We start from the raw sequence: 144,179 nt of genomic DNA, 5'->3' as shown, positions 1-144,179 counted from the left end.
TTGGCCAACGCAGATAAATAATGCAAAGGGAATTAGAACCATAAATATAGATTCTGAATAGGAAGAATAGTTTGACAAATGTAGTACATAATAAATATGCACATGAGAGCAACTTAATAGTAAGATTACTAGTATTCTGGCTTCTGTAGTAATTCTCTCAGTCATGCTATGAACCAGATGCTAAACACATTCCCTAGGGGCCAGCTATTCATTCCTTGGCTAAGCAGCAGTATAAGCAACATTAGTTTAAACATGGGCTGTTTCTCCTCTACTCTGTAACTATCCCACAGTGCTGCAACTGTAATGAAAAGAGAGCTGGAGTTCAGCCAGAGTCATTTGCAAGCCAGTCAAGCAGGTATAACTGCACAGAGACAGGGTTTTTCTTCTTATGCTTATTACCAAATTAAGGTTAAATACACCCGGTTTCTTAAAATTCCTTCTATCACTCCTGTAAGCATATGTACTTCAAAGTGACTTTCTTATTTGTAGATCCAGAGATTGTGTAGGAAAATTCTGCATGGTGCTAAACCAGCAAAAGATTAAAATGCATTCTTAACTTTATGCACAATCCCACTTCATAGAATCAAACATTAAGCCGCAGCTTATTTTTGAGAGAGTTAGATGAGTTTGAAGTGAAATATATGTGTATGTGCTTTGCTAGATCAGATACCAAGTTTTAACATTTCCACTATTTCCTTGACAAATAATTGACACTAAAAATTAAAAAAAAAAAGGTAAAAAAATTGGCAATGGAATATCTTACATCTGGTTAAATTCTGAATATTACAGTAACCAGTCTACGATTCTGTGAATTACATTAATAAAAAGCACATCATCGAATTATTTTTTGTTGACAGTATACTGAAATGCAAGGTACTCTTTGGAGAGGTCAATTATATTTCACTTCGTTCAATTAAATTGATTTGATTTCTGATTTGACAGTTGCACCTCATGCCTTAACAACTAAGCCTGTTCAACTGTAGCATAGCAGGCAGGCTTTAAAACTGACAGTCTAAAGAACAGAATGTATATTTTCCATCCAAGCATACACATATTGACAAGTACATAACTCCTGAGATGTAAGATTTTCCAAGACACATTCAAAGTTACATAGCTTCAGTACCAAAATTAATCTGAATTCTTGTAAATTTTGGTAGCAATTTATATAGTTCATACTTTATATAATAGTTTATAACAAGGAGAATAATTCTGGAGACATTCCTATTTGCTTGCCAGAGCTGACCAACAGGTTACAATTCTCAAAATCCCTACAGCATCCAAGTGCAGTCTCAGGTATCCCGAAAAGCAGCACTATTCTTCCTGAACACAACTGAAAACTGTCAGATGTATAACAAATGAACATCATTATTAGCATCGTAACTCCGCCAGGATGATCGAACACTGAATAATGCAGAAATATCATGCATGAGTCTCATTTAAGTCTCCACTTATTAGATCCAATCTGCCCAAGAACTATTTGCAAAGACTGTATAAACCATTTCTAGTCTGGTAGAAATGTCTCTTTACTTATACATTGTTATGAGGAACATTTCAAGATTTCTAATTGCCAGTTAGAATGACAAAGGGCTGGGGAGAAGGATGCTACCATAGAAACTTTTCTGTATTTTGAGTGCTTTGGAAAAATACTTCCAGAGGCATCTCAGTTATTTGAAGTATATAGACTTTACACATTCTTCTCCAAGAAAGGCTAGTGAAAATTGAAGATGTTCAAAGATGCAGCCTAGCATTTTATAGGATGAAACTGAAGTACACCTCACTATGAGGGAAGAAGGCAGGCCCTCTTGGAAACAGGTTATTGTAAGCTGACCCCAAATAACAAGCTTTTTCAGACTGCCATTGTTTAAGTCCAGACAGTAACTTGCTGAACCCATGACACAGACTTGTTCACACTCTCTCTTTTAGATCAGATTCCTCACTTGTAATCTCTGGCAATTCGCCATGAGACGGTTTAAGAATTTACCCTTTCCTTTGTTTTTCCCTGCCCCTGTGTCTTGCCAGAAACAACAAAATTAACAGTCTGTATGAGGATCACATGGTCATGCTGGTGGTAAGGAAGCTCTAGACCATGTCAACCTCCTCATTTTCTACCCTGACACTACATGGTCTGCTCACCTCTTCCACAGCTTATTCCTCTGCATCTCAACTGGGAACACCATGTTCTTCAGAGGAGGGCAAGCAACAGAGAACTCCTGAACCCCAAGACCTGAACAGCAACATTCTCCTTTCAGAGCTCTAGCTAGGTCAATGCCTCTGATGTGTCAGGACAGCTTCTCTAGCTGGTGCTACCACCATCCTGGCACCTTACCACTGCACCACTGCACAGAGTTAAGCAATCCCTTTTTACACCCACCCTCACTGCCAAAGTTGCTATTAGCTGTTCCTGTTTGCTGGAGTCCTGTTAACAAGATGATTGCTCCCACACAGCTAGTCATCAGTTAAAGTTTGGAGAAAGACTTTCCCTAATAAAGGTCCAGATAACCAGGAAACACCTAACCGAATCCATCAGATGCAGATTCACTGAGAAGAAATTATAAGTCCCAATCTAAATGAAGACAGAGGCAGTGGGGTGCAGCCTGGATCATGCCCCAGGTGCTTGCAGCCATCCTCAGCCTGGTACCTGCTATACTGCACACAATGCTGAGCTTTTAATGAGGGCCAAAGCTGCCTGTGGGCTGCAGCAGAGCCCGTGGTTAAGAGACATGCCTGCAGTGGACTTCATAGGTAAGCAGCCTTGTGCAGCTGTCCTGGGTTCAGCAGTAGCAGTCATACTCACTGCACCAGCCACGAAGGAGCGAAAATGCCTGCTACTGCTGAACCCAGGACAGCAACTGTTGCCACTCTTTCTCACAGTTAGGCAGATGTAATTGAAGGCCATTTCCAAGATGGTCAGTCTTATGTTGGCTTCAATATTATGCTTTCCAGGCATCCACTCTGTCTCTACACAGAGGGCTGCAGTCTTGGACCTGGCCTGGTGCCCACCTTCCTGTATAAGCAATACTGGTCCTGCTTCTCTATGTGCTCAGGCTTTTGCAGATACACCACAGGAGGGCTCTGCCCATCCCTTCTCCCATTTTCTTCCTGTCTTGTTCCTGGCCATTTCCTTCCCACCACCTCTGGAGCTGGGCTGGGTATGTGTCAAACTGGCTACATGGCAAGTAAAAAAGTCAGATTATTTTATTACTTACTTAGTGAAGGATGGGATTGGAAGATGTGGCTGATATCAGAAGGAAGACAAAGTGGAGACAAAAGGAGTATCACCTTGGATTGTTAGATCTGTCTCATGGCATTACACTTGGGAGTCTCCTGTTTTCCCTCTTATCCAAAGAGCATCTGCATTTTTCAACTCAGACACAGCAAAAATTTTGCTATTTTTTTATTACACCTGACATGGCTGTTCTGGGAACAGTATGCATGAAGTACGGAGAGTTAAACATTTGCCCCTTTCGCTCTGATCATGGTTACAGACAAATTTACATGTTCCATACAGAAAAAAAGTAGTCAGTATTTTACCATGAATCTGGGATGCCCATTTAGGGATACATATCCTAAGGCATTCTTCTGCAAGAGGTTATTCATACTTCTTTGTTTCTGATAAATAAGAAGGAATTACATTGGAATTTGCCTTGTTCTAAGTTTGGGAGAGAACTATCTATGTAGTGATCGGACAAATGAACAAAACAGGATAATGCATTCTATTTTAGTAAAATCTCTGCTTAAAAAAAAAAAAACTGCTTAAACTATTTGTATACAATATTTATGCATTAGTCAAGTTTTAGTCATGGTGACTTCTGATGCAAATCATCTGCTAACACTCTACAATGGCTATCAGAAACAGTAGATTAAGGTGGCATGACATAATACTGTTTGTGTAAATACATAATTAAAGAGCACTACAGATTGCAAGAATGTATAAATGAGCTTAAGCAGATAACTGGGACAATTATATCCCCAGCAAAAGATGAATTGAGAAAAGATTTAACGCTGGTTTTGTGAAGGGGTTTTGTATATCAATTTGTGATGAACAAAATACTTGAACAAAATACAGCAATGTTTCTCTTTTCAGGCTGCACAAAATTACGTCTCCTATTGTACATTTGTTTCTTAACATCTCCTTTCTAGCGATCTGATTATTTCTGAAGCCACAGACTTCATGCAGGTCTAGTGATTTTGCCAGATTGGCACATGTATAGCTTCTAATTAGGTTCCAGTACAACTAAAACCTTTATAACCATAAACACTTGACAGACATTACTCTCCATAAACAGAAACATGTCAATGACCTGTAGTTTAACAGCTGATACTGTCTAGGCGAGATAACTGATTCGAGCATGTTCTTTGCCAGCAAACACACTAGCAGGCAGTGTCCATCTATCACTGATACTTTCAGTGTTTGAATAAAGCAGTCACCATGATTTTAATTGGAAAACACCACCTGTAAAACATCCATATTGCACTGAGGTAGCGGTACCATCATAGCTGGAAAGGGAAAATATGTCAAAACATAAACACAGTTTCATGGTATGAAAGGCTTTCTGAAGGCTTATGTAATCTCAGAACATATGGAGAAGAAGTACTGCACTCATAATAGGGATCATAGTGTAACTAAGAAAAATAGCACATCCACAGCTGTTATAATCACTCCAATCTAAAATGTATACATTATCTCAAGGACTAAAAACTTTTCCATTGTTTTACTAGGTAAATTAAATTCAGGTGAAAAACGTACTTTCTGCAAGATGAGAGGAGACAAGATGGACTCATTTCTACATGGATTTTAATTGAATTGTCTCATCCCACCAGCTACAAATAAAGAAATTTGGTCCCAATTACTTCTTTCTTTTCTTATTCTAACTTAATGGTGTTATTTTTAAATGTAAAGTTAAAATGCAGTTTTGTTCCTAAAAGGAAATCTGTAAATACTGTTTTATCATGTTTCCCTAAACTCAAAGTACTCTTTTATTCTTTCTGACGAACACCAATAATATAACCTATCTTAAATGCGTTTTAAGGCAAAATAGGTTTGCTGCATAATTTGTATGCTGTAAAGTTAACATTCTGCATCTGAAAGTTAGTCAATACCTAAGATGAAATAGCAACTTATTTGCAGATCTACATTACTCCAGACCACTTCCTGTAGTTTTAACTATGCACTTTTAGCAAACATTCAAGCCACCTTATTTCTGTAAATAAAGAGATAAACCTTGGAACACATGCAGATAATAAAAAAAATAAAAAAAAAAAAAAACCAACATTGATTTATCAAGGCTTAATTTACAATAGAAGTATACTGAAATCTACTCAAAATGGAGTAATAATGATTTGTTCTATGTGGAATTTCATTCAGTTACACAATTGCAACTTCTTACTTGAGTCAGGTTTATTCAGCAGAGAGCCCTACAATGTCTAACAGCAATTATGCCTGCTGGAATAAAAAAAGCCCTGTGTGCTGAGCATAAAATGTATCAATGTTTGAAAACCATAAACAGATATGCAAAACCACCAACGATGAAAACTTATCCATCCATATTTCCGTTCAAAAAGCTTGTACTCTACACTTCTGTTTGGGATATACAAGTAAATTCACACTTCACTTGGGTAACCTGCAAGGTACCTCCCCGGGGCCTCCCTGCCTTCATTCAGAAGATGCATTTCAGCTCAGGCCTTCAACTTTTGCCTGTTTGTTCCAAGTCTCATGTCTTGCTGACTCTGACCTGCTGACTTGGAATCCTGGCTTGTCCTCAGACACGTAATGCTTGTACTTCTCATTCAGCTCACGTTTTCACTTGTGGACTACCCAACATGGGTAACTAACTATTTACAGAATCATGTTGTCACAACAAGGTCAGAGTCCAGAAGAAGGAGACATCAAACCCCGTAGATTTGTAGGGAAAAAAACTCCACAACTGTAATAAAGGTCAAATAATGCAAATGAGATGAGTATTGATCATATCTTCACACAGATTCACACTGACCATTGCAGCACAAAATGTAACTACACTTCTCACCCAAAATAATTCCTATGGCTGACTGAAAAATAAGTTCAATTTTTCTCCTGTGTCCTGGATTCAGCAGTAGCAGTCATTTTTTCTCCTTCTTAGTAGCTGGTACAGTGATGTGTTTTTGACTTTCAGCCTGGGAACAATACTGGTAACACTGATGTTTTTAGTTGCTGCTTAGCAATATTTGGTCTGACCAAGGACTTTCTGAGCCTCATGCTCTGCCAGGGAGGAGGGGAAGCTGGGAGGAAGCAGAGACAGGACACCTGACACAAACCAGCCAAAGAGGTATTCCAAACCACAGCACGTCATACCCAGTACATAAACTGGTGGCAGTTACCCAGAAGGGTGAGATCTCTGCTCGGGTAGGGCTGGGTATCGGTCAGCGGGTGGTGAGCAAATGTATTCTCTTCCCTTGTTATTTCCCTTATCATTATTATTATTGATGGTAGCAGTAGTGGTTTGTGTTATACCTTAGTTACTGGACTGTTCTTATCTCAACCCGTGGGAGTTACATTCTTTCAATTCTCCTCCCCGTCCCTCCAGGAGCAGGGTGGGGAAAAAGTTGGGGAAGAGGGGAGTGGGAGAGAGACTGTGTGGTTCTAGTTTATGGCTGGGCTTAAACCACAACATCCTGTCATAAACTATTAAAATATTATAATAGGCTATGTAAGTAGCAAAGAGACTGTTGTGTTTTATCAATTTTGACAGCTAATGCCAGGAAATATTTGGTTCCATGATAAAATTCTTATTACTTTCTTATTAATATAATTTTTCACCTTAATAAGCTCTCCTTGATATCTCCCAAGGTCCCACCTCTAAACCTCTACAAAATATCAAATATATTACTGTATGTAGTCAAAATGTAGCAAGAGTTTGCAGTGTTATGCCTTATTCAAACAGAAAGTTTTAACATGCTTCCACAGCCAATAGAGCTTTTTTGTAGAGGTCCTTAACTACAAACTTTTTGCTCTTTCCTCTTCCACATCCAGTCTGTTGCTCACTTTAACTTCCTCAAAATTCAGGATTTTTTGTAATAAGTATGATTAAAACTCTTCTGCTAGATGTTGGTCCTCTCCTATAGCAATTGTACTGACACTTGTTAAGTTTATTATTACATTTGTCCCTTTTCAGTGTAGAAAGTCACTGTCGCAATCATCTTTCACACTTTCAAATCACAGAGCATCTTCTTTTTTATCTGTTTAGGGACATCTTATCTCTTTATATAAGAGATATAATTTCTGACTTCTCATAAGCCCATCATCCTCCTTAATTTCCTTCCTTGTTTGTTCTTCCCCAGTCACCTCACTATCTTATCAATTCTTCAGTGTGACTTCTTTGCCTGCTTAAGCCTTCATGACTTCTAACATAAGGCTTCTACACCAATCCTTACCTACTGGAAAATGCCACCTCAGAGAAATGGGTGCAATAGTACATGTATGATTTATAACTGTCAGTGCATGACAACTAGCCATTAACACAATTCTGCATATTTGAAATATGCCAGATAGCAAATCTGTGCTTCAAATACCTAGAATAGTCAGCCTATTCTCCTGTACCTTGGAAACTGACTAAGTGTCTTATTTTCTTCACTGCTGCTCTGGGTTATGTAGCTATTTCTTATATCTTGTGTAGATAGAAAAATCTTTGGAACAAGGAACATACATTTTACTCATGTTTATAAAAGTATCATTTATTGCAGTCCTACACAGGTACACCCCCTTGAAAGATACACTTCCCCCTGTGAAGGATACACTCTTTCACGGGCAACCCCTTGTCTTGGGGAAAGAGCTTGCATGCCCTTGTGAGGTTGAGAGCTATGCTGGTGGTGGCATATCCCTCCGGTAGGGTCTCCCACGTCATACAGGTCTCAACTGAAGGGTCAGACAAAGTGTGTCCTTGGGCAGGATGCGCTCACTAGCATCCAGGCAACCATCCTAGGAGAAGGACAACTCTAACTTCAAACCCAGGCAGATGGAGCTTGCTTAGCCCTGTAAGGCCATCCATCTAAGAGAAGGATACTTTAACCAAACCTACGACCTGAGGACTTTGCTGTAATGGTCCAAGCTCGCTAGGCCCTGGCAGATGAACCTCAGGTGTAAAGGGTGGGGCCAGTTCCTATCACGCTGTGCGTCACCGAAAAGATCTACTGCGCAGGCCCAAAGGGTTTACCCACACTTGCAAAGCCCTGTAGCGACAGGCGAGGGACAAAACAGCAGGTGATAAGGTGCGCTGGAAGCCGCAGACACAACTCTGCCTGCAGGCGGTTCAGGACATTGGTCGCACGAAGTTGACCCAGGAGATGACAGTCTTGTTTGGCAACATCCTGAATGATCAGGCAGCCTTTTTTTCAAGGAGAGGACTGCTTGCTCCTTATGGAGAGAGGCCTAGAAAAGGTGGTCTAACCAAAGCCCATCTCCCCCTCCACCTGGCTGGCTAGCCATGGCCAACAGGCATCTTCTGTTGCAGTCGATCAAAGACAAATAGACAGAGGCACACACCTGCCTCCAAAGGTGTGTCCAGATTGACACTTGCATGTTGGAACATCAGAACCATGCTTGATACATTGACAAGTGTGCGTCTTGAGCGCCGTTCTGTGCTAATTGCCCACAAACTATCACAACTCAACATTGATATTGCTGCTCTCAGTGAAGTTCGCCTTCATGAGGAAGGTAGCCTTAAAGAACATGGTGCCGGCTGTACACTCTACTGGTCAGGCAAATCCAAAACTGAAAGTCATCTTTCTGGAGTTGCCTTCATGATTAAAAACTCCATTGTCTCTAAACTTGAAAATGTGTTGATAGGTCATTCCAATCCTATTATCTCCTTATGCCTTCCACTACACAATAAGCAACATGTTCTTCTCAGCATATATGCTCCAACTCTGCAAGCTGACCCTGCAGAAAAAGACAAATTCTACACTGACCTGCGTGGCCTCTCCCAAAAGGTTCCTATAGATGATAAGATCATAATCCTTGGTGACTTCAGCGCCCGAGTTGGTAAGAACTTTGAAGCCTGGAAATGAGTACCACACAAACACGGTGCTGGTAGCTGCAATGATAATGGTCACCTCTTGCTACAGTTTTGTGCAGAGCAGCAGTTTACCATTACCAACACTATTTTCCAGCAGAAAGACAGCCTGAAGACAACCTGGATGCATCCTCGATCTAAACATTGGCACCTTATTGATTATGCCTTAGTGCACCAGAGAAATGTTCACAATGTCTGTCACAACCCAAGTGATGCCTAATGCAGAATGTCAAACAGACCGCCGCCTTGTGAATTGCAAACTTAACCTCCACTTAAGCCTAAACCTAAGAGGGGCAGCATTCCGAGGAGGAGGCTCAAGGTTAATAATCTTCAAATAGCCCCAGTGAGGAACAACTTTCAGGCTAACCTTCAAACTAGGCTTGAAGACCATCTTGTAGATTCTTCTCCTGAAGTGCTTTGGTAACATACTAAAAATAGCATCCTGCAGTCCTCCGTAGAATCCTTTGGGTTCACGTTAAAGCAAAACAAATACTGGTTTGACGATAACAATCAGGAGGTCCAAGAACTGCTGACAAAGAAGAGATCTGCCCATCAAGCACACCTCGCTCAGCCATTTTGGCATGTAAGAAAAGCAGCCTTTCGTCTTGCATGCAGTAAACCCCAACAGAAACTTCTAGACATCCAGAACAAGTGGTGGCTCAACCTAGCAGAAAAGACTCAACTATGCGCAGACTTGGGTGACCACAGAGGATTCTATGAGGCACTGAAAGAAGTGTATGGGCCCACATACCAGGTTCAAAGCCCCTTACTTAGTGCCGATTGCCAAACGCTTCTTACAGATAAAATTTCCACCCTGAATCGTTGGTCTGAACACTTTCAAACACTCTTTAGTGCTAACCATTTAGTCCAAGGCGTAGGAATCCAGCACATTTTACATCCAGCGAAAAACGAATCGGATACAGCCCCTACCATGAGACTTTTAAGGCTATACAGCAGGTGAAAACTGGCAAGGCAGCAGGGGTCAACGGAATCCTGTGCGAAATCTGTGAGCATGGAGGCCAACCACTCCATGCTAAATTTCACGAGAGAGTTGTGCACTGTTGGGAACAAGGTAAATTACCATCACATTTTCATGACGCAATTATCATAACTCTGCATAAGAAAAAAGGTGTAAAGTCAGACTGCTCAAGCTACCAAAGTATAATTCTGCTCTCTACTGCTGGAAAAATCCTTGCAAGAATACTATTGAACAGATTACCACCCACTATAGCAGAAGAACTTTTACCTGAAAGTCAGTGTGGTTTCAGAGCTGAGAGAAGTACCACAGACATGGTATTTGTTCTCAGACAACTGCAAGAGAAGTGTAGAGAACAGAATACGGGGCTCTATGTAACTTTCGTTGACCTCACCAAATCTTTTGACACTGTAAGCAGAAAAGGCCTGTGGCTGATCTTGGAATGATTAGGTTGCCCCCCAAGTTCCTCAAAACGATTATTCTGTTACATGAGGATCAGCACAGCCAAGTCAGATACGGCGATGCACCCTCTGAGCCTTTCCCAATAACCGATGGTGTGAAACAAGGTTGTGTTCTCACACCAACTTTATTCACAATCTTCTTCAGCATGATGCTCCAAAAGGCAACGGTAGAACTTGACAAACAAAATGGCATTTATATTCGATATCATACCGATGAGAGCCTATTCAATCTAAGGTAACTGAAGGCCCACACTAGGACCTTAAATCACCTTGTCCGTGAACTGCTTTTTGCTGATGATGGCGCCCTTGTTGCCCGCACAGGAACAGCTCTGCAGTACTTAACATCCTGCTTTGTGGAGGCAGCTGAGCTTCTTGGGCAAGAAGTCAGCTTGAAGAAGACAGTAGTCCTCTACCAACCTGCACCACAAGAAGATTACCATCATCCCCACATTACCATTGGTGAATCAGAGCTTAAGTCAATTCAGCAGTTCAGCTATCTGGGAAGCATTATTTCCTCAGATGCCACAATTGACAAAGAGATAGACAACAGAGTAGCAAAGGCATATAGAGCCTTCATAAAACTCCATAAAAAAGTCTGGTGCAATAGACACCTGAAGAAAAGTACACAGATTAGTATCTATAGAGCCATCATACTGTCTACTCTTTTAAATGGGTCTGAGTCATGGGTTATCTACCGTCATCACCTGCAGCTCCTTGAACACTTCCATCAGTGCTGCCTCCGTACAATTCTAAACATCCATTGAAATGTTACTGTCCTTGATCAGCCAGGGGTCACCAGTATCGAGGCCATATTGCTGAAACTGCAGCTGAGCCTCCCTGAGATTGTGTTTTATGATAAACTCGCCACCGGCTGCTGCAAGAGAAGTGCCCCAGAGAGGAGATATAAGGACTCAGCCTTGGCCATATTGACCAGTGGTCCACCTTGGCCTCCAATCGGGAGACTTGGAGACACACCATACATAATGCCATTGTCTCCTTTGAGAACACACACAGAATTAGTCTCAAGGAGAAAAGACAATGTAGAAAGAATCGCGCCTCGTCTATACCACCCAAGGAGACTTTTCACTGTGCTTTTTGCAACCAGATTTGCCTATCCCACATTGGCCTTTTTAGTCATCAGCGCGCTTACAGTAAGCGTCGGTAAAGCCCTTCCCGAATCTTCATTCATGAAGTCCAGCCATCATCAGTCATACAGATACACTGATTGTGATTATTTACTAAGGTCTTAGTTGAGATCTTCAAGCTTTTTTCATTTGCAGTGAGCTGAAAAGCAAAATTTAACACTCATTCATAGGAATTTACTTCCTATGCTGGCTTTGGTCAGCATTTTGTTCTGCTATAGAGATCTGAAGATTAAGCTGTTTTCTAACCTATATTTTCTATCTGAACCTCTGTAACAACTGCTATAAAATGTCTCTTAGCATACGTCAAGACAGTTTAACAAAATGTGAATTTGTTTCGATGGCCTTCAGGATGAACAATGGGAAAATTAAAAAAATTATTCTGTCTTAAGTTTCCATGCTGATATGCTTACTGTGGGTCATTATTTCTTATATTCTAAAATTAAATCATAGAAAGCAAGCTAAAATATAAATCTTTTATTCCAGAAGTGCATATATACTTTAAAAAAAAAAAACCCACCAATTAAAAAAAGTACATGCATTTACTTTCATTTATGTTACTCTGGTTCACTGTACCTTCTTTAACATTTATGCTTTATTACCCATGAAGCCAGTATGGTTTAGTCATGTCTACCCCCTGGGTAAAATTATATTTAATACCGCAACCATTTAATTTTTTACTATCCCCTTCAATTTAATTCAGATTTCACCTTGAATTTTTAATAACATCTTCCATTTTACTCATTTGCACTCAAATAAAGGCAGAAAGTTCATTGGCAATGTGATACCATTTCTTGCCTTCTACCTTTATTCTTTCATTTTAAACTACTCCTCTTGTGGTTTTTTGTTTTTTGGTTTTTGGTTTTTTTTGTTTGTTTGTTTGTGGTGGTGGTTTTGGTTTGGTTTTTTACTTGGAAACTGTTTAATGTTATTTATTAAAGCTCTGGTTAGCTGGCAATTCCTTAACTCAGGTTCTGCACAAACACAGAAAGATGGTTCCAGAGTCTGTTTTCCCATTAGCTACTGAAAAGCCTTTTCTACATAATAGTCTTCCTTTTTATTATTTCCCATCAAAGTGAGAAAGCTCTATTCTAATGCAAAATAACGTTTGATGGTGTTTTGGTTAATATGTTTGCTTTTTGCAGTACTATTCTTAGTTTAAAAAACAAAAAAAAAGAATGAAAGCATAAAGGGAACAATTTGTAGTGGATTTACCTTTTGCAGAAAGGTATTATTTGAAAGGAATGATACACTCATTAGATCCTCTGGATGACCATAAAAGTAAAACAAAGGCTGAATTAGTACCTCAGCTAAAACTGTCAAGAAACCTCTAAGATTAGCCAGAATTGAGCAATTCAAAATAAGAAGCAAAAGGCAATAATTTCTTCCCTGCATGAGTTTATTCATGTAGCATATTCAGAATCTACTAACTCAGAGAAGACTGAATGAATTTATGTTCAAATTCATCAGCCAGACGTGAAATGTGCAATCACTAAGATACTGCAATTATGTTCAAATAATTACAGGAATTTAAACTTTTCTAAACAAATTTCATGCAGATAGGGAAAAAAAAAAAAGGCAGATATAACAGCAGGGGATTTTAATTTTCCAGTACCCATGAGATCATCAGCTATTTTTAAAGTAGTGTCTACTGGCAACAGTAATTAGCTAAAATTGACAAGGTATTCATTGTGGCATATTATGACAGGGAAGAATTTGTATCATATCTCTATTTTAGTACTTCAATATATTGTAATAAATTAGTTTCATGACCTCAAAAGGATATTCAAGTTTCCTCTCTTTTAATGTTTTGTAACTCCACCATCTTTTCTAGTGCATCAATATTAGTATTTCTATACCATGAAGCTGTTTAGAGGAGTCTCTCTACAAAATACAATTTACTTAACCACTGTCTTTATGTCTTTTATCTCAATGAGCAGCTACATGCCAGATTTCTTCCTGCTAAAGGAGAAAAATCTTGCAGCATAATTTCCCATTTACCTTGAAACACAAGAAATCTTTGTCACTTCAGAAGTACTCATTCCAGGTGTTGGGGGTTTGACTTATTGTTTGTTTGGGAATTATGCAGGTTTGATCTTTTTGCTTTTGCTAGTATTTCTTTTTGGTCCATCTCTGAGAGAGAGAGCAAAAGAATTTAGAGGCACATTAAAACTGGCTCAATACTTTACAATTTGTGCTTCTTTGAAGCTATTAATGACACATCAGCAGAAACACTAGAGGCCTGCCTAAACTTTACACTAATGCCTCCTAGATGAAATGATTTTTTGACACGCAAAACAGCACAGACAGGCAGCCTAAGCATAACTACAAGAGAATACTGCAGTAAACTTTATTTTTTTTTAATTGGTTTATAAAGAAAAACGTGGTTTCTGACTTTGGTCATTATGCACCAGTGGAGGGGGAAGTAAGAATTGTTCTTTCTTTCAACACTAGTCACAATCCCTATTCATGCAAACCCTGTGGAAGTGTTCCAAACCTTGTAAATGCTATTTTTAGCTGAGCAATTGTTTGGTGTCCTTAGCTAAATTGGAAGCTCTGCAACACAGGAAATGTGCAATCAAGTGTTTAAGGAAGTTACTAAGACGTATGACATGTTTTCCGTTTTTTGAAACTTTGAGCCCATACAGCATGGATATATCTTTGTTCTGTGCCACATTTTTATGTTTTTAAATAATTCTACAGCTTTCTACGAAAATTCACACTTAAAAATCTTGATAAACAAATAGAATTCATACCTGCAAAACCACAGTACATAACATCAAAGAGTTTCTTTTTGGTCTATGTAATAGTGTAACCCAATTATAAAATAATTGGTTCAATGGTACTTTGTATGATCATTAAATGCACAGGAATATAAATAGGTGGAAATCTCCTTTTGCCACATATTTACCTTTTTACTCTTTCTTTACCGTATCCTGCCAGTGGTTTTTTTCCTGATGTCCACCCAGTAACAGGATATGTAAGGCAGCCCATATATTACCTTCAGGAGATTTACACTTAACAGGAAGGGTTTGAAGTAATGAAGTAAATCAAACCAACTCTTCTTTCTTCATCTGTGTTCAAAGAAAACACCCAGAAATAGGAGATACAGTCTTGAAAGGATCGTTTTCTGATTAAGGCAAAGGACTGGAAGTTAGCAAATTGCAGTCTCTTCCCTAGCTCTGTCTCACATCCTTAAAAACCTCAGGATGTTTTTCCACATCTTAAAACAATGCCGATAATAACTAACAGCCTGAAAAAATACTACTGAGGCTTTATTCTTAAGAACAATGAAGTTTTTATCAGAAGGCAAAGAAGTAAACAACACTATCATTTCACATAGAGTGGACTAGAAACCATCACATCTAGCAGGATGACCACTTTTCCTTCTGGGTTCATGTCTACAAATATTTAAGACAATTGGGCCTCTCCCTTTTTTAACAATTTTTGAAGTATCACTTCTCTGAGCAGAAAATGAGAAGACCCTTCCTGATCTCCACAGGATTTTTGGTATTTTATAGCAGTAACATAGGATTATTGACTACTTGTCAACCTTATTGACAACCTTGTTCACTATTGTTTACAAACTGTGCAGATGACTTAATATCCAGTTGTTGGTATACCTCTACACAGGACAGTATTTTCTTGCTTGCAAGACAATATTGTGAAAAAGAAAGTTGCAGAGTGTGAATGTGTAAAAACTGATAAACATTTGAGCATGAAACTAGGCAGATGATATCTATGAACTGACTGAGCAGCAGCTCAGAATTCCGTTGCTCAGAATTCCTTTACTCAGAATTCCATTCCTGAAAATGTCAGCTTCTAGTTAAAAACACTTTCAGACTAAGCAATTGTAGAGGAAATGATGTCTACAAATGTTTCAAGATAATTCAGAAAAACTGAATTCTCTGCATAGGGGCTGAGAGCAGAGGGAAAGGAAAGGCTGTGATTCAGTGGTTTTGCATGACTGTGGTTGACATGCAAAACTTTTCCATTCAGTGTAAGTACTCACAATGTTCACAGCGCAAATATTTCTATGACATAAATTGTATTTAGTCTTTAGAAATAAGTTTCTTATTAATTTTTACTAGAAAGAACACGACTGATGTCAGATCACCAGTTCATACTCAAATGCAGGTGTTCCTGAAGGCTCTTGGATTCAGATTAAAAATTTACTAGAGCTACCACAGCTCCACATGTTTACAGAATAAACAGTAGTTTAATTAATATTAATATTAAAGCTCATTGTGATTTTTCCACAGGAATGATTTTACCTAAAAACTGATTTTCTGATGTAAAGTCAAAATCAAGTATTTGACTGTGGGTCTCTCTGACTCATACGTTTTATACTGCACACAAAAAAAGACATTCTTATTTTTGAAATAACAAAATATTAAATAGCATTTCCCAGGCACTATACTGCACGATGGAAATTATATACCAGGCTTCTATTCCATATTGGCCTAGGCTCTCAAAATAACATTTCCCACAATGCAGTATAAACTTCTCTCTGTTTGAATTGGCTGGTATTACATGAGAGAAAAATCTGAATTCAGTGTAGAAAGAACTGGAAAGCAGAAAGGACCCTGGATGCAAAGACATTGAATAACATGTTCAAACCAGTCTTTTCTCCCCTTGTCGACTGCTGGAACACTGAAATGCCATCATACACTGGTTCGAAAAAAAAACCATAAATAAATCTGAGAGCTGAGTGTCTACCTGAACTTCTGTGTGGACAAAACAGATCCTAGCCTCCATTAATCTTCCTTTACCAAATTTTGTGCACAGTATACTCTTTTAACTCCGAGCATGGATTTCACTTTCTGTGTTGGACCATGCTGCAAATTCACCAACTTTGCTACCACTGAAATGCATTCTTAGTATCAGAGTATTTCATATTAGACTTCCAGTGTCAGAGTCCTTTCTCTTGGCAGCCCATGAGTGACCTGCCAACATGCCCTGGAGAAATATCACCTTCACAGAACTCTAAGAAAAATTTGCACTCCTTTAGAAAAATATCCTATATCATTTTATTCTTGTACCCCATGAATATGTAAAGACTCTTTAGAATTTTGTGACAATACTTGTTTCCTTTTTTTTTTTTTTTTATAAAATTCAGACATGTCAGTTTCACTAAATCTTTTTAAGAAACAACATGTTCCTAAAATGTTTCCTGAACACTTGATGAGATGGGAGATGGATAGTACTTTAAGTTCTTGTCAGTGAAACCTGGACCAATTCTAGCAAAGTGCCATGTCCTGACAGCTCTTCAAAACATCTTGGCTCTTCTGAGGTAAGCACTCTTGAAAGAAAGATTGCTGCCCACTGAGTCTTGGTAAGTGATTTTCCTGTGAAGGTTGACTTAGTACAGATCAATAGACTGGCAGATTTATTTGCAGACCACAATCTCTAAAACATCTTTTGGAAACTGAGAATCATTTATCACCCTCTTTTGCTGCCTTTCCTCCGTCATAAAGTTGGCTAGAGCTTTTCCTGTGAGAAAAAAAGAGTGTAGAATAAAAGTGAGTGCATATTCACATGTCTGGTGGTGCAAAAAGAAAACATAGCAGAGCACTGTTGCCTGACCACAGTTTCAAGGGACCAGAAACTTCTTTTTATTTCTTTCTCATTTTGGCAGCTCTATTTCACAGTGAGGCCCAGACAGGGCAGGGAAGTAAGGGAGTACAGAAAGTTCAAATGAGAAACAGATGTTGGGAAAGTGCTGAAAAAACACTCAATGTCCCAACAGCTATTTGTTTCAGCACCCTGAATACCCCAGAAATGTCATGAAAACATATTATAATAAAGCATATTTCACTATGGTGATGGAAATGAATCACAGAATCATAGAATAGTTAGGGTTGGAAAGGACTTTACAGTCATCTAGTTCCAAGCCCCCTGCAGGGACACCTCGCACTAAATCATGTCACCCAAGGCTCTGTCCAGCCTGGCCTTGAACACTGCCAGGGACAGAGCATTCACAACTTCCTTGGGCAATCTGTTCCAGTGTCTCACAACCCTGACAGTAAAGAACTTCTTTCTGTATCTTAAAAAACCTTTAAATAGTATTCCATACTTAAATAATTATTTATGAGTGAATTAATTTATTTATGTAATTACATGCTAACCTAACAATACAGAACTCGGTAATACAATTTTGTAAGTTATTAGACAGCAAATTCTTCTGAAATTAATAGCCAAAACCATAACTGAAATGAGAATCATCAGGTAAATGCTAACTTCCCAGCAGCTCCAGCAGAAGCTTGACTACTATTTTTTAGTACCTGTAGAGTAAACTGAATGCCATAATATTAAATCACTGATGATCACGAAGGTTTTTCTGAACCAGAAGTCCTGTTTTGCTTCAAAAGATGCAACAGAGACTGACACAACTAAGGATACTCATACACCATTTTCATCTTTACAGGCAAGCTAACTGCCATCTTTATTTAGATGAACACAGTGGTGTCTCCAGTGAGGATCTCAGAGTACATACAGCAAGACAACTTTTCTATCACACTTATATATACTCCCTGCTCCATACAACATATGACTTTGGGAAGATAAAATATCCTATAGAATACTCACTCCTTAATTTTCTTCCTTTGGAAGAGGTCTGTGTCATTTATGTTGCATCCAGATGATTGCAGGTGGTCTATTAGCCTAAGGGGTTTTCAAGGAGACTTCATCAAGTTATATTTTTCTGAAGGGAAGGCCACCTCAATCTCATTACTGCTTGGTATCATACCTTGTAAAACAGTCAAAAGGAACAACAGAAGAAACATATTTCTTACCTTAGTTGAGCTGTATCCAAATATATATCTGACTATTTCATACCTACATTCATATATTTATTACATTAGGTGAACTGTATTAGAGTATGTATCTCACTACTTCATATATTACACAGAATCACAGAATCCCAAGGGTTGGAAGGGACCTCAAAAGATCATCTAGTCCAACCCCCCTGCAAGAGCAGGGTAACCTACAGTACATCACACAGGAACTTGTCCAGGCGGGCCTTGAATATCTCCAGTGTAGGAGACTCCACAACCCCCCTGGGCAACCTGTTCCAGTGCTCTGTCACTCTTACAGTAAAGAAGTTTTGTCATCTTCTCTGCAGGAGGTAAGAGGCCTTTTCTAAAACAGCTCAAACATTTTTTAATCCCTTTTTAAACTAAATTTTTAAACTCTACTTTCTAAAATTCAGCCACTGTAATTTGATGTTGCAATTTTGCTTTCAGCTACTGGCCATCATGGCAAAAACATTTGTAATGACAGATCTCCTACAAAAGACTGCTGCAATGATCACCCTGGGACCAAGTAATTCAGAGTGAATCAATGGTAATATTATTGTTAGTACAATTCTGTTCCCCACATTTCTTGTTCTGTTAAGAACTAGAAATTACAGATGTGAACTGGTGTTCACAACAAAACCTGAGTAGCAGTGGCTTGTACATAGAAGGATTGATTTTACATATTTTTTAAAATTCCAAAGTTCTAACTGTAATTTATTGTTACTTATGAGGACGTGAATACTAAAGTAACCTTTAGAAAAACCTTGGTGGACTTCTTAAAGAGAAGTTCTATATTCCCAAGGAAGCACAGGATTTAAGGATGTATATATATAAAACTGCTTTTTACCCATATACAAAGCTACAAATTCTTAATGAAAGAAAGCAGTTTTACAACTAAATTCCTCCCTATTCATAAAAACTGTCAAATACATGCTTAAGTCAAGTTCCTATCTAAGCTCATACATTATATGCATGTGTATTTTATACGTATGAGCTTATATATTATATATAAATATTATACATCCTAAATAAACCAGAGCCTAAGTTTTGGAAGAGCAAATGTTAAACTTGTAGTGCTAGTGAATATTTACTTTCCAAATAAAGTTAAAACAGCTGACTGGTTTCTCGTAACTTTAAATAATATCAAGGATGTTGTGATTTAATTAAATTTTCAAAAAAGTATTTGTAGATTTTTAATTTACTCAGATATTTTCTGGATCTCAGATATTAAACTCAGCTAAGACAAAAGAAATCCAGAGCAGTAACATCAGCTAATGATACACAAGTGTTAAGTGTTTTGTTGTCTTGAATAATGGAACTCCCATAATCTGAACATTTTTGCATCTTGGCCCCAATGTCAAGATTTCCCTTGAAAATTTAAAAAGAAGTATCTCCCCTTAAACAGTGTGAACTTTGACAAAAATAGTGCGAACTTTTAGAAGGCTATCCCTTCTAGCAGTGCCAAGTCCTTGAATAACTCCAGCAGTAGTCTTACTTCTATTTCTTATAAATAAAAGGATTTCAGTATCAACACAAGATGGGACGTGTGCTTACAAACACTTAAAATCTCCTTCAATCACTAAATATCTCCTCCCCAAAGGTGCTTCCAGGTTTTGGTGGTAGAAAACAGGCTATTTATATGTTAGTGGGCAAAATTTGTAAGAACAACTATAATATATGATTAGATCTGACTGCTGAGTGATGTCTGAAGGCATTGCTCACTGATATTAAAAGCTGGATAATTTCTCCATCCATATCCACCTTAGTTAGTAGTTGTATAACAGAAAGTTACAAATATCAACCTTACATTTTTACTCTTTCTTGTAAAGGAAAGAAAACACATACTGTTCCAATCCATATGGTATACCCTATGACCCATAACATAGGGCTATTTTCACAGGCTGCTATTCCTATTGTGTAGAATAACCACACTTCAGACATGACATAAAACCTACTTACCACATTTTAACTAGCACTTTGATTGATTTTATTCACAAAGCAGACAGAATTTGGCCACTATTACTTTAAAATTTAAAATTACTTTAAAATACTACTTTCACTCTGCTGACTTATGTGGACTGAAGATCCGTTTTATTTAGACATCTTTAAAAATATGATCCAAAATGTATCTGAACATCCATGTAAACGAATGTTGCAGGTTTTTGGGCTGCAGGGATGAGCAAATTTTAATAAATCATTTAATGACAAATACAGCTAACTTAGACCTATCAAAAAGATTGGGCTAAACTTACTTCAGAGAAGAAAAGTGGAAGAAAAGAAACCGTAATTCAGAAACAAAGGGAGAAGAGATTTTATCATCTACTCAAAGTCCAATAGTTAGGACTATTTCTACTTCATCTTTGCCACGGGCACCAGAACAGCTATTTCCTGTTACAGTATTCTAAACATCTTGTTGGGGTATTTTCCAAGGTGGATTTTTTCTTTTTTAAGTGGCTCCATGAATGTTTTTAATGGATCAGGAAGACAGAGAAACTAAGAAAAACTCTATAACCTCTTCCTTAAGGAATAAAACACAGAGAATACCAAAACTTGGACTCTAGGCCTTGCTGTACTGAACAGTAAATTTGTATAACTTCAGAAAGCAGATATGAGATCAATTCATAGAATAATTTAGAGGTTAATACACAAAATCTATGACAACAAACCAAGAGAAACCTCCATTCCTAATGCATGATCAAATTTAAAATTAAGTTGCTAAAACAGACTTGATGGAAACATTCAAATACCTGGATTATTGATGTTATTCATATTAAGGATCTGAGCAGATCCCTTCTCATGTATCAAGATTCTATATGTTTTTGCTAATATTCAGAGTGGAGAGCAGAAACCTGCTAAATATATCTAGATTTTCATTAAATCAGAAAATTATAATTTATTGCTTAGTAGTGATAATGTTACAAGAGCAATATACCACAAGCAATCCAAATCAGGGACCTCAGGTGGAGTAGGCATTTGTGAATTGACAACAAAATTACCCAAAGCATCACACATGGCAGCATCGGGGGATTTTTAACCATTCAGACATCCCTTGCAAAAAATAAAATAATAATAAAAAAAAGGCTACTTCTTTGAATAAAGAGGTGGTAATTTACTGATAACTTTTCAACAGATAATGATACATCTAAAGGTATGGCAGGAAAAAAATTTATTTTCTAGATGCTCATTCAAATGATTTTCTACAGAGTAGGAAAGGTGTGGTAAAAATGGGAAGTGCAAGACTGGCGTAAATGACCACTATTTTGAATTTATAATCAGATCATTTTGAACTTTTTTCCCTTCAAGTTTCCACGTTTGACACCAGGCCACAAAAATAAATTGTTCACACAGCATTTTTCAGGTTATGTGTGCAAGGTGAATCCTCTCATTCCTTTTGTTGGATGGTCCACTGAGGCTCATGTATTACTTTGATGACTGTATAATCATTCAAAAAACAGCACGGAAATTGCCTTCTGGACTTTTTCACTGATTTTGCATTTTAATGGTATCATAAACAAACTCATCATCTCTAAATGAAATATCTCCCAGAGGTAGCAGGAAAATTCCCATTGGTCAGATCATTATAACGAGACAAATCCTCTGCCCCTACCAAACCACTCAGGACTCTAAAGTAATATTTATTAGTGAGTTTTAACAAGAGACTTGAAATTAATTTGTATAAAAAGGTCTGGCTAAGTAGATTAATTACTTACATGAGCTGAGGCAAAACTCTTTATGTGTGAAGCCTTAGGCACAAGGGTGCTTTATGTACTACAGATTTTCAATACACCAGTTTCAGCCTAGATTTTCTGGTTCCCAGTTATGCTACACTCAGCAATGAGATTCACTAGTTTAGAACTTCCAGCAGCCCTGCGATTGCCTTACTTGACCCTTACAGAAATTAAAGCATTCTGATAGCCTGCTGCCAGTAACTGCAGAGAACAATTCAGTGGCTAAGGACTATCTTGACCTTGCTTCCTTTCCCCGCGAGCTTCCATGTCAGAGTGAGGAGCACAATCAGAATCCATTATCATCTTTATTCCCCCTAGAAGTTTTACACAGAAGTCATATGGAGGCTGAGCTATCAACTTTCTATCTACTTTCCAAAACTATTGCACTTCAGAACAATCACGCAGAGTCTGGCGTTTCACCTATAAATAAATTAATGAACCAGAAGAAGGACTGAAATAACCTCCCTTTGGAGGCCAGTGGTTAAAATTTTGCTAATAAAGTAGATAGGCCATGAAGCTGAAAAGAAGAAATCGTATTTCTTTTTTGGGTTGATCACAAATTTAAGCAAGCCACTTAGAACCTTAGCAAGGTAAATATTCTTAGATCCTGACCAGTCTTAATATTTCTGCTATGGCTGTCCTATAAAATCATCCTAGAAGTCAGTGTGCATTCCTGGGCAGCAAGATATTGGAGGATGTGAAATAATTTCACAGTATTTCTTATTCACATATTCATTTGATAAGTCCCCTTGAAATATGCCTTATTCTGTTTGGAACAAACTGAATATACTTGTTCATTTTCCAGGCATGACTGCCATGAATGGAAAAAATATGATCAGGTATTAATCAAGATACTAATACAGGTTGTAGGGATTTTGTATGTTCATTGGCAGAGAACCAGACAAGATCACCATCTGCATGCGTTTTTTCATAAAATAACTGCTATTCATTCAGAGCCTCATAGCACCATAACCGACAGCCACTTAGGGATATTCACTTTCAGTGACCGATTTCAGGAGAACTCATATGCATATTTACTTACCACATCAAGCCAGTCATCACTTTCCAAAACTAATAAAAACTGAAAGCCTATAACCAGTCAAAAATACTGTGACTGAATGATTGCTGCCACAGTTGTCAATGCCTTGGGAGTTTTCTGTTGCAACAGAAGCAACAGAGAGGCCAAGTAATTCACTTCGCTCCTCTCTTTTCTATTTGCTTCAGTGAAGGAAAATCTACCCAGAGCTGTGTCTGCACTAACTCAGCTGTGAAGATTCTGCTGCACCAGCCTTATGAACACCTTGTGAATGAGCTTGTGTAATTTTTTTTAGTACAAAAGACTTCTGCTCATTCTCTTGTGTAGTATCAAAATTAAGTCACAGTTCCAGAGTGTACATGTGCACACACAAAGTCAGAGATAAAAAAGAAACACTAATGTATGATAACTGATTTATTAGCAGGCTTAACAAATTCGATAATGCTAAAAAATCAAGGAAGAAAGCAAATAAGAAAATAGAATATTCTTCCTATGGTTATATAAATTAAAATGCACACATTAATAAAATTGATATATTAATAGAAACTTCAATGCATTTGCAAGAGAAAATAAAAAAAAAAACAGCAACAAATAAAACAAACAAACCACAACAAACCAACAGCCATTCTGTTACATTCTTACACATTCTGATACCAGCTTTTTGCATCGTAGACAGGCTTTTATTGCCAAAATGAAAGCTATTCCAAGTTAGAACCAAGGCCAGATATATATAACTTGTGCAATTTGGAAAAAAACAAACAAACCCTGAAAAAAAAAAAAAAAAAAAAAACCCCCCCCCCCAAAAAAAAAAAAAAAAAACAACAAAACAAACAAAACAGAAAAGCAAATCTGACAAAAAGATGTAAGAAAAAAACCCAGAAACAAACAAATAAACAAACAAAACCCCAGAAAAAGCTCTGGAGAGGACACATAAGTATCGCAACTATTTATGCCGCAATGCCAGCCATGAGTCTTACATGTTCTAGCATATTCTTCCACTCAGTTTCTACAGAAAAGGAAGTCTATGTTCTGAGAAAATTACAGGTCAGAAAATGAAAAATCACTTAACTTCATGAGATTTCCTCTCTGTCCCTTTCTCCAGCCTGCCCACGTGCCTCTGAAAGGCAAAAGGGTGTACTCTTCCCAAGTTTTTACCTCCTGAAAACTTCTGCACATGCTTTGTCTGACCTCAGTGTCCACTCAGCAATATTAAGAATCCACACTCCAATATTCATGAATCCCAGAACACTTCTCTCTTTCTTATATATACATTTATATATAAAGGTTATTTTCCTAATTGGAAATTTCTGAGAGATTCTTTTTAAAACAACTCCATATTTCTTTTATTTTGATGCAAATACTGTGTCCTGTTTTTAACATACTGAATTGAAAGTTAAATGAGTTTGTTAATGCACAATTTTGCTAGATTTTCAAAACCAGCCAAATCCCAAAGAAAATTATAATCAAATTATTTCATTATCTCACAAATTAGAAGTAATAACCAGTGGAACAGATTAAGAAATACAAGTTATTTATTGATAGAAATTTTGTATATAAATTCCCAGAAAGGATTATTGTTTTCCCTGAAAACACAACAAAATTGAGGCATAAAGTCAGCACACCCTAAGTTTCCTGGAACCTCAAAAATAAAGAATATCAGTGTCTGCAGCATAAATTTTACAGCTGTGATTCCTTTATCATCACTTTCACACCAAACCCACTTTTCTACAAACTAAATATAGAAAATAGTGTGCAGCACTGATGTTACTTTATCATTGCAACAAAGATGTGTTTGAAGTTTAAAATTATATACACAAAGTCTTCAGAAGTCAGAAAATTATGTCCCATTTTTACTAGTTTCACAGCAAACATTCAACAATTGCTCTGACATTTGAAAGACATCATGTTTTTCTGTCATTCTGTGGCTTGAAAGCTCAGTACATTCAGTCTTTGCCAAAGGATCATGTTACATAAACTCTGCGTATATCACATAACGTACTCTTTTGCAATAATACAAAGTGCTTTTAAGTGAAACCATTTTTGCCAGTCGTGCTGGTTCTACAAGCTCATAAATTATTAGACTCATTAATTTTTCATCTGTATTTTTCAACTCCATTTACAAAAATATCAAAACACTATTCTGCTAATGCTGCTGCAGTTACAGATTCATCAGGAGAATTTCCACTACAGACACTTACTCTCGAAGCTACCTTATAAAATTGTGTTTAGGTATAAACATTAGCTTCAGATTGCTTTCTAAGACCTATTGCAAACTACTTCTAGCCAGAACCACGTAAAAAAAAACAAAACCAAAAAACCAAAAAAAGAAAAAACAAAACAAAACACCAACAAATCAACCCCCCCAAAAAACAAACAAACAAAAAAAAAAAAACCAAAACAAAGAAAAAAAGCGAACCCCCCACAAAACAAAACAAAACCCCACAAAAAAAAACCAAAGAAATGATGCACTCATCTTTGGAACTTACTACAAATGAGTATCTGTTGACTGCCCCACACGACATCCTTCTCTCTAAATTGGAGAGATATCAATTTGATGGATGGACCACTCGGTGGATAAGGAACTGGCTGGACGGCCGTACACAAAGAGTTGTGGTCAATGGCTCGATGTCCGGCTGGAGACCGGTAATGAGTGGTGTCCCTCAGGGATCGGTGTTGGGACCTGTCTTGTTTAACATCTTCATCGCTGACAAAGTCCAGAGGAGGGCCATGAGGATGATCAGGGGACTGGAGCACCTCCCCTATGAAGACAGGCTGAGGAAGTTGGGGCTGTTGAGCCTGGAGAAGAGAAGGCTGTGTGGAGACGTCATCGCAGCCTTCCAGTATCTAAAGAGGGGCTTATGAAGTTCAGCCACGACAAGTGCAAGGTCCTACACCTGGGTCGGAGCAATCCCAGGCACAGCTACAGATTGGGCAAAGAAGAGATTCAGAGCAGCCCTGCAGAGGACTTGGGGGTGCTGGTCGATGAGAAAATGAACAGTGTGCAGTGTGCGCTCGCAGCCCAGAAAGCCAACCGTATCCTGGGCTGCATCAAAAGGAGTGTGACCAGCAGGTCGAAGGAGGTCATCCTGCCCCTCTACTCTGCTCTTGTGAGACCTCACTTGGAGTATTGTGTGCAGTTCTGGTGTCCTCAACATAAAAAGGACATGGAACTGTTGGAACAAGTCCAGAGGAGGGCCACGAGTATGATCAGGGGACTGGAGCACCTCCTGCATGAAGATAGGCTGAGAAAGTTGGGGCTGTTCAGCCTGGAGAAGAGAAGGCTGTGTGCAGACCTAGTAGCAGCCTTCCAGTATCCGAATGGGGCCTATAGGGATGCTGGGGAGGGACTCTTCACTGGGGACTGTAGTGACAGGACAAGAGGTAACAGGTTAAAACTTAAACAGGGGAAGTTTAGATTTGATATAAGGAAGAAATTCTTTCCTGTTAGGGTGATGAGACACTGGAATTGGTTGCCCAGGGAGGTTGTGAGTGCTTCATCCCTGGTGGTGTTCAAGGCCAGGTTGGATGAAGCCTTGGGTGGGATAGTTTAGTGTGAGGTGTCCCTGCCCATGGCAGGGGGGTTGGAACTAGATGATCTTGAGGTCCTTTCCAACCCTAACTATTCTATGATTCTATGCCTACAAGTAGAACTAATTACTATGAAGTTTCTACAATCCATCTGTTATATTATATGTATCTCCAAATTGACTGTTAATGTACTTTCCTATTCAGTTTTGTAACAGATGGCAGGTGAAGACACGTAAAGGCATTTTATGAAATATGTATGAGAACATAAAATACAGAATGCATCTAGCATGGCCTCTTCTACTCATATTCTTAGCTACCTAAACTTTTTAGCACCTCCCTTAGTTCTGTAAATGATTATGCTCATAAATATCAGCAGCTGTTTCTTTTAAGCCAGACCAGGGAAAGAAAATGTGATAGCTCCAAGAACTACTATGAACAAGTAACTACTTTAAGATGACTTATAGTGCATTCTAGACTTCTGTTTGCATTTTTCAATTTTTTGGGGGACAAAAAACCCACAAAAAAAAAAAAACAAAAAAAAAAAGGTGACTTTTTTTTTTCTCAGTATAAATTTTGTTTACTTTCAGACCAGGATATGACTAAACAACCCTTTTAAGAAGCTTGGGTTAAAGTGCAACAATCCTTTGCACATTCTGGTAAAAATACCTGTTAATTATGAGACTGAAATTCAGAAAACTTGCACCAACACAAATTTATTCTAGTATGTCTGTTATCTTCTCAAAACATCAAAACTATCGTTAGTATAACACTGAAATAAGATTCTCAATAATCATTAATGATATTGCACAAATATGCAATTCCAAAGCAGTACTCTTCCAAATTCTGATTATAAAGAACTAATTATTAACTAAGTTAAGAATCTAGTCATCCTAGACTTCTATTATCCTCAGCAGAAGATCTTAGATAAGCTCTGTTGCTTTCTGGAAGTATCCCTCTGTTGCTCTCTGAAGGAAATGGAAGGGGCAATTAACGCTGATTTGACTCCTGATGAAACAACTTGCCCAAAAGCCTAGCATTGGGTGTGATGAACTTTGGCCTTCAGACTTCTCAATACAGAAAAAAATTGTGCTTAAGAAAATTAAATTCTGGAATAAAATTATTTATGAATTGTCAGAGTACAATTAAACTATAATGCTTTGCTTTACATTTTCACATAAACGATTAACATTATCTTACCTCTGAGTAATTTTCCCTGCTATCATAAATTCAGCAGTCCTCTCAGGAGTGAAAAATACAGTTGTTGCTTTCTATTCCAAACTCACTCTTCAGTCAGACTCCTGTTTCAGCCTGTCTTTCCTGCTATCTTGTCAGGTCTAATCATCAATTAGGCTACTACCCTAATTCTACTCTCCAGCCATTTCTCCCACATCCTTCCTGAATCACCAATGACTGCAGCACCATCCTTTCAAAAGAAATACACTGGGCATTACAGCCCCTGTACTGGGCCTTGAACATTCAGATAATATGTCTTGTCTAAGGCATAGTGATTTTGCCTTGAAAGTACAGTCTCTCGTATTCACTCATCAAGCCAACACTCTCCTCAAGGTTTGCTACCACTTCAGTACTACAACTTGTGCCACACTGCAGTATGTGGCCTTGACTTACACAGTTCTGTGCATTGACACTGCATGCATATATTATCTTCCTAGATAATTTTCACCTTAACAACTTTCTCTTTGCAGCCCTGCTTCTGCACTAAAGATGAGCTTTTTTACTTTCAGATCTTAATATACTTTCCTAGATACTACTAGGAAACTAGTAGTTTGGCGTCAACAGAAAACTGCGTATCAACAGTATCACATTGAGGTGAGGGAGCAAGCAGCTGTGAAACCTGAGGTCTGCCTCTCACTGCTGATCACAAATGCAAGCAACAGTGCCATAAAGATCACGTTCACAATGCTGCTGGACAATTCAAAGCAAAACAAGCCAGAGCCTGCTTCAAATATGGGCAAACAGCGTTTGAAATGGGAGAACAGCACTTTTGTGCCTGTACTGTGTATTTACAAGGTAGTATGAAAAAGAGATCAACAATACACTAAAATGCATTAAAATACGAAATGCAAGAAGCCAATAATCCTGTGTGGAAAACTAACCATTATATGTTCTTCCTTCTCTGTCAGATGTCAGAATTACTTTAATACTTTGAAGAATTACAGTTTCTAAGTGTTATTTGAAAACCCCATATCAAATGTATTTTGAAATAGGCTTTTTACTGCCTTAGAAAGGTTATTAAAATGCTGACACCTTTCTCTCAAGAAGTTTTGCTCTATGCTTTTGTGATTACTGCCACCATTCTGGAATACCTTTCAATAGCAAGTTCAGTTGAATACATTAATAGAACCAACTGCTTGTAAAGCAGTTGCAAAACCTGCTATTATCTGGCAATGTTATTCCTTTTGTAGAGTGTTTCTAGACTGTCCTGTATTTAAGATTTTAAACTTTTACAAAGTCTTAGCACACCATATAAAAAAGATTACACTTAACTTGTAAAATGGGTCCCATTTTAAGTTTCTTGTACATATTCTTAACACACAGTATGTATGTCTGAGCCCAGTTATAGCTGGATCTTATTCCCGTGAAGCCAACATGCTGCAGAATGCTAGTGTCATTATTTCCATAAGCGTGTATTTTGTGAATGCCATGTAGCTGCTATAATAGGGGTGATTTAATTACATTAATTCACACCAAAAATACAGTGAATATGCCCTTTAGAAAAAGAAGTCAGAAAATGTAACTGACCTTGGTTTTAACATATTAACAAGCCATATATGAATACACAGTGAACCTGGTTAATAATTGAATTTTCATATCAAAATGTGAATTATTTACATAAGAAAAAATGAAATATATCTATTTTAAAAATCCTTGGTAGTCTATAAAATTGTTTATGAAATTAGTTAGACTATTAGCATACAAAAATTGGTTCTTGTCATTGCAGACTTATTTTTCTTACTTCCTCACTTCTAAAAACTGTTGTGTCTTCATACATGCTTAATGGCTACTGCGTTAGTTATGATCTTCATTGAAATTCAACATGCTTCAATCTGAAGTGATCACATCACCCTGTTACTAAAGAAGCAGAATTAACTGATGTTGCTTCCTGCTTAGCATCCCTTCAATGTTCAGCCACACTGCAAGCACTTAAATTTCAAAATTTTTTTTTGATTAATATTTTAATGTATATGAAAAGCAGCCTAAAAATATGATCTCGTGGTGAACTCCAGCATGGGACATGAAGTTTGAATGCGTAATGCACAGCTTTCTTCTGCAACCCATCACTTAATAATTCCTATATCCTACATTTTCCTTTTATATGATGCAGTTTCAGTACTTCACCTGGCTACTACAGTTGCTTGTTGTTTGATGATGAATTTTTCTCTTACATATGTAGAGAGCTAAGTAAAAAACACGACCCTACTGTCAGCTAGATCCTTGAAGCTTTATTATAATTTTAAAATAATAATAATTTCCAATAAAAGAAAGGAGCAAGCCCTGAACAGATGCCTTGGTATCAGCAAAAAGAAACACCTCTGAGAAAAATCAGAGCACAAGCTGCTACAAGTCATAGAACATCTTCTTGCTTTGTGGTCCTCAATGTCTAGTAAACACTATTGGCACTTGCGTTCTGCAAAACTTCTAAAATTCTTAAAAATTGGTTCACAAAACATGAACAATAAATTAAAATTGCTAGGATATACTTATTGGCATTTTCAACACAAAACCCACTTAATGCATATTTCATTACATCTCTACTGTGCATATGAGTGCAAGTGTCTGCAGCAATCACACATTTCAGTAAGTTCTCCAAAAATATGACTTATATGCATGGACTCCGGGATCAAGGCCAGGTGTAGCTGCAAGAGAGTGTGCACAGCTGCTGCTACATCACATAAGTCTGGAGAATGCCAAGATCAAGGGAGGGAAATGGGACCCTGTCATAACCCCCATTTTCCTTGAATAGCTTACCACTCTGACTCCTCTGTATCGTTCTGCAACATATTATGTCCTATAAATACATGCTGCCCTGCCACATGCACACACAAGCAGCTATTCTCAAACTGGAGAAGATGGTCCGGAAAAATATGTTCAAACACTGAGAAAGCATGCCAGAATATCTGAGTGAATTACTGACATGAAAGGAAGAAAGGTCAGAACAAAGCATCAAAGTATGAAAGTGTTATATGGGGCAATGCCTCAGAGCATACTGGCTGTGACAAGCTGACAAGAAAATCTTGACTTAGAATGAATTTAAGTCTAAAAAACAGTATGACAAAGAGCCAATGAACCAGGCGTTCAGTGATTCTAAACTCTGGAAGCCACTGAAGTTTAAAAAGGTGAAGCCAGAAAAAATACACATTTTCATCAGTGACTAAGTAAGAAAAACCTCAAGTTGTTGGATGAAGAAGGGTTACAAGTACATCATCAGGGTCTATGAGAAACTTCCAAAGCAAGTAATTTCAGTGTCCAGAGGAAATGGAAAGAAAAATTAAAGTTATGACCCAACAGGCTGCACAGAGAACAACTCTAATTGATGCGAGGCCAGGCTGATACTGGTTGGAGTCAGAACCACAGCTGGCTCCCTGGCCCTGCTTTTGTTTTTGTCTTTGAAAGTGTGCAATAGAATTTAAGACTTGCATATCTAGGAATTAGATTTGTATGAAACATTAAGACAAAGGGAAACACCTCTTTATTTTCCTTGCAAGATCTTTCCTTACTGAGTTTCTGATTCCAATTTTATACTCAGTGTGTACAAATACAACCTAGACACAATATTCTTAATTATTTTAAAATATACTGATGGTATTGAGTGCATCACATCCAGTACTGCTGCATATGCAGACATAATCAAAAGATGCTACTTCTCATGTAGAACACTATAGCTGTTTACTACCAGTGGTACTACAGTGGTGGTCTGCTGACTAGGTAGGTCGGGCATAACTGCTCGAGCCAGAGTTTTTCCAAATCAGCAGCTGTAGTAAATATCCTTCACCTGCCATTAGAGCCAAAGCATTCCCATCAACTGAAATCCCATTAACCTGAAATACAGCTCCAGTTAGAACTACTAATACTACATTATGAAGGAATGGGTTCAGAGTAGTTTCTGTTAGCTCTTTATTGATCCAAATGAAACCTAGCCTGCTACTGAGCAACCAGTACCACCTTCTGAAACATCCTAAATGTTTCAGAACTTAGAAGTTTTACCTTGATGGACTAGTTTGGCCTGATCCCACTTGCATGCAAGGCTGGATAAAAGTCACAGCCAAAGGTGATTTAGCTGCAGTTAATTTACAGGAGACGCCTGAGCACCACTTAGAAATCAAACATTAACATATAACAAGATGAAATCCTAGATCCTGCAGACAAAATGCAGCACAGAAGCAGCTGAGGACAGCTGTATTCGTTTATACTCAGACTTCAAAGCAGAATCATTCCAGGCACAACAGTGCCACCCAGGGACCAGCTCATGGTTGGTGCACAACCGCAGAATTCCCAGAAACTGGTTTTATTAGTATAAACAAAATGGTTTTACATTTAAAACGATTACATCAAATATTTTTAAATATTATCTCAGTTCTTGTGAACACTGCAATAGATGGTGACTTGAAACAATAACTGATTCATTCTCTAGACATGCCAAGACTTGTTTACATTTAGCCATTGAGTTCTACAAGAAATAAAAATACCTGTAAGAGTTTAAATCAGAGTCATAGGATTGGGCTTGGGTTGGAAGGCACCCTAAAAATTACCTAGTTCCAACCCGCTGCCATGGTTGCTCAACAGGTCCTTCTAGCACAATAAACTGGAAATAACGAGGAAATGCCCTGATGAAACTTCGCCAAACTCTCCAGACTTCGACCGGGCCCAACCTCCGCCTCTTTTCACCACAGCTACTTAAAATGAGCTGTGCGTGTCGAATTTTACCGGGCTAAACCTTTATTTCTGCGCCAAGCCGGCCCTGCCTTCTGCGCGGAAGGGACAATTAGGAAGCGGAAGCTGCCTCGTGTCGCGGGGAAACAGGCGGTACTGGGAAGAAGCCTGGAAGCGCGGCACCATTCCCCGAATCCTCCTGTGCTCTTTTCCAAGCTGGTCCCGCGGCGGCAGCTGCAAGGCGAGCAAACCGCGATCCCGAGCTGCTGCTGATGGACGCCAGAAGCGAACCCTCTCAGCCGCCGTTCCCAAAGGAGCAGGGACGAGGGCAAAATACACCCCCCAGCTGACGCTGCGCTCCCGGCCCGCACCGGCAGCCTCCGGCCGGCACTGGGGCGGGGCGGCCGCGGAGGCGGGGTCGGAGGACCGAGGTCTCCGAGACGTAACCTAGAGCGGCGGTTTCACCATAGAGTTTGGGCTAGGAGGGGTGTCGCCGCCGCTGCACTCCCGGCGCATGCGCGCAGTTTCGCTTCCCGCAGCCGGTGCAGCAGCGTGTGGGGAGCGTGGTGGGACGTGGGAGTTGGGTGAGCAGTGGCTGGTGCTATGGCCACCGTGCTGAACCTCAACAATGAGGTGAGTGAGACACCTGTCCTCACCTCCTCTGGTGTGCCGGCCGGGAGGGGGGGCGCGGGCCAGGTGGAGGCCGCGGCGCATGGCGGGGCCCGGGACCCTGGGAGGGAGAGGTAGAGGTAGAGGTAGAGGCAGAGGCAGAGCTGGGCGGCGGCGTGTGCGAGCGGGCCGGGCCGGGCCGGGCCGGGCCGGGCCGGGCCGGGCCTGACCGACCTTCCCCAGGGCCCGCGTGGCTGCATGGAGTGGGGAAGAAGGCCCCGGTGTGGTCTCGGCCACCGCTGTCGCCATGTGGCCTGAGGCGGCTGCCGCGTATCCCTGTGAAGGCCTGCGCAGTGTGCTGGGATTTGGCGACAGGTCTGTGTGATGAGAGTGAAGATCTGCCTTACGAAGATAAACTACCTTTAGGGAGGCGCTACGGAATGGTCGGCATGTGCTTCGCTTCAACATCCTGAAATTTAATGTAGTATCGTTATCATATCGTGTCACGTCTTAGCGCGTTCTCACTGAAGTTTTGCAGGTGATTCTAGTAGACCTACCACAGTCTCAGTTGCCTCTGTCCTGGATAGCAGGGATACAGTATTGCCTTATTGCACTGGAGGTGCTGTTAATGACAAATGAGCAGATTAGAGCTAACTTTTGCCAGTTCTGTTAGAAGTCTGATATTTCATATTTGTCAGATTTTTTTTATCCTGCTTTATACTGTGAATTAAATTAGTTTGGTGTATGTAACTTGTGATGGGTTTTGACTACACATCTGCAAATAATAGTGTATGGTAAATCTGACACAACCAAACCAGCCTCTTTAAACTGTTGCTGCGATACTTGAAGAGTAGATTTCAGTCTTGTTGGGTATGTATCAGTTTCTGCAGATGGCATTGTGCAATTCCAGGATTCCTAGATAATTTACAGTATTGTTAAAGTTGCTTTTTGTCATCAGCAGACTCAAAATGACAGATTATACAAGCATGTTCAGTTTCTACTTATACTTAAGGTAGGTTTCACATTCTAGATGTATAATAACTCTGACAGAGATTGGTTTGCAAGTCAAAGATTAAGTGAGAGGTAGCCTGTTTGTCAGAAAAAAATGTAGTTTGATATTCTACAAGTATGCTCAGTTTCTATTTATATTTAAGGTAAGTTTCATATTCTAGATGTATGATAACTGAGAGAGATTGGCTTGCAAGTCAGAGATTAAGTGAGAGGTAGCCTGTTTGTCAGAAAAATATGTAGTTTGATATTACATAAAATACAGGTGTATTATAAACTTTTGGTCCTTGCTATTGAAAGTATAAGGTCAAATGTGAGTGATTTAATATTGAAGTGTGCCAGTGAATCACCAAAGAAAAAGGCATTTTTGTCTTTCTCCATAAAAACATTTGTTGTTGAAGCAGAGATTTTATTTTTTTTATTGACCACGTTCAGGTGGTGTTTCATGGTCTTTCACCAGAGAGATATTAGGGTAACAAGGGATTAGGACAGGGTTATTATTTGACTGAGGAGTGACCAAACAGTCTTTCAGAAAGAGATAGAGTACAATGAGTTTCTGTACAAAAGACTGAAAAAATTGGTAAAGATAGTGAGGACGCTGTTCCTTCTCATAGTTCAAGCACCACCTTATCCTAAGAGGAAACTGAGGTTTTTTTCTGGAGGTTGGAGCTTTCATCAGAGCTTGGTTAAAAAGTAGGCACTCTAATAAGTTCATCTGAAATGTGTAAGGTAGTACAGAGACTGAAATCATGGATGCTACCTCATCAAGAGAGACAGAAAGTCAGGAGGCCTCTTATGACTAGGTTAAACAATTTTTTTCCATGTCCACACCTGTGTCTTCTCATAAGCACCAGAGCTGTATTAATTACTACAGTAATTAGTCATAGTACATGAAATACTTATTTTCTTTACAAATATCTGGATATCTGCTCTTTATTTATTACTGAGATGCCTTTAAAGAACATATTTTACTGTGTCATGGTTTAAGCCCACCTGGTAACTCAGAACCATGCAGCTGGTTGCTCACTCCCCGCTTTTTCCCCACCCTGCTCCTGGAGGGATGGGGAGGAGAATCCAAAGCATGTAACTTCCACATGCTGAGATAAGAACAGTCCAGTAACTAAGGTATAGCACAAACCACCACTGCTACCACCAATAACAATAATGATAAGGGAAATAACAAGGGGAAGGAATACAGTTGCTGAACACCCATCCACGAATAAGCAGCCCGACCCAAGCAGTGATCTGAGCCTTCTGGATAATTCCCCCCAGTTATATACTGGGCATGACGTGCTGTGATATGAAATACCTCTTTGGCTAGTTTGGGTCAGGTGTCCTGTCTCTGCTTCCCCCTGGCTTCCTGTGCCCCTCCTCACTGGCAGAGCATGAGACTGAAAACGTCCTCGGTTGGAGTAAACATTACTAAGCAATAACTAAAACCATCGGTGTTATCAGCATTGTTCTCAGGCTAAAGTCAGAAACACAGCATTGCACCAGCTACTGAGAAGGAGAAAGATGAGTGCTACTGCTGAACCCAGGACATACTGCTAAGAAATATTTATCTTCTTCTAATAAAGGTGAAGTGGAATTTGAGCATAAATAAAGTAGCAATTTTAGAAAGTCTCATGTTTTAAACAATTTTCTTTAGTGTTCTCAGAGTTTGCTAAAGCGATGCTTTATTGTAATTACAAAGTAGCCCTATTAAGGTGCACTTCTAGCATTCTGCAGTCAACCAATACTAGGCACCCTGCAGATTTCTTATTCTTACCCCATTAGGCCATATGAAATAGGCATGATGGTGCTTGTTGCAGAATGAATTTTGTCACCCTTGTATAGCTGATAACTTGTTTGTCTTAGCTGGATTTATGGTAGTTCCGTGTAAGGTCTTGTAAATTCATCTGTATTATATTTTAGTTCTGGTTTTAATTCAGGTGTTAAATCTGACAAAAGCATACTTCTGCTCTTAACTAATATCATGAACTATAATGGTCTGTTGTATCATGGAGTCTTAAATCCTAGGATGATAGGTTTCAAAATTTTTTTACCAGTTCATATTTTGTTTACAGGAAAAACAAATAGCTTGAGACCAGTGTTTCTCAGTAACAAACCGTTGTCTTGATAAATCTTTTAAGTCAAATTACCTTCATTTTCCTTACTTCCTGTTATGTATTTGATACCAATAACTAAGAAAACAAATAGTTATCATTGTCCAAAGCTTACTTGTTCTGGAGTGTCTACAGTATTCCTATGATCTGTATTGTCCAGGAAAAAGTTGCACAGGGTCTGCTTTGTATAGGTAAGTTATACTTAATAGCTTATTTCTGAATGGGAAGGATAATTACTTACCATTTGAGTAGGTAGCATCCGTTCAGTTTAATTCAATGGCAGGAGTTGTGCTAGTGTTACTGCCCTGGTAAAAACAAACACAAAACCCCTCACACTCTTAATGGAAAGTTTTGTTAGTACAATGTAAAAATCAAGCCTTTGATTCCAGTATTATAATGAAGTAGAGTGCATATGTGTTTAGAAATTAAAGGACACTTAAAAGGCTAATGCTTTAACTTGCCACCAGTGAAATTTCAGAGTTGAATATTATGAAAAATTATCATTTGATTAAAGAGTAGTGCCTCCATGAAGCAGCATGCTCCCAACTGTAGTGATCTAATACAAAGACTGAAAATGTCATACTGTTTAGGTGGCTGTATGAATGGGATCTGAAATTCCTGTACAGTGGTAAGCATACTGGATAAAAATAAGAGGGAATTGCAGTTGTTGTGATGAGGTGAAATAAAATGGAAAAGTACAAGAAATCATTAATAATTAGTCTGCTATTTACAGAATAATTAGTTTATACATTCTATTCATAATTTGTCTTTCCATGTAAAGTTGCTTATATTGGTGTAGCAGCTTCAAAAATGCGTATTATCTCAAGTTTAACAAAATGTATTGTGCCAAAAATGTATAAATCTTCTTTTTCTCTAGTTGCATGTATAGCTAGATAATAACAGAAAAAAGCAAGACCTTGGCAGTACCAGTGTTTGGCAAGGTCCAGTAATTTTAAGAAGCCATCATCTTCCTGCTGGCAAATAATGTGGTACAGTTTCAGTTTGACTGCATGACTGAAAAATTAGGATTGGAAAAGAGTTAAAAAGTGCAAACTTTTTTTGTAATTCAGACATCCCAGTTCCTGTATGGCATTATTGCATTTTTATTTCTGTATCCAAGGAAGAGTGGGGTGGGAGGTGGGGAAAAGTAAAGACTGCACTAAGTTAGAACAAAGTGAAATAGAGTTTTTGAAAAGGAAGAGTAAAATGCAGTATTTTTTTACCATTTTCTACTTACCACGTTCTTTTCTACAAGGGAAACATAACTTGTGGAATAAAAATGTTTGATTTTGCAATTATTATGTATTCATAGAATCATAGACTGGTTTGTATTGTAAGGGATCTTAAGATCATCTACTTCCAACCCTCCTGCCATGGGCAGGGTGGCCTCATGGTAGACCATTTCGTCCAAGCCTCTGTGCAGCCTGGCCTTGCGTGCTGCCAGGGATTGGCTGCATATGATCAGTGATTTTGCAGGGTTTGTATTGAGCCTAATTGTATTTTCATCTGGTACTCAATTTTATAATACAGGCTGAAGGAATCTTTTTTTTTTTTTTTTTTTACCCCCAACTATTTTTGTATATGTTTCCTGTTTCAAAAAGCTTTCTAAATTTTCAGGTGTCTTGTCACAGAATAGCTTTGGAAGTTAAACTTTTCTGGAAATGCTAGATGGCAGCACATAATCATCAGCTGCCATGGACGAGGGAAGTGTAAAGGGAGTTAGCTCATGTTTAATGTGAAAAATGATTGTTGTTGGTCAAAAATATACAGTTGGGGGGCAGGGTTTGATTGGGTTGGTTTTGGGGTTTTTAATTTTAGAACCTGTACTTCTTAAATGATGTTGTTCTGTTTTTACAGTCATACTCTGCTACCAATATTGTATGTTTGCAACAAATAGTTACCTCTCTGCCCTTCTTTTTTCATTTCTTTGTTTTAATTTCTTGTGACTAACTCAAGGAATTAAGCTTCAGAAAGCCCATGAAGCTAATGCAAATTATGCCTGTATGAATTGTTCTAAAAATAAGTGTTCTAATGTGTGTCTACCTAAGTGCTGTAACAGCTGAGGCTGACTATTAGTAAGCAAATTTAAATTTTCTCAGAGTTGAGAGGTTTTTTATGTCTGTGGACATACAAATTTAGTTTGCTAAACTTGTTTGGGAATGGAATTGGTATCAGGTGAATTTTTCTCTTGAATTTATGTTCAATAATCAATTGTATGCATCCAAATTAATTTCTCTATAAAAAAATGTTATGGATCTCTTGCTGAATTAGAAAAGATTGAACTTTATTTACAAAGCTGTGAGGATTAGAAAATTAAAACTTATGTCTACAAAATGCTTGTCAGCCACAATTAGAGTATTCTCTTTTTTTTTTTTCCCTAAAAGGTGGAGTGAAGATACATTTTATCTTCAGAGCAATATGTGTGCACACACATATTTCAATTGGCTAAGCAAAGTGCAGATTTCGAAAGTGTAGGGAGCTTAATAAAGAAGCTCAAGGTAGGGGATTCCAGTCAGGTAGTGGTTTGGGTACCGACACTTTGTGTTGTGATGCTCAGGCCCTTTTACTTTTCAGAGTTAGCACTGCATCCTGACCCAGTTTGCAATTTAGATGAATGACAGAATCAGAAAGCAGTCTGGACATGTGGCTGAGGATTTAGGCTGGTGTACAGCAAAGTCAAAGATGGATAACATGGCTGATTATGAAAAAAAAAACCAAACCAGAAGAAAGCCATGGGGAATAACCTTAACTTGTGAAGAAAACTGACATACAGCCTCTTAAAGTCTGAAGTGGCAGTCCAGGTTTTATCTGTAACTGTGAAGCTTGCCATAGTGCAACCAGAAGTAAATGTGTGTTTGTAGATGCTTGTATAAAGCTTGGGTTGGCCTGGAGTAGCATGGGTAGGTGTTGCGTTTGTCATTAGGTGGTCAGACACAGCTAAGATAACAAAAGTAAATAGAAAAACAGTTACTGAACTTGAATTTATACATACCTTCACTCACAAATTGCTGAAAGGCCAACTGCATTTTTTTACTTTGAAAGGCCTTTCATATAAAGCTTTTTGTGAAGAATTGATTGGTTTGTTGTATATTAGACAAATACAGCATTCCCCCAAAGGACTGTGATTCTGTGACTGTGGCAGTTGTACTTACTGCTCCTGAAGCTGGGGCTTCTCACTCTCTTTGTTCCTCACACATTCCCACCACATAGTCCTGCCTCCCACTTATGTGAGCAGAATAAATTTTTTGCTAGGGTAGATCTCTGCAACTGATTTAAGGTAGGAGGGTCTAACAGGCTGTGAGAGCCGCAGGAACAAGGGACCAGGGATGGATGGGAGAGTCTTGGAGGAGGGGTGTAGACAGATTGTCCCTCTTCCACCTCAGTGAGTTGTTCAGTTGGTTTGTGGCACTGGTACTACTGTGGTGTTCTTCACTACTTAAATGTACATCTTAATATAGTGGCTTTTCTCTGAAATAACATTTGGGGAGGGTGTGCAACCAGCAAAACCCAAAATAGGATGAATATATGATGTGCAGCTTTGTTGTCCAGCAGGTGTTTATGTTACACAAGTTAACTGTTTGTCGCAGCTATAACGGCAGAACTAGAGAGTTGAAAGAGGAAACCAAAGGAGCCTTTTATTTGTCTGATCTTGATAATGTTACATGATGAGTTCATTGGAGAGTGACTGCAAATCAGGTTGAAAGAAAAATCTAATAGTTTCGCTGTTAGACTTAATTAAGTTTATTTTTTGAAAATATGACTAAGGGGAGAACACAACGGGTCTCTTACCTGTTTCAAAAGAGCCCTTAAAATAATTTGCAGTCCAGGAATAAGTAAAGCAAAATGTAATTTTTCAGGAGTTGTATTTTGCACATGAATTAGAGAAGTTAATACTTAGGTCCTCTTTCATGAATTTTCTTTAAAATTGCATTTCACTATCATGAACAAGCAAATGTGAGCATTAATATTTTAGTGCATCGTATCCAAATGGCTAGCATTACCTGAGATATGTTTTGGTATTTTTAAGTACATTCCTGGATATTCTTTACCAGTGATAAAGAATCCTAGATGGAAACTTTCAAAATAACAGTGACTGAGTGCTGTAGGCATTATGGTATTTAAAGCAGTTTGAAATGCTAGGCTGTGAGCCCAGTGAGGTGATCCAGGCTTCTCTGGGGAGATATTTGACCAGTTACCTGATATTGAACTGAGCTGTGAGATGTCCTGCTGCTCATAATTCAAAATATCATGCTGTCTTTCAAGGCATGCCTCTGTCTGATGGGGAAAAATGCTTCAGTTTTTGTTTAATGATTTAGTTGTTAGAAAACTTTCTAGTAGTTGAAAAACTTTCTAGTAGTAGTTTCTAGTAGTGTGTGGGTTCCCTCAGTCTGAGATGAGTTGAATCCTGTGTGACCAGCAGAGAGCGCTAATCACAAATACTAACTCTAATGCTGGGCTACTGTCCGGCGAAGAAGGGAGATCTTACGGGGTCAGGCGAGCCTGGTCATGTATTTCCCTAGTGGGAGCATTTCCGTAGGAAAAGTCCTTGGCAGTGCTCCAAAGGCTGCTTATCCAGCAATTAATATGAAATGTGTGAGTTCCCTCAAAGGAAATACTGGAACTCGGAACTCTTTACCCGCGAGGAAACTCTTCTTACTGGTCTACAGATGAGTTCCCTTTTGTTGTCTCTCACTTACGAGCCTTGTTTATTCCAGCACCTATTCAGCATGCTGGTCAAGCTATTCTCTTGAAGTGAAAGCATTTGTCCAGACTCCCTCAGATTGAAGAAGGTTTGTAATGTTAGGCTTTTCAGTCCTGGTAAGCACCCCAACCTCTAGACTGTGCTTCATGTACTAGTTTCCCTGGTGGACACTAGTTCTAACACTGTTCTGAGCTATCTGCCAGTATGGTTAAACTCTGAGAGACATGTTCTCTCTCTTAGGCAACTTAAGTCAGCTTTGATTTATCTGCGACCACTTCAAAATTATTGTTTAGGTAAAGTGGTTAGCACCTGGGAAAAGTACAGGTGCCTAGGATGATCTGTGGTCAGAATTGAAGCTGTGTCTGAATTCTGGCACTGCCAAGATCTGTATATCCTTGACTTGCACATGGTCTTACAGACTTCCTTGAAGCTGGTAATGCAGTCTCTTATATGTCACTGAAATCGGTCTAAAGTCTTTGAAAAAGCATATAAGGAAGTTATGAGAACTGAGTAAAAGAAAAAACTGCGCAGTTCAAAACCAAATAGCTGATCTTTTCCATCAGTTAATTTGTGAGTATACTGGTAAATAACTTTCTTTCTTTTTCTTTTTTTTTTTTTTTTTTCCTGTAAATTACAAATCTGTAGAAAGTTAGAAAGCAAACAAGACTTTGAACTCTGGAATACTTGGCAGCAGTTGCTTTAGCTCTATGGAAATGCATGTAAAAATTCTTGCATTACTTGTGTTACTAATAATTTTAAGCACAACAGTTTCTTGAAGGAGAAGAAGATTGTGCTTGATTGGGCTTGAATTCTGCTTAAAACAGTTCGAGTGTTAAATTACTGACATTCTTTTACAGACCATATAAATGTCCTAAGGAAAAGGTCTTTTGAAAGCTTATGAGATTTCCAAACTTACACTCTGTGAGATAGAATTCTGAGGAATTGTGGTTTTTCTTTTCTTTTCTTCTTTTTTTTTTTCCCTAGGAACTGTTCCAGCAGCTGTTTCTAAAGTTTCTAGAGTTGCCACATCATCACTTATACTAATTTGAACAGCAAATTCTGATCTCCTATTCACACAGATTTTGTTTCAGCAGATTGCTGAAGCAATTAAACATGTCAAACTATGCATTTTTTTGCGTCTGACAATATTGCATACAGCCTGTACTAGTGTACTTCAGGACTTCAGGACAGAAATGAAAACTTTTCCTCAGCTTGAGTGGTTTTTATAAAGTGTGTGTGGTAGGCCACGTAGACTAGTAAGATGCTCGCTCTCATAAAACAAAACATCTGTGGTTCCTTGGTGTGGTAGTGTACAGTAATGAAAAAAACATGCAAACACGGTCATGGGAAGCTTTGCAACTTTTATTTTAACAGAACTATGAGATACTTGCCATGCACAGTGTAGTGCAGATGTAATTTATGGGTATGTATCTATACATTAAAATTAAATTTTTAAAAACAGTTTTAGTAGGGTAAACATGCTTAATTTCTTACTGCTGTCATTGCACACATTTGCATTGCAGGGCCTGAAGCTTGCTGCTAAATGAAGAAGGAAGCAAGGCTGAAATGAGCGTAGAAGGGAAGGGGTGGTACTGGATTTTTTCCTAATAGAATTTGAGTGCTCGGGGGACTGTGACTTCTACAAAGAGAATAGTAATCAGTTGTGGATTCATTGAGAATTACCAGTTAGTATAAAAATGATGAAGTTTCTTTCCGTTATCTTTGTGGAGGTCAGTAGTGAAAAACAGTTAAGGGAAAAGTTTTTAGTTAAGGTTTTTAGCACAAAAGTGGCCATTTACTGAATTCAGAGACTTTTTTGATTATCCATTAAAGGGTATAAGAGAAAGAGATTTTAAACTGTCATACTGTTTTTATATGAAAAACAAAAATAGCATTACATTATTTCTGTTGCAGAGATGGTTCAAAATGATACATTTGTTCATATGGCTTTTAATACCATACTAACTACATAGAATGTAAATCAGTTACCATTTTTTTTAGAATTTAAATATTCTGTTCTTTTTTATTCTGGTATATTTTCTGTCATGTGGTCACACGACTGACAACAGAAAAGCTTGACTTTAATTTTTGTGTTGAGTAAACAGGTCAAAATTGGGTCTGTCAGAGTATTTGTGTAATGCATCTTAAAGAACTTCCATTTATATCACCACTAAGCTTGATATCGAGATCTCCATGACAGCAAAAATAAACCAGCAGCAGTAATTCACAAGTTTTAAGTTTGGCTGTACTATCTGGAGATCTTGTTGGATACATTCAGTTGTGCTGGAAGCTACTTTATTGTATGTTTGTAGACCTGTTTGAATTCTTTTTGTCTGTGGTCAAGCAAACATTGGATTTGAAGTAGCTCTCAACATCTGAACTGGACAACTATCATTTTAAGGTAGTGTTGTATAGCAGCTTGGTAGAGTGAGAAGTTAGATTGCAACGTCTTTAAAATTGATACAGCGAAAGAGAGTTGAATCTCAAAAATTCTTTTACCTGACTACAAGCAGAAATGAGTAATATTCCAGTAGGAGCAGGAGCTCAGACTGAGGAGTAAAATATGAGGGACTTTTTGTTTCATATTTTTAATAAGATATATAGAATATTGTGATTTGATTTATATAATATTTTAATGAGTCAAGTGTTGGAATTAGGGCTTGTTTTTTCTCCTAAAAAGTCCTGTGTGTTAAGGTAATGTGCAAATGTAAGCAGTGAATCTGGAATAGCTCTTTCTTTGGAAGCTATTTTAGAAAAAGAGTGCCATCTTATGATTTGGCTTACTCGGTGTCCAAATAAACATTATAATGAGAATAAGCCAGTTTCAAATAAAAGTCTCTGAATATGGCTTAATATTGCTATAAAATTATGTACATTCCTTAATTTTTTTTTGTGCAGTTCAGAAGTTTATTTCCCTAGATTCTGACCTTGATAATTTTAATAGAGAATGAAAACTAGATAGCAAAATAAAATACGCCAATGGAAAGCAAAACTTACTTGCCAGGGTATAACTGTTAGTACTCTTTAAACTAAAAATATTGAAATAGCATTTAGTCTTGGAAAAAAAGTTCACAAGAAAGTCCTCACCATTTAAAGAAAATAAATTATTTAAAGCTAATGGTGTAGCAAGGCAAGCAGAAATGAGATTTTTGAGCAATGTATACAGTATGTCACTGGCATATAAATACCAGTAAATGCTGAGTATGAGTATCTGGGAGAACATTTTCCTTTGAATTTGTAGCCATTACAATGTGCCAAGTAGACAGCATCATAATTCTTACTGTGGTAATAGGCTGCTTTCGTTATTTTCAGAATCATCTATATCCTTGGTTTCTACTTAGGGGTACTGAGGGAGCTGGCAGAAGTGCTTGCAGAGCCACTTTCAATCATTTATCAGCAGCCCTGGGCTAACCAGGGAGGTCCCAGGTGACTAAAAGTTACCAAATGTAACACCCATTTGGGGGTGGAAGGAGGATCTGGGGAACTACAGGCCTGTCAGTCTGAACTTGGTGCTGGGGAAGGTCATGGTGCAGATCATCTTGAGTGCCATCACACAACGTGTACATGGCAGACAGGTGATCAAGCTATGTCAACATGGGCTTATGAAAGTAGGTCCTGCTTGGCTAACCTGGTCTCCTTCTGTGAGCAGGTGACCTGCTTATTGGATGAAGGAGATGCTGTGGATGTTGTCTACCTGGACTTTAGTAAAGTCTTTGACACTATTTCCCACAGCATCCTCCTGGAGAAAACTGGCTGTTCATGGCTTGGACAGATGTACTCTTTGCTGGCCTGGCCTAAAGAGTGCTGGTGAACAGAGTTAAATCTGGTTGGTGGCTGCTCACAAGTGCTGTTCCCCAGGGCTCAGTACTGGGGCCAGTTCTGTTTAATATCTGTATCTGTGGTCTGGAGGAGGGAATTAAGTGCACCCTCATCAATGCTGTACATGACAACATTTGGGCAGGAGTGTTGATCTGCTGAAGGAGAAGGCAGCTCTGCAGAGGTGTCTGGACAGGCTGGATCAATGAGCTGTGGCCAGTGGTGTGAGGTTCAACAAGGCAAAGTGCCAGGTCCTGCCCTTGGGCCACAACAACCGCATGCAACACAAAGGGCTTGGGGAAGAGTGCCTGGAAAGCTGCACTGGACCCAGGGGTGCTGTTTGATGAAGCTGAACATGAGCCAGCTTGTGTCCAGGTAGCCAAGAAGGCCAGCAGCATCCTGGCCTGTATCAGCAATAGTGTGCCCAGCAGGTCTAGGGCGGTTACCATCCCCCTGTACTGGGTACTGGTGGGGCAGCATCTCGAATCCTGTGTTCAGTTCTGTGCCTCTCACTACAACAAGGACATTGGTGTTGGTCTCTGTTCCCAAGAATCAGGTGATAGGATGAGAGGAAAAGGCCTCAAGTTGGGCCATTAAAGGTTTAGACTGGGTATTAGGAAAAAATTCTGCACCAAAAGGGTTGTCAAGCATTGGAACAGGATGCCCAGGGAAGTGGTAAGAGTCACCATTCCTGGAGGTATTTGAAAGATGTGTAGATGTGGCAGTTGATTTAGTAGTGGACTTGACAGTTCTAGAGTAACGGTTGGACTCAATGACCTTAAGCATCTTTTCCAACCTAAATGGTTCTATGGTTCCTGTTCACTCTTTTATGAGACCACATTACAAGAAGTCTGAGGTCGTGTACAGATATGCTAAATGTAGGAAGGGATGAGTGAATAGAGACTAGTTGCATGAGAAGCTGGTAAGAACTGTTTTAAATGGCAGCTGGTTCAAAGAATAAGTTATTTCATTCAAGACAAAAATCACTGGGGAACTGCTGCAAAGGAAATGAGTAGCATAGGAGCAGAAGAGCATAAGTTAAATTTAGTTGCATAATATAATAGGAATTCAGATGATACAAAGCAAAAGGGCAGTTAAGGTGATTGCTTTTGGAACAGCTCAGAAATGAGATTGATGGAAGGAAGGGATGAGCAAGATAGCTGATAATTCCTTTAAATATTGCAGCCATCTGAAATGGTGGGTGGGTAATAAGGTGTGTTGGACAAGACGAAATAGGATGAGGAATGAGAAGGGCTCGTAACAGGGGGAAACTTATGTTTGGTATAAAAATGCAAGCTTCAGAAGAAGGGAATCCCCCAGTAGAACCACCACTTGGTGTGGTGAGAGGTTCTAAAGGGATGAACAATAAATATACCATGCCTAAAATAGATGGGTAATGTGAGATCACTTGTTCTGTTACAACAGAGGAGATTTTGTAGGAACCTTTGAGCCCTGTTAAAGTTGCTAGCAGCTAATACTGGGATAGGTTATACAACCTTTTGTAGATCTGGTGTCTTGGCAACTGCCTGATGGAGAGCTAATTGCATGAAGGTACAGTTTTTAAACGAAAGGCTAACAAAGAGTAGTGTCTGTCAGACATCTGAGAGGGATATTTGAGCTCCTTACTCCTACTTTTCATCCTTGTCCTTTTCCCTAGTTTCTGTTTTATGTCATGAAGAAACTTCCAGGAAGAATGCAGAATATTAGATATTTCTCTCTGTTTTCATAGAATCATAGAATAGTTAGGGTTGGAAGGGACCTTAAGATAATCTAGTTCCAACCACCCTGCCATGGGCAGGGACTCCTCACACTAAACCATGTCACCTAAGGCTCTGTCCAACCTGGTCTTGAACACTGCCAGGGATGGAGCATTCACAACCTCCCTGGGCAACCCATTCCAGTGCATCACCACCCTTACAGTAAAGAACTTCTTATATCCAGTCTAAACTTCCCCTGTTTAACTTTTAACCCATTACCCCTTGTCCTATCACTACAGTCCTCAGTGAAGAGTCCCACTTCAGCATCCTTGTAGCCCCCTTCAGGTACTGGAAGGCTGCTATGAGGTCTCCACGCAGCCTTCTCTTCTCCAGGCTGAACAGCTCCAACTTTCTCAGCCTGTCTTCATGCAGGAGGTGCTCCAGTCCCCTGACCATCCTTGTGGCCCTCCTCTGGACTTGTTCCAGCAGTTCCATGTCCTTTCTATGTTGAGGACACCAGAACTGCGCACAATACTCCAAATGAGGTCTCACAAGAGCAGAGTAGAGGGGCAGGATCACCTCCTTCCACCTGCTGGTCATAGTCCTTTTGATGCAGCCCAGGATACGGTTGGCTTTCTGGACTGCGAGCGCACACTCTGGCTCTGAACCAGTCATAAACATCAGTCACATATTCTTATCGGCCAAACAGGTGGGTAACATGGGCAGTAACTACAGTTACTGATTAAAGCTCAAAGACAGCAACTCCAAGGATAATATAGAAAACAACTGTAGGGAAACTGGACTCAAAAGTCTAAGATGCCAAGCATTATTGGTTCTGCAACTTGAAGTGAAACTCAGTATTAACTTTTGGGTAGAAGTAAACCACACGTCAAATTAAATCTTGCAACAGTTTAAGCTAATTTTCATCATAGGATTATGTATCAACAGTACTAATGCATTTTGAAGGAATAAACGTCTCTCCCTATCTATCTGCTATCTCGGTGTTGGGACCGGTCTTGTTTAACATCTTCATCGCTGACATGGGCAGTGGGATTGAGTGCGCCCTCAGCAAGTTTGCCAATGACACCAAGCTGTGTGGTCCGGTTGATATGCTGGAGGGAAGGGATGCCATCCAGAGGGACCTTGACACGCTTGTGAGGTGGGCTGATGCCAACCTTATGAAGTTTAACCATGCCAAGTGCAAGGTCCTACACCTGGGTCGGAGCAGTCCCAAGGCACAGCTACAGATTGGGCAAAGAAGAGATTCAGAGCAGCCCTGTGGAGAAGGACTTGGGGGTGTTGGTTGATGAGAAACTGAACATGAGCCGGCTTCAGTGTGCGCTCGCAGCCCAGAAAGCCAGCCGTATCCTGGGCTGCACCAAGAGGAGCTTGCCTAGCAGGTCGAAGGAGGTAGAACTGTTGGAACAAGTCCAGAGGAGGTCCACGAGGATGATCAGGGGACTGGAGCACCTCCCTTATGAAGATAGGCTGAGAAAGTTGGGTCTGTTCAGCCTGGAGAAGAGAAGGCTGCGTGGAGACCTCATAGCAGCCTTCCAGTATCTGAAAAGGGGCTATAGGGATGCTAGGGCTTAGGGACTGTAGTGACAGGACAGGGGGTAATGGGTTAAAACTTAAACAGAGGAAGTTTGGATTGGATATAAGGAAGAAATTCTTCCCTGTTAGGGTGGTGAGGCACTGGAATGGGTTGCCCAGGGAGGTTGTGAATGCTCCATCCCTGGTGGTTTTCTAGGCCAGGTTGGACAGAGCCTTAGGTGACATGATTTAGTATGAGGTGTCCCTGCCTATGGCAGGGTGGTTGGAACTAGATTATCTTAAGGACCTTTCCAACCCTAACTATTCTATGATTCTATCTTCCATACGAGTACCCTAGCACAGCAGGCTGATCTTCTTAAAGCTGGAGATGAGCATCTTTGTTGTCATTTGCAAATTAATCTTTATGTTCTAGTATATGCCAAAGCACGCTTGCATGCTAATCTGAGACAGTATGGGAGCTGGCATGCTGTCTGGCTGTATGATATTGGAGGCATGTTGGGGAGGGATGAGTCATCCATGAATGCCAAAGTCATGTAGTTCCTTTAAAGTGAACTGTAGCATGCAAAGGACAAGTGGTTGGCCTGAAGAATGGCACACAAATCCTTGAAATGCACATTTGATCAAGTGCAATTTACTAGCCTGTTATTTTGAACCTCATGGGGCTCAGCAAGGCCAAGTACAAGGTCCTGCACCTTGGTCAGGGCAAGCCCCAATACTGATACAGTCTGGGAGATGAAGGGATTGAGAGTACCCCAGAGGAAAAGACCCTGGGGGCACTGGTGAATGAAATAAACTGGTGAATGGTGAACATGAGCTGGCAATGTAGGCTTGTAGCCCAGAAGGCAAACTGTAGCCTGGGCTGTATCAAAAGGGGTGTGACCAGCAGGCTGAGGAAGGTGATCCTGCCTCTCTACTCTGCTGTGGTGAGATCCCACATGGAGTACGGTATCCCAGCTCTGGTGTACTTGGCACATGAAAGACATGGACCTGTTAGGGAGGGTCCAGAGGAGAGCCACAGAAATGACCAGAGTACTGGAGCACTTCTGGTATAAAGAAGGACTGACAGAGTTGGGGTTGTTCAGCCTGGAAAAGAGAAGACTCCAGGGAGACTGTATTGCAGCCTTTAAGTATGTAAGTATGCTCCATCCCTGACAGTGTTCAAGGCCAGGTTGGATGAACCCCTGGGTGGTATGGTTTAGTGTGAGATGTCCCTGCCCATGGCAGGGTGGTTGGAACTAGATGATCTTAAGGTCCTTTCCAACCCTAACTGTTCTATGATTCTAAGTGCGGCTTAAGAGAAAGCTAATGACAGACTTTTTAGTAGGGCCTGTAGTGACGGGTGAAGGGGTAATGGTTTTAAACTGAACTGAAAGAGGATAGATTTAAATTAGACATAGGGAAGACATTTTTTACAATGAGGTTGCTGAAGCACTGGAACAGGTTGCTTGGAGAGGTGATAGACTCATCCCTGGAAATACTAAACGTCTGGTTGTATGGGGCTCTGAGCAACCTGACCTAGATGAAGATGTGCTGGCTTGTTGCAAAGGGGTGGACTACATGACCTCTAAAGGTCTTTTCCAACCCAAACTGTTCTATGATTCTGTGACTATTAAACTGTCAAGTGCTATATGGAAGTGAATGTAAATGAGGTAAGGCAGAAAAGAATATAAAGAAAACAGCATATATTTACAGTTTGCCAGTGTTTATTCACTTGTACCATTCCCCTTTTGTAAATATTTCTACTCAGCACTTTTTCAAGTGTCTGATACCCTATGATTGAGACAACAAAACAGGTAGAATAAGGGAAAATGATCTGGTGCACTGGTTTGTCCTTGCCTCTGAGCTGCAGCTGGTTGTTCTTTAGTTGTGTCAGACAAAACCATGCCTAGATGTTTTGGGGTTTAGGCAGGCAGACTGAATTTAACTTGCATTTAAAGGGCTTGCTGATATTTTACCAAGTAGTCAGAAGAGAGTTCTAGCTCCTTGCTGGTCTTTAGGCTAATGTTGTTTGTGAGTTGTCTTAAGTGAATGGTTGGTGAGTGCTCAACAGCATTACTCAGGCTCATTTTTAGGTAAAAAGAGGTTAGTCTTTTAAAAGTATATGTTAACCAGAGTCATGGTTTTTTAAAATACCCTCACAACAGTGGTGTAATTTAATCCCTTTTGACTATCTTTATTTAACAACTCTGTAGTTCCTACAGAATGGTGCCTATCTTACGTGCAGAAGAGGAAGTAGCAATCTGACAGTGCATCTTTAAAGGAGGAAAAAAAAATAGTAACAATCCCAAGCAAACGTGATCACATGACTCCCACCCCCCCACCCCCCAAATTAGTACTGAGAACACTGTTGTTTCATGTCTGGTTTTATGTGAAAGGTGTCATATCCAGTTTTGCCAACATTTCTTTTCATGGTAGCAGTTCAACTCTACTGGTTTGGATAATGTTTGTGATTTGAATAATTAATACAGAAAATACACACCACTCATGTTATTTATTCATGTGTGTTAATCCTGATAATTCTTACATCACTAGTGTAGCTTCTGCTATTACTGTCTTCCTGTGAAATCAAAGCATAAGGGGGCATGAAACTCACATGTAGTTTCTAGCTAGAGCTGTGGTCTAATTAAGAAATCCTAGACACAGAAATCCATTGATGTGAGCTTGACTCTCTTGACTGCCTTTATTTCCACTGTCCCCTGCAACATTCCAAGGAAATATTTTTGGCAGAGTGCTAGCTGGGGGTTTCCAAACTCATGTCCAACTGAACAGGGTTAGGAATCACCTTTAGTTGTCCTCTGTTTCGGAAGGCTTGTGTAATTTTTATTTCCATGTGATACCCTATGTGCCAATTTGTGTAATACAGCATCTTTGGGCTAGTTTATTAGAGTTATTTCTCATCTGGATGTTTACAACTACTGCTGTTTATTTAGAGTTTAGAAATGTGTCTAACCAGCTCATGATCCTGGTTTGGACTTGAAAGCTCGAATGCTTTCTGAAATATTACATAGAGCCTAACTCCATACAGTGAGACACTGACTGTGAAGCAGTAAATCCATTAAATTTTGGTCTTTGGCAACAAGCAAGTAATTCTAGACTAGCCTTTCTCCATCCCAGCTACCTGAGATATTTGAAATTGCTTTCCAAACCCTTTAGATGAAAATGATCTTTGCTAGCTGTCTGAGTATTCATTGTGGTTTTCGCTTGGAGAAATTATGTCAGAAATGGCAACTGTTCTCTATGCAGGAGGAAATACAGTGCTATATTGACAAAAGAAACTCATCTTTCAGTGCTTCAGTTGAGAAAGTACAAAGAAAGCAGGAAGGGTTTGACAGTAACTCACAAGGAGCGTGTGCATTAATTTTCCCCATGAGAAACATGGAAATGTGCCCAAGTGGGCAGTGTGCTTTTCCCTGTTCATCTTCAGTAACCCTCCTAAGGAATCTGACAGTGTAAGTGCCCAGAGGATTGAGAGAATGCAGATGTTTTGCTTTCTCAGGTGGGTACCTCCAGCTAATGATGGTGCTTCAGCCTGCTTTGGGCTGCAGCTTGCTGTATTTTAATCCAGAAGTTGCCTGATATTCCATAAACTTGGCTACAACATCATTTGTTAGATGTATTGTGATATAGTTCAGTGCACTTAGTTCAAACCTGCTTTTAGGTATCTTAAGATGGCAAAGGTAAGACCAGTCCTACATTGGTATAGCACAGACTAGCTGAAGAAACTGTGTGCTCCTTAGCACTTCCTGTGCTGAGATTTGATCTTTATAGTAAATACAGGGATAGCTCATTTATTGTATTCTGGTTTGTTGTAGCCCATCTCTCTGTCTTCGTGTGTACATTCTCACTTTACTCTTTTGCCTTTCGACTAGGTAGCATTCACTTGCCTAAGGGGGAAACAGCTCAGGAAACTGATCTGGCTGAAAACTCATGTTGTTTCTGTAAGTGTAGGGTGTGGGGGTTTTCCTATTTTGTAGTTATATATTTGTGTAAAACAGCCCTGGAACAGAACAACTGAACTGTAATATTCCACACAGGTGATTTTTTTTGTTGTTCTTCGTGCCTTTACCTCCATATTTATATATTTTTTTATAATGCAAATATATGAAGCTGTAATAAGTCTGACTTCCTATTTCTGGATATCTTGACATGTAGAAAATACACGCTGTAATATAGTGATTCTTTTCTAAAAAAAAAAAAAAGAAGAAAAAGAAAGAAACAAAAAAAAAACTTTGGCAATTCCTAGCTTTTCCGAAGAATCTAAAAGTTGTTAGATCTTTCAAGCTGACATTCCAGATAATATAGAAGTATTTGTAATGAAATTCCAGAAACAGTTTTTTTACTTAAGTTACTCACTCAAAAGATTATGTATTATTGTTAGTTCTGGCTAATATGTGATCCAGCTGCAGGTGTTCTGAATTTTTAAACTCTCTGTTGCCAAATAGCACCAAAAATTAACATTTAGAATACTCTGTCGCCATGGTAATTTCTTGGTTGGAAGATTGCCAAGGAACTATAAAATGAAACCAGTGTTTTTGATGTGCCTTAAAATGAGGAAAGGAAAGGAAGGAGAAAGGAAAGGAAAAAGGAAAGGAAAGGAAAAGAAAAAAAGAAAAGGGAAAGGGAAAATCCACTGAGAACTGAAACATTTAAGTTAGTACCGTGTTTTTCTTACAGGTATTGGAGAGGCCTTGAATACTCCACTTAAATATATTTCACTTTTTTTTTTTTTTTAAACTGCATTTCTTGCTTTAACATTTGTTGATGTGTAATTGAAGCAACGTGCAAATGGTTTTGGTGTGCTTTTAGTAACTTTTTCCCTTCTTTAGCTGCTGTGCTTAAACTTGGGGTTGTTCAGAAGCAAGTTTGTTAATGTGATATAATCAAAATCCAGTTGTATATCTTTGGGCACATATAAATATTATTTTCCTTTTACTTTCAGCTGTTTTGATCTTAAGGGGTCAGACTGTCAACCTGCTAGTGTTTACTTGCCATGACAGGGCTCCACTAGGAGAGACATCACCATACAGGGGAAAAGGAGGGAGGCCTCTATTTAGTGGGTGTGTGTTTGAATAACGTTATGGATATTTCACAATGCTATGAACTCTTACAGTGAGTTTTTTCACTGAATAAGGTTAGGTGCAGTGTTGTTCCTTGAGGAGAACAGAATGGTTTGTCTTTTCTGGTTACTTGTACAAGACCTAGGACTAGGCTGTGTGCTGGCATAAAGCAGAAGTGGATGAAGAAACTCTGGTCTGTCTAGTGCTGGTTGTTTAAAGATGTAATAATTTGTTTAAGTGCATTATCGGATGAGGACCAAAATGTTCAGCACCTTGTGTGCTGAAGCCCAGGGAGAACAGTTGTATGTGCTTCATGCTGCTCAGAGGAAAAAGAGATGACCATCAGATTATTGGCTTTCATGAATTTTGGATAGCTGAGGCCACCTGCATAAGTAAACTTTTATTAACTTTGAGTTAAGAAGAATTTAAGACATTGTGTCTTTCACATATTTTCATGTACAGTACTAGTTTTTGTACATAGCAGCATTAAAAAACCCACTTTTCATGTTGTAAATGCATACAGTTCTAGTATTTTGGGGTTTTTGCGTAGAATATATAAAACAAGACATGAGCAGAAACATGTTATTGCTTATTTTTTCTCTTAATCTGTTGGATTAATATTTTTTGAAGAATGGTGTGGTGTTTGTTTTTTGGTTACGAATTTTTTTTGTTAAATATAGTTGCTACTATAGTTCAGGCACGTACCTTTCTTGTTACATCTACAAATCTTTAGTCACACTTTCCTTTATATATTTTTTTTTATTGGCTGAACACTAGCTTGGTTTGGAGGCATGTTGCTGGTACAGACCTCAAAACAAGTTTCAGAAGTGGCCAAGTATAACATTTTATTCTAATGCAGTGTTCCTTTGAGAACTTTGCTGCTGTTGTGTTAAAAATGTGAAGGCAAATACCTTTGACTAGTTGTGTGGATTCTAATGTAATATTGTGCCTATACTGTTATGTCCGCATTGCTTTGTGTGTTTTTGTTGTCATCACCAATATGTGGATCGTTCACAGTGATTTAGGATTTTGGAACCTAAACCAGATTTTTTTTTTTCTCCATCTAAAAATACCTTAGGTTTCTCTTCAAGAAACTTGAAAATATTCACAAAAGGTTTTTTTTGCAATAGCTTAATTGTGTGGGAACTCTTAAAATGACTTTGTGTTCTATTACACGTGTTTGTCTTGTATCATACACAGTAATAATGTCATATTAATTTTAAAGAGTAATATTAGTAATCAGAAACCCTTTCCAGTAAGTCCAACATTGAGTTAGGCCTGATTCAGCCCCTCCAAAGATTTTTGTAAGTTGAAATTAAGTATTCTATATCTCTGATTGAAATACCAGCATTCAAACCAAACTTTTTTGTGGGGAGGGAGGGGGGTGGAGAGAGGTGTGAATTTAGAGATCAAAGATATGATCAAACAATCCTGTGTCAGTTTCTCTCCCTTTCTTCCACCTGCTTGGGCATGCAAAAGGCTTGGACATGGTGAGGGTTGGGGAGGGTTTGACTGGACTGTCACACAAAGGGAACAATCTCTGGAAATGGTTATTTGCCCTTCAGGAGCCAGAGCAACCTGGAATAGGAAGGCAAAGTGGCTGAAGTTTTTAGTTTCTCCTTTCCTCAGTTGTAAACTCTGGATTAAATACAGTTCTTGTGATGCCTTCAAACACATACTTGTTAGGTACATTGTTTTCTGGAAATCACCTTCATTTGACAGCAGTGAGTACCAAGAGGTATGAGCAAGTATCACTTTAGTGTAGCTAACAGCATTTCCTGTTATAATCCCCCTCAGTAATGTAAACTGCTTGGGCAAAGGCAAATTGTGGGAGGTGGTTTTTAGGCCTTGTCTGGCTCATAATCCGCTGTCCCATGCTGTGCTCTTTGTTTTGCCTTTCTCTCTCGAAGCAGCAGCAGCTGCTGTCTCTGTATGGCTTGAAATGGCCGGTCCATGCCATGTTTTGTGGCAGTGCTTACTGTAGGTTGTAAACTGTTGAGCTGATGGAGGCCTCTACTTCTGTATACCTGCAGCTGTGGAACTTTTTTTGCACTTCATCTTTGTTTATGATCTATATAAATAATTCTTCCAAGCTCAGGATCGGAGCGTTCCAATGAGTAGGAAGTCAAGTAAGGGATCTAGGAGACCGGCGTGGTTAAACAAGGAGCTGCTGGGCAAACTCAAGTGGAAAAGGAGAATCTATGGATTATGGAAGGAGGGGCTGGCCGCTTGGGAGGAATATAGGACAGTTGTTAGAGGATGTAGGGAGGCAATTAGGACAGCTAAGGCCTCCTTGGAACTCAATCTTGCTAGTCGGGTTAAAGACAATAGAAAGGGCTTCTTCAAATACATAGCAAATAAAACTAACACAAGAGGCAATATAGGCCCACTGCTGAACGAAGTGGGTACCCTGGAGACAGAGGATATAAAGAAGGCAGAGGTGCTGAATGCCTTCTTTGCCTCTGTCTTTACTCCTGCAGACTCTCCCCGAGGGCCCCGGATTTCTATAGCCCCAGAAGGAGTCAGGACAAAGGAGTTTGCTTTGGTAGATGAGGATTGGGTTAGGGATCAGCTATGCAAACTGGACATCTGTAAATCGATGGGTCCGGATGGAATGCACCCACGGGTGCTGAGGGAGCTGGCGGAGGTCATTGCTAGGCCACTTTCCATCATCTTTGGTAAGTCGTGGGAAACGGGCGAGGTGCCTGAGGATTGGCGGATGGCAAAGGTCACACCAATCTATAAGAAGGGCAAGAAGGAGGACCCGGGTAATTATAGACCGGTCAGCCTTACCTCCATCCCTGGAAAGATGATGGAACAACTTATTCTTGACTCCATCACTAGGCATATCAAGGATGAGGGGGTCATTAAGAACAGCCAACATGGTTTTATGAGGGGGAAGTCATGTATGACCAACCTTATAGCCTTCTATGAGGAAGTGACTAGGTGGAGGGATGATGGTAGAGCGGTAGATGTAGTTTTTCTTGATTTCAGTAAGGCATTTGATACTGTCTCCCACAGCATCCTCATAGATAAGCTAAGGAAGTGTGGGCTTGACAATCAAGTAGTGAGGTGGATCGAGAACTGGTTGAAAGGAAGAAGGCAGAGAGTTGTGGTCAATGGCGCAGAATCTAGCTGGAGGTCTGTGACTAGTGGAGTTCCTCAGGGGTCGGTGCTGGGACCGGTGCTGTTTAATATTTTCATCAATGACCTGGATGAGGGAACTGAGTGCACCCTCAGCAAGTTTGCTGATGACACAAAACTGGGAGGAGTGGCTGACACACCAGAGGACTGTGCTGCCATTCAGCGAGACCTGGACAGGCTGGAGAGTTGGGCGGGGAGAAACTTGATGAAATTTAACAAGGGCAAGTGTAGAGTCTTGCATCTGGGGAAGAACAACCCCATGTACCAGTACAGGTTGGGGGTTGACCTGCTGGAAAGTAGTGAAGGGGAAAGGGACCTGGGGGTCCTGGTGGATAGGAGGATGACCATGAGCCAGCAATGTGCTCTTGTGGCCAAGAAGGCAAATGGCATCTTAGGGTGCATTAGAAAGGGAGTGGTTAGTAGGTCAAGAGAGGTTCTCCTCCCCCTCTACTCAGCCTTGGTGAGGCCGCATCTGGAATATTGCGTCCAGTTCTGGGCCCCTCTGTTCAAGAAGGACAGGGAATTGCTTGAAGGAGTCCAGCGCAGAGCCACAAAGATGATTAAGGGAGTGGAACATCTCCCTTATGAGGAGAGGCTGAGGGAGCTGGGTCTCTTTAGCTTGCAAAAGAGGAGACTGAGGGGTGACCTCATCAATGTTTACAAATATGTGAAGGGTAGGTGTCAGGATGATGGAGCTAGGCTTTTTTCAGTGATATCCAGTGATAGGACAAGGGGCAATGGGTGTAAACTGGAACATAGGAAGTTCCACGTTAACATCAGGAAGAACTTCTTTACTGTAAGAGTGACAGAGCACTGGAACAGGTTGCCCAGGGGGGTTGTGGAGTCTCCTACACTGGAGATATTCAAGGCCCGCCTGGACAAGTTCCTGTGTGATGTACTGTAGGTTACCCTGCTCTTGCAGGGGGGTTGGACTAGATGATCTTTTTAGGTCCCTTCCAACCCTTGGGATTCTGTGATTCTGTAATTCTAGCGTACTGTGAAATGCACAGTGCAGAATGGAAGTGATTTTTATTCCTAACCATAGCTTTTGAAACATGCACATGGCTGGTATGTGTTACTACCTAGGCTTGTTTTTTAAAAGTAAGTTAATTTCCTCTATGATTTCTTTCAGAAGTAATAATTTATGTATTTTCTATTATTTTATATTATCCTTACTATTTAAGAATTGTAGTTAATAAATGTGTATTAATCATCTATTAAGACAGATATTTGTTTGCATTAATAAACAGTGGTGGCTTGATTAGCTTGCAGATAGTGTTTTCCTACAAAATAAAGAAGTGTCTTCAACAAACAAAAGCATCTGTTCTTGCAAGGAGTCCTTGAAGTGGTTATTTCCATTTAAAATTGCAGGCTTCCTGAATTTCCAGGAATCCTACAATGCATTCATATTGGTAGAAGAGATTGCTTACTTTGAGGTTTGCCTGTGTTTATAATTATTCTTTTGTATTTACTGCAACCTCTTAAGGTGATTAAAAATCCTTATAGGCCAGTCTGAAAGCATTGGTCTTATCTTGACTTACACTGCAGCCTAAGTTTCGGTGCAAAGACTTCTGCTTTTAATATTATCTTTTCTTAACCTGTTTATAAAAAAATACCTTATTATGAGTAAATATTTGTTATTATTTTTCAAAATCTACCAGTGGTTTTGGTGGGTTGGTTTTTTTTGTTACTGGGTTTCTTTTTGGGTTGGTTTATTTTTTTCCCAGCTCAAGAGGAAGTTGCCTATTGGCATTGTAATACTAGAGGTGGATAGCTCAGTGAGTCGTAGGAGCAGTCCTCATGGTTTAAACCTCATTGTTTCAGGCACACTGTAAATCTAAAGCAGAACTTTTTTGATTTCTGTCCCAAAGAGCTGACTGCTTTCTTGAGAACTTTGAGTACTTCCAAGAACACAGCTGATGCATACTGTCCCGTGTGAAAGAAGTGACTGCAGATTACATAAACTGATATTGCCAGTCTGCCAAAGAGCGAATACCATCCCTCATTCCTGCTGTCATATGTCTATATGGCCTTCGTTGGCTGGCAGCAGGCGTGGCTGGGGTTTGGCTCTTGTAGGCCCCGGAAACATGCTGTGTCTGTGTTAAAATATATCTATTAAAACATGACAGTATTTTTTGAAAGTAAATATATTTTGTATTTGGATATGCAGTAACTAATATGTAAAAAATGAGTTATTTAAATTCAAATATGTTTGTAGCTTGTGGATATTTTTAATGGTTATTAAAAAAAAACAAAGCAACAACAAAAAAACATGGACCAAAACAAACACTCCCCTCCTCCCAAACTTTCTAAGAAGGCATACCCAGTTTGCATCTGAGCTGCCAAAGTTTTTAAACGTACATAATGTCTGAGAGGTATTCAACCAGAAGATGCTTTATTCTGTTTCTTCTGTTTGGAAGAGTGTGTAATACAGAGAGCCGTGAAAATTCTATTTAGTATCTTATCAAAAGGAGTGTTTAGATGCTCAGGTGGCAGATGGTGATGTCAGGAATTTTTTCTTTAGTGTACGGAGGTTTGAGGAGTGCTTCTGTCTAGCAGAGAATTGGCATAGATGCTTTTTAGCATGTGGCTTCTCGTGTTACCTGCAGTAGAAATGGTCGTAGGTAGGCCTGTATGGACAGTTATTTTCACTAGGGTAACCTTTGCTGTACCAATTTTAGAACAGGAGACTAATTTTAACTCAGCCACTCTTCTCCCCAAAACCCTTTTTGCCTTTTTCTTTCTCTCTGGGCAAGCACCAGTAATGCTGCCCCACTACAATTCGCCTTCCTATTTCTCAGGGAAGTGATGCTCAACAAGTTCCTTCTCTGCACTGGCAGAGTTGAGGCTGGCAATTGGTGTGTGCCCCTCTCTAGAAATTGTTTTGCTCTGGCAGATTCAGCCTTCAGTAGAGCCTGCTGAGTACAGTTCAGAGTACACAAGGTACATTGCTCGTGTTGGTAACCTAGCTACAGGCATAATCAGGTGTGCAAAATGTGGTGGTTTGTTTGTTTGTTCTGGGTTTTTCTATTTTGTTATTGTTTGGTAGGTTTTAATTAAATAATACACTCTCGCCTTTATGGTCTCTGCACAGTCATACATACTAGACAAGCTTCCCATTGTAGTTTTGCAATGCTCCTCTGTGAGATCCAAAGATTTATTTTTCTCTATTTTGGTCAAGCTTGATGCAGGTTTATAATACTAATATTCCTGGTAGAACTAACTTGATGGTTGAGTCACCAACAAGCAATCATTTCGATGTTTTCTCTGAGAAATTAGGAGATGAAATAGAAATCTGAAGTAAAGAAGAACTTCCTTGAGAAGTAGGTGCCAACTTATTTTGAAACTTCACCCACTGAATAAACTTAAGCAAAATTTGGCCTTTTGTCAGGAAGACTAATTCTTTGTTTGCTTTAATATTTCATATTTTCTGTTTAACTGTTGAATGCAGGATCTGAATAGTTATAGTAAGATACAGCTGAATAAATAAGAGGGGGTAAGTCACTTTTGATTCCCTCTGTCTCCAAAATGTGTGTCGTTGACAACTAGGCCTAAGGTTTTCCATGATGGAATGTAATAGCAAAAGATTCCAAAGATTTGTCTGTGTGTACCATCTTTCTAATAATAATTAGTATTCTTTTATTTTGGGGTGAGAAATAAGACCAAAACATCACTGTCAAGGTTTACTTAGTGCTGCCTACTTTGAAATAAATTTTAGGAACAGACTAATGAGTAGAGTAGGAAGTTGAAAGAGTCTGTAGTGAGTTGGAAATCACTTTGATTTTGTATTCAACAAAAATTAATTCAAATATATAAAAAGATTTTCATATCTTAAATTCTACCCTATAATAAATAATATGTTTAGTTTGGGATTCTTTCCTTGATCCTTAAAGTGTTTCGTAATGAAAATGCTTTTATGTATTATATCCTAATGGAAAAGTACTGGTGCTGCTTCACTGGGACAAAAATAAACAAAGTGAAGGCAAAAGGTAAGTCTTTTCAGATCTCCAGCTCAGTCTAGTTCTAAGAATAATATTAAAGTATGGCTACTTAGGAATGTCTTGGTCTTCTGTTTAGACCTCAGACACATTTTTAGACTGTTGGTTGTTCTTCCTCTGGTGTTTATGGAAGCAGTTTGATTTTAAAATCTGAATTAATTTGAACTGGGATTTGGTTAGCAGGGGAATGCAGTCTGTTTTCAAAAATAGTTCTTTTTGTTGAACTAATTTCTAAAATTTAAGTCAAGGTAATGAATGTATTGTGTATGGAAACTAATCAAGGAAAACAAGGTTTATAATGTCTTCCATCTTTCTGACAGGTTGTGAAGATGAGAAAAGATGTGAAGAAGGCCAGAGTCCTGACTATTCGTAAACTAACCAGACACATTGGGAAATTAAAGTTAAAAAGGTCAGTTTTAAATATCAGTGTTCTTGTTTGTGTGTGTATAATTGAGACAGCATCTTAATTGTTTTCCCAAAAATGCAGAAGTGGGAGAAACATCTATTACATTTAAAACTTAAGGCACTGCAATGCATAAATTCTGTTTGTCTTATTTGTGTCACTTTAGATAAATTAAAAATGCTAACTAAAAAGCAGTTTCATTAGGCAGAATTGTGATAACATTTTTTAAAGTGATTTAATGTATTGGGAGCTAATCTGAATCACTTAGAGAACCTTTTACAGCACTTTTAAAGGTGTCAGACCTGACCTTTTAGGGTTTTCTGCTGTTGACTGCAATTTGTACAACCTTTTATCACTACAGTTTTCTGAAAGGCTCTACAAGCGAAAATGTTACGTTTGCACAGCTATGCAAGTCATACTTAATTTTTAATAATTAGTATTAATATTTAAGCAAATAGTTAAAACAACATTTTGTAAACTGTTTTTAAAGATAACTAGCCTGAAGTAAAGTATGACATGTCTTACTGACACAATAAAAATACATCTGTTACTATGTTCAAAGTGTACATTGAGCCTACTTTTCTCCCACAACTTTAGCAAATTTTGTAAAATAAGAAGCAAGCCCAGTGATATTTTTTATTTAAATATTATAGAACTTAAACCGTTATATTTGAGGCGTCAGTTTCTCCTGTGTTTTGTTGATAGGAATTAGTGTTGCTGTTTTCCAATAGAGTAACATTTGTCTGTCTTGTTCAGGTAAATCCTCAGTTCTTTTTTCTCTGTTCAGAACAGCAGAAACATTAGATTGTGCTCAACTCTTTGCTGGAATATTCATTTAACGACAGGGGAATGTGTTTATGCTTACTGTCGCGATATTTTAATTTTGCTATTTAGCCCACAGGGAAATAAAGTGAGCAAAAAAGATTTTATTTTTTTTACTGAAGACAGACTTCATTTGCAGGGGTTCCGAAGACTTGAAAGTAAAGAACCAAAAACGAGTTGATAGATTAATAGAAGAAATCCATGCCATGAAGGTAATACCATGTTTAGATATTTAAATATTAAAGGCAATTTTTTTTACCAAAAGCTTTGTTTTCTGGGACTGCATTACTGAAACTTAACTGAAATATTTCAAGAGTGTTAAGACAGATTAAGTCTTAATATTTGCAGGCTAAACATGAATTTGTCTGTAAATGCACGGTCATTTAAGTTTTTACTGTAACAGTTAAAGTTCTCATGCTGCTCAGGCGTGTGGAAGGCATTTTGTGTGCCTGACAGTATGGTGTCCTCATTGTCAGTTCTCTTTATCTCCACACAGGGTTCTATTTACTTTTTACTCTCAACTTCAAAATTCTGTAGTAGTTTGAAATTTTAGCCGCAGGGGACTGGTAACACTTGAGTCAGGCCTTTTTTTATCTTCAGCCTTGCTGACAGAGTTTTTGTACCTTTGATGTTATAACATGTTGGCAAATGCTTCAGAAATTCTGTAACTTTGTAGTGTTTTGTACTGTCATATCTCAGTTTTGATTGATAATGCTGAAAATTGTGTATGTTGAAATGAGGTACAAATTCCAGTCGTAAGGCTCAAGTATAAAAGTCCTGTATAGGCTAAGAAAATTGTTGTCACATTAATGCATGTTTATTTTTCCTTGATGACTGTAGTAAGTCACTGTAACTGTTGTGTGTTGGTTTTCTCTTTCCACCTTCCTCTTTTTCTTTTTTCCTTTCTTTTTTCTTTCCTGACCCTTACACAGACCTTAGTCTTCAAAAAAGCTGTTAACTGGAAAGGCTTCACTGACCCATTTAAATGTGCTTTGTGCCATATTCATTAGGTGGAATCATGGGGATTTTCAATACGCTGCTTAAAGGGGAAAAGAAACTGTGCAGCGCTTTATTGAAGTATAAAGCACTGGTCAAGCAACATGACAGTTGTATTGATGCATTCTGTTTTTCTGGCTCGCCGTCAGTCTTGGTCATGTGATTGACTTGTTTGGGGCTTTTTATGGCACATTTGTGTCACATTTATTTGTCTGTTGGAGCATGATGAGAGTTCTGGAAATGTCTCTCAAATCATAAGAGTAGGCATCACGTGATCAGGACTGGTGCAGCACTGATCTTACAAGCCCATGTTTTATACAGCTTCTGCGAGCGCTCCAGAGAGCGTTTGACTGCAAGATCCATTCTGTACACATCTTCCAGAAATATTTCCTTTGTCCAGATGTAGAAAAAATCCTTCCAGGATTGGCTCATGCAGACGTCTTAAATGCTGCCTGCCCTTAGGACCATATTGGCCAAGTACAATCAGGCTGTTTCTTGAGTTTGCGTTAATGAGTGCAGGACATGTGAGGGTTAACTTTCGGAGTGATTGTCAAGGGAGTATAGATTCGTGATCCAAATTGCTGAAGGCAAACAAATTTTGCTTTGAAATAGTTTATAGAAATGGAGGAGTCTTCAAAGTGAGTAACTGAGAAGGAGGAAAAGCTCTACCACTTCTCAGGCAAATACCTAGTAAATATGCTCAGTTATCTGAAATTATGATGTAAATGATCTCTATTGTTAAAAAGTGCACCCTTATAATAATAGTAATAATATTTTTATAGCAGAATGGTTGGTTTACATGGGTCTTTTTTTTGTCTTTTAGAATGAACAGACACTAGCTCTACAGTGTATTTGTTCCACAAAAGAAAAATTACTGTTTCTTATGAATCACAGCCTAAAAAGTGCTAGTTGTTTACATGTTTTTTTCAAGACTGTTGATTTCAAGACTAAGAGAACTTTTTAGAGGTGGCATAGAAATATTTCTTGCTCAGGATGGAAAAGTAACAAGACAGATTTTGCAGAAATCATATTTGAGGTAGAAGGAGGTTTTATGCTGATAAGTCACTTTCAACAAACTTTTGTTTTAAGTTATTCATCATAGGAACTCTTTGCATAACCTGAATGTGTATTTTAGAATTTTTAGGAAAGAATTGAAAGAATAGAAATGACTAATAAGGTAAATTGGTAAGCAGTCTATAAAGGTGCAACTTAGAGCAGGATCGTGTTATCCAGACTATTCTAGCAGTTTTAGTGTGTGGGTCCAAAACACTTGTCAGAGAAGATGCAAATTCCTTTCAAAACTGGTAGTATACATTCAGGAATTTGTCATTTTCCATGTAACATGCAGAAATAGTCCATAGACATCTGCTTACATGTTTTATGTAAGGAAAAATACCTGCTTTATCCATTATTGAATGTTTAGTCTTGAGGAGTATAGCAAGCTGCAAAGAGAAGTTGAGTTGAAAAACAAAAAACAAAATACTTACACCAGCCCAACTGGTTTGGAGACAGAAAGTGGATTTTGCACCAGAGTCTGATAGCATGTGTATTTTCAGATTAAAAGATTTCTTGAGATGGCTATGTACAACTTCTAGAACTTCATTATTGGTTGGAGAAAGACTTGAAGGGTTCCTGTAGGTTGAAGAAAATACGTCTTTGAAAGAAAAGGAAATAGTACGTTTTTTTCCTGAGCTTTTCCCAGTTGCCGTAGACAGCACACCTATTTCTAAAGATGCATTTTTCTTCCATTAGTCAAAAACAGACACAGGCCACCTTTCGCCTACCACATATCCAGGAAAAACAAACAAACTACTTTCGGTGCTCCTGGCATGAACAGGCTCTTTTGTGAAGGACTTCATGTATTCTGATGACCTTAGAAAGTACTAGAGTAGGATTGCATTTCACAGGGAATTTGTTTCAAGCTCAGGAAAGAGAGACTGAAATTCTGGGCCCTTGACACAGTTGTCTGTCTTAATGAAGTTTTTAATGTGATGACTGAAGTTTCTCTTACTCAGAAAAAATACTGGAGGGTTGAAATCACAGTAAGGAAGAATTCTTTTCCTTCTTAAGAATTCCTTATCTGTATTCAGCTGCCTGTAAACCTGCAAGTCTTTTGTACTAGTCATTTACTTGAGGAATCTGTTTCTTGGTTAGCACAGTGTTTCAGTATGGCTGCTGCCACTTTGTGGAACAACTGTAATCTTTCATCCAGAATGTAACCCAGAAAAAAAAAGGAAAAAAATCAATAAATCAGTTGCCTGATAATGTGACTGCTTTTAAAGGCCGACTGCCTGCAGCTCAGCAGGACTTGTAAGACCTGCTGTCCTTCTGAATGAGACAAATGTGAACTTTCAGGTACAAGATTTTAACTTCTCTTTTTAGTGTAGATCTTTACTAATGACAATTTGATCTTATAGGAAGGAGGAAATATTTGCTATTATTTGATAACTCTGTCTCATCATTAGGTCTGGGGGATGTTTTTTTCCTCTCTTCAAGTAGACTCTAAACACACCCCGCTCACTTAATTTCATGGTAAATACACTGTTTCCTAGGAGTGGGATAGAATTAGATACTTACTTCTCAGATTGAAAAGCCTTGTCTGTGCCTGCTTCTGTTTTATGGTCTTTACATAATCACACATACACAGTTCTGCATATATTGAAAACCTAGGAAGCTTTGGTGCTGGGCTGTATTAAGAAACCTTTTGTTATTTAAATTTGCAAATTGCATATATTGTTGTGTTATTGTTGGAGCGACATTTAAATTTTTGTTCTATAGGTCTTCATTGTTAGAATTGGAGATTTAAAATAACTTAATTGGCGAATACAATTAGTACTGTGTCAAACACAACAATTAGAAGTAAACACTGTGGGGCTTCAGAATAGTTAAAAATTCCAGCAACGTGGATGCAGGAACTGGGTTAATTGTTTGCAGGATTTCTCAAAGCTATTGGAATAGTACACTGTTCTCTGAGTTCTTCAGACTTTGTTTTGCCAAACCCATATAAAATATTTATTTAACAATTCATGAAAGATGGAGAAAAAGAACACTATGATCCTTTCTAGTCCTTCTACTATGATACTACTTTTTTATAATATAAAAACTTGCAGGATTTTTTTAGTTGTTTGTCAGGCTTGATGGTACTGTCAGAATGGATTAATTATCCATTGTAAGATACTTCTTACCGTATTGAGGAAGCAATGATGTTTTTAAAAAAATTATTTACACAAAAATAACCAATTGTCTTGTGATTTCTTAGCAACATGTAGCTTATCTTGGATTATTTAAATTTCTTGGCTGAAATTAAGTCTTAATACAACTTCATGTGGTTGCTTTGCTGTGTGTTAAGGGTAGTTACTGCCTTTATCTTACAGTGAAAACCTTGTTATTATGGCAGGTGTTGCTATAGCAATGTCATGTCCAGAGGATGGCCATGAGTGAAATATGGAAGAAATGCTATTTGCAGTGCTCGAAAGGAAAAATGTCTGCCAGTTATTGGGAATGAGCAGCATTTATAGATGGTTGGGAAGATATGTAGATATGTTCCCTATCCTGAAAATTATCACAGGAGAAACAGATAAGTCAGTACAATGTTTTTGTTTTAATATACTTAAAACACTATATTTATCACAGAATAAGGAGTTCAGTACGAGAGATACAGGAAAAAATAATGCTTTATTCTCATTTTATCTCAACTTTATATTTTAGCAAGATAGGAACAGAAGTAGAGTTCAGTGTAAACACCAGTATTACTGTCAAGATTTTGAAAGCCAAAATGTTTTGTGAAGGTAGAGATTCAGTATGCATGATGTTTTCACAACCTTTGTCCTTGGAACAAAAATCATGCAATTTCTCACCCATATCACTTACTTTCATGAAAGGGCTTTTGTGTAGGACTGGGAAGCTGATGATTTTTGAGTAGCTCATCCTGAGGAGCTTGATAAATGTTTGTTTTAGTATGGTCTTTTTGCATGGAATTTTTGTATCCTGAAATACCGGGCTTTTCCAAAAAGTTAATTTTTTTTCTAACAGCAGCGGTTTCTTTTCTTTTTTTTTTTTTTTTTATTTTTGGTTAGTGTTTTCATCTTCTGTAGCCTTGGTTTTGGTTAACACCTCACCATAGAATTGTCTTACTTAAGATTGAAGACTAATGCACTTCTTTTCAGTACTAATTTTTCTGTTTCTTTCTCCTAGCATATGTTTCCAGCAACAGCCTTACATATTCATAATAGATAGCTGACTTTCATATTACTGTTACAGAATCTTTAAAGGTTTTTGAAAGAATAATGGGAAGCAGGCTGGGAACCACTGGCTAGGAAGCAGCTTTGTGGAAAATGTCCTGAGTGTCCTGGTGGACAAGAACTTGAACATAAGACAAAAAAACACCCCTTGTGGAAAGGAATGCTAACTGCATTGTGGTCCAAGGCAGTGGTCCTTTCCTTCTATTTGGTTGTAGATGCACTGTATCAAGAGTGCTGTGTCCATTTCTGGGCTTCCCAGTATAAGGAATACATGGACATACTGGAGTAAGTCCAGCAGAGGGCTGGCCACCAAGCAGATTAGGGACTGGAGCATATGATGTAGACAGTGAGAGAACTGGGTTTGTTCACCTTTGCTGAAAAAAGAGAAAATGCAAACCTTATTATTGCCTGTTGCTACATAAGACAGCCTAGGAAGATGGAGCTGTTCTTTCTTCCGAGGTGTCCAGTGAAAAACTGGTGTAAGTTGCATCCTGGAGAATTCTGACTTTCTATGTGGGGAAAAGGGGGATTCACCACTGGGGTGGTAGAATATTGAAACAGGTATCAGAGAGAGGGTGTGGGATCTCAGTCTGTCTTGATGTTCAAAACCCAAGGGCCTTGAAAAGCTTTCGCTGTCCAGAGCTGCTTTGGGCAAAAGATTGTACTCAATCTGGAAGTCTCTTCCAGCCTACATAACTCTGTTTACACAATCATAAGTAGGAAGGATTTTAAAGTTAGAAACAGTAAAATGATGTACAACAAAGTATTTTAGCTTTAGTTAGGAGTGAAAGCCATCTTATTTGGTCAGTTGTTACTTTTCAAGAAGTAGCTTTGGGAATAAATCAGTAGGGTTGCGTGCCCGTGTTTTGACATATATTAATAACTGCTACACTGTAGACTTATCTTTCAAAGAGCATGTGGAAGAGCATCATAAGCAGTATTGAATATAGGTAGGTAGATCAAGTGTTTAGTACTGTTTATTTTTACTGTTAGTGCTTTAGTACTGTTTATTTCATAAACTAATGGATGTTCTGTTCTGTGCTAGTTTGCATTACTGATGTGGTACTACCAGTGAATAGACATGTTTCAAAGAAGATGTAAACAGGTGGCCCTTTGTACATTTTGCATGCAAAAATGGCAAGGATAGTTTTATAGCAATCAGTGGCTCCTGACTGGAGGAGGGGAAGAAAGTATCTGTATTGAACTGGTTGCAGCATAGTGTTTTATCATCCTTTCTATATGAATATTAAAGCATTGGGCATTGGATTAGAAAGGAAAGGGGGTTGGTGGATTGCATCTTCAAGGTCTCTTTCATTTTTGTTTACAATATGCTCTCTCTCTGGCTCATCGATCAAGGCTATTATTACAGGTGGCTGGATTTGCTTACTGGTACCTTTTTTTTCTAATCATGAAGTTCCTCTGCTGTGATATCCTTGTAGGAGATAATTCCTCAATAATTCATGAGCATTTTGTTTCAGAAATATTATGATTTTTTTATACTGAACAAATTCTTACTTGAAAAAAGTTCTTCTGCTTTTGAAATTAAAAGCGTTCCATTAACATCAAAATAATGAGCAAAGACAGGGTTATACTTCAAAGAGAAATGAGAGGGTCTGAACAAATGTAAGTTACTCCTGGAGCAAATGCTGGTGTATGTAATTGCCCCCAAGTCAGGACAGTAAGGATGCTTCTTCTAAATGGAGTTTATTTCCTGGAAATTTCACTTAGAATCATAGAATAGTTAGGGTTGGAAAGGACCTCAAGATCATCTAGTTCCAACCCCCCTGCCACAGGCAGGGACACCTCACACTAAACCATCCCACCCAAGGCTTCGTCCAACCTGGCCTTGAGCACTGCCAGGGATGGAGCACTCACAACCCCCCTTGGCAACCAATTCCATTGCCTCACCTGTTACACCTGTCTTCCCAATCCATACATGTTCTTATCCTTGGAAGCAAATGATGACAACCTTTTTATCAAGCACGAATGTTTTGGTCTTCATGGCTGAGGAAGGAGTGATGAGCCGAATGACAGACAGCTTGTTGGGATGTCTTTCTCAGTATTTATGAGATACAAGGCTATTTATTTTAAGGATATTTATGAGATAAGGCTGGACTTTTAGATTGTCTGAATAAGAATGAGGGAGGAATGGCTAGTCAGGAGACTACATAACTGTGTCTCCTCATTTTGCCCACTTTCCTCAAATATTCCTACCTGCCACATTTTCTCACAGGATTCTTAAAATAGTGATAAGGCAGATTAGTATACTCAGTGACTGAGTTCTATTCTTAATCTTCATAGCATTTCTTAAGATTTTCAGTGATACATTGCTTCCTTTCATGTTTATGCTGAAATGAGAAGCCCCATATTTAATACAACTCATTTCCCAAGTCAGTCTCTCATTTTCTCCTCCTATGTGGTCAAAATATCATAACTGAGAAAGCTTAACAAGCTCAGCATGAGAAAGCTATACAATATGATACTTTTTTTTCTTTTTCATAGATAGCAAGCATAAAAAAAATATTTATAACTGTAAGGAAACCTAAGGAAAAATGAAGGGGGGGAGAATCCCATACTGTACGGTTTTAGTTTGGAATGATAAAACAATTGGCAGCTATTCCTACTCTTTTCATTTCATTATGATAGCAGAGGTAATGTTTTTTTAAATACCAGATAGATACTGCTTTGATTGCATGAAAAAAAATGGGCTGCATTTGTTAGATATAAAAGTCAGTAGAAATATCACCAGCTTCATTTTCAAGACTTCATTGTTGACAAGATAATTCACTAGAAGCAGTTACCATATGGGGTTTTTTCTTATGCACTAAATTCGAAGCTACAAAATGAAAACATATAACAGCTTTTTATTGGATTTAAGACAATTGAAAGAAAATACTGAAGTAGGTTTTAAGTAAAGGTTGTCAACTGCCTTAAAAATGTTGCTTGCAGATGAAGCTTTTTGCTCTTGAATCTTGTGTTCGATGCAAAATTAGCTATATTCACTTTTCTAAAAAAAAAATCTGTCTTGCAGATGAGACTCCTTTCTGAATTCTGCGTATTTTTGTTTCTTTTAATAAAGATGCAACCTTTGCAGTAGTGAAAAAAAAAAAAACAAATTAATGAGGCCATATGCATTAATTTATTTGAAAATTGAGCAGTGACAGCAAACCAAAACAGTTATTGTCTTATTATTCAAAGTAATGACAGAAATATCAGCATGTTTTGTGTTTAATTTTGAAAACATTTATGCATATTCCAAGTAGATAGTTTGTCATTGACTTCTTTCATCATCCCAACATATATTTAACTTCAGTGCACAACACTGGGCCTCTTCATTAACCTTCTCCTTCATTCATCTGAACCTGAGATAGAAAAGAATGTTTCTGTAAGCGCTGCATACCCTTTCTTTGCATTTTGGCCATCCCATGCTGAGGTGTACTAACAGCTGCTAAATACAATGGGCCTTGTGAGAGATCCGTGAGGCAGTTCTAGTTAATTTCTTGCTGTATAACTAACTGGTCTTTGTACTTAATTTATTCTGAATAAGCTAAGAAGAATATCTCCAGTTACAGTAGATCTACTTAGTGTGGTGGATCGATATTAAACTGTCTCAGTATCAGTAATCAACTGTAATTTTGGGGACTCTTTATTCCAAAGAAATATGACACAGAAATTGGGGCTTTTGTCCTTCACAGATGCAGAAGAAGTTATTCTTGAATACTGTACTAAATGTTTTAAACTTACTTCTAATTAGAGAGGTTGCGGGGAGAACATCTTTATAGTCACTTGGAAACTAATTAATTCAGAATGGTGACTGCAGCTGCTATGACTTCTTGTTCCAGTTAATGCTTTTATGTGTAAAATCTTATTTCCCCATGGTTGCCTCCTGCTTACAAAAAAGAAAAATAAAAATGCATTAAATCGGTTCTGAGAATGTAATACTAATGTAAATATGACTTCAGTGCTGGACAGACTCATTGGCACTTTTACTAAAGAATGGATTTAGTGAGCACATGGATGAATAGGATGAGGCAGAATAATTGTACCTTTAGGAGATGAAAGCCATGCCTTGCGAATCAGCAGGAGTTCTTTGAAGGAATAAGTACATAATGGATGTTGCTCATTGAATCTGTATCTTGGTTTATTTCCAAAAAGCCATTGTCTAGCTTTCACCAAAGCCTATGGCAGGGTTTTCTTTGTGGTTTAGTTTGGGTTGTTTGTTCAGTTCTGTTCTGGCATTTTAAAGCTGTTCATGGATGTGAATTATGTTCTTTTAGTCACAGTTAAACATAAGTCCTAAGAGAGGCGTAGATGGTTAGCTTTCGTAGTTCTGGGAAGCTAACAGTGGAGTTCTCTGGAGATCAGTGCTGGAAATTATTCAGAAAAAGAAAATGAATGACAGAGCTTGATCACCCAAAATTTTAGGATAGTGTAAATGCTAACACCAAGACACCGCAAAATGATATTATGAAGCTGACTAACTGGACAATAAAATGACTAAAGAAATTCAGTAGTGATAAATGCAAAGTAATGCATGTGGTGGTGGTGAGAATTACATTTCCAATGGTTCATTTTCACTGGATCAAATTCGCTACTACCAGTAAGGAGGTGGTGGTTATTGGGGTTGCCACAGATACCTATGTCAAAAAGCTATATTGGTATGTTGTGTCTTCAGACAGAAGACAATCTGTTCCTATTTAAATCAATTGTTTTATCGTACACTGCATAAGCCTTTTTAGTGTATTTGGAAAGAAAAAAAAGGCTGGGGGAAGAAAAGAAAAGCTAGTAAAAGTATACAGAAAAGCATCAAGAATGATCAGAGATACGGCATAGCATCTACAGACGGTGCAACTAAATTGCAATAGCATTCCCCAGGATACAAGGTGAACTACTGATGTTGGATGTTTACACGACTTATGTATTTGTCCTGGATGGTTCTTTTGCATTTTGTATACCAGTACTTTGCTTTTAGCAGCCATTTTGGAAATCTGCAGGTACTGAAGCAAAAGAAAAAATCTTTTTTTTTCATGTTTTGTTGCCACATCTCTTCTTTCCAACTTTACCCCTCACCTTGAACAAATAAGATCACAGGTTTGTCTTGCTCAAGTTTCAAGATCTCTGGGAAAGGACAGAAAATAATGTATTTATTTCCAATAACGCTTTAAGAAAAAACTGCAGGAGGAGTACTTTTCCTGGAGATAAGTGCATAGGGGGAAAGGGAATGGAGGAAGGAAATTTTTTCTCCATTGTGTCTAATTCTAGAACTTTACATTCTCTGAAAGCAGACAAAAAGGGGCTGTGTATATGTATGGCTTTGTGTATTCATGCTCTTCTACCTCTTCCTGCATCTCTCTGTGTTCTTCTCTTTTCATTATTCATTTCCATTTCCGTATCTATTTCAAACCAGAATCTAGTGGTGGAGATTATTAGCTGGATTGCACCCATTTGTCAGTCACTGTGTTCATTAGGAACACTGTGAGAATACAGCACATCTTTCTTCTGATTGCTTTCTTGCTGGCTTAAGCTCCTGCTGGAAGAAACAAGGCCAAATGGAGGAGGCAGCTTTCTGTTAATTGTGCATAGCGTCCCCTTCTGGCAAGTAACGCTGTTTTTCTTTAAATTTTTACAAAAACAGTTCATCTGGCAACCAGCTATACTGGCAATGGTTGTGAATACCGGGGATAGTAATTCCAGACCGAAGACGGTTCCAGCCAACACAAGACTGCTTGGAAATATGTTAACCCTGAAATTGCATATGGTTGTTATTTTAATATTAGAAGAGCACTGTGGAACAAATTGCCAGTACAGAGTGAAATTACAGATTGTACTAGTGCAAGTGAACACTGACATTCAGAGCTAGAAGATGTTTGAAGAAAAAAGAATATTCAAATAATGGTAATTTTGGCATCATCATGCTTGCCGTACTGAATAATCCAGTGAGCTTGTTCTTTCCTTTTTTGTAACTTTTCTTTCAAATGCTTGTAATTGACATTTACTTTCATAGTACCTTCTACTTCTGAAATTGTCACAAGATTACAGGTTTGCTAGCTTCTTTTTTTTTTTTTTTTTTTAATATATGTCCTGTGATGAAAGCAGTGACTGTTGCTTCCTAAATGTGGCTTCTGAATCAGATGGGAACCTCCAAAATTAAACAATTCATTTAATCTAATTGACTAAATAAAATGCCGAGTTCACAGTGTTCATCTCAGTAGACTGATGTAATTGCTGGCATTTGACTTGCATACTTCTTGAAATATTAAATTAGTTTATAAACGTGGCAGAAAAGAGCAGTCTATACTTGCCGAATAAAGTTTGGGTATTTTACAACAGCTTAAACTAGCGATTTTAAGTCTTCTTTGGGGGAGCTGTTTTTCATTTGCTTTTGTTATTATACTGCATGAATAAGTAGTCTTTGCCTCAGCTGTGTGCTCTGCTTTTAAGAGCTTGTACAGTGTAGCAGAGTTAAGGATATTTTAGCTAGAGGAAGGTAACCATTTGGACAAAATTATGTTTAGAGAAATATTGTGTAGTCTTGTTTGATGAGTATTTTAATAACTCTTAATTTTCCAAGGAATAATAAAAAACAGAAAACTATAAAGCTTTGTAGTATAAAACTTAGTAGATGAAAACTCACAGGTTGACATTGAATTTCACTTGGATCTAAACTGAGACAGCAATACTGTAGACATTTAGTAATGTTTAAAATTGGTGCCAGCAAAAACCTGACACCAGTGTAGTTTACAAAAGAACAATTGCTAGGCAAGTTCCACTTGAAATACATTCTTGCATTCCCAATGATTAAATTTTGGAGTGACTTTTGTTTTTAACAAGATAGTAATAGTTAATTTGTAGCAAAACCAAATGCCATATATTCCTTTAAAATAAGATATTTCTACAGCTTTCATTTCTAGGGGAAGTTCTGATAATTTCCTCTAGTGACTTACTTGATTTTGTTGTTTCAAAATGAGAGTTTTACTATTTTTCTTTAATCTGTTCTGTAGTCTTCCTGCCCAAGTTGTTATTAATCCAACAGGGCTGATAATTAATGATTTCAAAGAAGGTTATTTTTTATTTTGAGAAGTCATTTACTAAAATAACAGGCAGGATAAAACAGTATTAAATTCTATAAAGCTTTTGAAAAATGTAAGGCAATTGATAAAACATGCAAAGTCATTAAAAAAACACATGAAATTTTCTTCAGTGTATACTTTAGGAAAATGAGCAACAGTATAACTGTTTCTTTTTATGCTTTCCTTCCTCTTTGTAATACAGAATCTAGGTATTTGATAAGTGAAAAATACTATAATTACTGTAGGACATAATAATAATCTTAAACCCTAATGATACAGGAGAATGTATTTAAATTATAATTAACTTTATTTGTCTGCAATTAAAGAGAAAATGTCTTCATTTCCACTGGATAAAACCTCTGGTTCAGTATGTGATGATATAGAATCAAGTCATCCAGTCAGATTTCCGGGAAAAGCTTTGTTGGCTAGACTGATGGAACAAAAAAAGATCTATGGAATCTGGTTTTGTTGTGGTTTTGCTTCCTGTAGTTTTCTGTTCTTTATGACACAGGTATTTACAGTAAAACTTTACTTCTGTGGAAAGCTAAATCTGTGCATCCGTATACTTTGAAATTTTATCAAACCACATCACTACAGTGGTCAATTACTATCTTCTATGGTCTCTGTTATCACCCAGTAGAGTACTCTGTATTTTTTTTTTAAGCTTTACATGTTTGTGTGACTTAGATTTTTGTGTCCATCTGTAGTTTAAAAAGCAAGGGTTTATGCCAGTGAGGTGCCAGCGAGTCACCAAAGAAGTCATGACAGTAGCTCCCAAATAGCTATCCTCACTTTCTCTATCTGGAAGGTGCAGGCTGTGGTGTAAATATGCGCAAACATCGAAAATCCTTAATGTTATCTTGCCAGGAAGAACAGGTCTGTAGCTTCCTCTTTTTCCCCCTAAAATTTAATCACTGAATGACTTCCTGTCAATTTGTTCTCCTAAGTCTGCAAAAGATCATTCTGAGTGTAAGTAGTCTTTGAGTCTTACTGTAAATGATACCATTATGAAAGTACACAAAAATGTGGTATCTTCAAAGCAATGAAATAAATTAGCCATGGTTTACCTGAAAGCTTATATGCTTTTCAAAAAGAACTAAATCCATGATAAGATTACAATTTTGTTTCATCTATGAAGGCCTGTTTTCAAGAAATGCAGTACTCTAACTGGTTATATCAAACTGATTATGAAGCAAAAGTGACACACTTTTCCCCTAACAGTTTATAAATCTAAATTGTTTGGCAGTTATATATACACACACACATACAGACACAAGAATTTGTACAGATGTAAGTCTCGTTAGTGGACCACCATAACAAACTAAATGGCACTCTGCCAGTGTAAGAAAAACAAAATACAAAACCAGCTATACCCCCCCGCCCCCTCCAGGCCGTATCTTTCCAAGCTTCCATTTTACCAGATGAGAAACTAAGATTAATAGTATTGCCAGGAGGGGAATTTGGATAAAATTAATAAACAAAACAGCAGGACAGAAAATTTAAACTGTTGAGTAAAAAAATCTGATATTGTCTACTTAAGTATGACTTAAACTTACTAATAAGCTTATTAAACAGATTAGTGCTATACCAAGATGTCTGTTTTATTATAAAATACCTAATTTTAGCAACAGAAAAAATTAAGCACTTTTGAGTAGCTGGCTGCCTTTCTGCCAGGACTTACCAACTATTAACAGGTCACCTGTTAAGCCTCTTTTGAGTAATTAAATGTCCCAAACTTCATCTACCAGAGAATGAAAGTTTGTCTCTAACTTTTTAAAGTCTTTTCTGCATTTGTTCTCATTTTATAACCACGATTTTTAACATAGGAATAAAATGAGATGCAGTATCTGTCTTGGTAATATAATAAAGGAAGAGAACTCTCATTTTAGACAAAGAGCCTATAGCATTTCTTGCTCCTGGAAATTTAGTCTTACATTTGGCTTTACCTTTTTCCCCTCAACGGAAGCCAGGCAATCCTGGTCACTCTCATCTTTATCCATCACCTTTAAATTGCGTGAAATCCTGCCAGAGAGGTCTATTGATTTGTCTCAAATTTCTCTAACTGTAACCTGATGTTTGGTATACTCGAAACACTGTATTTGCTACTTGTTTGTGACTGCATCTTCTGCAGTAAAGCTTTTGACACCTAAGGATTCAGACTTTCATTTTAATGAGTTCCTGCTGCGTTGATTGCGACATTCCCCAAATCCGATTTATCTCTTCTGGCCGAGTGATGTCATGAGAATGTCTGAATGATGTAACCACACAATTTATTTTACTTAGTGCTAAGAAATAGATTGGATAATCATTAAAATGTTCCAATAATAATAATAATGATACATTAAATTTATACAGTAACACTGCTAGATACTAAAAGTTCTCTTGCTAGGCGCCCCTAGAAACCTCTAGTTTCTGTGCCCATACATTTCTACTAAAAAATATACAGCACAATCTGAAAGTATAGTAAGTAAAAATCATACTTTTTTCATCTGGAATTTGATCCAGCATTTCAGCATTTCACATCTAAAGACACCTGCCATTGCCTCCTGTTGCAGCAGACTTCAGACACTTTATGTACATCAGAGTTGGATTGATTTAGAGGGAGTGTAGGACCAGTGCTGTTAGGGCCAGTCCTGTCACAGGTCTGAATTTGACTGATGACCAGAAAATTAGGAAGGTATACAGACTGCCAAGTCACTTGTTAAGAATATTAGTGCCCTTCAGGAGTCAAATGAGTATCTAAATACCTCGATGCTTAAAGCTTTCCTGACATTTTTATTTATTTTTTTTTCCTTTAGAAAGTTACTAAGAAACCCCAAAAAGCCCTGCACCCACCAATCTTAGTAATAGGTCCGTTCACCCACTGGCCCATGCAGCTTAAATGAGGACTTGCTCCTGGGTGAACTACACTTGGAGCTTAGGACAGAGGATGTGCTATGAAAATTCAGTATGTCAGCTCCTCCAGTTTACAGAATCCTGGCCATACTACACAGAAGGGCCTTGCTATGCCTCCCAAGCTAATTAACTTAATTTAGCAAGTTAATGCTAAATTTAAATAAAATGCAGTTAAAAGCATTTAGCTGTAACACTTGAAACAGATACACAAAGATTTCTAAAATGCTTAAGTAAAGAAGTGAGAGATAAGATATGCTCAGCCTACTCAGCATGTCAGATCTCTGCCTTGCCCAGGTTGACTCACCGTTCTTCCTGGCAAGGTTTGGGTTTTTTTCCTATGCCTTTCTCCTCACTAAGGAACCTAGAAAAATGACAGGAAACAGCAAAGTCAGACTGAATGCTGTAGAAAAAAATATAAGAAACTTTTTGAGAATGTAGTCTCAAACACCTGTTCAAGGGTACAGATTATGATTTTTCAGTTATAGCCATTGTTTTCTGCTTGTATATACCCTGATTCTACTACCTATTTTTTTATAGAAATCCTTCTTTTTTTTAAAGACAGAAATCATGTTATAAAGATGGTGTATATGGAGTGATTTTGTAAGGAAAGGCTTAACACTCATACAGCTAATAGAATACGAAAAATAAGGAGGACAATGAATTAAATTGTATGATAAATGTAAAAGGAAAATACTAGTCAAAATTGAAACTGAGTGATTTTTAATAGTGTGAGGACTCCTAGAATGCTTCCACAGGCCACTACTGGCAAACTTTTTTTTTTTTTTAACCCTGAGTCATTTAAAACTGCATTAGACACCATAGCTGGGAATACATTTTATGTGAATAATCTTCATTTCTGAGATGTGTCAAAGCCTCATCCAACAGGAGTTTTTTTTATATCCTCCTCAGTGTAGCATACCTAGTGTCATCTGAGCAACGATGATCATTGTTGGCATTAAATCGTATTTTCAGATGCCATTTATGTTTGGCATATTTCTGTCCAATATGGCCTTGCCTTTTTGTGTAAGGCAGATACAGTTTATATAAGAAGTTCATCATTAAAAAAGACGTAACAACCACAACAAAAAGCCTCTGCTCTTCTAAGTTTCTGTAGGTAATGGGGTGAGCTTACTGCCTCTGGTACTAGATGGTGATATAGAGCTGTATGGTTGCCCACAGCTGCTTCTTCTGCATGCCACCATATCCCTTCTTGTTCCTCATCACTCCCTTTTCCCAACTCAAGCCAGTCTTTGTCCTCCCATAGTTACTGACTATACATGACACATAGCACTGGCATTTCAGAAAACAGTCTGTGCCCCATGTTACTTACTACACATTATCCATTAGTGTACCAGCATTTGCCAGCTAGGGCACTGGTGCCGTCAGTGCTGGTAGCGTATCTGACAGTCAGTAGCACTTGTAATTGTAGTGTTTTTCCCACAAAGAAAACATTGTCAGCATACGTGGGAAAAGTGGCTGTTATTCCCAGTACTTGTTTTTCATCAAGCCTTAGGTAAGGGCAGTCAGGACTTTATTTTGATGGCTTTTTAAGAAAAGAAAAAAAAAATTGAGGGTTGTTTAAAATGTCTGCCAGAGATGAATTTGTGTGTGTTGGTTGGCAGGGGGTCTTTGTCTGTATTGACCTAATCTTGGATTATTGTGGACTGGATACATCATAAAGTAGCATACTTATCTGGTACCTTGTATTCCCTCTTCTCTTGGAATCTAACATATCATTGAACTTGGAGATGTACTGGCACAGGATGTTATGGTACCAAGTATTAACATGATTTCAGAAAGCAGCTATGGTACATGAGAGCATGTGGACAGTGCTAAGATTAGTCTTCATTATTAGCCTCCAGTAGTGGACATTTCAATGCTGAGGGGATAATAAGTGAAGGGGGAAGGAGTGAACAAAAATGCAGAGGAGTAGAGCTAGCGGACAAGGGATAACAGAGACAGTGACAAAGACGAAAAGTCTCCAGCACTAAGTAATGGGCTGTTAGAAAACTTCTGGTATTGCGCTGGGGGAGGTGAACCTGGATTTTTCAGCTGATAAGAATAGGAAACAATAGGAATGTGAGGATTTTGAGATATGGGGGGACCTGTGGACTATGCAAAACAATGTTGAGGGGGCATAGGTGGGAGCAGGAATTGGAGGGGCCAGTCCCAACTGGTGCCAGTCAGTACCCTGATCTGACCATGTTTTGTGTCTGGTTGCCAGTCTCTTATATTTTTATAAATCTTTTCTTTGTGTAATCTCACTTTTTATCCTGTGTGTGCTAGTGCTCTTAAGGACTAGGTGCCAGCTATGGGGAGGACTGGCATAAGTGGATACTGAGCCAGCAGCTGGAGTCAGACCTGGAATGTAGGTGCCCTGAGCCTGCGGTGTGAGCAGCAGGAACAGTTGACGGTCTTGGTTCCAGCCACACAGGGGCAGGAGCAGCATGTATTCCAGCTGGGGAGGGCAGGGACAGTGAGTGTCCTGGGTGCAGCTGGGTGGGATTCACTTGCTTCAGTGGGGCAAGTGAAGCAAATGAGGCTCTTGGCACAGTATCTGAACTGGGACGACGGTTCGCAGCGTGTGTGTTTGGTGCCAGCTACTGATGGGGCCAGGCAGAGTGTCTGTACTCTCACATGGTTTTATCCCTTGTGTGTGTTTCTGACTAGTATAATTCACTAGTTCAAGTTGAACTAACAGTTAGTGGGAGGCACTGGGTTTGGGAAGGGATGTCAGGTGGGTTGAGGGCCCTGCTGGTGTTTGGAAGGAATGAGTGAGCATGAGGTGCCTTTAAGACAAGAGTAGCTGTAAGTGTGAGGGCATGTATCTGCCTGGTAGCAGCTTGCTTCCATCCAGCTAGTAGGAGGCCAAAGAAATGAGTGAAAGGGCTCTGGACCCAGGCAGAGGGGTATTAGATGGACAGAGGTATATGCTGTGCTGATACTTGAGGGATCCATAAATGTGCATGTGCTCATGAATCTGGAAGGGATGGGAAAGTGCATACTTCCAATCCCGACCACATGAAAAGAAGAAAGAGGGCTTGGCTGGCTGTACTTAAGTTCTTGTGAGTCCTGGGTGTGTTACATGTGGGTGCTGTCAAAGACAGTGTCTTGTCTGTGGCAGTTATGCAGCTAGCCACAGCTAATGCCAATAAGAAAGCAACTGCCACATCTACAGAACTGGAGTTGAGACCTTGGATGTACCAGGCAGGGCTCCATCAGCAGGACTGGGAGAATCCCTGGACTGGTCCTAGAGATGCTGGAGGTGGCAGCCACTTAAACCATCCCTTAATGTAATATGTGAAAGATTTCATAATATATATTCAAGGGTTCTTTTTTTGAGTCAGGGAAAGGTCTATTTGTTCCAATAACTGGACTTATATGGCTGCTTTTACAAAACCAGGGTGATGCTGAAGTCTATATATTAAGTCGAAAATGCTTGTATTGCCTTAGATCTAAGAGAAGTAAAGGAGATGCTTTATAAATTTGAGGGTTTAAGCCTTAACAGGAGGTTCTTGGCCTTGTTCTGTATACTAAGCATTTCAGTGAAGCTCCATTCATGACTTCACATTCCAGATTGTAATTCTTTCTCCGTTATTACGCATGGTCCTGCAGTGTTAATGGAATTCTGTAATACTGTCATGCGATAATTAAATCTTTGACGTCCCAGTGTAGGTATTGCTGAAGTTTGCCTGCCTTCAATCTGAAACAGGTTGTTGCATTTAAATCCTAAAGAGACAGGAAGTAGTTTAATTTGGGATGAAGATTATATAAATTGTCAAATAAATAAATAAATAAATAAAGCAACGGCTTGATTTAATGAATAGTACTGGGTTCCAGAGCTTTATTCATAGCTGCCGACATAACCAACTATGTGACAGGAAGCATGTCACTTAACTACAGTGTCCTGCTTTCACCATCTGTGAAATGCTTTGGGAAGTCATGGAAAACTGAATCATAGGTCTTTTCCATCTCTAGATTCTATTAGGTCATCCAACTGTCCATCTGCCAGTGGGAGATTGTTTCCTACATCCACCAGTGTTTTTCCAGTCTGGATTCTGTCCTTCAAGTGATTGGGCTTCCCCCAGTACCTTTGGGAGATAATTTTGCAGACTTTTAGACCTCATTATGAGGAAACTCTTCTGACATTCACAAAAATAATTTTTTGGGGGGTCTGTTAATTTGATTTCAGCGTTCCTTTATTCCCATTGTTACATGCTTGCTTATAGTTTTAAGACATACAATTTATGCCACACCTTAAAAATGTAGGTACGGTGCAGACTCTCTGTATGGTATCTAACATAGAGAAGGAAGGACAACATAAGATTTTGACCATCTATAAGAAAGTAAGCGCCTTAGTTTTTCCTAAAATTTTCCTAACATTACATCTATGGAACTGCGCAGGCTGCTCCATATTTTATATTTAGGTGTTCATTGCTTTCCTGGAGTTTTAGAAATTCAGCAAACATAATTTTCTTGAGGTGTTGAAGAAGTATCACCATCACTGTGATATAGGCTAGATCTAGGTGAAAGCTATCAGAGAAACTAGGTTTCTTTGCACAAAGTTTGTACAAAGTTTTTGATTTCTCAGAACTATGAATGTGTGGAAGTGATTTGGGCTCTTCGTAGCTGTAGTAAAAGTGCTTTTATAATAGCCATCTGGCAAACAACTGGTATGTAACATGATTTATTTGATGCAGTGCCCTAGGAAGAAAAAACAGTATTCAGTGAGTTCAGTTTGATAAGGTTAATAGGGTATTTTGTAATACAATATATATAAACTATTTATTTTAGAATAACAAGAAATCAGTCATGGGGAAGTGTTTTGTAAAATACCAACTTTTTAACAAAATCTGCTTGTCCAGGATTTTCAGTCCTCTGTTCCAGCTGCCAATGGAAATGGTAAAGTCTGGGAATGAAAACTGCATGTGTAGTCACTCTTCAGAAAAGAGATCTTTTTTTTTTTCTTCTCTAAATCTTTTTTATTGTCTTAAACTTGTATATTCACATATGTTGATGATTTCTGATAATAGCTTCAGAGTCTTAAGACGTGGGGCATTTGGAAGTTTATTTGTGGCACAACAATACAGGCAATGTAAATATTTCTGTAAATTAAATCACCCTTCTGCATATTTTGTTGTTGAAAATCTCTATTACCCTCACTAGTAGAAGACATTTTGTAAAGTCTGATCATAAGAAGAATAAATATATCTTTTGTCTACAGGAATTAAAGCCAGATGAAGTTACCAGACTTGCACTTAGGACAGAAATTAATTTTGAAAGTGTCTGCAGAAAGGTAAGGCTTTTTGGTTGGTTTTTTTTTTTTTTTTTGTTCCCCTGCTTCTGTGAATATGAGAAATTAGTAAATTACCTTAGGAAATGGTACATATGTGGGTTGGAGTACATGTGTTACCACAGTGTGTTCTGTATGTTATATTGCACCTTCATTATAGACCTTACTTTTCTAAGGAAATTTATCCACTAGGACACATCTACAAAAAATGGTATATCTCTTTAATAAAAGTGGCGTGTCGTCTAGCCTGGTGGGCTAATCCTTACTAACTGAAATAGAATACCAGGAAACATAGCAGCGGAGTTTTGAGTCTTTATAAATAAATCTGGTTTGTTTATATAATATGTATACATGGTTCAGTTAGTATAAGTAATTTAGGCTTTCAAAAACTTTTGGAAAAAGTCTCTAAATACTTCTAGACACAGAGAGAAGTTTCCACATGTTAACAAAACATAACAAATGTTAGCTTGAAATAAAGGTGGAATTTTAACATCCATGTGGCTCATTAACTTCAGTGTGATGTTTCTCCTAAAGCCTGCTGATGGTAGATCATTAAATATTAACTGACTAGTGATATCTAGAAGAAATTAAATGAAGATGTACAAGTGGAAAGATGCTTAATGGAATAAGCAGTAGTTGAGGTTAAGTGCTACTGGACCCACTAAAAGTGAAGAAGAACAGAAATAAGTACTGTTTTAAGGATGTGCTGCAGAAATTAGCCAGAAAGCAATTCTGAATCAAAAAAATATCAGCAGATGAAACTGCATATTTTTCCTCCACATTGTCGTAAATTTCTATGGGAATGAGGACTCCAGTGAGTCCTCCACTGGGGGAGTCTGTATTCTTTATAGTCCATAGACTATTTTTTGGTGTAGAACTGGGTAGTTTCTTTCTATAATGGTATCATTATATGATGATGTAATATAACTGTGTTGTTGCAAAGCAGAGTCATGTGTGATGTAGTTCAGCAATTAGCATAGCACTTAGCAGGATTTCCATGCTTCATGTAAGCAAAATCAAATTAATAGGAGAATAGCATAGGAATTTGATATTTCTGGAGCAAAATTTGGATGGAAGCATCTTACTGCTTTTCCTTCTCTTAATGTTAGAAGAGAATAAGGAAAAGGTCACAGATATGCTAACATGGAGCTAAAAAAGCATCATTCTTCTTTAAAATTTATTTGACCAAGATTTTCAAGTCTGTAAGTGAGCTAGTTAGAAGCTGGTTACCGTCATGTTAGAAATGTTGCAGAAGTGAAGATTCTGGATGTGCGAGGACACATAAGGATTTTGTGCTTGAGGAGGGATGCTAAATTCAAATAGACTTTTTGTCACTTCCTGTAGGAGTTTCTTCTGGCAGGAAATCAGGCTTATGCTGGTTTCATAAAGCATAGGACCCCTAAAATGAAATAATTGATGCTTTTGTTTTAAAGGAATCAACAGGTTTACAGTTGGAATTTTATTTTCTAAGAGGACAGTTTATTCCCAAGAACATAAAAAAAAACCCAAAACAAAACATACTACTAATCTTACTAGTTTATTTTGTCCCATTATTTATGACGTATTCAAGATTATGGCTGACTGTATGTTTCCCATGTTTACTTAATGTAGGTTTTCATTTAGCTATAAGACTTGTAAACAAATAACACAGATATCTTCATGGAATTGATTTTGGTTTTAGAACTGTTACTTCTGCTATTTCCTGCTGCTGGTCCTGTTTTCCAGTGGTATGAAACTCTGTTAATCTCATATTTTATAGGGAATGTGTCTCATGTTTAAAATCAAATTTATGGATGGGTGCTGATGCTTTTTTAAACCCATAGAGGGTTTTTTAACCTTACTGCAGTAGAAGGTCATGTAATTATTACAGTGCTATTGACAAGTGGTGGCTGAGCGATTGTAACTTTATTGGTTGGCCATAGCATATCCCCAGATGAAGGCAGCATCCCTTCTATGTTTTAACAAAAGTTAATTTTTCAATATATTATTTCCTCTTTTCCCACAGTTAGTTATTAACATACAATTTAAAAAAAAAATTGATTTCCTATACCTAGCAATATTCTGTAGGTCACATCAAATGCAGACCACACTGTTTACCTTTTTATTAACTTGAGTTTAAAAATATTTAAAGGAAAACATCCTGTGGCTGTTTTCATTTTCAGGAACAGTTTGTTTTCATTGATGAAAGGCAGTCTGCTTTTAATTCACTGTGGAATGCTGAATATTAGTTTTACGTAGTGGACACGTAGTCAAGATATTTGTTTAATTCCTTGTGCCCGCTGAAATTGTATGTTCCATTACTATGTTTCTCCAATACTTTTCAGAGTAAGATAAGCATATTTTTCTATTTAAAAAAAGTTTACATTGATTTCAGTCAGATAGAATAAAATTATGCTAAGTGTTTAGCAAGCCTCACTCGTAACTTAAGTTTGTATGATTTAGCTTTCAATATTGCTGTATTGATGGTTGCTAATAAGAAAATCAGATTTACGATAGTTGCAGTGTGAGATGGCAAGAGTCATCAGCCACATAACAACAAGACATCTTTTTCAGATTTTCATACATGTTATAGGGCTTGCGATGTTAATGTAAGTCAAGAATCAGAAGGTGAACAGTTGTTCATTTCTGCTGAAATAGTTTTGATCCAATTTAATACTGCTGCGGCTGGCACCATTGCTATCAACAAGTGATAAATTCCATTGTAAAAATTGTAATGAATGTTGTCATGCATCTTTATCTAGACTTTACATTGTTGGTGCTTAGTTACAGCTGTTGAACAGCAGTTCCTGTATTTTTTAGATTTTGACTAAGGCTTTGTGCACTTTCTGTACTGTCTACAACAAATACATTTTGCCAGCCATTAATAAAATCAAAAACATGGCAGGTCTGTTGTCTAATGTTCATTTAAACTGGTATTTCTAGCTGTGCTTACACTTTGAAATGTTCCTTACAGCATGTATACCTGCACTGTTACAGAAGGCTTGGTTCATTAGTGTTATGCTCCAACAAACCGAAATTACAAATTGGAACCTAATCCTAAAATTGCTGTTCATTGCAAGCAGGAAACTGACCTGGGAACTGACAAGGGTCTTAACTGTTATCCTCAACTTATTGCTAACATAGGTTTAAAGTAACTTGGATACATTAAAATAGGAAAGATAGGTTAATATGTGTTAATATTTTTATGGTATTAGAGAAATAATGTGTATCATCTGCGCTGTTTCTCCAGAAAGGGGGATGTTGGTCTACCTGAGAATACTTTCATCATAACCACAGTTGAATGTGCTGCCTTTGCGCTAACAGATCTTGACTAACTTATGGTAGCATCTTTAGTTTTTCTTCCAATAAGTCCTTGGTATATAGGACATGAGAAAAAAACAAAAACAAAAAGCAAAACCAACCCTGTGTTCTGAACACTGAGAATGACAAAATTTTGCTCCAGCATAATGAAACTGCCTAATACAAGCAATGATCTGGGGTGCCATCTTGCCTGAAGCCAAAATACCTCTTATTTTTTTCTAGATAGTAAAGTCTGTGTACTTCAGAATTACCAACTTTCAGATTTGGGGAAGAATGAGGGGGGGAGATTGAAACTGCGACAGATTATTGTATTTTTCTTTATGTGAAGAATAGAGTAGCAGTGTACATTACTATCCAAGCTTGAATTGAGCACATGCTTCTGACTTGCAGAAATACCAACAAACATTTCCAGATGATAAATACATCCCCAGTTTTTTGCTTCCAGATACAATCTTTACATAACCTTAGTAGCATAGTTTTCCTGGTTTTTGCACTAAGATGCAGTATGTGGTCCTTGAGAAGTGCACCAGCTTTTCCTACTAAGTCTTGTATTTTCACCTGTTACTCCAGTCCTGTCATGTTTGAATCATGCAAATCCTTGTCTGAAAAAAGGATTTTGCAGAGCAAATTTTAAATATATTCTGAGCTTCAAAGGTTGTTGGGGCCATGCCACATCCCTCTGTGGCTCAAGATTACTGAAAAGCTTCCCACAATTTCTAAGTGTGTTGAGAAATTCTTCTAGGCCAGAAATCCAGAAATGTAAGCCATTACTAGCTCTTAAGAGCACTTTTTTTTGCTTTTCTTGCTAGTGTGAGGCCTGCTGAGCTTATTTTGTATTGCTTCATGCTCAAGAAACAACTTCATCTTGTTTTGAATTGAAAAGGAATTTGAAGACTTTAGAAATAGGATCTCAGGCAGCTCATGCACAGCCATGCATGATGTGCCAGGATTTGACTGAGCAGCCTAATGCACAGTGTGATGTTGTTCATTAAAAGTATAAGCTGCCTAATAAGGACAGCTGGACTTACCATGATTTTGGAGTGATTAGTGCTGTCTAGTCCCAGGTCCATGTATTTTTAATGGATACCCAGAGGCTGTTATGCTACACTTAAAGTTCTGGGGGTTATTTCAGGGGTGAGTGAATTTAATATTCATGTCTCTTTATCTACATCTCTCAAATGAATTTGGATCAGGGAACCAGCTAAAATACCAACAGTAATAAGAACTGTTTTCTGTGGTGTGACACAATAGAACTCTTTTTTGATATATGTGAGAACAACCCTGTTTACCTCTTAAACTCCTTGATGAATTCACTGGATCTGTGGTGCAGGACTGAGGAAGTCCTTCAGCAAGAAGGCCATGAGAAAGAGGTAGAAGGGTATTTCTGCCCAGAACAAAGATAAAAAGGATGACAGAGCTGATTATGCATTACCTTTATATCTTCCAAAAGAGTGTTTGAATCGCATTATCAAAATAGCATTTCTCAGATTCATATCAGCTTTTTAAACTCTATAGGTGGTGGTGTGAGATTGGTCTCTTTATTTATCAGTCCAAAACCTCTCTCAAATCAGCAACCACAAGAAGATCAAGGACAGGGTAGTCACCGTGCTTGTGCTGGTTTATGACGTTCTTTGTAGATTTACACTGAAATCATATTTCACACCAACAGTCTATGAAAGGCAATTTATTAAAGTCTGCTAACTTCACAGCACTAATTAGCATTCAGTAATTATGTATATCACTAGATAATAATCATTGGTTATAAGAGGCTAACCCATACCAGACATGGTTACACAAGTAATAAATGAAGAACATTTATTCTAACGAACGCACCTACTTATTAAAGAAATTTTAAACATGATACTGCTACTTCTTAACTGTGTGACAGGGGAAAAAAGGAATCTCTCCTGAACTGAGTAGAGCTTTTGATTTAAACACATCTGCATCCATGGAGGAGCAGCTATATCTGCATTTTCTAAATTTAAAAATATGAAGGTTTCTATTTTAGCTGACAGTCCTAAATGTATACTTGTGATCTTCACCTTTAACTTTAAAATGTACCTTCTAGTGGAAAATACATAAAAACAAAACCTTGGTTTTCTCTGTGGATTTGATCTGTAGAAATGCACAAAATCATAAAAGGGGCCTGATGCAAAGTCTCTTGCAGTTTAATTGAAGACTTTCCATTAACTTCAAAGACTTTGGATCAAGCACAAGAATAGTTGCTGTCTTTCATTTGGGCTTTGGGGGACTTTTTCTACAACCTCCTTCCTTCTCTCCCCCAAGTTCCCCCTGAAGAATTCTCTTCACTACAAAAACTTTCTGATTAGGATAGATGTTATTATTGGTATAAAACTTCTGCTTCTGTTGTTAGTGCCTCTAATTGCAGCATAACTAGATAATTACTCATGGATTTTTAACATTCTTTGTTTATGAAAATATTTAGTATGCAATCCATAAACCATAGGGAGAGAACTACTGTATGAATCAGGTTTTTGTGTAATATTGATGTGATAGTCCATTAGCTTTGTATAATATGCTTCTCATTAATTATTTTCACTTTGCTGTTTTGTGGTTTGACTTTGTCAGTGTGGGGGTGAATGGCTGGTGGTTTTGAAGGATCCATAAAAACTTCCATCTAAACCCTCGCTGTTACACTCTTTTTAAATTAGAAATTGCTCATAGACAATCAGAGCATAATTGTAGGAAGAAAATGTTGTTACTTAATAGCTTTTAATAGTCACATACCTGGACTCTGTTAACAATCTCCGTATTATTCCTCCCCTCAGGCCCCTTTCTAAGTATCAGTTATTGGAAACTTACTTCTATAAAATGAATGTATTAATCCTGTAAGTCCAAAGATGTTTCCATTCTCCAGCAGTGTGTTTATGTTGAGAATAGTATTTATTTTCCTACACGTTAAAATGTTATGTTCCTTTCTTATTTCAATGTGGAAATAAGGGTATGTAATTTGCATTTCAGATACTATATATACTTTTCTCTATGTAATAGTTGCATCTGTCAGCATCTTAAGTTTTTGGAGATCTGTTGCATTGATTTAATAGCACAATTTCCTGTAACACAAGCTAAAATAATTGATACGATGCTGGGAATCAGTGTTGCAACATTAAATTCTTTTTGTCCTGAGCATTTTAACTCTATTTGAATGGAAGTTACACTGAATCTATGAAGCCACTGTTTCCTGAGAATTTTCCATGTCAAGCACCAGATGTTAACATTAAACAGGAATGCCTGTGGTCTTCCTAAGACTACTGACAAAGTGAAGAATTTCACATTCAGGCGTAAATACTTTCTCTGTGTGACTGTTTCTGTTTTCTTTTCCTGAAAGTTCCTCATCTTCCAAATGTGATCACTTGAACTGCGAGCAGTTCAGCATGTCTTTTAGGTATACTCCTGTATATTTTAGAGCCTAAAGTCCATTGCTATGATTGCAACTCAGGTTTTACATCAGTGTAAGACTAAGTCTGTCAGTTTTTGACAAATCTTTCTCCACCCTACTCCCACGTAGTACTCTACCCAATTGTCCGTCTGTCTGCTAGTGCCATTCATTTCCCAGACTTCTAATGGGAGACTTCAGTCTCCTGTCTATACTATGTTCTGTCCATTGCCCTCCCACCTTTGGGTGGCCATTCCTCACACACACTCTATCTTTCCCTTACTTTCTTTGTGCCAATTTGTAGGTCTTTTCTCCATTAGTCCCTTTGCATTCAGACTAAGCTGCCACACACATGTGCCTCTAGGGTTGTGCCACCAATTGAGAGCAAGAAGATAGACCGAAGTTACCATCAAATTCAACAGCTGAACAGCAGTAGCAGTAATCTCAGTTCAATTACAGCTCAGATTTTGTCCATTATGGAAAGAATCTTTTAAAAATTCGGTATTGAAATAAACAGCTAGTAACTTTGGCAGTTTTTCACAGATGTACTATGTTTATCTCTGATAAAGGCTGTCTCCTGTCAAATTTTATATTACTGGTCCAGGGATCTTTTTTTTTACCACTCATTTGCATTCCTGCGAAGCTGTATTACCTAGTTTTGTTGCCTGGCTGAACTGACTGTTCAAGATTAAAATGTATTCCTGTCCTTAAACAAGACTCAAATTCAAAAGTGATGTGATTGCTTTGAGTCGAATATCTTAATTTCATTAATTTGGTGTGTCAGACCAGAATGTGGGCAGGCATATTGTTGTCAATAAAGCTTACAGGCAGTCAGTTCACTTTGTGGTTTCCCAGGGTGGGGGGGACAGCACCAGTAAAAAAATGTAGCATAATAAGAAGATCTCAGGGTTTGGGTTGTGTTTTGGTTTAAATAAAGTAAGGTCCAGAATCTGCTTGGTATCCTGCTCCACAGTGTTGTTCAGATTTGCATACAGCGGCCAAAAGGCAGGGCAAAGGTCCAGAATCTCAATGAATGGGTGAGAGCATGGCTTAAAATAGAGAGATCCAGGTGTCTGGGAAACCTTTGGTGCAAGAGAAAGCTGGAGAGGAAAGATGAGCGTCATAGTCAAACTAGTACCAGGCAGCTTGGTCCAGTAAAGAGTGAAGCTAAATCAGACTGCCTGCAGTGCCTGCTGATTGGCACTTCCAATGCTAAGCTACAGAGAAAGGGTGTAATTTATGAATGCTTTCATACCCTTGAACCTAAAAAGTTAGCAGAGGGAAACTAGGATGCTTGACATACCTACTCTACCTGTGATGATGTTGTATCTTCCTTCCACCAGGTCTTCAACAGATGCAATTTTTATACGGATAATAGGGTAGGATGTATGTGCATGGTGGCACTGTGTTGGGGAGCACTGTATTTTAAATTAAACAGCACAAATATATTACAGGAAAAGAGAAGCACTAACAAGGCCTTTTGAATGGAAGTTACAACTGTCATAAAAATTGGGTACTACACATGTACTACAGCCTCCAGTGAGAATTATGGTAGCAAACAGAAAATGTTAACTGAGATTAGAGAAGCTACAAATTTAGGATGGATAGTAATAGTGAGAGTTTTCAGTTACCCTTAACTCATTTAGGTATTAAAGATGGAATCTTAGAATTTCATCCTTTATATGCATCCATAGGGAAAGTAATCAATTTATAAAGTTGATCCACATGAAGGGGAAAGGAGGATATGCTCAATGAAATAAGAAAGCAGAGTGTTTTCCTGCTAATCCTCTATGTACTGGTATTGGTACCTATGGAGCAATTGCAGCCAAGGTGCTGGAGGTGGTTTTTAAAGCATTAACTTCTAGCAAGGTTTTTTTTAGTGTGTGTGTGTGAGGAACCAAGATCAGTGTATCACTGAGAGAAAAGTGGCCGGTGCTCATTGCTGCTTGATCTTCTTTTAAGAAGCACCATAGAGTTGGTGCTGAATGTAAGTGCAGGATGAGAAGATGTAAATTAGAATATACTTGAGTTTAAATGTTTCATTATTTTGGTCGCTTAGAGAACTTAAAGTGTTCAGATGACTTTAACGTTATATTATACAATTGTAACCACTTATTTTAAAGACTGAGAGCTGCTAACGCATTACTAACTGGAAAAGCTCTTTTTGCATATATGCTTTTTTAGTGTGACTCAGAATTGCATTATAAAATCATGAGAAAAAATTGCATTCTTGATATTTCTAAAAATGAAAAACAGCTGCTGCTGTCTTTTGCTCTTATTTTTATAAATTAAACTCTTATCAGTTTTTCATTATATATCATATAAAAATGAAGTACAGAACTAGTCTGATTTTTCCCCTCTTTCCTACCCAGATCACTTTTTAAAGTGATGCAACTCAGAATTAAGAAACTGAGATTTATGAAAATAAAAACTTTAAAAAAAAAAGAAAGAGCTCTTCAGCTCAGTATGCCCAATATGAAGCCAATCAGTCTGTTAACACTGGAAGATTAGATGAAAAGTGCTGGAGGCACTATTGCTTGAACTTTTAAAACAGAAAGTTAGGTGTTCTTACTTTATTGGAATTCTCCTTAAAAAAAAGAAATGTCACCTATTTGGATGTCAATGAATGTAGCTGCTAAGACTGGCTACATTAAAAAGGTGCAGTTTGGTAAAATGAGAGCGTAAGTTTGCATCATATTGCCCCTCTATGGCAAGATTACTAGTTAAGAGAAAGTATGGGAAACATGAGTAACTAGTCAGTGAAAGTGTAACAGCATTAAATTTAAAGGGTGATTGTCTAGGTTTTCTTGGGTTTGGCATTCAAATAACTGTGCAATGATTGAAATGGTTGAGTGGTTACGTATTAGGGAAATTCTGCATGCCAGAGTTAAGTAATAATAATGTAATGACCCAGTAGATGACCAAGAGCCTCTGAGTATAAAGGTGACTGTTCTGTGTGCCATACAGTGAAATACCTGCTATAAAATGTGAACATCCAGGATTTCCATGTATTTTATATCCATCATCTGCTGATATGCTCAAGTAATGTCAGGGCTTCCATATGTATCTGACATGTGTTTATCATTAGAGTAAGTTTTGACTGCATATACTCCCTCAATAGATTTAATGATGGAAAATTTTGATGCCAAAGAACTGGTATGTTTATCTCAGATGTTTTAGTTTTTTTTTTTTTTTGTGAACTGAATTTGTATTTCCATTTTCTTTTTCAGAAAGTGGCTGAAAAATATATAGATTAAAAGAAATCTGTTTTCAGTTGTGCACACAAATTGCAGTATGGTATGCCAAGAAACTCAGTCTTGTTTTGAATAGCATATTATAACATGGCCTACCCCTGGTTAGTGTGTGCAGCATTTGTGAAGTCTTTAAGTCATCAAATCCCTGGCTTTCATATTTAGATCCTTCAGCAGTGCTCTGAACTGAAACACATCTCTCCCAAGAGTTTTATCTGAAGACACTGACACCTGACGATAGTTATATATGGATATAGGTGGTATATATGTTTGTAAATGTAAAGTTCTGAGAAAGACAGGGTTTGTTGGCAAGAATAAATCTTTTATGTTATAAATTACCTAAATATACATGATTAAATAGGAGTCTCATTTTCAAGCTCTCAAATATTAGTTGGTTTTGAAGCTCTGCCTCTTTTAAAATCGAAGATCTGAAGTATGTCTATTTTGTCTGTTCTAAACTGTCTTTCATATGTGCTTATATATATGGTGCTGTATCAGGTTGCATCTGACAAGTGGTAATTTCAGGTTTGAGTATCTGTTTTACATTAAATATTGTAAGGATGTCTTAAGATTACATCCCTGGAAGTTTGGTGCAGAGTTTTGTCATCAGATTGACTTCATAAAGAGGCTGGTGGATATCTCAATTCTGAAACTTCTCTGGTTCGTCCAAGGCAGAATGCTGTCAACTTCTTGGCCCGTTAAATAATTTTAATAATATGGAGCTCATCCCTGTGTCTCTCCAATTTATTTACAACCTTGCACTTCCACACAGTTTTTGGACATGCCCATCATTCACAGCTGGATCTTAGGAGCTCAGGTGCATACAGGTTGTAGCAAACTTGGAGAGTTCTGTTTCCTGGCTGGCTTGCAGCACTGCCTGAGTGTGGTTGGTCTATGCTGTGTTTCTGCTCTCATTTCTATAACAAATAATTACGCAACCTTTAAAATTATGTTTTCCCAAATAGTAGTTGTTTCAGATTTCATTTTGAGATTAGCCAGCATAATTCCCTGTTTGGAGTAAATAAACAGCTGCCTATTTTGAGTCTCCAGATCCTCATTCTAGATGGCTAGTTACTAGCAAAGGATCTATTGACTTCATTTTTCTGCAACAGTCAGTTATGGTTTCAGATCTGATATATAGTGTTTGTCAAACTAATTTATGGACAACCTTTCCTCCAAATTTCATTATGTTCTCTGAAAAAGTCTATCTGAATTTTGTAGCAAAGACTTTTCTCTTTGCGTTGGTCACAGCTACTGCCTGTTATCCAAAATGTGTTTTGTTTCTGTTCCCCTGAAGTACATTTTTTGTTTCAGGTTTTCTGTTTCATTGTGTTTAGCTTCCCAGTTTACTTTCTCAGTACTATTTGTCCACATCATAGACATATCTTTTCCATAGCGTGAAGTAATGTTCAGCGTGCTTCGATTGTCTCAAAGGCCAGCAGAGGTTTCAGTGCTTGTAGTCACAATGAGTTAGACTACAGCTGGGGGGGGAGGGAGTGGGCACAGTGCTCCCTTCGCTTTCTCTTGCATAACCTTTAGAAGTTAACATTTTTCTCTTAAAAAAATGATTGTTGATTTTGTGGGATGCCAAACTATACAAATAGTATAGACACATTTTCTTACTAGCCCTGGAAGAAGTAAGGAAGCGTTAGCATTTGAGTTGTCCACAGCCTTGTTTTTTCAGCTTATACCTAGAGTTTACCCTGTTCTCCATGAGGAGGTAATTAAGAATCCATGCCTGCTTTATTCTGGATTTTCTTGCTCTGACTTTTCTTTCTTGAAACAATTGTAGGAATTATTTTATGCATCAAGAGAAGAAGGAAAGAATTAGTAGAAGATGAAATACATAGTCTCTACTTGGACAGGTCTGGAGTTTATCCCAAGCTATGCTGTAGTTCCCCGTGGTAGTTTGGGATGAAACACTCCATTTCAATTTGACTATTTGCCTACCTGAAGAAAAGGAATTTACTTCACACTTGTACAGCTGGCTAAATTAGTTGTGACAGGGTAATCCAAAGAACTTTGCTGACTCTTCTATGTTCCAGTTAAATATGGTCTTCTAACACTTGTAAAGTGCTAGGCTTCCTAAAGAGCCTTTGAACTTTTTCAGATGCTTGAACAGTAGATATTTTTTATCATGCATGCAGCAGAGAACAGCAAGAAATTGTTTTTTGTTTGAATTTATGGTCTATTTTGAAATTCCTATTTTAAAACAAGAGGAGGTAATGATAGAAACAAGTTTATACTTAATATTTCTTTTGATAAAAGACAAGCCAAACTGGATTTTGGAGTGTAGGTAGATGCAAGTGGACAAATTATAGGGAAAAGAATAGCTTTGGTCCAGACCTACAGATTAATTTAGAGTAGTTTAAGCACTTTGATAGTATTTAGAAGACTGTCATGCTCTCCCCAGATGCTGGATTCAAGAGTCTGGAAAGTCCATGATGAATTGACAGTGCTGTCAATGCAAGGTCAGCTAGATTCTCCAGACCTCTGCCTTCTGTTGTGTGCAGTTCTGCATTTGAGGAGGTCGTCCAGAGTACACACGGTGTTGCTATGGGTCTTCAGCTTCCATAATGCTGTATATGAGGTCTGCATGGAAAGGTTTTGGTAGCAGAGGGGCTAGGGGGGTGGCTTCTTTGAAAAGCTGCTAGAAGCTCCTCCATGTCTGTTGGAGCCAGTGCCAGCCAGCTCCAAGTCGGACCCACCACTGGCCAAGGCCGAGCCCATCAGCGATGGTGGGAGCACCTCTGGGATAATATATTTAATAATGGAAGAAAGTTATTGAGCAGAAGTGGTTGCAGCCAGAGAAAGGAGTGAGAATATGGAAGAGCAGAAGCTCTGCAGACACCAAGCTCTTTCTTCACCAGGTGCAGAAGGAGGTTAGGAATGGTGCTCCAGGCGCCGGAGCAGAGATTCCTCTGCAGCCTATGGTGCAGCCCATGGTGAGGCAGCTGTGCCTCTGCAGCCCATGGAGGTCCTTGGAGAAGCAGATTCCAGCTGCAGCCCATGGAGGGGACCCCACAGCAGAGCAGGAGGGTCTGATACCATGAGCAGCCCACACTGGAGCAGGGTCCTGGCAGCAGCTGTGGCCCCACGGAGAGGGGAATCCAAGCTGGAGCAGGTTTGCTGCAGGACTTGTGACCTCACAGCAACCCATGCTGGAGCTGCCTGCTCCTGCAGGGCAGCACCCTGTTGAAGGGACCCACACTGGAGCAGTTCATGAAGAACTGCAGCTTGTGAGAAGGGCTCACATTCAAGATGTTTATGGAGGCCTGTTTGCCATGGGGGAGACCCACAGTGGAGCAGGGGAAGAGTGTGAGAAAGAAGGACTGGAAGAAATAATGGACCAGTAACGAGTGGTGTAGACCAGTAATGTGTGGTGTCCCTCAGGGATCGGTGTTGGGACCGGTCTTGTGTAACATCATCGCTGACATGGACAGTGGGATTGAGTGTGCCCTCAGCAAGTTTGCTGATGACACCAAGCTGTGTGGTCCGGTTGATACGCTGGAGGGAAGGGATGCCATCCAGAGGGACCTTGACACGCTTGTGAGGTGGGCTGATGCCAACCTTATGAAGTTTAACCACGACAAGTGCAGGGTCCTACACCTGGGTCGGAACAATCCCAGGCACGGCTACAGATTGGGCAAAGAAGAGATTCAGAGCAGCCCTGCAGAGAAGGCCTTGGGGGTGCTGGTCGATGAGAAAATGAACATGAGCCGGCAGTGTGCGCTTGCAGCCCAGAAAGCCAACCGTATCCTGGGCTGCATCAAAAGGAGCGTGACCAGCAGGTCGAAGGAGGTGATCCTGCCCCTCTACTCTGCTCTTGTGAGACCTCACCTGGAGTATTGTGTGCAGTTCTGGTGTCCTCAACATGAAAAGGACATGGAACTGCTGGAACAAGTCCAGAGGATGATCATCCACGAGGATGATCAGGGGTCTGGAGCACCTCCTGCATGAAGATAGGCTGAGGAAGTTGGGGCTGTTCAGCCTGGAGAAGAGAAGGCTGCGTGGAGACCTCATAGCAGCCTTCCAGTGCCTGAAGGGGGCTTGTAGGGATGCTGGGGAGGGTCTCTTCGTCAGGGACTGTAGTGACAGGACAAGGGGTAACGGGTTAAAACTTGAACAGGGGAAGTTTAGATTGGATATAAGGAGGAAATTCTTTCCTGTTAGGGTGGTGAGGCACTGGAATGGGTTGCCCAGGAGGGTTGTGAGTGCTCCATCCCTGGCAGTGTTCAAGGCCAGGTTCGATGAAGCCTTGTGTGGGATGGTTTAGTGTGAGGTGTCCCTGCCCATGGCAGGGGGGTTGGAAGTAGATGATCTTGAGGTCCTTTCCAACCCTAACTGTTCTGTGATTCTACGTGTGATGAACTGACCACAATCCCCATTCCCCTTTCCCATGTGCTGCTGGCACGGAGGAGGTAGAAAATTTGGGATTGAAGTTGAGCCAGTGAAGAAGGGAGGGATGGAGGCAGGGTGTTCTAGATTCTGTTTCTCTGCCTGCGTCTGATTTGATTGGCAGTAAATTAAGTTTTCCCCATGTCAAGTGTGTTTTGTCTGTGATGGTAATAAGTGAATGATCTCTCCCTGTGCTTATCTTGTCCCATGAGCCTTTTTTTATACTTTCTCGCCTCTGCACAGCTGAGAAGGATAGTGATAGAGCAGCTTTGGTGGGCACCTGCCCTCCAGCCAGGGTTAACCCACCATGGGTTGCAAGATAAAAAGGTAAATACCAAAATATTTTCATGGTTGAATTACCACCATAACAGAAAACAACATAAATTAATATAAGCAGTAGCAATGGTTGGGGAAAAAAAAAAAAAAAAAAGGCCAAAGGGGACTTCAGGTTTACTAATGTATCTTGAAGCTTTGTAAGAAATTTTCAAGTTTTTCTGCTCTCGTTCTTTTGCAAGACATTATCCTGCTGAGGTTTTTTCCAAAGGCTTTGAATCTGTTGCGACATATATTTTAGCTTCAAATGGAAATTATTCATCAGTCTATTTTAAAAACTGTATATAGCCCAATAAAAAAATGTTGCAACTTGCATGATTTCCCAAGATCCATACAGAACTAATTGCTGTAAGAGCTTCTTACCTTTCTTGCTAATTAAGCATGTATAGCTTCTTCATAACACCTGTACCATCATTTTGATGTTATGTTGAAAATTGGGAAAGTTGAGTAAAAGCTGAGTAAAAGTTGATTATAAATCTGGCAGGTTTGGGCTGTCCATTCCCATTGCAGATTCTGAAGCATTTAGTGCTGAGGTTTCTCTCCTTTGAATGCTATGGGATTGTTCTCTATTGTTTCAGTATTTGGGAGAACCACTCACTTGTAAACTGTTGCTATATCTAACGGAGACCAGTTTACTGCATCTCCTAGTTGATCCATCCTTCTATTGTCAAAGCAAGACACAGTCAGCAAACAATCTCTTGCCTTTGCATGCAGAGAGACAGCAGAGCTACCACGAGTGATAGCATTAACCAGTTGCCTCTCATAACAAAATCTTCATGTCTGATAGCCACAAATCATGTGTTATATGTCTCACAGACATAAAGGAAGGGGGAGAGCTAGCAGCACTTCACAGTCAGAAAATAACTTTTCTCCAGGGTTGTATTCCAAAGCAGTATGAGGTCATGGGATGGAGTTGGGTAGCAGCCATGATTTGGCACCTTCAGCTACCCTGTGACTCCACATTAACCACATCTGCTATTAGGAAGGACAGCTGTAACTAGTTAGAGCTCTAGGAGGAACGTGTGGATTAACAGGTTTTCTGTTGGGCTTTTTGTTTGCCTTTTTTTTTTTTTTTTTTTCTAGTAGAGTCACTTCTCCTAAGCTGCTACAAAGGGTATTGTGATGACATCTTGTTTTGGCCCAGAATTAGGGTTTATTTTTATGGGATTTGATGCTTACTCTGGTTAACATTATCGCTGCCATTTTTTTTTTGCTTAAAATCAGGCTGTTACACTCAACATTAAACTACACTTCCCATTAGTTTAGGAACTTGAGTATGACTTGATTCAAGGTTACTTTTTGTGTCATAGCTTTTTTTTACCAAGTACTTGTTAGTGGGGTCCCTGAATGTCTCTATTTGCATGTCATTAATTTAAATGACTGAGCAGTGATCTAAAGTGACAGATGCAGGGCCACCAAGCATTGTCCTTTCACCTACCTGAAATCATGGTAGTAGTCTTTGTAGTGGTACACTTTTCTAGTAGCAGTCTTGTTGCTGGTGAGACCCTTTCATACAAAAGTCAATTGAAAAATAGAAATACGAGCTCTTTAGAGTCGTTTGTGTTGGAAGAGATCTTAAAGATCATCCAGTTCCAACCCCACTGCCATGGGCAGGGACACCTTCCACTAGACTAGGCTGCTCAAAGCCCCATCCAACCTGGCCTTTTTTTTCCTATTATTACAATTATAGAAGAGAGGGTATAACATAAAATAGATTTGAACATGAAGAGTAATTGGAATGAACCAATGATTTGAAGTCTCCTTTTCATGTTCCCATGTTAATCCCAGGTTTCTGACCTTTTATTTTTCCTGACGCTCTCATCTTAAGCATGCTAACAAGGTATTCCTAACAACTCCTGCCCCGAGGCTCCTATCCGAGACAGTTGAGTTTCTTTTTCTCACTTTTATCGCCTGTGGTTGTATGAAACAGGTACTATCCACAAAATACCTGCTGAGGTTTCCATCATGCTGCTGCTTCGTTTTTGTTTTTTGAGGTTTTTTACCCAGTTCTGACAGCCCTCAGAGCCATTCCATATCTCAAAACTTTCATTGTGAGTCTATCTTAGCAAGCTTGTAGTGTCCATTCTCTTCCCAGTCATTGCCACATTGTACAGTTTGTATGTGTGTTTGCACATGAGTAAGTTATACAGCTGCTGCTTTATTATGGTATGACTGACAAGTTATGTTTTGAGGCTTGTTCCTCTCTGAGCACATCTGCTATTCAGAATGAAGAATGTCTGTTTATGCAGTTTTGGTTCCTTTTCATTTCAAGAGACTTGAAAATACAGACAGTGAAATTAGTTCAATTAAATGTCTACATGGAGTTTAATGAAACATAGCAGTGATGATAGAGAGACGTTTTTATTACTATATAGGGAAATAATGCATCACTTACCAAGATAAAGTTTGAGGAGACCCTGACTTTCAGGTGGTTCTGTACGTAGCCTGCAACTTTTCGCTGAAAAGTGTGACTTTGTACTACTCAGTTGCTTTGTTCACTTTGCAGCACCTTAGTTGCACACTGAATGAGTTCCTAAGGAAAGTACCTAGGACATTCTTGAGTGAAAATAAATTAATAGTGTAAAATAATACAAGAAGTAACAAGAACATGTGAAAATAAATGTGTATGATTCCAGTGTCTTTGTAATTAAACATAATGGGGGCAGTAGGAGGCAGAAAGGGTATATGCTATAAATATAGCTGATGTTTTTCTGTTAAGTGTTATTTTCTGCCAAGGTTCTTATATACTGGAAAATACTTAAGGAAAAATAAAGTGAGCATTGAATGTGCCAAAAAAGCAGAAAAATGGGAATTTTAAAGAATGTGAGTGTCATATTGTATGTTTGTTGGCTTCTGTCAGTGTGAATGGTGTTTGTATTTTGCTATAAGGAAAAAATGTGGTTATTCCATATGGACTGGCATGTATACGCCTAAACCCTTTGTATAAATATACGAATTAAGGGACACCAGATGTTGCACAGAAGCTGCTGCTGCTTTCTGAACTTCATGATATATTCTTTCAAAACCCACAGGAAGTAGCTGAGGGAAAAAGTGTATTAATTAAGTTCAGAAATAGATTTTCCAGCTATAGAACAATCTCCAAAGAAAATACCATTTGCTCTTAGAAATGTGAGCTTGCTGTCCCAGGAATCTGGTGGCAGCCTGCAGCACTGTCACATGGGGATCAAAATTCAGATTTCAAGTTCTCAGAGCTAGGCTAGCCCAAAAGTAAGCCACCCTGTGGTCCTTGGAAATGGACCCATCTTTTGACCCATCTCCTCTGGCCAGTGTTCATAGTTCTGTAGACAGTCTACAGAGAAAATATTTTTCCAGTTTTTCTTGACCTGAAGAAATAGTAATAGCAGAGAATTCAGGAGAAAGGAAGGTACTAAATTTCTCAGATGCTCTGCATTTCAAATATGAAATGTGATTGGACACACCCTGGATATATTTTGTAGGCTCTAGAACTACAGCAGAAGAAATAAAAATGGTATTTGCTTTGCATTGGTTGAGGAACAAGATTTATATTTTGCAAACCAATTAAATGGTTTTGCATTTAGAAGTACTGGCTCTGGTGTAGTCATATTGTCATCTTCTGCTCCATTTCCTTCAGATCAATGCACTGAAAGTGACTGTCTTGAGCTAGTAGTTGGCACGAAGTGTCCATCTGTCTCTGTGCAGTGAATACGTAAGTTTATACTAAATGTCATAATTCTGCTGGAAGAAAATGTACATGCAAACAAGTAAGATCCCCACTGAGAAATTTTACATCAAGCAAATCAGTTACCTTAAACATGCATTGCTGATGTACTAGGTAGTGTTTGTGTCATGGTTTGACCCCAGCCAGCAACTAAGCGCCCAGCAACAGCTGCTCACTCACCCCACTCCCGCAGGATGGGGATAGCATCAGAAGAACAAAAGTCAGAAAACTTGTAGCTTGAGATAAAGACAGTTCAATAAGTGAAGCAAAACTGTGTGTGCAAGCAAAGGAGAATAAGGAATTAATTCACTACTTCCCATCAGAGACTAGATGTTTAGCCACATCACAGAAAGCAGGGCTTTCTTTCACCCAAGTTACTTGGGAAGACAAATGCCATAACCACAAACATACCCCATTTCCTTTTCCTTGCCTTGAACTTTTATTGCTGAGCATGACTTGATATGGAATGGAATATCCTTTTGGTCAGTTCAGATCGGCTATCCCCGGTGTGTTTCCTTCCCCCTGGCTGCTTTTTGGGAGGGCAGAGTGAGAAACAAAGAAGGCCTTGGTGTTGTGCAAGCAGTACTCAGCAATAACTAAATCATTGGTATCTTACATGTTAGGGAAAAAGGACTCGTCACACAATCAAGGAGTCACATTCATACCAGCTGAGACTTTAACCACAAGGACTCATAATCCCTTTGTGGTGGGCGGCTCTAGTGAACCAATGGGTGCCCCATATTGACTCCATATGCACAAATACACACACACTCAATGCAGACTTTTTTCCCTGTTTGGCTCAACTTTAGGATTCTAAATTAGGATTTAGAATCCTAATTTAATCCTAATCTATTTAGGATTTTAGCAGAGTCTCAAGCAGACTCTAGTCAGTTTTTCAGTACATTGGTAAGAAACAGCTCAAGCTGGGTGCCTCTGTAGAGTCACCCCAAACAAAGAAAACCAGGTAAGGGCAGTTACACCGTTATAATCTAAACTACCCACTGCTCTTGTGACAGTTCCAGACAGAGGTAATATTAAAGTCTGGGGTCTTCCTGTTCCTCAGTGGGTGCCTTCATTGACTCCAGGCAGGGGATTTCTTATCTTGAAGATTGTACCTTCTGCTGACAAGCGTAGTGGCCTTCCTTGCTTCCTTATATTCCATCATGAACCAGCTCTGGGGCCTCCTTTTACCTAACTAGGTTAAAATTCAGCATATCTAGGTGAAAGTTTACAGCCTGCAGCCTAAGGCTTGAGTACCTATAGCTGCTTACGTGCTAAGTGATCAGTATCCTTCATTTGTCTACATTATCAACTCTAAAATGCTTTAGTCACAAATCCAAAGCACAGCACCATCTTGGCCATTGCGGAGAAAGTTACCTCCTTCCCAAGGCAAAGCCTGTACAATCTCCACCCTTTATTCCCTGCAGTTTACATACCTGTGACTTGGGCTCATCAGTTGCAGTGTTTGTTGAGGGCAGGAGAGGTAGCATGTTCTGCTGAGTTGCCGGGCACCAAAATCAGCTCAGTTTGGGTCAAGGGGCTCTTACCTGGTTCTTTATGAGATTTGTTAGCTGTTACTTCGTGTGGCCTCTGCTGTGGTACTTACTGTAGCATATGGCTCAAATCACAAATAGCAACAATTGAGAAATATATCCATCATAGTACCAGTAGGAGAAAAGGAGGAAGGTGTGTCTTTTCTCCTCTTTCCGAAAGAATTCCACTGGAGTCTTAAAGAGATCTTCCTGCTAAGTTTGTGTTTTACAAACCTGTTACACCTCGTTTCCCTCCCTTCAAAAAAGACAACATAGCTGTCTTTGGAAAAGTCTTAAATACCTCTCATGTTGTTCTTTAAGCAGAGTGATGACACTAATCTGAAAATGAGGTAGCTTTCATAATGTGCCATACCTGTGACTTCTAATATATAATAGGAAAAGTCAGACATAGAAGCAATTCCTACTTTTTTCCTTTTTTTTCAAATTAAAGTGTGAAGATCATATTTGTTCTTTGAATCAGTCTAAAAAGTTTTGGTATTCTGCCACATCAAATTCAGTATTGTTTGTCTAAAAGATCAGGTTAGACATTGCCTCTTACACATGTTTAATGTATATTTCTTCAATACCTGCTGTGTTATTTTGTCTGCTTTCATGGCATTCATACTGCACTTCTTGCAAGCTGCTTGTATTCTTTCATGCAGAATGTCTTCTACCAATATGATGTTCTTTATTCAGTGGGTTCATGAATTTGCTTTGTGTGTGCAAGAAACAGTGAATGTAAAATCAGTGTGTTAGCTCTGAAAGATGTGTCTGTTTTTAAAATAAAAATCACATTACCCATATTCAGTACCTGAGAAATAACAGGTTTGCTTACATATGTGCTACATTTCTGCCAATATTTGGGCAGTCACATTTGTCCTCATTTAGAATGAAAAAAAAAATCAAATATTACAGTGTCATAAGCCTTTCCTCTTGTTTAGTTAATAGTCTAGAATCACATTAGTATGTATTGTAGCATAACTGATACAGACCTGTAAAAGCATCCACCATTTTATTGACTTTGTGCCTTTGAATTTATTTTGTAAAGCCAAATTGTACTGCAACAGAGCGAGCCATTGCAAGACTTGCAACACACCCCACCTTGAAACCCAGATTTGTTGAACTTAAAGGTATGAAATATTACTTGTTTATGACTTCAGTAGCTTACTAATGTAAGGCAAAAGGAGCATTACAGCTGGATTCCCAAAAGCAGCTAAAAGGTTTTGCAATGACTCCCTTAAAATTGCCTGGAAACTGTCCCCAGAATCCTTAGGGAATCTGTCCTGGTTCTTTAGGTTATCTCCTGTTCTCTTTAAACTCAATTTTCCCAACTAAAATTGACGTTGGAAAAGGGTCAGGTACAAATACCCATTTCATTATATCTGAGCAATTTATTTACTATTTGTTTGCAGTTCTTACATGCAAAGAAGTGCCCTAAATAAACATGATTATTAGCTGCAGATTATTTGCTGATGGAAGAGTTCAGAGTTAAACCCAAGTTTAGCAGTGTGTTCAGTTGCAGATAATTTCACATTTGCTTCCTGTTTTTTCTTGACCCTGTACCTGTAATATCTTTAGAATCAATCATAGAATCAACTAGGTTGGAAAAGGCTTTTAAGATCATAAAGTCTCACCATTATCCCAGGACTGCCAAGTCCACCTCTAAACCATGTCCCTAAGGGCCTCGTCTGCATGGTTTGTGAACATTTCCAGGGTCAGTGACCCCACCACTGCCCTGGGCAAGCCTGTTCCAATGCCTGATCACCCTCTGTGAAGAATTTTTTCCTAATATTCAGTCTAAACCTCCCCTGACACAGCTTGACTCAAGTATTTCTTGTCCGATGTGTTCAGTAAATGGTTGATAAGGAAATTCCAATTCTGCTTTTCTTATGCAACATATTTAACGTGCAAAAGTGTTTTATTATATTAAAATAATATACATAAACTCATGTGTAGTTTCAACAAAAGATTTTTCTTCTGTCCTTTTTATAGCTGCTGTAAAAGCTTTTAAGGATGCAAGAAAGAACCCAGACAAAGCCACTCATTCAAAAAAGGCTACATCAGAAGAGCCTAAATCAGCACAACATTTCAATAGTGTTTTGGATGACCAGGATCTTAAACTAGCTCAAAACCAGCAAGGATGTGAACACAAAACAAGAGATAGTATGAACGTAGAGACTGATAAGGTTGCTGAAGAGCTTTGTGAGAGTGAATCTGAGCAGAAAGCTGTAGAAATTAAGAGAGCATATATTCTAGAAAAACCTTCATTTCAGGCAGTAGAAATGCAAGCAGTCGGCCAGAATAAAATGGGAAGGAAACTTGGCTATCAAACACGGAAAGAAAATACAAGCTTGAACAAATTAAATGCAATAAAAATAAATGATGATAGAGACCAGAAACATCCTAATGAAGAGGAGTACTTTGATGATAGTACTGAAGAGAGGTTTTATAACCAGTCGTCAGATTCTGACAGTGACAGCAATGATGATTTCTTTGTTGGCAAAGTAAAAAGGAAGAAAAAGATAGCAGCAGTTACTGCTCTTTCTTCAGTAAAAGCAAAGGATGGACTTCAGAAGAACATAGTGAAGAAAGAAAAGAACACAGTGGCTAGGGCAGAGCAAGATTTGATTGTGGAAGAAGGAAAGCCACATGCAAAAGCAAGCAAGCTAGAATCAATGTTCTGCAGTTCTTTGTCTGCCTCTAATCAGAAATCTCAAAAGAGAAGGTAATTTTTTCCCATTGTTATGTTCTCTATTCCCTGCTTTCTTCGCAGTAATACAGATGATTGTGATTTTTAGTAGCCCTTCCCAAATAGGGAGGATTCCTGAAGAGACCTGAAGTAAATACTTCTATTTTTACTTGTTATTAACAAAGAGGAATCAATATACAAGGGGTTTTGCACATTATGCTGGAAAAGTCATTGCGTGAGTGTTTTGGTGATGGCAGTTCTTTAGTCACAAGTGTTTGTTATCTTACAAGTCTATTGAAAAATCCTAAATTCTCTTTTTATTTTTAGAAATACAAAAGACCAGCCTCACAAAAATGAAAGAACAGGTATGTATTACTTAACCTGGTAAAGTTGTAAGAGTAAAAACATCTTGAGATTCTGTTGCCTCTGCATTCTAATCATGATAGGTTGGTTTTTGTTTCATTTCAATTTTGTAGCACACATTTTAACATTTGTTGTTAAAATAGTCAAATTGTTGAGCTTTCATTTTAATCTGTCGGTATCATTTGCTATTACCTGTTTTTGAATATTAGACATACTTAAAGTAGGGTTTACACGGGAAAGTCCTTTCCTGTCTGACTTCATGTTGAGTAGTTAGTGCACAGGAAAAGGTGTGAGATTATGATAATTTAACAGATAGTTTATCTCTTGAGTAATTCCTTCAGTAGCTCCTTCAATATTTTATTCCATTTGTAGTATATGGTACCATTTTTTAATTAATTAGCTGAAGGGTATCATTTCAGTCATATTGAGTTACACTGTAATATCTCATTGGTTTATGTGAAGAAGAGAGTTGAGGCTGTGCTGAATATTGGTCTACACAAATTTTGAATGTAATCAGTAATAATAAATCTGAACTATCTGCAGTCTACCAAGTCATAATTTACTGGGCTGCAAGGTGAGGAAATGTTGCTGTGAACATTCAGATGAATGTGTTCTACATGGCTCATTAAGAATTTGTTGAAAATATCTGCAATTCCAAGGTAGGTTTAGCATATTTTTATGAAGGTTCATTATATAGTTAACTGTTTTATTTTGTATTTCTCGCACAGCTCTTTATAAAAAGGAACCACAGCTCAAGAAGCAACCCTTTGTAAAAACCGCAGGTGTTAAATGTGACAATAAGAAAGCATTTTTGGAGCAGCCTCTTCATCCATCATGGGAAGCAAGCAAGAGACGCAGGGAACAAATGTCTCAAATTACAGCATTCCAAGGGAAAAAGATTAAATTTGATGACTAAACTAATGTAAATTGAGATTCTGGAAGAAGATTCTTGCAGATTTGCAACCCGTGCTATTTTCTTATAAAATAACAACTGCTGTTTGAACACTTTTGCTATACTGTCCTTATCCTTTGCAGCCTATAAAACAGCAACTGCTAGAACTTATCATCTGTTAATAATGAAGATTGCTTCATTTATTCAATGGACTTTTGGTTAATGTGTGGTTATTCATTGCTGGTTCATAAGTCCCGTTACATAGTGCCACCATTTATGAAGTACACCCTAACATGAATGAATGGTTTTTAGGAACATCATTTGTACCCTGTAGGAATACTACAGTTTCTCTGGAGTTTTTTCTTAGTGTAAAAATGTGCTTTGAACTACATGAGGACTTGTATGTCAAGAAAAGGGGAAATACAAAGTATTTAGGTGATTATCCTAGAACTGTATTATCAAGTACATCTCAACTGATGCAGTTGAAAGTAAGAGATTCTTAAACAGACTTTACAAAACATGAATATATCAGGTATCTGGAAAAGCTGGTCAGTGGTATGCATGATATGAAAATTTCTGGAGAGCAATAAAATAGTGGTGTGTGAACTTGTCATCTCTGTCCTTTGATTATATTGCTGATTTGAAGAACTGAGAGAGTGTCTGTAACTGTTGCCCTAATGGATGTATCTGGATACTCCAGCATCTCTGTCTTGCAGTTTCTGAAAGAATGCTAAAAAACTGAAGGTTCTTTTTACACTAAGAAACATTTCACCTTTAAGTGCCATTCTGAGTTTGGGAGTTCTTTTAATTGGGATATGAGGTAAAATCTTCATTGTATTTTTCTTCAGGGGCTTTTCCCACCACTTAACTGAAACAAGTTCTGAACTGATAATTTTTAACAGTGTTGTTTATTTACATAATCTTCCATGTTTTATAAACTTCTGTCTTTCATAAATTAGTTCAGAAACTTGGTAAGTGACTGCAGTGGGTGTAAGACAATATGCTCTAGAAATCATGTAGCATTCTGTAATGCCTAAGAACAGTCCTGCGTCAGACCAACAGGTCTGTCTATCCTAATAGCTTCAACAGTCAGAAAGGGGTGCTTTAAGCATAGGGATAGAGGAAGTACACAGTACATCGTCCACATCCAGCTCATCAAGCTTACAGTTTTGTTCAGGGACATCTTGTGATATTGTAGCTTATTGTGTTTATTAATTGTCAATGAATTTCTTTTTTCCCGGTTTGTCTGCTCTTAAAATCATGTAAACTTACGGAATCTAAAAATCCCCGAAGGTGTAGAAGTTGTTTGAAAAACTGTGTTTTTCAATGTCTTGGCAAAGAAGGCCAGCAGCCTCTTGGGCTGCACTGGGAAGAGTGTGGCCAGCAGGACAAGGGAGGTGATCCTTGCCCTATACTCAGCACTGGTGAGGCCACATCTGAAGTGCTGGGTCCAGTTCTGAGCTCCCCAGTATACGAGGGACAAGGGCAGACTGGAGCAAGTCCAGCAAAGGGTGACCAAGATGATTAAAGCCATCAAGTATATGACATATGATTAGAAAACTGAGAGAACTGGGACTGTTCCAAAGAGAGGCCTCGGGGGGGTGGATCTTGTCAATGTGTGTAAATACGGGGGCAGTGTAAAGGAGATTAAGGCAGACTCTTCTCAGTGCTATTGAGTAGCAGGACAAGAGGCACTGATCACAAATTGAAATACAAGAAGTTCTGCTTACACAAGAAAAACTCTGTGAGGGCAACAGAGCACTGGCACAGGTACCCAGAAAGATTGGTATGGCCACCACTGTCTCTCCCCCTTGCAGACTTTGTATATTAATATTTATAGCCCAGCAATTTCTGCTCATTCTGCCATCATGTATTAAATTCTCGAAGGCTAAATGTTCCAGTCAGTCCACTTTATATTATTACCTAGTCATGTATTTGCCCCACTCGGGCTTTCTTTCCTGCACCCTAAACAGATGTCAGTATATGTGTTATTCTCCTCCTAAATGTCGTTGCTACTCAGAGGAATCAGAAATTCAAATAACCTTCCATTTCCCATGTTTTTTGTCAGTTTTATTTTCACTGTACCATATGGAACAAGATGTAAGGCCAGAAACTTCAAAATAAAACATGGAAACATTTTTACTGTGGTTTCGTAGGAAAGGATCATATTTTGTAGAAAAAGTCATGCATTTACCTGCTATATACTCTTTTAAGTTTTCCAGATGCTAATCCTTATGGCTTTCAATAAATAAGTATTTACTTACCTACACCAAACAAATGTTTGGTATGTGACTTACCTCATTCCAGTAAAAGGCAAGAAAAAATTCTTTTGGTATATGTCATCAACTGTAATACATTTTTTCTTGAACAGTTTATCTTTCTTTTAGCAGATGAGCACTGTAATGCAAGAGTTGATTCACATTAAAGGCCGAAAATTTGGAGTTTGCAAATAGTCTGGGGGTGGGAGGTGGAGGGGAAGAGCTTGTGTTCTGAAGTACCTTTTTAGCATGTGCTTAGAGTTCTAGGAGCACTGGTTTATCTTGGCATTCGAGCAAGTTCCTTACTCCATTCTTACAGCTGTAATTTGTGGCCATAGAATTCTTCCTGAAGGAAACCTGACTTACCAAAACTTCTGTTTTCATCTTCGAAAGCACTTCTGAGCTCTTACTTTAAAGAAAAGAAAAAAGATAACATCACTGAACATGAATGAGAGAAAAGAGATTAGGTTACTGGCATTGCTTCATATTTTAATGGGTTACTACTACTTCTAGCTGGTGCTTAGTGACTCACCTGGATCACAGCGTTAAAGCACTGTGCAAACAAGTGGTGATGCGTGAGACTTGATAATATTTTTAATGTGTAACTGGGCAATTTTTTTGTGAACTGATAAACACAATGAACTTGCCTGGAGGTTGTTGGTAAAGTTTAGAACACTTTCTCATCATTATATCGAGATAGCATTTTCGGTATATACATGATTTTAATATAACTTGTATCTGATGTACTGTTTAGACAGAGAGCTCTCACAAAGGACTACACATTTATTTTTACAGTGATATGGAAAGTTATTTCATTCTGTGATTATTAGATCTAAAAAGCTTTCAGAGTCATGTTTTCCACTACCATACTGTAGAAGAAATGTTCTCAGCTGTGGTACATACTGTGAGATACTACTAGACTGGTTCAGGTGCATGACTCTTTCCTTCATAATTAACTAACAAAACAATCTCAGACATTTCAGAGTCTTTTAAGAGAGTCGTTATTAATTTAAATGTGTTGGTTCATAGAATCATAGAATAGATAGGGTTGGAAAGGACCTTAAGATCATCTAGTTCCAACCCCCCTGCCATGGGCAGGGACGCCTCCCACTAAACCGTGTCGCCCAAGGCTCTGTCCAACCTGGCCTTGAGCACTGCCAGGGATGGAGCATTCACAGCTTCCCTGGGCAACCCATTCCAGTGCTTCACCACCCTAACAGGAAAGAATTTCCTCCTTATATCCAATCTAAACTTCCCCTGTTCAAGTTTTAACCCATTACCCCTTGTCCTGTCACTACAGTCCCTGACGAAGAGTCCCTCCCCAGCATCCCTATAGGCCCCCCTTCAGATACTGGAAGGCTGCTATGAGGTCCCCACGCAGCCTTCTCTTCTCCAGGCTGAACAGCCCCAACTTTCTCAGCCTGTCTTCATACCCCTGATCATCCTCGTGGCCCTCCTCTGGACTTGTTCCAGCAGTTCCATGTCCTTTTTATGTTGAGGACACCAGAACTGCACACAATACTCCAGGTGGGGTCTCACAAGAGCAGAGTAGAGGGGCAGGATCATCTCCTTCGACCTGCTGGTCACACTCCTTTTGATGCAGCCCAGGATACGGTTGGCTTTCTGGGCTGCGAGCGCACACTGAAGCCGGCTCATGTTCATTTTCTCATCGACCAACACCCCCAAGTCCTTCTCCACAGGGCTACTCTGAATCTTTGTCCAACCTGTAGCTGTGCCTGGGATTGCTCCGACCCAGGTGTAGGACCTTGCACTTGTTGTGGTTGAACTTCATAAGGTTGGCATCAGCCCACCTCACAAGCGTGTCAAGGTCCCTCTGGATGGCATCCCTTCCCTCCAGCGTATCAACCGGACCACACAGCTTGGTGTCATCGGCAAACTTGCTGAGGGCGCACTCAATCCTATTGTTGCTTGGTTTATTTTGTTTTATTTTTTTTAGAGAAAGACAGGTGCACTATTGATAGCACCAGTTTAAAGATACCTCAAGAGGCATAAATATTTCTCTCATCAGTTTTTATTGACTGTTTAGATCAGGAGAAATAGGCTTGATTGAAAATTCAGATACAGCAATACTTTTCTTAATTGAAAGTGCTTGGCTGCTTTGTAATTGTTGACGGGTGATGTTATGATACCAGGCAGGTGATCTAATGTGAAAATGAGATGGTAGAATAGCGGGTAGAAGATACTTGAAAACTAGGAGATGCTTTATTTTCAAGAAATTTGAATATACTTTCTGCAGTAACTATTAATTTTTACTGCATTTTTGTATTTGCATGGCTTCTGGTTCACACTGAGTACTGCACCCTAGACATAGCACTTACAGGAATTTTTCAGTTTGAAGCTCTTAGCTCCAAGATGTAGTAGTATAGAAATAATTTTGTTAGCTAAATTATAGGAACATCAACACAGCATTATGTCTAAAATAATTCGACACTCTATGAATTTTAAAAGATATTGCATCCATTTTTTGTCTCCATTTACTCAAAGCCAAGAGTGCCATTAGTTGGTATTTAAGTGTTTAACAACCTCTTACTAGACTGAAGATTCCAAAGTTTTAAGTATGATCTTCTGTATTAATCCCTCAGTGCAGGGACAAGAGATGCTTCACAATTCAGCCTATTTCATCAGTTTAGCATACAGATTGAAAAGGCAGAAGGATGTTGGTTTATACTCTTAAGAATAACCAATAACAAAGAATAAAATGGTTTTGGAGTAACTGAGTGTTAAGCATGTTAGTCAATTTTCTAGAGTTCATGGACTTTCTACTACAGACTGATCAACTGTTATTTACATGATAGAAAGGGTTTGGAGCACAGATTCTGAAAGTGATTTCTAAGTGCCTGTTCCTACAGAGGCAGCCTATATGGTAAAGAAATCTTCTATCCAGACAAACCATACATTGTGCTGTTATGCCTTCACATGTTAAGGCTTTGTGTCGTGTGAGATGTAATCCACCATATCTTGCAACTTTTTCTTTCTTGTTTCTAAGTTCTGACAATTTTTCTGAGACCATGCCAGCATGACAGAATCTTCCTCATTTTCTATAGTTATAACAACTTTAAGTCAAAGGTTTCTCACTGAGAGATGGATCTGGCCTATGCATTAAATATAATACAACAAGTAGAACACTTGAAACAATTTATTCAAGTCATTTTCACATAAACTTGCAACCATAATACGGGCATGTAACACAAGAATATGAAAGTGCAATGAAGAATACAAAGCTAGTGCCTGAATATTATAAATTAAAGCTCTTCAGATAAAGATGCAAAGTTACTGAAATTAAGACTCTTGGAAGAAAAGTGAAGGAAGTAATGAAAAACCTCCAAAAAAGTTGAAAAAACAAGTGGCATTTCACTGTATCTGTAGCACTTAGTTGCATAATAAAAACCTCCCAATAACATACTCTTTGGTTTAAATTCAAGTTAAAATCTTTCAGCACCTCTTAGGATTTGGAGAAAGTTAAAATGCCTTATCGGCATGAGACACAGGATAAACGACTTTTCAGTGTCTCCTTTATGAGATTCACCCTGCTGGTTTTGAATGAGTGCACTGCAAACAATGCACAAGTGACTGTAGGAAGGTACATTTGGTGTTTGCACTCATTCAACACTGCATAGCAAACTTTGGAGCAGAGAGAAAATGAGAAGACTTTTACTAACACAAAAACGTCATCTACACAATATGTTGGTTCCATTGGTGACCAATCTGTCATTTTGTTACACTTTGTCTAAAAATATGCATATATCAAATGTATTTCAGGATTAAAAAAAATATATAACAAACCCCTCCTTTAATGATCCTGACATACAATAAGTTCCTTATGTGCAATTTTTATCTAAAGATCTGAAATGTGGGAGGTAATTGCTTCACACACATTTTTATTATTTGGCTTTTCAAATTAAAGTTGAGGCTGCAAGACAGAAAATTTATACTAGAATTCTCACAAAAATTTAAATCTGGTTTTACTCCCACTGAGATGAAAGGCAAAAAGCCTCTCGAAGATGATTGGAATAAGCCCAGTGTCTGGTAAAAAAGATTCCAAAATATAATTTGCTTCATAAAATAAGTTTTTTTATCAAAACAGCATTAATAAATGTTTTTCAACAAAACTGCACAAAACATAATCCCACAAATATATTCTAGTATGAAAAAAGTAAATTAGGTAGCTGGGTCAAAACTGCAGAGCCAAGACACTGAAAATACTGGTTGGCACTCCCCAGTTTAGAACTGCTTTCTACATGTTATATAATAAACTCTTCTACAACATTGTGTTTTACTATAGTTAAACAGGGGAAGTTACAATCACATTCCTTCATTTTTTTTAATCCTAAAATCCCTTGTTTTTCTAAATAGACTGTTCATGATAGTCAATTTTTATGCTATTGTACATCACTTATGTCATGTTGCTTAACACACATTTCAATAGAAATACAATATTTTGCTATGGAAAAAAAAAAAAAAAAGCTACGTTTTTTGTAGCTCCAGTATCCCCAATATTCAAAGTCATGGCGTTCAACACCTTTCTGAACCAGGCCATTCCCACTGAAAGGACCAAGTCCACTCTTACAATCTCCTCCACCTGCACAGGTGCTCAAGGTCCTCTGGCTCCTTGCTGAATTCAGTGGAGTTCTGGAAGTAGTTTGGGTATAGACATGTGAGCAGGTTACTGCCTCATGAGTCAAGGGATAAACTCAATTTCTGTGGCTGCTCTGTGTCCAGTTAAGTGCGGTCTTATCCCACATTCAGCACATTGTCAGGCACAATGAGGTACCAGCAAACAACCTTTTACCAGGAAGCAGCTGGTGCCCACAGCCTAGCTTCCATTACAGTAGCTTTTGTGTCCATTGCCCAAGCTGCTGTCAGGACTTTCACCCCAATTTTGACCCAAGTCTTTAGAAAGGTGAATGCATTTGCATCCCTTAGCCCCTCTTAAAAAATCTGGGCTGAGATTTCAGAAGCCTAGACTTTAAACAGACTCTTGTTTTTGCAGATGTAATAAATGGCTTTCTAATAAATCTGTTTTCCAAATTTTGCTTCTGTTTGTTGCCCATACTGGTGGAAATGGATCTCTCCGCGAACAAAAAGAGACTTGCAGGTATAAATTACATTAATGCTGCACCCACTCCCAGTGCGGGGTAGTGATCACTGGGTTGCTGTTTCTTAGATTAAGTATGCATACTAGTTGTGCAAATTTTTAACCAAGTTATTATGATAAAGGTGGAAATACTTTATAATCATGAAATAAGCTTAAATATATGTAATAAAGAACAAGTTGATCTTAAAAGTATTTCAATAGTTCATAAAACTATCAAATCCATAGGGTTCTATTGTGTATAATACTTCCAAATACTGCCTCAGCTATTCTCAACAGTGACAATAAAACCTCTCCATACTCCTCAGACTTTTTATTTTTTCACCATGCCAAATAGCACACACATTTTTCAGGTTTTTTTTAAAACAGAATGAGCTTTCCATATATAATTAGGTGTTTTGAACTGCTGATTAAACTTAACCAATGCCAATCAGTATTTCTGGGTCCCTTTGTTTCAAAAGTAGATCCTTCATTTTACATGATAAGAAGTCTTCTGAAAAAAAACCCCACCAGATCCCCTTGTGATATGTTATTTCACAGTTTAAAAACAAAATCACAGCTACTGTAGCTTCCAGCACGGTGCACTGCAAAAGCAAAATAATTTGGGGATGGGAGGAGTGGTGTGCCCAGCACCAGTTAAGCAGTTCAGCAAAAACTTTAATTTGGGCTGGAAGTTTTTCCCCTTATAATGTTTATTTGGTTCCTGAACAGCCTAAAGTAGGATGTTAAATACATTGACTTTTATTCTCCCTCTATAGATAGTATAGTTTCAACTTCTGTGTTTGAATACTGACATTTTTAAAGTCAAATACAGTACTTAAGGGGGAAGCAGGTAGTAGGCTTTTTCACAACAAAAACTGTTAGGTATTCTGACCTACTTCTGTTGGTGGTGCCACCTGAGTTAGTTGCTTATATTATTTTGATGGTTAACCTGTTCAAGTTGGATGCTTTTCACAGATAACTACATCAGGGACTCTTCATTTCCAAGAGCCCTTTTCTTGACAGGTACTTACTTGTATCCACATTAAGTTTGCAGAATTCTTTTAAAAGCCCCACCTTGAAAAATCTCTTGAACATAGAAAGGTGGCTAAGTTCTTTATTTCCACAGATGAAAGGTTTCTTTCAAAACCCCATCTGTTTTTTTTACTTATGGAAACACTTCTAATGTATTAAAAATGTAAACATAACTTTTCTTGCAGGGGTATAACTGAGATATATATATTTATATGTATTTCTTTGCTATATGTTAATATTCCTTGAAAACCGAACAGACTTTTCTCATTCAAATCAACATGTCCTAGCAAATTCATTTTAATGGTACTGTAGCATTATTCCTAAGCTTTTTTTTTTTTTTCATTCTGGTATTTTCTTAGATAGGTGACATTAGTACTTTCTATTGCCTTTTATTTAATTCATTTTACATAAATTTTCACTACCTTTTAAAATGTTCAACTCATTCATCAGTAATATTCCCACTGAAGTCTATTATCATCTAAACTCCAAATTTTCAGGAGTTAAGGAATGCTCATGTTTTTATGAATGAGTTAGATTTTCAAAATATAAAGTATCTGTGCATGAATCACCAGTTCCACACATTTCAATAGTAAATAAAGTAATGCCAATTTAAATGCTTAAAATCCAGTTACAACTTTGGTTGAGAAGCAGCTGAAGTGCTTCAGAATCACATAAGGTGTGTGGGTGTATGTGTGTATGTTCTGTAGTTTTGCTTGAATAGTGTTTACATCCTATTTAAGTTTATATAACGATACTTCAGTTCAAAACATTTGTCATGGTCTCATCCATTTTTTTTGCATCTTTCTCAGTATCTGTTGGGAGAAAAGAAAGAATGTGAGGCAGATGAACACGCAGGAGTTCCTGCTAAATACCTTTTTCCAGCTTGAAGGCGCAGATCAACAAACAGTAGCAGAAATTGTGCTTCCTTACCCTGACATGATAACATTTACAGAGGTATGATGGGAAGACTAAAGGTCTTTGCACGAAGCAAAAATTTCCCTTCCATGTGAATGTGAGTAGAATGGTGTTCCTGTGTTCCTAGAAGTACCAGTTAGTCCTCTTACACAGAAATGCTTTAAAAGCTCCTGCCACAGGTCCACCAAATGTGATTGCTCATGACTTGCAGGATACCTGGTTTTTTAACTTTGTTTCCTGCAAGTCTGACAACCACATGCCAAGAACAAATAGAGGATCTTGCTGAAGCCATTTAACTTGTTGCATTTGTGACCAAAGTGTGATTATAAATACAGATCTCCACACTGGCATGAAAAAATGTTTCTCATTTTAGCTTCATTTAACTACAGGCTTCCTAATGAGGCTAATTAAGCAATAGCCACATTAATTTGATGTTTGTTTCACTGATGCTCTTATAGCAGAATATACTGATCATTTATTTACTTTTCATTTTCTGCTCTGGAATTTATCTCCCATGAACCTCCATACAATGTTAATACTCCTTATGCAATCCAAATGAAACCACTTGATAAATATTTTGTATGAGCAACTCATGTATTATCCTGTTACAGGAGACTGATTGCTTTGCGTGTGTGTGCTTCACAGATACTAAGCTACAGCAGATCTGCTATGAGAACATTAATGAAATGAATTCACCTTTTTGAGGGAAAAAAGAGGGCACGTTTCAACTTTTGAAGAACTAAGCTGTAAATGGGATGTGTCTGGAGGAACTGTTTCAAAGAGGATGGCTGCAGCAGCAGCAGCAGCAGCAAAGTAACATACACTCATGGGACTTTGCAGAATGTCTTAAGAGCTCTCTGCTCAAGAGTTCTGTGTGGGTGATATAAACTGGTACCAAATGAGCACGGAAAGGTTTTAGTGCAAATACTAAGGCAGCATGGACCACAGGTAGTTACCTAGCAGCCCAGACAGCAGCAGTTTTGAAAGAGTTATATATCCTGATGGCACAATAACAAGAGCAAAATTTTCCCTTATGACTGCTTTTCTAGACTAGATCTTTAAAAAGCAGTGCTAGCCCTACAGAAATAGTTTAATTACCAGAGGTCAGGATTTGAAAGGTCTGCAGTTGTCCAAAGCAACTGTTCCCATCATTCCTGCCAAAAAAGACCTTTGAAAAGTGCCATCTGAATCCTGAATTAACACACTAGATCCTGAAACCCAAGAAACAACTTACTGAAGAAACTAGTATCACTAGAATTAATGGCGGAAGTAATTTTTCCCATCTAAAGTAAATACCTAAGCTTTATGTATCTGTTTGTCAACTTCAGTACTATGAATATAAAATAATTGCAAAAACAGAAGAATGTACTTACGGTGAAATTGTGCAGCCAGAGGCATATGCATGGTGGCCTGTATAGCGTATATCGCAGCGTACAATATTGTTGGAGTAATCGGATTCAGGTACCAAATAGCTGGGATTTACGCTGACCTTAAGGGGATAAAGCACAGTGTTGTCTTAACAGGTTTGAGCTGATAACTTATATTCAAAAGGGCATAAGCATATAATTTGCTTCTTTAAAAAAAAAAAAAAAAAAAAAACACACAAAAATACCAAAACCTCCCCACTGCCAAATACCCTTACCTTCAGAATGTAATTTCCAGGTTTTACATCTGTAATATCAATCCACTGGCAATCTATATCAGCATTGTAAGTGTCATAGCAGCCAGGGCTCAGTCCCTAAAATAAATGAAGTTAAGATGGATGTAAAAAAATCATTAGGAATAGTAACATTCTAGACATTAGGGGCACTCAGATTGAAGTTCACTTAACCATCACATTTCAGTAGGAAAATTACCTTAGGAAATTAGGCTTTTTTTTTCTTGCCATTTTACTTGGATATCTAAACTAGAACATGAAAGCCTAACATATCACTTTATGTACAGCACTATATTACTCCTGCATAAGAAACACCTATACTACTGATGGTTGTTCATCTGTGAGATAACTGTATTTTAGCTATCTTGTCACCTGTCACAGTATTCCTTTTATGTAAATATTGTGGATGCTGTTACTGTTCTTTACGAAAGTTAAGAATAAAATTAAAACTGACCAAAGGCTGGACCTAAATATCTGTAAATCACAAGTAAATAGCTTTTGAGATCCTGGAGTACCAGCTTGATCACCGTGTTTGATCCTGTCTCTACCGTTAGAAATGATGCAACTTTTTGCTGTGGATGTACACTGCCAAAGTGCCATCTTTGAATAGCAGAGTGTAGGGCCAGTTTTACATTGAGTTTTGCACAGAAAAAAACATCTCTTCAGGCAAGCAGTGACACAAGAATCTGAGAGAACTGAAAGCCTTTCTTCCCGATAAATCTTTCCTGAAAACTTGGTTGCTATTAGAAACATCAGTGAGAATCTCATATAGGAATGTGTCAGTGGTTTAAATCTGGTGTCTTTCAACTATAGCTGATACAGATTGCTCTATGCAAAGCTGAAGTGTTCTGGCAACACACAGAGTGCACAAACCCCAAGTCCTGCAGGAATTCCCTCTTGACCCAGCTGGTGATCAGCTCAGACTCTCACATGTATGTGCCAAGTCTGAGGCTAGAGGAAAGTTTCACAGTACAATTACAAACCCCTGAAATATGGGCTTCCAGTGGAAACGCTGACACAGCCATGATTCTAGTGACACAAATACTCCAGCTGTAAAATATGTATGTTGCTTAGTTAGATGTCATAGTCTCCAGAAAGAGGAAAGATATTTATAAAACCTCTTCAAAGCCTTTACGTATTACAGATCATTCATTATATTTAAAATTCAAATGTGGACATGTCAGCCAGTGAAGCATAGCTGTCATTTCTCTGTGATAATATAATTACCTCCTAGATTAAAAACTGCAGAATAAGGGATACAAGTTTATGTGCAAGTATGGCCACACTGAGTTAAACCACAGATCCATCAAGCTCAGTGTCCTGACTCTGACAGTGATCAGCAGCAGATGGCTGAGGAGAAAAGAACGTAAGAAATTGGCTGTATAATGCCTTTTACCCAGCCAAATTCCTTTTACCAGGCAACTGTATTTAAGATATGGGGTACCATCAGATTTTTGTATTTAAGAGCCTCCATTACTTTATTTAATTTTTTTAACACATGTAGATATTTTTGTTCTCCACAACATCCTATGGCAAGGCATTTAATTCTTTATTCATGTGTCAAAAGAGCTCTCCTCTCTGTTTTAATGCTGTTGTCTGACAGTTATTTTGGATATCCTTAAATTCCTGTGCTGTGAGAAACAGTGAATATCAACAATTTCCTCTTTTCATACAGGACCGCCCAAGATTTGGTATTTTTTTCTGGTTTTCCAAATGGAATTGGTCTATGAAATCTCTTACTGTGGTAGTTCTACTACACTGCTGATCATCCTTGTTCTCCTAGGGTTGCTTGGTTTGGGTTTTTAAGCTTTTCTGTAGCAGTTTTGAGAAGTGGTGACCAGACTCCATGCAGTATTTAAGGTAGGAGTCTATTATGGATTTGTATCATATCATAATGGTACATTTAGATTTTTATCTATTCCCTTAATGAGCTCTAACATCTTGGTTTACTTTGTATACAACCCATCATAATTGTCACATGGCTGCCATTCTCTTCAACAAACCTCTATACGTGCATGAAGCTATGCTGCAAGTTTTCTGTGTTGGACTGCCAGCCAGAAGCTACAGGTAGTAAGGGCATTCAGCAGCTTGCAGCCTCATGCTCTGCAAGGGGGAAGATACTACACATGAATTCTGCCACTGGCCAAGCACACTAGAAAAGATTTCTTCACTAACTCTGTGTCTCAGGTTTCCTTTAGCTCACTTCACCTGTCCTATAACCACAAGAACTTGTGTTTTAATACCATTCACTTAACAGTCATACTAGGCTAGAAAGTGCCCCTGCATTTTAATGGGTCATCCACATAGTAGCACTTGGGCAAATTGTTAAGTCTTAAAGTTGCTGTGATGGGGAATTTCAGAGCTAGTTAGGGCATCAGATAATTTAGGCCAGGAGGTGATTGGTAGAACAAATTATCCGAAGATAAATTAGAGTGGGAAAATAAACTTGGTTGTCTCCAACCCAGCTCTTACCTGTGTATGTGCTGTACATGCATACCGTCTATAATACCCATAATCACAGGAGGTATCTTCAAGACAGAAACTTGCTTTGTGTCCTTCAGCAACTTTTCTGTGTGAGCTTGCATCCAGCAAGTCATAGTGGCTGAATTCATCCATGCTGTGATAATGTCTGTTAAACCATAGATACTTTATTAAAGATGGATCAGACCTTGTCAATGACATTTTACAGATTCCTTTTTGAGCTACCTTCTGTTAGATGTGGTGAAATTTTATTTATTGCACAGAACTTGTGTGGTAGGATATTTCCTGTTACCGGACATCCAGGTAAGTTTTATTTCCTTTACTCCAATTTTCAATGACTAATATATAAATAAATAATATATTTTTATTTGTTAAGGGAAAGACTCTATAGCACCATTGTTTTTCCAAAATTTCCTGTTTCAGCTTTTTTCCAATAACAATAGCAAGTATTAAGTAGTTCATATTTGAACTGTACATCTTATAACTGCCCTTAGCCAGAGATTCACTAGGAATGCTTACCTTACATTCTGTAAATTCCAGGGAAGTTTTCTACTTGATAGTAAAAACTCAGCAATTCACTTTCACATTTCCATGGCCCTCAATCAATATGATACATTCATAACATTAGCAAAAACAAATCTGCATAAAGAAAACACCTTCTGTGTACTGGCAATGCAGACCTCATCTGTCATCAATTTTGGTAGATTATGCTTAATGTAGTCTCTTTTTCAAAATTATGTATATATTGGATCTGGGCACAGTGATGCATTTTTCTTGCTGTCACAGATTTCTAGCTCCTACTATAAACAGCTATTATTCTTTTCACTTTTTCAAACACAAGGAAAACTGAAGTTGTACCATCTACCTGCACAGATGTCTGTGCAACATCTGGCTACTGTTATTTACAAATGCCTTCAGCTGAAGAGTTATACGAGAAAGATACAATTAAACAGAATTCAAACATATTGTTAAAATGAAGCATACACGTCAGGAGCACTAAAAGTGGTCCTCAGATGATGATGACTAACACTGAAGTCTGATGGCTAGCCAAACTAAATGGCAGTTACAGTTCATTTCCAAATGAGCTTGTTTCAGTTTCATGGGGTGGGCAATGTATTTTCTGTCCAAGAACTGAATCAACATCAGAGACACTTTGCATCTGGATAGTGATCATGGCAGAGTAAAACTGCTTTCTTAACAAATGGAAGATTTCAGTTGCTCTCTATCCATCTCATTCATCTAGCAACTTTGTAAGCACCAGGGTTAAAGGGTTTTTTGATGGTGGTTTCTTTTTCAGGGGTGGGCTTTAGTTAAAGTATTTATGAAAGCTTTTTTGTTTGTGTTGATTTAGTTTTAGCTTTTTTATCCTTACAAGGTTTATAAACTAGCAATATTTGTCTTTTTTTTTTTTTTTTTTTAAGAATTTGCTGTAATGATCCTGATTTTTCCTTCAAAGCTTAAAGCCTCTGAAGCTAGAGAAATATTTCATTGACTCTAGGGCCTTTAGATCAAGACCACATTACGTATTATTTTTTAACTAGAATAATACCCCTAGCAGCAGAATTGTATTTGAAGCGGGAGTAAAGTAAGCGTTCTATTGGTCCTGCTACAAAATAGCGAAAATTGGAACAAACCTGCAAACTGTTGCATGTGAACTTTCTGAAAAGGTTCAAGTCTTCAGGGTAACCTGCTCCTAAAATGCTGAAAACGTTCTACTGCATTTGCCTTGCCACGTTTCCAGCAATTCTGCTATTTTTAGGGCAGTACTGCTGTGTGAAAGTATCATATGAGAAGGATGCTGCTAATGGGATCAGTCATTCAGTACCTTCTTTTTCACATTGACCAGACCATTCCTTGTCAAGAAGTAACCCATTAAATTTAAGTCAAGAAGTATGGTTCAATGTTTACAAGTATATATTGTAGGGAACATGTAGTAAAGGTACATTTTAGGGTTTGCACAGTTATTTTACCATGATTAGGACTTCTGTTTCCTGGTTCCACTTAAATGTAACTGGACTGCAATCAGAAGAGAAGGTGCCACTGTCAAAACTGATTTGAGCCTTGTAATTATAATGAATTTATACTTGTGAGAGTTTTATACTTATGGGTAAGCTTCTTATCCATTTTGGTTTCAGGTGGCTACACAGCTTCCCCCTGGCTTCCCTCTGCTTCACTGCAGCTTTAGAAAATGTCACCTTTAGATGGCAATTTGCTAGTGAAAAAGATAATTAGAAGGTACCATACTGAGCACTTCACTCACTGGTGACAGCTGTGCCACTCCCATGAGTAACGGGGTCTGCTGGGCAGAAAATCTGACGTGCCTTGATTCTTCACTCTTTGGGGGAATCTCAAGAGCACCCGATTGTCATAGTCTCTAACATCTGCTCGATAAGCTGAGCTGTAATAATGCAAGAAAGAGATGTAAGTATATGCAAGAAACGCGTTAAGAAAACGCTTTACGTGGTCTCAGAAGTAACTGATCTTTTCAGCCTCCTGAAGAGGAGGCTGAAGACACACAAGACATGCCACATGGAGTACTCAGAAGTGTCTGGTGCCAGACCAAGACCTGAATAAGATTCAAATCTGCTTCTAATAATGTAAATGGAAGTTTGACCACTGACTCTACCTCTGTCTTTGACGCAGACCACCACTTAGACGTAAAGTCACTGATGGTACTGATGGCACCAAACCCACGATTTTATTAATGGCTGTTAATCAAAGGAACTCACTGTGTGTGTAAGATCACACAACTGATGCTTGTTTCTGTTGAAAAAAATATGCATATGCCTTAGGCTTTATTTCCCTATTTCACATAGCCTTTATCTACAGTATTTTAAATACTGGAATATCTTAATCAATTGATAGCCGGCAAGAGCATTTCAATTAATCTTCACTTTAAGATTAGCATAAAAAGGTACTGCTTCTTATGCCATGTTTTCTTTTTCTATCACATGAAGAAAGAGCATGACCCTGGAAACAGCTTGACATCAATTAATGATGCTGGTAAATAAGTAAATATGTTTTGCATGATAAGGTATCAAACAAGTTAAAATGGTTAAAAACAGCTATGCTGATTTCTTTCTAATCAAAACAGAAAAAAAAAATCCCAATTTGCCAACTGGACAGGACCCAACATAATAGAAAAGCCATTATTTCAACCCATTAAAACACTTTGAAACATTTTTTTCAGGGAGATTTTAGTCTTAAGAGTCATTACAAGGCACAGGCCCAGAAACAGTTAGCATTTTATAATTTAACTTGTGCTGGTAAGAATAGTTTGTGGTGTTTTGGGGGTTTTTGTTTTTTTGTTTTTGTTTTTTTTTTTTACCCGATTTTTAATGGAGTAGAATATGAGCCCGTTGGATTAGAGAAAGGGGGTGAAAATCACCAGATTCAAGTGGATGTTTTTAGGTGCCTCCATTTTGCAAAATTCAGGTATGTTCAAATGATAACAGTAATATGCAATATAACTTTTCACAAAATGTAGGTTCTTCTGTGGTGTGTGTCTCTCTGGTATGGCTGTATTGTTCCCTTATGTGCACATCCCGCCATCTGCCACAGGCTCATAAGAAGGTTACAAGCTGGGGTATGTTTCTTGGGACCTGCAGCCTCTCTTGTCTCCAGTCTCCACCGAGTCCTCAGGCACTCTGTGGTGGGTGCAGGAGCACAAGAACCCACCGTCAACAGGCAAAAGCCAGGGCTGTGCCTACCTTGCCAGGCAGTTCTCCTCGGCAGCACATCTCAAGTTATACATGGACATCCTCTGGACATATGTGGACGCCTGGATGTAATAGGGATCCGGGACTAAGTCAGGGAGACCTGCAGTTCATCAAACCAACCACATAACAGCAAGATCAACCCAGGACACGTCTGCAAATTCTTGGCTTCCACCCCAGTTGTTAGAAGCTGTCGCTTTGCTACGGACCCTGCCACCCATTAAGGCCGCTCTCGCTCTTGCTCAGGTCCCTCGGCTTTTCTCACAGCCTGTTCCACAAGCACGACGCCCGGACCTCTGCGGTGGGTTCCCCACCGTCCCACCCGCACCTCGCCGTCTCCCGCAGCCCCGGCGACAGCTGCCTCCCGGGATCGGGCTGTCCGGGAGCCCTCCAAATCCCTGCTGGGCCGGGCTTTGCCCGGAGCGAGGGGCTGGCAGAACCCCAGACCCCGCACCGTGTCCCTGCGGGACGCGCCGGGCTAGCACCGCGGGGCCGGGGCCGGCGGGGGGCACGGGACAGGAGGGGACGGGACGGGAAAGTAGAGGCGGGCTCTTACCATACTGGAAGTAGCCGGTGCCATAGCCGGGTCGGTACCTGCTGCCCTGCCGGGGCCGCTCGTAGGTGTCGTAGTAGTTGTAGTAGGGGTTATCGTCCGTGTACTTGTAGGGGTTGTAGGGGTCGTCTCCTACCATGACATCTTCCCTCCCGGATCTGAAGCTGCTGAGGGGAGGCAGGTCGCCGGCCCCTGTGCTGCTCCGGCTGCCGTCGGTCCCGGTGCCGCCTGCTGGGCTGGTGGAGGTGCCGGGTCTCGACGCCGCAGACGTTGCGCTCCCGGCCGCCCCCGTGGCCGCGGGGATAGCGGAGCTCTGGCTCAGCGGCAGCGGGGAGGCGCGGCCCCCGGAGGGAGACTGGTATCCCGCCTGGAACCAGTGCCGGGCGCCGGAGCCGCCCCGGCTGCCGGCGGCGGGCTGGGTCTCCGCGGCGGCTCGAGCGGCGGCTCTCCGCGGCAGCGTGCCGTTGTTCCGCAGCAGCAGGATGGGGCTGCCCACAGCCTCGGCAGCCTGCCTGCGCCGGGGGGGCTGGTACTGGGAGCCGAGGCTGAGCAGGCTGTACACCTGCCCATTGTTCTCCCACTGGATCCGCTGCCTCCAGGCGGCGGGGGGCGGCGGGGGGTCCCGGCGCTGAGGCGGCTGCTGGCAGCCGGCGGGCCACAGGCAGCTCCAGTAGATGCAAGCATGGAGCTGGGCGAGCAGGAGCGCCGGAGGCGAGAAATGCATCTTCTCCTCTTTCCTGGGTGCCGGCGGAGGGGAGAAACGGGCGAAATCGGGGTGGCGAGCAGAGAGAAAGGGGCGCCTTCGCGGCAGGGACTGGGCGGAGGGAGGCGAGGGGGGGAGCGCGGGGACGCCGGGGGGAGCGGGCTGCGGCTCTGGACCGGTTAGGCGGGCAGCGGGGTCTCAAGCGCGGCAGCACCCGGGCGGTGCCATCGGGCAGGTCAGGCCGTTAGGAAGGAAACCCGGCCCGGGGAAGGCGGCGGGAGCGGCTTTTCTTCTCGCCGGTATTTATAGGCGAGGGGATGCGAATAGGGAGTCGGAGCAAACAATCAGCCTCTCATCGTCCTCCGGCCCGCGCTGGTGTCTGGAGCGAGGGAAGGAGGAGGAGGAGGAGGAGAGACCAGGGACTTTAAAACTCGCTGGCACGCTCGCAAAGTTACACAAGCCCCGCTGGCTGCGCCCCCGCCATTTATTCACGTAATGCGGCTGGAAACGTGCGGCCCTGACAGTTCCCCCACGGCCGCCCCCCACCCACCCCGCGCGGGGGAACAGGGCGGACGGGACGGCGCGGCGACGGCGGCGGGGGCTCCCCATCCTCCCCGCCTCCCTCCTCCATCCATCCTTGCTGCCCCCCCGCGCCCCGATCCGCGCCGAGCCTGCGGCGGGCGGGCGGGCGGGCGCGCTCAGACACACGTAGTCCGCCAGAGTATGCGGTGGAGCAGCGCCAAAATATGCAAAGGAAAAATGCTATTAGCTCATCAGCGCTGGAGAGACTCGAAACGGGGTGGCGGGGCGGGGGAAGGGGCCGCTCGCGAGAGAAGAAACATGTTTCTGGAAAATGTGCTGGCCGGCAACTGCCTCCCGGGCTGAAGCGGCTGCTGGGGACCTTGGTTTCAGCGCTGAGTAACAGTCGGATCGCCTTAATGACCTCTCAATTAGGAGAAAATCTTCATCAAATAAACTCTTGACTGTTGACTTTTGGGCTTTCTGCGTATGAGTCACACGATAAATATGCTGGCGGTGCTGCTCCCGGAGTAAGATTTCATTGAAAAGTGAAATTTCACATGGGAGAGGCTTAGCCCCGTCACCAGAACAAATAAACCCGGCTGGGGCAGCGTCTCCCCAAAACCGTGATGGAGAAGAGGAGAACGCTGTGGCCCGAAAGCCTCTTCCTCCCTTCCTGCTTTTACAAGAGTTCATTAGCCCTGTGTTTTGATAAGTCCAATCACCCAGCAAGACAAACGAATTAAGGTCCGTGGATTTCAGCCAGAACTCCTTTTGGGTGTATTTTTCCAAGGGCTGTTTGCTTATGAATCCTTGCAAAGGAATGAAGGAGAATACACAAAAGTTCTCCTTCACCAGAAGTTTGGTGGTGAGGGTATTTCTCAAGCTATTCTTATCAAAGGCCATCGGTCCAGGCCGGAAGAAGTTTTTACTCTCCCGAGGTAGATGCAAGGCACTTTCCTGATGCTGCTGCTGGCTTCCCCTGGTCAGGCTGGCAGTCTGCAGGCGACTGGCTGAGCAGACAGGTGCCACTGCATTTTGATGCGCTTGGTACATTTTCCTGTCATTTTTGTTGTATCGCAGTTTATTGTAATTGAATATTACTTCAAGTGCTAGCGGGTCGGAGGCTGTGACCAGTGACTGGCAGTGGCTGCTCATCGAGCGGGGCTTGCTTACTCTGCTCCTGGTCTGAGGAGACCTGTGCTGCAGGCAAGTGTGCAGCCTAGTGGACTCCTTAAGCACTGTCTGCTTCCCTGCAGTCACCCTAACAACCTGGAGGGTTAAAATCGCTGTGGAATCAGCAGTTCACTGTAAAAATTCCTAGCCTGGAGAATACTGAGGCACACAGGTCAGGGATGCATCAAAGAGAACAAAGTCTTCTTACCTGGCAATAACCCCAGTAGCAAAGTGGGTGTTTGTTATCACTGTTAGCTGTCACCAGAATGGGGGGGGAGTATCTGCTGGACTGAGCCCCCAGGCAAGACCAGTAACTGGTGTCTTTCCCAAGAGGCTTGTGCCTCACATTCCAGTTAGTCCTAGTCTGGGCAGTTTGCTACAGAGGTGATTGGGTTTGGGTTCTCTTATTCACCACATTAGCAGGCTTCTTTTTCACTTGGTTTTTCTCTTCGTGGCTTTTAAAATGTTATTCTCCACTTAAAGGTTTGCCTGGAACAATCAGTGACTAAGGCTGAGTAAAGTGGAAAGGTTGAAGATAGGGAAAATGCAACACTGAAGGAACAAGGTTTCTGTCTTTCTAATCTTCCCCTAAATCTTATTAGTGTTACAAACAGCAGGTTGTTGCCCAGTGTGTGATATTAGACAATGTTTCCACACAGTAGGATTTTGGCCATTTCTTTCTTATTTTTTTTTTTTCCTGATTAAGTAACTATTTTTCATGAAACTGGAGAAGGCTACTCCTGCCTTTTTATCAGCCATTCACACTGTTTGCCTTTTTTTCCATAGCATGAACTTAATTTGTTAATTAATTTAGGTTTCATAAAGCATGAAAAGCACTGTCAGCATCCCTAGAGAGTCGTGTCCTTCTCTTACCATTAGGTGCCTATGTCCATTTAACTACTGTCCTCGCTTCACAGGTTGCCTAATTATACATAGCTTCAACACCTTGGGTATGCCCAGACTGTCAAAAAGCCCACCCGATGTCTGTGACCAGAGGTACAGAGGTGAAAATCTTTGCAATACCTTAAAACACTTGTAAGCAAAGTCAGGTACTGAGATTGCTATAAAAATACCCTAAAAACTGTCAAGTACTCTGGTATTTAGCTTTCTCATGTGTTTAATATGGTAAAGCCTAGTTCTGACACTAGATCACAGCTAATTTACTTAACCTACCTCTTTCTTAGCCTACCTCTTTCTCTTTTGGCTGCAGTGACTGGTATGCTGGGGTACTAGTTGCATTGGGGACTTTGATTTCTGCCATCTACAGAAATAAAGTCAGTCTATATCAACTGAGAAATTATATTTTCCCTCACCAGATATCAGTAAGTAATCACAGTAATTTCTCAAAATCTAAGGTTAGGAAGTATTCTATATTTTAATTTAATTAGTAGATTTTTGCAGCCCTCATTCAAAGGAAAAATGTCTTCCATGGAATGTGTAGCATTTGGAGTCTTCCTTATGAATGTACTGCTATTAAACAGCAGTTGTGCATCTCAAAAATGGAAAAAAGATTAACATGTGCCTCAAAAAAAAAAAAAAAACAAACAAACAAAAAAACCCCACAACATCAAAAAGCCCCAAACAGAACCAAAACTATTTGAATTTGGCATGTCTGAGTATATGTCCTAAGAAAGATACTTGTGATTGAAGGTTTCATTATTGAGGAGTCACTATGAGAAAAAGCTTGATGAGTAGTGGTTGGTTTCAGCTTTCTGTATCTGCGAAAATTTATTTTACTGCTTTGAGTTATGGGTGAGTAGACAGAGAACTCACTCTGATTTTTCTGTTTATGCGAACATTTAGTTTCATCCAGATTATTTAAGTTAGTCTTGTTTTGCAGGTTTTAATTCTAGTTATTATAACTTGCCATTTATTCATTCAAATATTCAAAACTGAGTAACTTTGTTGAACAGTAGAACACTGGATTTTTCTGAAACACATTTTAGAGCAGGTCCAGGTATTTTTATTTAGAAACTCTCGTCAGTGCATTGGATTGAAAGGTTCCCAATTACAGTGAATTCCCCTTAATGGCTGGAATTAAGATGTTAAAATATGCTTTACAGCATGTGAACTTCCCTAGAAACTAAGATCACTGACTTCTTTCCATGCAGGTCTGTAAAGACTTTTTTTAACAAACCAACTTAATTAGAGAGCAGGGTTATAGACTTTAGACAGCAGTTTTTTGAGTAGACTGTATGACTTTACTGTCACAAAAGTTAATCTTCTAGTTAAATTTAACTGCCATTTGTAGGTCTGATTTTAAAGTCTCTAATCAGGCAGCTTTCTACAACCCCAACCAAGTGCAAACATAAACTGTCAGGCTCTTTTTGTGCTCCAGATTTATAAAGGAACACATAGATTTTTGTTGCTTCAATGGACTTGCTATTTTGTTGAAGAAAGAAAATTGTTAGAATTTGGTTAGTAGGTAATGTCCTCAGTTAAAAATTATCAACCAATATGCCATCTGTCCACTTTCTAATATCTGGGGGGTGTGTGTGTGTTTCTATGTGAATTACGAATTAGTTTGTAGTTTCTTAGTTTTATATAATCTGGGTAGAGCTACTGTATTGTGCATATCTATGCCCTGTGAAGGAAATGTGGCACACTTGTCTTTCTCTGCAGCATCTGACGGCATTATCAAGAAAAACCTGAGATAGCTGTTGTTCTTTTCTTGCACGAGACCTCAAGACAAAAGCCTTCTGATGTCAGTGGGGTTTTTGTCAAGTCAGGGTTTTGCAATGAGATTTTAATAGCTTTAAGTTTAGAGGGTTGATATGTGGATAAATCTGAATATGAATGGTTTCACAGAATGCAGTTACATGGTTTCCTACATGAACCTATGTTTTAAAAAAGCATAGTGAAAAGTAAAAAACCTATCCCTTCTTGAATTTATAGTGTGTTTTGTCTCTAAATATTGTTTTGTAACTTTTCTGTTTGCTTTTTGTTGCTCTCCCAAAGGTTTCTATAGCAAGTGAGATTTCTAAAAAAGTTGAAAGAAATAGATAAACAGGCAGCTACTGCAGATGCAATCAGAGATTTGAAAATCCACAGAAGTTACTTCTTTTCTTACATGTCAGCAACTGTAATGAAAGCTTCCCCAGCTGCTGTCTTTGAAGTATTCATTGCAATGATATGCCAAACTTACCATCAGTAATATAACCGGGGTATGTTTGTTTTGTTTTTAATATATTGTCTGATCACATGTAAAAATGAACACAAATCCAAGACACTCAACATAAAGAGCCCACTATCTGTGCACTAATGCCTGTGATAAGTACTAGTTACTTTAATTTAGCAAAGGTAATTAATAAAATTCAAATTAGATTTGTACAGTGCATGTGTAAACAGTACTTTTTTGTCTATGGAGCTCACTCCTGAATTATCCTCATAAGCAGAGCGTGTGCTCAAGAAGTGCCTACCATCTCAGACACAACTACTGGATTTCATTGAAGTTTTTTAATACTGTGATGGGGTTATCATGATAAACTTGAAAGACCTAAGTAAAATCAGAAAAAGCAAATGTTTGTGTTCCATACACAGTCATGTCTTTGTTGGGGCAGGGCTCCAAAATGAGTCTTCCATTCTGTGCATTTTGCATAAAAGCAAAAAACCTCAGCTAGTAAATCCAAGCTGTGGAAGACTTGAGTAAACAATTAGTATTTAATTGAAGCACTCACCGGACTGTTCTGTGATAAAGAACACTATGTGTGAAGGAAGAGGGATGGATAACATTTCACAGAATCACAGAATCCCAAGGGTTGGAAGGGACCTCAAAAGATCATCTAGTCCAACCCCCCTGCAAGAGCAGGGTAACCTACAGTACATCACACAGGAACTTGTCCAGGCGGGCCTTGAATATCTCCATTTCAAATCATTCATTTTCCTTTCCTCTTCAGTGGGGAAGAAATCCTTGTAAATCTTTCGCAAAGTGGAACACTATCCAATGTTAAGGTAAGAGCAGAACATGTTTGCAGAAATTTTGGAATATGATTTTAGTATGCATCTTATCAAAGATAGCTAGTGCAGCAGTGCTATCTCTAATACAAAGCTATATTGTAAAAATAGCAATAAGAGAGCATTTCATGGAGTTCTAGATTCATGTTTGCTGGTTTCTGCTGGGATAGAATTAATTTTCTTCCTAGTAGCTGGGACAGTGCTGTGGTTTGGATTCAGCATTGGAACAGGGTTGATAACACATCGATGTGAGCAATTGGCTGCATGGTACTTAGTTGCCAGCTGGGCTTAAACCACAACAATTTCCATCTCATTCTTCATATCTGGATTGCTTGGTTTACAAGTAGATACAATTCTTAAATCTCCTATATACCTGGATCTGATAGTTGTTTTCCATCTAGTGTATAGCATCTTCGTCTTCATAACCATACCTGAATTTGCATGGCTGTCACAGGGATGGGTAATTTTACTTGTAGAACTTCAGTGTTTGCTGGAAAAATACCAGACAAGAGCCCACTTCACATCCCAAGGGGAATTTTCATAACTGACATTAGAAAAGACTTCTGTGTTATACTGATAAGGAGCATACAAAGGCTCAATTAAAATAGCAATCAATAATATCATTCATAATGCAAATGTGAATACATAAAAGGTGGGACAATGATGAAGGTGATAAAGAACTGGTACAGGAACTCCAATATCCTTGTGACTAGGATTTTAGTTGCTTCTTTGTTTTCACTGAAGAATATGTACAGACTAAACAGCAAATTCACATCTTTGCCTTACAGGAAATGTTTTAGAGGTGAGTATTGAGGACACTAAATACAGTTTGAATTAAAAAAGAAATAAGGGAAGGATAAAAAGAGATGGATGGCCCAATTTCTTCACAGTGACATCTACTTTATCAGGACACAGAAACCTGACAAAAGGCCTTCTTATAGAAATGCAGGTTCAGACTTATAAGGTACCTTTTAAGCCAGGTTCCCACAGAAAGACAGTAGAATTTAGGCATCTATCAGCCCTTAATCCCTCTTAGATGTTTCCACCAGTCTTCTACTGTATCAGCTGCTGTAAAAAATAAATGTCTGATCAGAGAGTAAAAGTTTCTCAAATAAATACCCTCATATTCGCAACTCAATCTTGGTTCCTATCTTGGTATTGGCAAGCAAATATTTGGTATTATTAAGACACATTGGCTCATTTTTACTTCTGAGATAGTTATGCATAGAAGTTTCATCTGTGAACCCTGAAACAGTTTTTCTGTGTGGATTATGTAAACAGATGTGGTGCATTCTCCTGGAAGCTATGTCAAGGCATATGGATGCCAGAGAGGCAATTGGAGACAACCAGCATGGCTTCACTAAGGGTCAACAGTTATGTCCAATTTTATGTCCAATATTACTAGGTCAACAGTTCAATGTCCAAATGAAGATCAGTAACCAGGGCTCCCTCAAGGGTCCATACTGGGACAAGTACTGGTCGATATCTTAATTAATGACACAGATGGTGGCATTCAGTTCATCCTCAGCAAGTTTTCATGTGACACCAAGCTGAATGTTGCAGTTAATTTGCTTGAGGGAAGGGATGCCATCCAGAGGAACCTTCACAGGTTTGAGGAGGAGACCCCCAAGAACTTAGTGAAGTTAGCAGGGTCAGTTGCAAGGGTTGGGGCAATCCTCAGTATCGCTAAAGACAGGGGATGATGGATTTACAGTAAATCTGCAGGGAAGGACTTGGGAACAGTGGTAGATGAAAAACTGGACATGAGCCAGCAGTGTGCATTTGCAGCCCAGGAACCAACTGTATCCTGGGCTTCATGAAAAGAAGCATGACCAGCAGGTCAAAGGAGGGGATCCTCCCCTCTACTCTGCTCTCCTGGGATCCCACGTGGAGACCTGCATCCAGCTCTGGGCCCCCCAGCACAGGAAAGATATGGACCTTTTGGAGCAAGTCCAGAGGAGTGCCACAGAAATGATCAGAGGGCTGGAACACTTCTGCTAGGCGGGAAGGCTGAGAAACTTGGCATTGCTCAGCTGGGGACAGCTTACTGTGACTTCAATACTTAAAAGGGGCTTATAAGAAAGATGGAGACAGACTTTTTACCAGGGCCTCTAGTGACAGGACAAGGGCAATAATTTTAAACTGAAAGAGGGGACATTTAGGTAGGACATAAGGATTCATTTTTTTACAAGGCGGGTGGCGAGACACTGGCACAGGTTGCCCAGAAAAGCTATGGATGCTCCATCCCTGTAAGTGTTCAAGGCCAGGCTGGACTGGGCTTTGAACAACCTAGTCTAGTGGAAGGCATCCCTGCCCTGGATAATGTTTGAAGGTCGCTTCCAAGCCAAACCATTCTGTGATTCTATGAAAATAGATATATTTCCCATCCTGAAACAAGTCAGCTTACATACAACAGTAGAGATACACCAGTTTGCCTAAATTGATGGTCTGAGCTGGTGAGCATTTCTTGGCTGCCACACATTTCTTTCTCCAGGCATAACTAAGCATAACTATTCTAGGAAGATCCAAAAAAGTAGTGTCTAATTGAATGAGTCTTGGGAAGAACTGACTTTATTTATTTACCTTCCTTATAAAATGAAGAGAACACTAAGCCTATTGAGAAATTGTTTGTTCATATCTTTTCCAAGTACATGATCTTGGTCACATTATCTTTCCCCCTTACTATTCTGTTGTTTTTTCCAAAAGTTATGTCCTTTCTCAAGCCAGAATCTAAGCTCTCCATGGCAGGGATCATGGCTTCCTATGTATGGGCTCAGTGATGCTCACAATAGGGCACTCAGTCTGACTATTACTTTTGGCCACCTTTGCAATATGAAGAGCAGCACTGAATACAGAATGCTGTATTGAACAGATGCGACATTTAGAACATGTAAAAGCCCTCATGCAGCTGTGTGTATTATTGAACAAAGCTGACACTCAGCAATCCTGACTCAAATAAAACACCCATGGTGGTTTTCCCTTTGGTCTAAATTTCATCATAATATTTTGTCTTACATACCAATATTATGAACTCTTTCACTATTCTGCTCTACAGTAGATTCTTTTTGAAGTACATTCCTAATTAAATTCCTATTTTCATCCACAGGTAATTACCAGATTTCACTTTAGGTCTTTTCATTGCTTATATGATTGGAGAAATTATTTGAAGTACAACATTAAGTCATGCAGTTAGATTGAAAGGAATGTTTATAAAAAGATGTTGGAGGTATATAAGGGCAATGACTATAATATTTGCTTTACCAACTCAGTAGAAAAGAGATATAATTAGAAAGTGCCTGTTTGGCTTTAATGAACAGAAATAAAAGTTGATGCTAAATATTATTTTCTCCTTTCAGTGAACAGACTCAAGCAGCTCCTGACTGAAGACCAATCTTCATGTTTGCAAACTGTCATGGTATACCAGGTTGGTTTCTTTGGGTTTACTCTACATAAGTTGAAGCCTAGCACAGTAAATTGGTTTAAACTGCACAGCATGTGTGTCATTTCAAAGCATTCAAAATTGTTGCAACATTTGATGTTGTGTAGCCAAAAAGCAAACAAACTAACAAAAAAACAAAACCACCCCAAAAAAACTTCTGTGAAGATAGATACACTTTTTTGGGGGGAATGTATGCACTCAGTTGTGCTAGTTTCAGCTGAATATTGCAGTGACTGAGGTCACTGGTGCCTTTATCTGAGAAAGTGGAGCCCCTTCCTCATCCGTTCAGCTGACTTGTGCTGTCCCCCTGTGATACATCTGGGCTACATGACTGCATCAGGTCAGGGGATGGGGTGATGCTGCCAGTAGTGTCTACAAGAGGATAGGCAATAGTATGATGGAGAGAATAGATGGCAAACGTTCTTGACTGGTGCATCACTGACTTCTCTGTAGCTTTGGAGGCACTAGGAAAAAGCTGTGGTTTCACACACAGGCTGGATTTCTATGCATTATCTGTGTGATGGCATGGGAGCAGGACATGAGGACATGAGATGGGGAAAACCAGGTACAATTAAACCCCTTATTCACCTTCCCCAGTAAATCTATAGCTAAACTCACAGTGGTTTTACTTTTAGTCTAGTCTTATCATGCTTATTTCTTTCTGTAATTGTTCTTGTTTAACAAAACTTCCTAAATGTGTCTATCTATATAACAATGTATCTAGGTACAAGTACCATTTCCCTGCATAGCTTTAACAAAATTACACCCTTGGATGCATACAAATACAACAGCCATCATAAAAAAATGCTTTGAGTCCTAAGCTTTAGGAGATTTTATATTTCTGGTCTACGTCCATGCTTTGTTATGGGGAACTCAAGAGGGAGGAGGTAGCTGTTCTGCAGAACAGGGTGTCTCATTGGTCATAGTATGACAGATTACACCTTCTAGCACAATGACCTTGAAGGACTGTAGGGAACTGTGCCTGCTTCTAGGTGTTCTGCTTTTCCTAGTGGAAGGTTACTATGATTTCTCCACTGGAGTCAAACTTTGGCTAATTAAGGTTTCATTTTGGCTGTGGTAGGAAGTAGGAGCAGAGCACAATTTAAAATTGCTGAATTAATTAAGAAGGGCAAGATAACTGTCTTTCTGAAACTACCATTTGCCTTTACATCATTATTGTACTGTCCTTACAGGTTAGTATTTCCCAAAGATTAGCAATAACATGTAATAACTTAAGTTTGCATTGCATCATGGAACATTCAAGACCATGTTGTATAAATCTCTCCCATCACTGTTGCACACCTCTGGGGAAATCCATGTCATCTCTGTTAAAGTAGTGTTAGTGAGCAATGCTGGACAGGAAGAAAATGAAATATTCTTTTATAGAAACCTCTGGGGAAATCTGTACATAAGATTACATGTGTTAGAATTTGGACTGGAGTTTGGATTTACAAAATTTTAAAGCCAAGAAGGACCCATACAGTCTGATCTTTGGCATAACACAGGCAATGGAATTTCACCCAGTAATTTCTGCATAAAGGTCATAATTAGTCGCTGAGCTAAGATATCTTTTTTAGAAAGACAGTCTTGGATTAAAGAAGTCAAATGATAGAGAGCACACCACATCCCAAAGTCAGCTGATGCAATAGTTTTCCCTTGACTTAAGAAAGAAACAAAACAAAACTGTGCTTTATTTATAATTTGAACTGAACACCGCCACTGAAGTTGTCATTCAGGACAGAACCTGTAGCAAGAAAACACTTGCTAACACAAGCATGAATATATTTTAAGCATGAGAGTGGTGTCAGAAGAACTAAGAAAAACAGAGCAAAGTTTTGTTCACTGCCCTTGTTCACTCACCTTTGTAAGGTCCCTCACATTTCTCTTTTGGCTGCATTCTTCCTGAGGGAGGGCCAGGATTGCGCTGAAAAGTACAGTAGCATTGAAGCATCTTTTGAAATTAGCCATGCCATTATCTGGTCTTTGGAGTGACTGTTCTTCATGATTTTCTGCTTGTGAGAAAATAGCATGTTGCAGTAAAGAAGCAGTTTCGGATGTGACATCTGATACGCTGAAAATGTATTTATCTAACATTCTGCTTGCCAAATGATGGAGTGCTACTGGACTGAGAGAACCACCAGTGAGTGTCAGCTGGGGGGAAGAAAGCATCTTACCCCCGAGAAGCAGTTTGGGAAGTTCTGATATCTAAAAACCTGAAGGCAGTCTGATTAATTACTAGAAATTGCTAAGTCTTCTGCTACATGGTTTTTGTTTTCTAAACACTGGGATCAGAATAAAAACTGCATCCCTTGAAGAAATCCAATTTCTTTCACCACTCAAAATTTATATTCAGAACACAATTTCATAGTTTAGAAAACTACATTTAAGATCCATGTTCTAGTGAAAAGGTATACTGGTGGAGGTACTGCTCAAAAGAGGCCTCATGCCGGGAGACTGCAAAGCAACACATACCCAGTCCTACATCATGATTTGCAGCTTTTGCCCAGGTTTTAAATATATCAGTTAAACTATATTCCATACCTGAACAAACTGGCTAGGGTCCTTTCTTTGGGGTTAAAAACCAGCAAGCAGAGGCCAGAAATAAAGAACAAATTTCCACTGTCTTTAGTGTGACCCAGTTGGTTCTGTTAACACCTGTGCAGTCTCAGCAAGTCCCATGCACTCCAGACCCTCTGGGTGTACCTCCATGCTCTAGCTTATCAAATCCTTACCAAGACATACTTCTCCCAAGAAGACAGCAAACAAAATGAGACTACTGGAACTTTCATTCCTGTTCTTTTCAAGCACTGGTGGCTAAAGAGATATAAATGGGATAAGGGATACATCTAAAGCACATCCAATATCCCGTTAAGTTTTAAAATACCACTGTGATAAATTTCACTTTTTTATTTTGATCATTGTGGCAGCACCCCAATTATAAGAGTAATGATCTTGCAATAAAGTTTGTTCTATTTAAGAATGTAAGATTTAATTCAGTCATTCTCTGTGATATAAAATGGTTGTGTTGTTATTCATATCAGATGAAACCCTGTTTTCATATACTATAGAGATAGAATATATTATTTTGGAAAGATGTTTGAAACAGTAAACTAATTATGTATGTTAAGTGTGAGATACCAATATCTTTGAGAAACACAAACTCAACTCATTTGAACCCATACAAAGCTAAGCACTGAGGTCGAACCGTAAAATGTGGTGGGCAGGTTTTCACTACAGTAAACCTCTGGACTATTAGGTATGCAGGCAATATGTGTTTGTTTGTTCCTGTGGATACTGAAAATATTCTGAATTCCTCAGGACTTTAAATATTATGTTATAAAATATTAAACCAATTCCTTTAAGACAAAACCAGAATCCAAAAGACCACCTAAATTACTAAGGTTTAAAAGACTCAGGACTCAAGCTTCTGAAGAATTTTTTGTTTGATGGAACATATTTCCACTTCAGCTATATAAAAACTTCCAGTTTAAACACCTGCACTTGTTTACACCTGAGAATAATGATGTACCTTATTCATTTGCTTTTGGAAAAGGTTATTTTTGTTTCAGTCAAAGTAACTCCTTTTTTTTATTTTCTTTTTTTCTTTCTTTTTTTTTTTTTTTTTTTTTTTTTTGGTATTATAGCATCTTTGAAGTTAAAAGTTATCCTCTGTTTTTAAAGGGAGTTTCCTGTTAAAGAAAACTAAGAAAATTATATGCCTCAATACAGCAGGACAATTTATTGTTGTTTATGTCTGCAGTGGACCTGACAGCAACATATATAGCAGCTAGCATTCTTTCTGGGAAAACTAAACAACTGATGTCCTCATTTTGTTAATGAACAGATAGATTTTTCAGAGTTCACCAAAAGTTAAACATTCTGGGAGAGACCAAAATGCACTAAATAAGCTTCTTAAAAATAATATGCATGGGGAAAGAAGCAACTCAGAGAGTTGCATTTATGTGAAGACTGTTGTGAAAGCAATTTCTTAGAACAGATCTTTGCAATGGTTTTTCCACTTCTAAATGCTGATTGTTGGAGTTTTTTAATGCAAATTTCTGTGGCATTATTTCTGGGAATTTGTCCAGTTAAACACATTCTTCCATTTAGCCCAAGAGGAAATTCTCAGCAGCAATTCTGAATTGTTTTTTATTTTAGCAAGACCAATGTGGAAACCTTTGTTTGTTTTTGAGAGACCCTTACACTTACTGTGTTCAATGAGATGATATTTAATCTCACAAATACAGCTTGAGCCAATGATGGGGCAAATAAATATTTACCCCTTAATTAAAAAAGGGAAAATACCATACTATTCAGGAGCTTTGGTCTTTCTAGCTATCAACAATATCTGTGTGCTCATTGCCCCCTCCTGGTTTCATCTGGTAACTTTTTTGATTTTAAAATACCCAAAACGGGTCTCCTGAGAACATCAAGCATTTTTTTGACAGAGTTTTTTTCCTTTTCCAGTGCAATACATCACTTATTAACACATTTTTTTCAGGTAGTTCAGATGACTTCTCTCATCGGTGTACTGGAAACAGGCTAAGCACTGAGGTCAGATCTGAGGAACTCTGTTGGTCCTTGTGCTGTTGGGGTACTTGACTTCAACACCTACTTAGGGCAGTCCAGGCAATGCTTGAATTTTTAAAAAATGCTTTTGTTGACATCCTGTCCTAAACACTAACAACAAAAGGCAGCCGCTGTGCAATAGGTCGTCACAGGTAGGAATCTCCCAGAAGTGTGTGCTTCTTCATGTGGCCCAGTTTCAGCAGTTTCTTCAGAGTAATGCCCAGACAAGTTCTGGATATCTCCAGTGATGAAGATCCCACATGCTTTCTGGGCCCATACAAGTGTTTTACCACCCTCACAGTAAATTAATTCTTCTTAATATGCCAGAGCTTCCCATGTTTGTTCCTTAGAATAGGATCTTTCACAGAATCACAGAATCACAGAATCCCAAGGGTTGGAAGGGACCTAAAAAGATCATCTAGTCCAACCCCCCTGCAAGAGCAGGGTAACCTACAGTACATCACACAGGAACTTGTCCAGGCGGGCCTTGAATATCTCCAGTGTAGGAGACTCCACAACCCCCCTGGGCAACCTGTTCCAGTGCTCTGTCACTCTTACAGTAAAGAAGTTCTTCCTGATGTTAACGTGGAACTTCCTATGTTCCAGTTTACACCCATTGCCCCTTGTCCTATCACTGGATATCACTGAAAAAAGCCTAGCTCCATCATCCTGACACCTACCCTTTACATATTTGTAAACATTGATGAGGTCACCCCTCAGTCTCCTCTTTTGCAAGCTAAAGAGACCCAGCTCCCTCAGCCTCTCCTCATAAGGGAGATGTTCCACTCCCTTAATCATCTTTGTGGCTCTGCGCTGGACTCCTTCAAGCAATTCCCTGTCCTTCTTGAACAGAGGGGCCCAGAACTGGACGCAATAAAGGAGGAAAATGATGAAGGCAGAGAAACAATAGAGCTAAATGACCAGTGTAGAGAAAGAGAAAATGAAGAAAATACTTTGAGTACTCAAAACTGTGTTCTATGATCATTGCCAATTTTACATTAAACTTTTTTTTAAAAGGGTTTTTTTTTGGGTTTTTTTTTTTTGTTTGTTTGTTTTGTTTTGTTTTGTTTTGTTTTTTGTCACCAGGGTGTAATTACCTTGTAGACCCACTGCTTCTGGCTAATACAGAAGGTACAATGCAGGAGTTGTGAACTGCATTAATAAAATAATGGAAGACAGAACCCATAAGCATCTATTAAACCCAGTGATCTGAAAGCAGCTGTGTTCATTAGGGCTAGAGTCTCCTGACTTCTCCAAATTAGGAATATGTTCCCCAGGTGAATCACCGTGAATTACGAACACTGTGACCTCCATTTATCGTCCAGAAGGAGGAAAATTAAGTGCCACTTTAATGGTATGAGATGGAAAAGACGTTAAAAAAAGAAGTAACACTGAGTCTGACTACACGTAAACAGTCTTACACAGTGGGAGCGTGGGATCTGATTTCCCTTTAATTTGAAGGAAGTATTCTTGGATCCCCATATAGACTAAATCTACTTACTGTTGTATGTATCAGGTGTTTGATTCCACCTGCAGTTCAGACAGATACTATTACGGGGATATCTTATTTTTATGTATATGTTTATATATTTTGTGTGTGTATTATCCATGCATGCACACACACGTGTGTGCGTATATATACATATATATATAAAACATATAAACAGAATTACTGCATTTCATTAAGCAAATTATTCCATGGCCTGCTGTTCTCTGTTTCTATGAAATGAGTATGCTGGAGTACTAAAAGAGACTTTAAAAGCCCACACCTGGGGAAAGACTCCCCCAGCCATGGAAGTGGGAGGACAGCCAACTAGGTTATGAAGGTGTCCTGCAAGAGCACCTTCATAAGGGTCACATCAGCAATAGGCCTGGGGTGTGACTGTGACACAGTACTGAATAATCCCAGATTTTCCTGCTTGGATGAAAGGCTCTATGTTCTGTAATATAAAATTGAATTCCTTTTTTGTGGCATTTTTAATTTGAAAATCCCCAGTTATTCTATCTGTTAGAACAATTACATGAAGATCTACAATTATTTAAGCAAAGTTTTGAATCTCAAAAATTCGTAGACTCTCACAAACATGCTGATACAGTGATGTCCTGAAAGCCAGAATATTGTGACATTCTTGAAACTTCACTTTTCCGTTAGATATGTTATTTATTAATCTTCTCCATTTGAATATAATTCTATTCAGATCCTAAATTGCTCATGAGGAATGTCGGTGGTTCTGGGACCTCCCAGGCGAAGGAGAAGTCTTTAACTTGTGATGGGATGATAAACTGTTTAGACTAAAGAATTTGTCTAAGATAACTTCATAGTGCCCCCAAAATACTCTGTCTGCCAGATTTAGCAGATATTCTGGTAGGTTTTAGTAAAAATATCCACATCCTGGCATCTGGCTTTTATATAACATGGTAACACTAAAAAGACTTAAAACTTCTGGTTGTCATTAGGGCTAAAGAATTAAAATGACTGTTGGTATACTAAGTAACATACACAAGGCATCATATGTTACATTGTACTAGGTAGATCTGCAACCAGATTATAAGAGATGACATCATAGAGGGGGTGAATATCTAAGGTACATGAGTGTTTTTAAGTTCAAGATGCGTGAGTTCAGTAGTTTAAATTGTAAAGAAAGAGATATTCCAGAAGTGGATGTAAGTGGATAATATCCAGTTAGATATTTTCTATATAGCTACACACTTGGTTCAGAACAGGTTCAAAACCATAAAAAACTTTATGGTTTTAAGGGGAGTTAATGCTTGTAAACTGTTAGAAAGGTAAGAAATTTAACAAGGGCAAGTGTAGAGTCTTGCATCTGGGGAAGAACAACCCCATGTACCAGTACAGGTTGGGGGTTGACCTGCTGGAAAGTAGTGAAGGGGAAAGGGACCTGGGGGTCCTGGTGGATAGGAGGATGACCATGAGCCAGCAGTGTGCTCTTGCGGCCAAGAAGGCAAATGGCATCTTAGGGTGCATTAGAAAGGGAGTGGTTAGTAGGTCAAGAGAGGTTCTCCTCCCCCTCTACTCAGCCTTGGTGAGGCCGCATCTGGAATATTGCATCCAGTTCTGGGCCCCTCTGTTCAAGAAGGACAGGGAATTGCTTGAAGGAGTCCAGCGCAGAGCCACAAAGATGATTAAGGGAGTGGAACATCTCCCTTATGAGGAGAGGCTGAGGGAGCTGGGTCTCTTTAGCTTGGAGGAGACTGAGGGGTGACCTCATCAATGTTTACAAATGCGTAAAGGGTAGGTGTCAGGATGATGGAGCTAGGCTTTTTTCAGTGATATCCAGTGATAGGACAAGGGGCAATGGGTTTAAACTGGAGCATAGGAAGTTCCACGTTAACATCAGGAAGAACTTCTTTACTGTAAGAGTGACAGAGCACTGGAACAGGTTGCCCAGGGGGGTTGTGGAGTCTCCTACACTGGAGATATTCAAGGCCAGCCTGGACAAGTTCCTGTGTGATGTACTGTAGGTTACCCTGCTCTTGCAGGGGGGTTGGACTAGATGATCTTTTGAGGTCCTTTCCAACCCTTGGGATTCTGTGATTCTGTATCACTTTTTCTCCATGTTTGTACAGCAGTTATTCTACTGAGGCTCAGGGTATACTTTTAATTTCTGTCAAGACAATAATGTTCCCTTGTAAAACCAACTCAGATTCATCGTCCAAAGATTTAGTGTGGTTTAACATATATTTCCAACTTTTTTTCTATTGTGCATAAAGTTCATAAGCTAAATTGACTTTTAACATCACCATTGTGCCATTTATTCTCTGATAAGATTGTAATTTGCTTCTCAGTCTCAGGAGGGTGGGTGTCAGTAAAGACCAACTAATGTGATATTTCAAATAGTAGCACAAACATAATATCCATAATATTCATGGCATTTTGTGCTCCAAGCTCATTTCTAAGTGACGTGATTTATTTAATTAAAATTGCAAAACGGCAAATGTTTTTCTTTCAGTAAGATGTATTTAGGAAATTGTAAATACAAAACTATTTTAAATGGAGAGCTGTAGATTAGCTAAAGCAATGCAAGGGAATAAGTGAGAAGCAATTTCTTAAATGTATCCAAAAGACGTTAGACTATATATGGTCTCTTTGACACTTTGAAAATATACTGTTAGGAAACACTGCACTATATGGTGATAATAACTCAGTGGGAGATAGCTTTCTTTTGAGTCACTGTTAACTATGCCTATTGTACAACACAAAGGTAGGAAGTGCTGTGTTGCCTAAGGTATGGTATGTTAGATGAGATGAAGGTAGAATTGGTGTTTTAATAAGTTGCAGCCACTATATATCTAGAAGTGCTCATGAAAGAAAGGATGTTAGGCTTGGCATAGAAGCCAACTGATAATATGAATGAGTAACAACTACACCCGTGTAAATTCCTCTGTATACTTGCATCATACTGATTGACACAAAAACTACTTGTCATTTCTTTTTCTTGTCAAAACAACACAGTTATCATGTATAAGTTAACAAAGAGAATTCTGAAATGCCAGTGTGCTAGTTCTATTTATAATTCATGTATTCTTCACCTATATAAACTAATTAAAATTAATAACTTAACAGAATAGTGTTTTGTCAAAAAATTACACCCTGAAATATCCTCAGCCCAAATTAAATTCAAGAACTTTTATATAGTCAAAACCAGACACAACTTTATATAAAGCTTTAATTATACCTGTAAATAGTACTTAGAATTTTCTTTTTTCTTTTTTTTTTTTTTTTTTTTTTTGAGCTCCAGGCAATCTGATGGTCTGTGATTTCTCAAGATGATTCTATGCTCCTGTCTCAGTTGTGGTTATCCCAGATGGAAATGTTCTCTGAACTGCTCGTCTAGTTTAGGGAATAAGATATTGCTTCTTTTTTTTTTTTTTTTTTTTTTTTTTTTTCCTTTATTTTTTCATTCTCTGGCTACTCTTTCGAACAACTCCAAGTGTGCATCTCTGTCAAGCCATCCTATCAAACCCACTTTGTTCCAAACTAAATGTACATGATTCTTCCACTCTTTTGTACTACTCTGCTGACACTTCCCTTCCCACAATTTGACAATGAAGGGTGCTGCCGCTGGTAGCTCTGCCATTCAGGACTTCTAGTCAGCATGAGCCACTTCCAACATACAAACTAAAGCATTAGTTCACAGGAAAAGGATATTATTCCCAGATATTATTGCAGTTTATAGTCAAAGTAAAGATGAGATATTATTTGTGAAGCAAAACACACCTGTTTTAGCTAGAACTACGATGATGAGATGAGAAACTCTCCAATATGTAACATGAAGCAAGAAATTTTGTAGCACATCGTCTTGTATTAGCATAGTTGGCATGCTTTAGCCTCGTTTCAGGTAAACACAATCCAAGAGTGCAGTACAGTCTGGGATCTCCCTGGCTGGGGACCAGCTCTGTGGAAAGGGACCTGAGGGTCCTAGTGGACAACCAGCCCAATAGGAGTGAACAGTGTGCAGCAAAGAAAGCCAACAGGATGCGGGGTTACATCAACAAGGGCACCACCAGCACAGACAAAGATGTCATTGTCTCACTCTACTCAGTGTTTGTCAGGCCACACCTGGAATACTGTGTTCAGTTTTGGTCCCTGCTATACAAAAAAGATATACACAGGCTGGAGAGGATAGAGAAGGGCCACAAAGATGATCCAAGGACTGGGAAGCCTCATGAGATGAAGCTGGGAGACCCGGGTTTGGTCAGACTGCAGAAAAGAAGGATCACGGAAGACCTTATAACTGTGTTCCAGTATTTAAAGGGTGGCTACAAAGAAGATGGAGACTCCCATTTTAGAAGGAGTCACATGGAAAAGACAAGGATAAATGGGTGCAAGTAATTTCTGGGGAGATTCTGTTTGAACACTAGAAAACTTGTTCACACTGAGAATAACTAATTGTTGGAATAATTTCCTCAGGGAAATGGTAGATTCCACAATGTTGGACACCTTTAAGATTCAGCACCACAGGATGATGGGCCACTTAGTGCTTTTGCCTAGGTAGGTTTTGACTGTGCTTTTGCCTAGATAGGTTGGACCAGATGACCTTTGTGCTCCCCTTCCAATATGGTATTCTATGGTTCTGTGATGCTATGATCATTCAACACAACAGACAGAAATTCAGTTGCTAAGTACTACTCAGCAATTTAATTATTTGCATATGTTTAGAAAGTGTATGGTTTCAGTAAGAGTTGAAAGCACAAAGGACCTAAAGAATCACCACTGTACTT

At 39.0% G+C, this 144,179-nt stretch overlaps 2 protein-coding genes across 3 annotated transcripts; one reads left to right on the top strand and one right to left on the bottom strand.

The window, feature by feature from the left end:
* Nucleotides 1-32,758: 32,758 nt before the first annotated feature.
* SRFBP1 (serum response factor binding protein 1) lies at nt 32,759-106,480 on the top strand. Its single transcript, XM_065663034.1, has 8 exons — nt 32,759-33,237; nt 60,615-60,703; nt 61,659-61,731; nt 81,946-82,017; nt 102,974-103,055; nt 103,918-104,650; nt 104,942-104,979; nt 105,706-106,480. The coding sequence occupies exons 1-8, from the start codon at nt 33,208-33,210 to the stop codon at nt 105,891-105,893; spliced, it is 1,305 nt and encodes a 434-aa protein (XP_065519106.1). The 5' UTR covers nt 32,759-33,207; the 3' UTR covers nt 105,894-106,480.
* Nucleotides 106,481-111,266: 4,786 nt separating this feature from the next.
* Nucleotides 111,267-124,516, bottom strand: LOX (lysyl oxidase). 2 transcript variants are annotated; one of them, XM_065662563.1, is made up of 7 exons: nt 123,580-124,391; nt 123,018-123,126; nt 121,568-121,705; nt 119,299-119,455; nt 116,812-116,907; nt 116,543-116,658; nt 111,267-115,066 (listed from the first exon to the last, which is right to left on the bottom strand). In XM_065662563.1, the coding sequence occupies exons 1-7, from the start codon at nt 124,298-124,300 to the stop codon at nt 115,060-115,062; spliced, it is 1,344 nt and encodes a 447-aa protein (XP_065518635.1). In that variant the 5' UTR covers nt 124,301-124,391; the 3' UTR covers nt 111,267-115,059. The 2 variants fall into 2 exon arrangements, with proteins under 2 accessions (XP_065518635.1, XP_065518637.1); XM_065662565.1 differs by lacking the exon at nt 111,267-115,066 and having other exon boundaries at nt 116,539-116,658; nt 123,580-124,516.
* Between the last annotated feature and the right edge of the window lie 19,663 nt (nt 124,517-144,179).

The sequence above is a fragment of the Lathamus discolor genome, chromosome Z (assembly GCF_037157495.1).
Source record: "Lathamus discolor isolate bLatDis1 chromosome Z, bLatDis1.hap1, whole genome shotgun sequence".
In the NCBI taxonomy this organism is placed as follows: domain Eukaryota; kingdom Metazoa; phylum Chordata; class Aves; order Psittaciformes; family Psittacidae; genus Lathamus; species Lathamus discolor.
Note: the sequence above shows the minus strand (reverse complement) of the source record. Positions and strands in the feature narration are given on the sequence as shown.

Excerpts from the sequence above, each read along its gene's own strand:
- LOX (XM_065662563.1), bottom strand. The coding sequence starts at position 124,300 with ATGCATTTCTCGCCTCCGGCGCTCCTGCTCGCCCAGCTCCATGCTTGC. Across the intron at positions 123,127-123,579 it reads CACCGGCTACTTCCAGTATG|GTCTCCCTGACTTAGTCCCG; the intron begins GTAAGAGCCCGC and ends GATGAACTGCAG. Across the intron at positions 116,659-116,811 it reads CTGGAAATTACATTCTGAAG|GTCAGCGTAAATCCCAGCTA; the intron begins GTAAGGGTATTT and ends TATCCCCTTAAG.
- SRFBP1 (XM_065663034.1), top strand. The coding sequence starts at position 33,208 with ATGGCCACCGTGCTGAACCTCAACAATGAG. Across the intron at positions 82,018-102,973 it reads TTGAAAGTGTCTGCAGAAAG|CCAAATTGTACTGCAACAGA; the intron begins GTAAGGCTTTTT and ends TATTTTGTAAAG. Across the intron at positions 104,651-104,941 it reads CAGAAATCTCAAAAGAGAAG|AAATACAAAAGACCAGCCTC; the intron begins GTAATTTTTTCC and ends TTTTATTTTTAG.